Source organism: Amblyomma maculatum, chromosome 4, assembly GCF_055883805.1.
Source record: "Amblyomma maculatum isolate TAMU_Amacu chromosome 4, ASM5588380v1, whole genome shotgun sequence".
In the NCBI taxonomy this organism is placed as follows: Eukaryota; Metazoa; Arthropoda; class Arachnida; order Ixodida; family Ixodidae; genus Amblyomma; species Amblyomma maculatum.
The window spans coordinates 118,210,695-118,339,611 of NC_139347.1; the positions used below are offsets into that span (position 1 = coordinate 118,210,695).

Here is a 128,917-nt window from a genome sequence, read left to right on the forward strand (position 1 = left end):
TGACCCGCGTAAACTTCTCAATTTGATCCGCTGACATAACCTTCTGCCGCCCCCTTGTCACGCTTTGCTTCCCTTGGAGACTGATCAGCTAACCGTTAGAGACCATCGGTTGTCCTCCCGCTGCATCACATGTTCGGCCTATGCCCATTTCATTTTGACTCAGACTGGAATGACATCAACTAGAGTTACTTCTCTCACCCAATCTGCATGCTTCCTATCTCTTATCATTGCACCTACCATTTTCTGTTTTATAAATCTCTGCGTCGTCCGCAGTTTACATAGAACCCATTTTCATCAGCGTCGTTGGTGCTGCTCTTTAGGTGAGTACTGATGCGAAAACGTTGGAACCGAAATTCATACCGACGCAAGCATGAAGGCTATATGCGCTACCTGCCTTCAGAAACGGCACAAGCTAGTCGGCTTAGAAAGACTGACTTAAAAAGTGAAACCCAAGCGTGGGAAAGCGTGCTCCGGTGACAATTATAGAACGCTAAAACATAATGACAAACGTATACACACATTTTTGTTTCAATTATCTACCTATTTTTTAAGCACAAATATCGCGTATGATAAACGAAACCAGCAAGCAGAGAAAATATACTTTAGAACGTTTTTGAGTTATTTGCCGCGTTCAGCGCCATCTATAGATGAGAACAGCCATTGAGATTTCTTGCCACAGTCTGCACGCGTGAACTTTCCATGTCAAAACTGCGCTCGGTTGGAGCCTCCAGCGCATTCCCCCAGAGAGTCTATTGGCTAAGTAGCTGAAAATTTCGCTCACTTCACTACCAAATCGCATTGATCAAGGTTTGGCTAGAGAATACGAAAGCTCCTTGCATTCTCCCGTGAAAGCACGTCACGATGTAGCAACAACTAAGAATCGCTACTTACCTGGGTAGCCTCCATATCGTCGGGCTGCGTCCTGGCGGCACAGCGCAAGGCAGCTTGGGGCCACCAGAGGCGCACGCTTTTCGTATTGCCGTTAAATTATTTCAAGGCGCAAAGCGTACTTCACTCTCAAAGCATGCGCATTCTATAACGCATGTGCTTGAAACATTTTGGGGGCCATAAGACACGGGTCTCCTTTTCCAAGCCTTTTTAGTAAAAATGTATGTTAGCGTTCTCTCTGGAAGGCTGAATGCATCTAATGTATGATCGAGATGGAGAGTTTCGATATCATGCAGACTGCTTAAAAATTCCGCCTTCATTTGCACGGGCGGACAAAGATTGTAATCAGCTATCATCACGTGAAGTGCTTGCTTGCCATTCTGGGGGACCACTCCAGCCGCATCGCTCGTAAAACCTGGGCTTCTAGGAGTTAATATCATCGTCTACATGTCGGAAAGCAAGAGCTGCTATCTAGTTTACCTGCCCTTGTTCACAAGCCGTTGAAGAAGTTGGATGAGGAACCCTTATTTGGAGCGACTGGACACGCTCATTTTCTGTGCTGCAGCGTCACATTTAATGCACGGAAGGAGAGTCTTGTAAACTTTTCAAAGCGCTCAAGCACGGAATAGCCTTCTTCGCTTTCCCAACCACCCTTCGCCAACGAAAAGGGCGTAGCGAACACGTACCGCCAATCTTATTGTCGTGGGTGCAAGCCAGCGTAAACAAAATCTAGTCGCTTCTCATGGCGAACCAGTAGCTGGCCAATCCTGCTCTCCGCATTATTAGCTCGAAGATTGCTGGCTCCATCTATCCGCCCCCGTCACACACTGCTTCGAAATTTTTTGTGATTACCAAGGCAGAAAATGTCTGTCAACAAAAATTGCATAATTTTCGCTCATAAATAGAGCAGTGACGTAAACATTTTAGTTGATCGACATTGACCTGCTAGGCACCTTTCCTACTTTGACGTCGTCCTGTAGCGAACGGATAATAAGTAACAATCGACTACTTGACCCGGCACACTCAACCTAATTTCCTTCGCCGCAGTAACACTACTACCTCTGTTTCTCTTTGTTATCCCCTTAAGTCGTCACTTCACTCTAGCGTCTGCTGAAGAGTGCTGACGCGCACTTCATAAACCAAAAACCAACCGGACTAGCCACAAAGCTGCTAGTGAATAAAACCGGTCATATAATAAATCAACTGACTTTTCCGATGGGATCGGCAAGGCAAAGAGCTCTTGAACTTAGTGATAATCACTTGTTGCTTTGACTCGTTCAATTTATCATGTAATACTCAGTCGCTTCTCCGTGACCTATGCGGTGCTGTCTCGGCCACCGCTGCTAGCTTTACTAAACTAGAGCTTCATTTATTGCAGATGCTAGCTGGGAAGATCTTGAAGTCATTAGGAGCCTGACTGGGAAGAAAAAGTTCATAGGCGTACCTGAAACCTGCAGCAAGGGCTGCCTCAGGCCCATCGGCTATACCATCAGAGGGTACGGCGACGACTGGAAAGATGGAGGCTACGCGCTCTTGAACCAACCTTTTGATGATACCAAGAACGGAGTATTGGCAAGAAAGATAATTGTGAGTATTTTGCATATCCTACGCCTGCATTAGTAAAACAGCCTTGTCGAAATCCCTTCTTTGCCTTAACCCTGAGCACTTCCCGCACACCTAAAAAAAGATGAAGCTGCCGCAAAGTCCACACCAGGTAGGTGCTGTTCGCGCGTAGCCGCGCGTGTCTCACATCGAGGGCTAATCCATCGCGTACAATGAGGACATTTGCTAGTCAACTACGACTTGCGTTATAATAAATAGAGGTTCAGAAAGAAATGCCCTAAATTATCAGCGCGCTAAACGGCTGGTGTCGGACTGGCGTCAGATTATTGCGTGAAAAAGACGGGAAGAAGTAATACCGAAATATCGCGTGCGTCGCTTTACACTAAACGCAAATCAACCCAAACTAAACGTCACCCGTTAATAATTATATAGTATTAACGATGCACCACTATTGGTGCGCACACTCCCACCACTCTTAGAATGAGTGGGTGTAGCTGTTCCGGTCTCAAAGAAGATGCGTGCGATTTGTGTGGCAAGCTCAGCCGGAAGTCAACTATACCTGTACTGACAGTAGCGGTGCCTGTATGGTGCCCAGTTTTCTCCGGTTCAAGCCAGAGTGAGAAGTAAAAACAATAACAAACTTTATAAAGAGGGAGACACGATACAGAGGAATACCGACAAACACTGAAAATGCACAGGCACGAGATTCTGAGAAATGCGATGCAACGCATGCAACTAAAGAGGCTTTTGATAAGCACAGAGACTTTACAACGCTGAACAATACAAGAAAGATTCGAACAAACGCCAAATTGATTACTAGGCAGACCGATGTCTGGAGAGTCGCAATGTGGCCGTACTGTAGACAAGCGCCGCTCCGTCGCAGATCTCGCATGCTTGCCGAACAGCTGGTTGACCCCGGGAGCCAAGCAATAGCACCACAACAATCGCTGCAACTGTCTAACACTGGCCGGCTGGCACAAGCGACGTGATCTCTATAAATAGAGCCCGCCGTGTCTGTTACAACACTCCTAGTCCGGCGCGCACATACACTTAACTTTCGCTCTTTATCCGTCCTCTCTTTTTCCCGCCGAGCCGCGCATTGTTAGTGGTTAGGCACGGCTGAACCCTCTCGATAGTCACGCCCCTGTGGTTAGAGTGTCTGTCTTGGCTGCGGCAGGTGGTCAGTTTGAAACCCACCGCCGGACACCCACAGGTACAATGGGTACAAGCATTCCATGGCCTGGCGTTCGGCTTTTCTAAGGGTGTGCGCTTGGGAGAAGCTCCGTAAACCCCTTTGCTCTCCTGATAGTTGAAACTCAGTTTCGAGCAACCTACCAACCTGCAAAGGTGGTTCATATTCATCATAGTTATCGATTTGTGCCACTGGCCGTCATAGTGGCGGGAGTCGTGATCAATTTCGCCCGCAGTTCTAAAAAAAGCCCACATAATAGAGCATCCGCCTCGCATGCGGGCGGTAGGTACAAGGTTCGATCGCTTGTGTCGCCAGGAACCCACCGATTTTTAAATGGTACAAACTTTCCTCCGACCTGGTTCTCAGCTCTTTGGTTGCCATCGGACTATTGAAGTCAGCCTCGTGCGGCGAAAACCTATTATGTGGCCCTTTTATTGTACCAGCATTTTTGGTTAATGGCCTATTTCCTCAAGCATTTCCCCCAGATAAGCCGTGCATCAAACCGGGGGAAATCGTTTACCCATAGAAAACCTGTGGGTACACGGCTGCACCAGGTATCGATCCTGGTACCTCCCTAATGCAAAGCGGATGCTCTTCCTGGAAGGCCACCGATTCGGCACATCTAGACCGGCTGAGTCACCTTCGCCGCCGGGTGATGAGGTGGTTTGACGCCAATGCACGCAAGGCTAAGGTCTATCCTAGAGCGGAAGAGACATATTTCTCCTGATATTCTCGAACTCTTTATGCGACGCCACGCGGACTTCTATCACGCCGTGCTTACTGAATAGAATTGTGCGCCGACTTCGTGACACTACCCTCCCTTAAAAACTATTGTCTTGAAATATTCTCAGACACACCAACATCGCGCGCACATGCATGCGCCGACAAACTAATGGGGCAAATGCGCACATATATAGATGAGCCGTCCTGAACTCAAATAATTACAACCAAATAAAAAAGTTACATGCCACCTATAAACATGACACTTTAATTGCAGATACATTCTACGTATGTCACTATTCGGCGCCACAGTTTTTCACTTTCTACGAGAGTCTCAAAGACTCAACCAAAAAATATTTCAAGTACAGATCACCGCAATCTGACTCACAGCACGCGTCATGTGGTAGCGTACAATACATACAATTCCATGTCATCGCAATTCTCGATTTCTAGGTTCCATTCCGAAACCTAATTCACATTTCCGCTGGCGTTTCGCACCTGTTTACGCCGTCAGTGCGTGAAATACTTCTGACTGTCGGTGATCCTTTCATAGTAGTAGGCTCTGTAATTAAGGGTTCATTTTTGTTCCTAGTTTGGGGTACTGCACATCTATTTAGGCATGACTACAGTCACTTTCCAAATCCCACACCCAATGTGCGCCTAGAGATGCGCCTACAACCGGTAGCGCCAGCGGATACAAGGACACCTGCGTCAAGGTGCACAGACTCACAAAAAAGAACACTGCAGCAGTGCTCTTCTCGAGCTACCGAAATTCCTTCCTTTGCTTCCTTCGCACGCCGGACATTACCAACTGAGCACCCACGAGGAGGAGAAACGCTTGTGCTACTTGCACAAACTTCTGCCTAGTGTTACGATTCGCCACTTACATGTGCGACAACCGACGCGTTTCCAGCGTAGCATCAGTTAAAGCAGCGAGCATTTCTGATATTTTAGCGCCATGCAATTTGCCGCTGAACGCTTTCTCCCATGAACGTGTTGCGGTATGTCAAATTTGCACGTGCCGAATGTGTGTGCGTGCATGTGTATGTAAATGCTGGCCAAGACCGGTGCTCGATGGAGAGAGCGTCGTCCTCGCCCGTTACCAGGAGGTGGAGGAGATTTCTGTCTCGACACCGAGACTGAGTCATCACAGCTTGCTCGGACAAAAATTTTGCTCCCTTTCCCTCTTCTGATGAGTGTGTAAAAAGCAGCGGCTGATTCCGCTGCGACGGAGACTACTACACAGAGACTTCTGAGACGTCGCCGAGGCGACGCCCTACACCAGCTTTGTGAGCGTTTCAGTTTTCTCTCCGGGCCTGCTTCTCTGCCCGTCACTATGTGGCGCTGCATTAAACGTTGTTTGTTAATCGACGTCTCACATTTGCCTGGAGCGCTGAGGCCTTCCGCCGAGCCCCGGAGCCGCCATGCGAACGCTACCGATGGGGCCGCAAGTCACGACCAAGCCTTTGCCGTGGTCGGTGAGATGAGGTAGGTCTGACCGTGGTGCAACAGGTGGTAGACACAGCTGAGGTGTCCCAGGCATGACCTGTGAAACAAGGAGCTCAATGGCAAGCCAGGAGCAGTGCAACAAACCCTGTGTGATGACTGGTTGCCTGCGGCGGAAAGACTGCGCTGGATTCCTGGCTGTAAGGTTTGGTGAGTGCGGGACTTTCCTCTACTGATTTTTGCCAGGCTTTTGCTAGTGTAGAAACCAGAGCTGGTAATTTTGTTGTCGTTGCTGCTGGATTAATTTGCAGCAAGGCAATAGTGGGCAGTAGAGAAGGCAGCACTCAGAGCAGCCATGAATTTGAAGTCGCTGCGCAAGCCGAAATTGCTAGAGCTTGCGAAGGAGTTAGGTATGAATCTGTCAGACAAACTCAGAAAACCAGAAGTGCTAAAGACTATTCCTGCGTTGGAAGCTGAAGATGGCGAGCTTTCGGAATGCCGTCAGATCATTGAGGAACGGCAACGTTAAGCGACATAGGAACGTGAACGTGACCATAAGAAACGACGACCGAGAGAGAAAGGAGCATCAATAAGTTTTGGAAACGAAACGTCTCGAATTGGGGACTGAACGCGCTCGTAATGCAAGTCGGGCTCATGGTGCAGGAGAACGGGAATCGCTCAAAATGATTGACCTGATGCGACCGTTTAAGCTTGGAGAAAACATTGGTTTGTTCCTGGATAACTCCAAGCGAACGTGCAAGTAGCAAGGGTTTTCTCGGTAAACGTGGCCACAGCGCTTGCTCACTTTGCTACCCGGTGAGGCGGCAGACGTAATCGCTCGCTTGAAAAAACAAAGAGGAAGTAGAGCACTACGACAAAGTGAAATCAAGTCTGCTAAAAACGTACAGGCTGTCAGCAGAAGCATTCCGTCGGAAGTTTCGGGATTGTGAGAAAAGCAGAAGTGAGCCCTTTACTGATTTTGCCTACAAGCGTATGTCAAACATGTATGAGCGGCTAAAAAAAAAGCATATCGTGACCACGATAAGGTTGTGCAGTGTTTCGTCTGGAACAGTTTTGCAATCGGTAATTGAGAACGTTCGGTACTGGGTCTTGAGTAGGTCAGACGTTAGTAATAGAGCCAGCGAGCTAGGTGAAGAGTTTGTGACGCGTCGGGCTTGTGGAGCTAAGGACGGTCAAAAGGAGAATTCGGCTCGAAGTTTGAGAGGCGGACATTCACGGCCTTTAGAGCGCAAGAGCATAAACGTGGTACGCATGCGAGTGAAAGCCGTCCGGCCGAGCTTAAAGAGACAGTCCAAAGCCGAACGCAAAAAGAGGTTCGAGGCAAGGCAATCGCGCGTCTGTTATACGTGCCAGAAGCCGGGTCACTTTTCGGCTCAGTGTCCAGAAACAACAAAGCTCGTGTTTTTGTCGCTCTCCAGCAGTGACGAGAACATGAAGCTTCTCGAACCATACACTCGAGACCTCCTCGTGAACGGCAAAGAGTATCGTGTGCTTCGTGATTCTGCGGCTACCATGGATGTGATTAACCCCTCTTATATAGAACTAGAGATGTTCACGGGTGCGTGCACGGGGATCAAACAAACCGTGGAAGCTCACTGCTTGTGTTTACCCATAGCTAAAGTGCTTATTGAGGGGCCTTTCGGTGCACTTGAGACAGAAGCTGCGGTGTCATATATGCTTCCTCCTCAGTACCCGTACCTCTTTTCAAACAAATCTGATCACCTATTGCGCGAAAAGGTGATTGTTTTGGGAGAGGCTAGCGTACTATCCTTAATCAGATCTAGAGCTCGGGAGCTTGCTGCAAAGGTTGTAGTTCGGAGATGACGTTGTCAAGCAATGGAAAAGGATCGGAGGCCCAGCACACTCAGATGGAGACCACGTCCGCTGTAGACACAAGTGAGCCTTAAAAGTTAAAGGCATAGGATACAGGGGAGAAAATGCCCAATTAGAGGAACTATCTGCAGGTTTGTTCGTCGCCTCTACGTCAGAAGGACTTAACGAATTGCTAAATGTCAGCAGGTCTGCTTTGATAGCTAAGCAAAAAATTACCGACGATTACGTTACTTCCTAATTCGAAATTTGAGCGCAGCAAATAAGCTGTTTCACCTTTTCGATAGATTGAGGCAAAGAAATCGAGCAACACATGTATGCGCTATCACAGAATTTTTTTTTTTTATTTTTCACACGTATTCCTTTAACAAAGACTCCACTAACAGTTCTTGACAGTCATGAAGGAAGCTTTGTGGTCGGAGAAATAGACTGATATATGTTCGACTTGGTACACCAATGCTTGATTCTCAAATACGAGATCTATACAAGTGCCTCGCGAGGTTGTCACAGCCGTGGGACGCGTTACGAGCGAGAGGAACGGGATGTTCTCCCGCATAAGTGTGAAGAAATTCCGGTTTGTCTTTATGTCAACATTCGTCTCGCTCATAGCTCAGAAAGAACTGGCAGATAATTTCGCAGTGGCGAACGGCAGCGGCAATTTCGGCTCGGGCGGTGCACATATACAGATCCGCCGCCACCGATCTGGCTCTCTGATTGCCACCGCACAGGGGTTGCATTGGAGGAGGAGCGAAGAAAGGAATTAAGTTCGAGCCGGCGCTTTGACAACCGGAGACTCGCAGGAAGAGGGGGAGGGGGGCGGCGTGTACACCCAGCGGCAAACGATGGGGGCAGAAGCGCGCAGCAAGCGGACAACGCGATAAAGGGAGGAGGGAAGAGATAGCAGCGACTGACTGATGCTGCTGACGCCGATAGTGAGTCAACCCCAGCTGCGGAGTTGGTTTCAGGGACAACGCCGCCGATGCCGACGCAAACAATATGATACCCTCGCTTCCGCAGTGCCAAGAACCAGCTCTAGCCGTGGGAAGGTGGTCACGTATTCGTCGACGTGCCGGGGCCTACGTGAAATAACCGGCGCGTCGGCAACTGAAGAGCACCCTATCCGCCACACAGGAACGGGGGGGGGGGGGGGGGGGGGCCTCCCCTCCTCTTTCTGCATGGCGGCAACGGTGTTCTATGCAGTCACGTTATCTTGACTCTCTAGCGGCGTCAGCGGCATCCAGCGGTATCAGTCGGTCGCTGCTAGCGCTGGGGGGATGAAAGGGTGGCGGAGCTGGTTACGAGGCCGACGACGACACCGACGCGAAACCCAGGAACGGACGCCAAAGAGCTGCGCTCTAAAAAAGGATCACACCCTTGAAAACTTCTGCTGTAATCTAAAAGAAGGTGTCGCCAAGGGAAATGTCCGTTTTGAAGAAAGAAATGGAGTCCTGTGCCAAAAGTATCTAGACTGCAGGGGAACTGAGTTCGATCATCTGATCGTGTCTCTGTACTTTCGTCAGGATCTGTGGCGCTTCTCGCGTGCAGGTTCGTGGTCGGGGCACCTAGGACTAAGGACAGCCTATTTCAAGAGTACTTTTGGCCAGGATGTTCTCGGGACGCAGAGGAATTTGTAAGGACATGTGACACCTGTCAGCGTTTGGGCAAACCTGAGGAGAAATTGAGAGCGCCGTCGAGATTCGTGCCTCTCATTGAACCCTTTAGAAATCTCGTTATTGACACTGTGGGACCCCTGCCGGTAACATCCTGAGGGTATAGACATATTCTGACCGTGACCCCCCCCCCTCTCTCAACAAATTTCCCGGAGGCAGTCCCGCTTAAAGAACTCAGTTCAGTGGAGATAGGGAATGCACTGCTGTCCATATTTGAGCGAGTGGGTTTTCCTGCAGAAATCCAGTCAGATCAGGTCACAGTGTTTACTAGCGCTTTGACCACAGGATTCCTGAAAAGATGCGCGATAAGGCTCTTGCATATTTCGTGTACTACCCATAGTCGAATTCCGTTGAGAAGCTCCGGTCTGTCATGAAGCGGCTGTTGAGAACTATGTGTTTTGAGCGATAAACTGACTGGGAGCTATGCCTGCCGGCAGCGATGTTCGCCTGAGAACCGCGCCGCATAAAATTACAGGGTTTTCGCCAGCAAAAGCGTATGTATGGTCGGAAGCTGCGACCTCCTTATCGCATGCTTCGTGAATCATGGAAAGCCTAGGGCGATGACTTTGTTGTGATAGAGTGCGTGCTCAGGTTACTCGAACGTTTGAGCGGGCACAGGAGTTGTCAGAGGAAGCAATGCTCCAAGCCCAGCAGATGGCCAAAGTCTATTATGATAGGACAACCAGGGCCGGTCTCTTGAGATGGGCGATGAGGTAATAATTTTACGCCCATCGCTGAAAACCTAGCTGGACGTGCAGTGGGAGGGTCCAATACGAGTTGTTCAAAACCTGTCGGACGTAAACTACACGATGATTCACAAAAACGGAAGGTGCAGTACGTTTACCATTGTAATCTGCTTAAACCATATAGACAAAGGATGGTTGGTTGGTTTGTGGGGTTTAACGTCCCAAAGCGACTCAGACTATGAGAGACGCCGTAGTGGAGGACTCCGGAAATTTCGACCACCTGGGGTTCTTTAACGTGCACTGACATCGCACAGCACACGGACGCCTTGCTTTTCGCCTCCACCGAAAAGCGGCCGCCGAGGCCGGGATTCGATCCCGCGTCCTTGGACGCAGTAGTCGAGCGCCGTAACCACTGCGCCACCCCGGCGGGGTATAGACAAAGGAAACAGGGCTGTGTATGATGGTGAACGTGCCCGAAGTGCTTCCGGTCGAACTTCTGGGACTAGGTACAGTGACGAACGGGGAAGTCACCGAACAGCTAATTAGTGAATTAGTCGCTAAAGCACCGCTGTCACGTGAGCAGAAAACCGAATTGCGCGAGCTCTTGCAAGATATTCGAAGTCAATTCTCTAATACGCCTGGTAGGACTACCGTCCTTACTCATGACTTTGAACTTACCTCCTCAGAACCTGTACGTTTGAAGACGTACCATGTACCACACCGCCAGCGCGATATTATAGAGGCTGAGGTAAAGAAAATGCTGGAGCTAGATTTTATTGATGCCTGTGAGAATGACTACACCTTCTCTTTGATTTTGGTTGAGGTACCGGGCAAGGACCCTCGTCCTTTTGTCGACTACCGTACGCTGATATCCATCACTAAGGATCCTAATTTATCCGATCCCAAACATTGAGGAGCGCATCGAGAAAGTTAGTAGCGCTCAGTTTAGTTTCACACTAGACCCTGTCAGGGGTTAATGGCAGGCTCACCTATCAGAGCAGGCTAGTAAGTATGCGGCAATCATTTCACCAATGGGAACTTTCCGTCCTAAAATGTTGGATTTTGGTTTAAAGAACGCGTCATACTGATTTTCAAGCCTCATGAATAACGCGTTGCGGGGACTCGAGGAATTCGCTTTGCCTTATTAGGACGATTTTGCGGTTTTCTCCACATCCTAATCGGAGCACATGGCACACTTGCGGGCTGTACTAACCCGATTGGGTGGAGCAGGCTTGACGGTCAAAACTCCCAAGTGCCAGTTGGCATGTACCGAAGTTGTTTATCTCGGTCCCGTGTTTTGACAGGGTGGACGCCGCCCTTCTGAAATAAAGGTGGCCGCGATACGCAACTTCGTCCAGCCGTGTACAACGACCGATATCCGGTTGTTATTAGGTGTCGCTGGCTACTATCAGAGATACATCCCCAGGTATTCTGATATTGCGAGTCCCCTCACGGATGCTCTCAGAAAAACGGAGCCTCAAAGAGCCGTCTGGGACGAGACAAAGGAAACTGCTTTCAGGGCCTTAAAGAGTGCTCTAACCTGCCAGCCAGTGCTACAATCGCCAGACCACTCTAAAGAGTTCGTGGTTCAGTGCGATGTTAGTGAGCGAGGCATGGGTGTTGTACTATGCCAGAGAGAACCTGGAGGAGAGGAACATCCCGTTCTGTATGCTAGTGGCAAGCTGACCGGTCATGAGCAGGCGTACAGCGCCACCGAAAGCATGCGTGTATCGTGTGGACCGTTCAGAAACTATCGTGATACCTTGCCGGCTCGGGGTTTATCATTGAGACGGATCACTGCCCTCTCCAATGGCTGCAGACAACCCCTTCCAGAAATGTCCGTCTCTTGCGCTGGAGCCTCGCTTAGCAGCAGCATTCTATTGAGGTTCGTTAGAAATAGGGGAGTCTCAACGGTAGCGCCGATGGCTTAAGTCGGAGTCCCTAACGTGAGAATAAGCCTCAAAGTTGTCACTGGTTTGTGCTTTTCTTCCTAACGCAGGATTTTTAACATATTGTATTGTGTGATCTTTGTTTCAAAGTGGTGTCCCTTTTAAGTGCAATTATCACATTCGTGGACGTGTTCCAAGTGCTGCTGAGCTACCCCTTTATATAGATGGGTGTATAAGAGGGAAAAACTTAGTGAAGTTTGTGCCGTGCTTGCTGGCTGACCGGCTGAGTTTTCAGCGCAGTTGTGACGCTTATAGGCGCGACAAAAACTGTCCGGAATGCATTTTGCAGGGTGCTTTGATAACCAGAACGTGCGAAAGGAGCCTGGCTGACTGAGCTCAACAGAAGCAAAGTGAGACTACCCCGGGTAGCAGCATCATCGCAACAATCCCCCCGCGCAGCGGATGCAGTACCGTGCTCTTTGGGATCTCCCTCCCCGGCGAGACAGTCTGTTACGATTTGCCACCAACGTGTGCGACAGCCGATGCGGCCACAACGTAGCATCAGTCAAAGCAACGAGCATTTCGGCCGTTTCAGCGCCATGCAATCAGCCGCCCAACGCTTCCTCCCGCGGACGTGGTCCGGCATGTCGAATTTACACATGTAGAATGTATGTGCGTATGTGTGTGGGTAAACGCTGGCCAAGAGCGGCGCTCGATGGAAAGAGCGTCGTCCTCGCCCGTTAAGAGGAGGTGGAGGAGATTCCTGTCGCAACACCGAGACCGAGTCATCACAGCGTGCTCGGACATAAATTTTTCTCCCTTTCTCTCTGAACTGACGAGCATACAAAAACAGCGGTTGATTCCGCTGCGGGGGAGACTACTACAGAGAGACTGCAGAGACGTCGCCGAGACGACGCCATACACCAACTTTGTGAGCGCGTCAGTTTTCTCTTCAGGCCTGCTTATCTGCACGTTACTACGTGATGGTGTATTAAACGGTGTTTTGTTAGTCGACGCCTCATCTTTGTCGAGACAGCACAGGCCCTCCGTGGATCCACGGAGCCGCCAAGCAACGCTACCATTCGGGCCGCAAGCCACATATAATACTAGGTATTCCTGACTCAATTTGAAAAGCAATCTCTTTTCTTTGGCCTTTTTCATGCGACGCATCCGTTTATTATTACTTTCTCGAGGTTTTTTTCTTCGACTTCTGCGGTGCTTGCTTTCCCCGCCTTCCCTTTTTATTTTTATGCCAAATGTAGCGTACAGGCGTAGGAGTTTGATCTGGGTCCTGGGAAAAGTTTGTCCCCTTCATGTTTCCAAAGACCAGGTCATAGACAGGTTGTTCCATGGAGAGTGCTGTCAGTGTTGCACTGTAACATGGTGTCCACGCACCAAATCTCGCCTCTGGTGGCCGCTGAATTGAGTGGTCAATTATTCTCAAAAGCATTTTCTCACCGGTCAGATCGCCATCTTTAACCAAGCTTCGATTCATGACAACAGCCCTGCTGTCTGTATCTCGCAGCACTGAAGCTGGTTTGCCTCCTATCTTTGCCATCAAAACCGGCATGCACTATGGCGTTCGCCACATGGACCTTCTCGCCCTACTTCAGTTTCACAATCCTATCTGCATCCTCTTCATCTAGGCTGTGCACCACACAGATTTTCTTGGCGTTCTTGATTTCGACAAAGCCGTCAGTATCCTCTTGCTATAGGTGGCACTCCGACGCAAACAGAACCTCCAGGCATGCCGCCTTGTCGTATCTGCATCGGGGCGCGACATCGCCTTGTGGCGCTTTTGTCCGCACTTCCAACACACGGGTGAATTGTTAGTTGTGAGTTTGCGGCAATTAGGTGCATAGTGGCCTAATTGGTTTCTGAGGTAGCATTTCGGGAGGCACTTTACGCTAATTTGTGCCTACCGGAATTTGGACTTTCCAGGGTATTCAGAAATTGCGTCCTTCTTAAACTTGCGTGCAAATGCGCGCAATGCTGCGGTCTCTCCTCGCGAAGAGGAGACGATTCATTTAGTTTGGTTTCTAGGATTAAGCGTCCCAAACGAGCTCAGGCTATGAGACCCTGCAGTGTAACACTCCGGAAATTTCGGCAAATTGTGTTTCTTTAACGTGCAGTGACATCGCACAGCACACGGGCACCTTGCTTTTCGCCTCCATCGGAATGTGACCGCCCAGGCTGAGAAACGGTCCTGCATCTTCGGACTGAGTAGACGAGCGCCCTAAGCCCTGCGATTAGGGCCCTATGCCCTGTGAAGCTGTGCACGCATTTTTTCCCGCCGGGCTGACTCATTAGGTTTAGGAGGGTTGATGTACCGGCCTGTTGGTGAGCAATAAGAAAAAAAAACCGCAGAAGACACAGGACGGAGGGGGAATACAAACAGTGTGGTACTGCCGCTAAGTCGTCAGACCCGGCCATCATGAAATGATCCTCCGCTTTAAGTTTGTCCAAGCGGGTTTTAAGAAACTTGCTGACTTGTACCTGCCAGCTGCTTCTTTTTGTAACAATAGTCCTTAAAAGACCCACACCTTTGTGCGTCGTTGCCATAAAAAACATGCTCGATAAGTTCAGATCACTTCCCAACACCTTTTTTGACAGCGTCTGCAGGTTTGTTCACCTGAGAGAGCATTTGCCTCACGCTTCACTTTCGAAGGCTTTTGGAATACGTCTTTTCCCTCTATTTTATGCCTGCTGCGGTTTTTGTTGTTTTTTTATATCTCACCGACTGGCCGACACATCTGCCCTCCTAAGTTATGTCCCTCCTAACGTGGTCTTTTGTATGTGTTCTTTGAACCCGGACGACAATGTGCACTGTGTTCTGCAATCATAGCATCTTCGACGTGCCCAGCTAGGGCTTATGCTTTTTGCCTGTGAAATAATACCTGCCCCCATGATGTATCGTCTATGTTTCGGGCACTGGGACCATCTCTCAAGCGTCGCAATCGAGTGTCTAAAATTCTGAAATCAGAGTGCTGGAGACAAATGGGATTATTCAGCACTTGCACGCATTTTTGTGCTTACGAAATTTTGGTCTCGGATCGTCGGGTTGGAGGCGATGGTGCGCCGTTCTACGGATAACGCAGCAGTCGAGTGAATTCCCCAGGAATCGCATATGCCCTCAACTTCCCAGGAGATGTAAAAGAAAAAAGTGGGCGTTGCTCCAGTTACTTTCCTCGGCAATGCGTCAGTTTCAGCAGAAGAGGAGACAGTGTTACAGTTTGGCGCTAAGTACACCTTAGAACCATCCGTTGACAAGTAGGACCTTCTAGCGTCTGTACATCGAGTGGCCAACAAGGCACCGGCCGAAGAGGGAGCATCCTGTCTTTCTTAAAGTGTCGAAAGTTTGCGAAGGAATTTTACCAAGAAGTGCGGTAGCTCAAACGTTCTCCCAAAAGTGGCGGGTTTTTTCGCTATAGTGACATTGGTCTTCTTCTGGCTGACAAGGAATATAGGTTCTCCTTGCTCCCATAGGGCTTATATCATGAAATTCAATCAGTGCTGTGAGTAAGAATTCTAAGCCCGTGTCTCAAAACCCTTCGAAAGTAAAAAGAGCAGCATTTGCTCTCGTAGGGGAACTGAATCTGCAGAAGTTATCAAAACCGGTGTTGGGAAGTGATCTGAACGTACTAAGCACGCTTTTTACGGCAAAGACGCACAAAGTTTTGTCCTTTCGGAGCTATTGTTATAGAAAGAAGTTGGCAGGCACAAGTCAGCACGTTCTTTAAAACCCACTTGGACAAACTTAAACCGGAGGGTCCTTTCAAGATCGCTGGGTGTGACTACCTAGTTGCAGTACCGCCCTGTGTTGTCTCCTCTGTCCGTCCTGTGCCTGCTGCGAGTTTTGTTTTTCTTATGGCTCGCCAACTGGCCTACACATCTACCCTTCTAAGTTATTGGTCTTCTTATGTAGGCTCATTTATCTGTCATCAAGGCCCCGACCTAAGAAGGAGCATCCTGCCTTTCTGAAATTGCCGAAAGTTCACGAAGGAATTTTACCAAGGAGTCTGGTAGCACAAACGTTTAGCGTGAAGTGGAAGATTGTTTCGCAAATAGCGACTTTGCTCTTCATAAGACTGACCAGGAAGGTGGGTTCACCGTACCCCCACAGGGCATATTTCAACACAAAACCTTCAATGCTATGAGTAAGAATTTCAAGCCCATACCGCAGAAGCATTTGGAAGAGGAGAGCAAGGCACTAGCTCTCTTAGGCGAGCTTACCCTGCAGAAGTTGTCAAAAAAAAAATATATATATATATATATATATATATATGGTACGCAGTAAAAGAGACGATGACGAAGTGCTGGGCTAGTGGAGAAAGACGACGCTGCAGCTACGTCTGGTTCGCCTGTGAGTGTGTCCCTGACGGTGAACTTTTGAGGCTACGACGTACCATCGCCTCCTAACATCTCGACGTGCCTCGTAACATCTTTGTGGATGTGCTGGGTAAGACACCAATACCACTATACTGGATCTCCGTAGTGGCCGCCAACTTGGTGCTAGCACTATGCAGTCCGACACAGCTACCTCTACAGCGGCACAACCAGCGCCCACTGTCGTCGTCGCGCAGCCTCGTGATCCGGGAACCTTTTGCGGCACCGATGACATCGACGTCGAAGCCTGGCTCGCTATGTACGAGCGAGTCAGTAAGCACAACCGATGGACACAACGTTGATGCTTGCAAATGTCATTTTCTACCTGGCTGGTACGGCGCGCGTCTGGTTCGAGACGCACGAAGAAGATCTAACATCCTGGGACATGTGCAAAGAGGAGCTTCGGGATCTCTTTGGCAAGCCGATCGGACGCAAGCTCGGCGCTAAAAAGGACCTGGCATCGCGAGCACAGTCGTCGACCGAATCATATCTGTCGTACATACAAGACGTACTAGTTCTATGCCGCAAAGTGAACAGCGCCATGCCCGAGTGTGACAAGGTGGGCCACATCTTAAAGGGCATTGCTGAAGACGCTTTTAACCTTCTATTTTGCAAAGATTGTACGACGGTCGACTCCGTCGTCGAGGTATGCCGGCGGTTTGAGCAAGCTAAACATCGTCGTATTGCTCCCTGCTTCGACCGCTTGCCAAACACAGTTGCTACGTCTAAGTGAGAAGATCTGCCAACACTGCAGCAGCCGTCCCATGAGCCAAACTTGACCAGGATCGTTCGCAGAGAGCTGGAGGCAATGGCCCCCGTCGCATTCACACCTCAGCCGACGGATGCTACTATAGCACTGATCCAAGCTGTCGTTCGCCAAGAATTCGCGAACGTGGGCCTTAATGCGAGCGTAAGCCTCAGCTCTGGTCAGCCGTCCGCACAGCCATCTGTCCAGCCCACCGTTCCGGTGGTAGATGCTGCGGCTCCGACTGCGCCCTTCCCGACGCGATACCCCGAATCAACCCGACGCTACCGCAACCCAGAAGGATGGCAGACCTTGGACAACCGACCCATCTGCTTCAACTGCTCACGTGCCGGCCACATTTCTCGCCATTGCCGCAGCCGTTGGGTTCCGCCACCTCGACCTCGCTACTCATGATCGCAGCACCGCCTACGGACCACACCCAACCTCTCTCCGTGATATGCCCTCTCGTGACTTTAACCCGCCATCCCCGCGCATGTCCAGCCGAGCGCCGTCGCCCCAGACCCGGCGTTCCCGCTCGGCCCTACCTCACCGTTCCTCGTCCCCTCACTTCTCTGGCCCGCTCCCTGAAAACTAATCAATGCAGCTTCCGGAGGTGAAGCTGCATTGACGACCCGGCCCGAAAATCCTCTGCTGACCCTAGCTCATCGCCGCAATCTTCTAGATATCTGTGTCGATGGTGTGCCTGTTACCGCCCTCATTGACACTGGTGCCCAAATTTCCGTCCTCGGCTCTTCGTTTTGCCGCCGACTCAAAAAAGTTCTCACACCCGCCTCTTCATCAGCCGTTCGTGTCGTCGATGGAGGCGTCGCTGCCGTCGTGGGACATTGCACTGCGCGCGTGAGCATTTGTGGTTGAACTACCCCTGTGCTCTTCACTGTAATCGACCGCTGCCCTCACGATGCGATCCTCGGCATCGACTTTTTAACGGCGCACTCTGCCCTGATTGATTGTTCAAGTGGCGTCCTTCGCTTAGACCGGCGTTTCTGCTCCGACCGCACAGATATCAAGCCACGCCTCTGCTCCGTCGAGTTTGTTCGCCTACCGCCCGAAGCTGCCATGTATGTTCCTTTGGCCCCGTTTCCTGCTATTCCTGATGGTACATACGTCACTTGTCCAATCACGGATGTTGTTCTCCACCATAACGTCATACTCACCTATCTTCCCGTCCTTAACTTTAGCCGCTCTGTCCAAATTTTGCCCCTTGGCATTGCACTCGCTGATTTGCTTCCGTTGGCTGACTGCGAAGTTTCTGCCCTCAAGCCTGTGCCTCTGCCTGAACCCCCCATTATCAGCTTCTCGTTCGACCCTTTTTACTCCAATGATAGCACCGGATTTGACACCTCAGCAAGCCAGTGCTCTCTCCGACCTTTTGTTTTCGTACAGCAACATTTTTGATTTTGGCGACCGACCTTTGGCCCAGACATCTGTCGTTACCCATCGCATCAATACTGGTGATGCCAGCCCTATTCACAGAAGGCCTTATCGAGTCTCTCTTGCTGAGCGCCACGTGATACGAAGGAGGTCGACAAGATGTTGACAAATAATATTATTGAGCCTTCCTGCAGTCCCTGAGCGTCTCCTGTCGTTTTAGTCAAAAGAAAGATAAAACTTGGAGATTCTGTGTAGATTACCGCCACCTCAATCAGATCACTAAAAAAGACGTTTATCCGCTCCCGAGAATTGACGACGCCCTCGACTGCTTGCATGGTGCCAGCTATTTTTCCTCGATCGACATGCGTTCCGGCTACTGGCAAATAGCTGTCGATGAACGGGATCAAGAGAAAACCGCATTTATCACCCCTGACAGACTATACCAGTTCAAGGTCATGCCATTTGGCCTCTGTAACGCTCCTGCGACCTTCGAGCGCATGATGGACTCGCTTCTCCGTGGCTTCAAGTGGACAACGTGCTTATGCTACTTAGATGACGTTGTCGTTTTCTCTCTCTTACGTTCACAAGTCACCTTGAACGCCTTCCTACGATACTGGCAGTCTTTCGCCGCGGCGGCCTTCAACTCAACACAAAAAATGCAGCTTCGGCCGCCGCCAGATCAAAATCCTGGGACATTTGGTCGACGAAAATGGTGTACAGCCCGACCCTGATAAAGTTCGTCCAGTCCGCGAGTTCCCTACACCACGTAATACAAGTGATGTGCGAAGTTTTCTCGGGCTCTGCTCCTACTTCCGTCGCTTCATTCGGAACTTCGCTGACCTACCACGTTTCCTTACCTCCCTTTTGCAGAAAAACGTGAATTTCTCGTGGAGCCGTGAACAAGCTCAGGCCTTCACAACGCTCATTTCCGCGCTCACCGCTCCTCCTGTACTGGCGCACTTCGACCCGTCTGCGCCTACAGAACTGCGCACCGACGCTAGCGGACATGGTATGGGCGCCATCCTTGCCCAGTACCAGCACGGCCAGTCTCGTGTGATTGCCTATGCCAGCAGCCTTCTATCTCAGACCGAGCGCAATTATTCCATTACGGAGCGCGAATGCCTTGCACTTGTTTGGGCGTTGACCAAATTCCGCCCTTATTTGTTTGGGCGGCCCTTCAGCGTAGTGACGGGCCATCATGTCTTGTGTTGGTTGTCATCACTTAAGGACCCTACTGGCCGCTTAGGTCGCTGGGCCTTGCGATTAGAAGAATACACGTTTACTGTTGTGTACAAGTCAGGCCGCCTACATCAAGACGCCGACTGCCTGTCCCGCCACCCTGTTGACCCTCCTAAACTTCCTGACAATACTGCTGACGACTGCGTTTTGTCCATTTCGAAATTTCTCCACATCGGCCTCGAACAGAGTCGTGATGCTTCCCTGCGCCCCATTAATGATCACCTGCGCAACGACAACACCGATCCGCCCATTAGTATGTTTGTGCTGCTTAATAACACATTATACCGACGCAATATGCGCCCAGATGGTGTAGACCTTTTGCTTGTTGTCCCGACACATCCACGCTCTGCTGGTCTTGCACACCTTCATGATGCTCCTACAGCAGGGCACCTAGGAGTGTCCCGCACATACGACAATGTTCGACGGTGATTCTACTGGCCTGGCCTCTACCGCTCTGTTCGTCGCTACGTCGCCGCCTGTGAGCTGTGCCAGCGCAGGAAGACCCCGTCTCTTCACCCTAGTGGGCCCCTGCAACCACTCGCAGTTCCAACTGAGCCCTTTTCTCGAGTTGGTCTCGGCCTACTTGGGCCATTTCCCACATCCACTTCAGGGAACAAATGGATTGCCGTAGCGACCGATTACGCCACCCGGTATGCCATAACCAGAGCTATCCCCACCGGCTGTGCCTCCGACGTTGCAGACTTTCTTTTGCATGACATCTTGCTTCATGGTGCTCCTCGTCAACTGCTCACCAATCGCGGTCGCTGCTTCCTTTCTAAAGTTGTTAATGACCTTCTGCGCTCACGCGCTACGCGCCACAAAATCCAACGGCCTACCATCCACAAACGAACGGTCTTACTGAGCGCCTTAATCGTACCCTGACCGATATGATGTCAATGTATGTTTCTGACCATCACCGTGACTGGGACATCTCTTTACCTTTCATAACATTCGCTTATAACTCGTCACGGCATGATACCGCCGGATAGTCTCCCTTTTATGTACTCTTCGGCCGCGGCCCTCTACTTCCCTTCGACACCTTACTGCCTCTTGACGATTCCTCCTGCACTTACGCTTCTGATGCCATCGCCCGCGCTGATGCCGCACGTCATATTGTTCGAGACCGGCTTCGTGCGTCCCAGCGTTCTCAAAAGCACCGTTACGATCTCCAGCACCGTGACGCCTACTACCCTCTTGGCTCCCTGCTCGAGGTGTAGGCATGTGCGAGAAACTTCTGCACCGCTACGTGGCCCTTACCAGGTCTTGCGGCAACTTACCGACGGGACGTACGAGATTATCCCTGTGAACCGCCACTCTCCTGCTAACCATCATCCAGAAGTCGTGCATGTCGCCCGTCTGAAACCTTATATCTCGCGCTCACCTGTGTGGTCTACGCACCAGGACTGTGCTTCTTCCGCGGGGGGAGGGGGGTATTGTTACGGTACGCAGTGAAAGAGACGATGACGAAGTGCTGGGCTAGTGGAGAAAGACGACGCTGCAGCTAGGTCTGGTTCTCCTGTGAGTGTGTCCCTGACGGTGAACTTTTGCGGCTACGACGTACCATCGCCTCCTAACATTTCGACGTGCCTCGTAACAATATATATTGTGAGCCTCCTGTGGACCTTCTTTCGTTTGTACATGCCATCATCTTCTTCTTTCATTTGTACATACCATCATCATCGTCCTGCGGCGCCGGCTCCGGCGCGCGCCTGGGTTCGTGATCGGATTAAAACGCTAGACAAGGCTTCGCTGTCCTTGCCGTCACGACCTCGCCGCCTCGACCTAGCCTTCTTTTACAAGTGGTGGAGGTGAAATTTGATCCCCTTGCGGCCTTGGGCCCTGCCTCTCGCTGGAGCTACGTTCTGGTCGCCGTTTGGCAACTGCCACCATCGCTATGTCTACAGACAATACCCACGAACAGGCCGGACTTTCTACCTCGGCTGCACCACCCCCTCCGACTGTGCCCACACGACAGCGCGACTCGCCGCTGTTCGCTGGTCGTCGCGATGAAGACGTCGATGACTGGCTTGACACTTATGAACGATGCAGTGCCTACAACCGGTGGGACGATGCTCTGAAATTTCTCAACATCTCTTTCTACCTTATTGAGGTCGCCAGGAATTGGTTCATCAACCGCGAGCATCACGCAACTGGCCCACCTTCAAACAGCAGTTCCGACAGTACTTCGCCGACCCGGCAGTTCGGACTGAGATTGCGAAGACCAAGCTCGCTTCACGCCTTCAAGGTCCTGATGAGTCATATGCGTCTTACATAGAGGCCATACTTGGACTCTGCCGGCGTATTAGTCCCACCATGGCGGAACCTGAACGAGTACACCACGTCTTGAAAGGAATCAATTCTATGGCGTATAACATCCTAGTTGCTCAGAATCCTTCAACTATTTATTCCATTATTACGACCTGCCAACGCATCGACCAGCTGCAGTCCTCCCGATTGCAGCCCGCCAACGCTACTGGCCCGACCTATGCTGATCTCGATCTGCGGGCACTTATTCGAGCCATCATCCGCGAGGAGCTCCAGGCCCTCAAGCCTGTCTGTCGACACGGGTGCGATCACTCTTCCGCAACATCTAATGACGCCGGTCTCGGCAGCATCATCAAAGAAGAGCTGGCAACAATCACCCAACCTATGGCATCTGAACCTCCGGCACCCCGCCCAGTACCGACTTACGCGCACGTCGCAGCATCCCCCCCCCCCTCATTTGGTTTCCCCGCCCCGACCGGAACCAACCTAGAATCATGTCAATGCAATAGTGACTGCTCAACCTGCACCATCCTATTACGCACCTTGGCTCCCTTCCCGACCAATTTGCTATAAGCGTGGCATTAGAGGACATATAGCCCGCTTCTGTCGTCGCCGCCTCCAGAACGAGCACCGTGGTTACGACACCTTCGAAAGTGACATGCCTTTAACGTCATATTATCAACGCCGGTTTATTCCAAGCCCACCCTGAAGATCATCCCCACCTCCAGAATCCTCGTCTGAGCCTCGTGGAACCAATGCATCCCGACGTCGGTCCCTATCCCCATACCGCCGCTCAGTTTCCCCTCTCCGACCCGCAACAGCTCTCCGTGTCCGCCATCCGGAAAACTAAGCGTTGCAGTTTCCGGAGGTCAAACTGCACTCTGCAAACTTACCAAAAGTCCTCCAGAAAGCCCGTATAATGGGATTTCTGTTTTCGCTGAAGTATTACCGGTCGAAGCATTGATTGATAGAGGAGGTGCAATTTCTGACATTCACGCTGGTTTGTGCTACCGTTTGCGAAAAGTGACACCATATGATGGGCCTGAACTCCGTGGAGCCAATGACGTCCCTTTGCGCGCTTTAGCAAAGTGCACCGTACGAGTTGTTATTGACGGCGTCCACCATCATGTGCAGTTTGCTGTGCTCTCACCATGTGCGCATCTGATGATTTTTGGATGGGATTTTTTTTTTAACCGCTTCGGCGTTAATTTTTTGTGGCGACCATGTTATCCATGTGACAGACAGCTACTTTTCATCTGAAGTTTCTGAACAACATTATGCCCTCGTTGCTGCCGCTGATACTGTTTTGCCTCCTGAGTGCGAAAAACTGCTTACTGTTGTTTTTGACCACATAACTGACGGGGACGTACTCATAGCACCATCATATAGTCATTTTGCACGTGGCATCGCCTTCATGTCTTGTCTTGTGAGGTCCTGCAACGGCTCAGCGACAGTAGCGGCCACTAACACTTCACATGAATCCCTCGTGCTCCCAAAAGGAACTTCACTCCCCTGCATAGTGGATGTTCAACCTTTGTCCTTGATGGTGCTCACCACCCCTCTGCCTCAGCGCCGTGTTTCGCCAGACGTCTCTCTTTCTGTTCTCACAAAGACTATTAATCCTAACCTCACTCCGAACCAACGCCAAGAACTGCTGACATTGCTTCGACACCACCAAGCCATTTTTGATGCCACTTCCCCACCACTGGGACGGACTAGTGTTGCGCACCGTCGCATCATTACTGAATGCAACTCTATCGTTCGCCGACTGACTTATCGGGTTTCCCTCTCTGAACGAAAAGTAATTTGAGAAAATGTAAATGACATGCTCAATCGCAATATTATTCGTCCCTCGACAAGACCATGGTCCTCCCCAGTAGTGTTAGTTAAAAAAAAGGACAGCTCGGTACGCTTTTGTGTTGATTACCGCGCACTCAACAAAATTACCCGCAAAGATGTATACCCAATGCCAAGAATTGATGACGCCCTTGACTCTCTCTAAGGCGCCGAATATGTCTCGAATTTGGACCTCCGCTCAGGTTATTGGCAAATACCTATGCACGAGGACGATAAAGAAAAAACCGCTTTCGCAGCTCCCGAAGGCCTTTACGAATTTAATGTTATGCTTTTCGGACTTTGTAACGCACCAGCGACATTTGAAAGAATGATCAATACTGTGCTTCGTGGCCTAAAACAGAGAACCTCTTTATGCTACTTGGATGATATTGTCATCTTTTCGTCAGTTTTTAACGACCATCTCACGCGCCTGGTTGAGGTCATCACGTGTCTCGCTTCAGCGGGCCTTCAGCTCAACACCAAGAAGTGCCACTATGCACAGAAGGAAATTAAAATATTGGGACATCTAGTCAGCCATGACGGCATTCGTCCAGACCCTGAAAAAATCATCGCGGTCTTGAACTTTGCTCGTCCACAACGGATTACAGAATTGCGCAGTTTTTTCGGCCTGGCGTCTTATTTCCGGCGTGTTATAAGGCATTTAAAAGTATTGCTGCTCCACTTCATGAACTACTTAAAGCACGCAGCCCTTTCGTGTGGACTGAACAGTGCGAAGCCGCTTTTAATAACCTGAAGCACGCCCTCACATCAGACCCTGTTCTTGGCCACTTCAGTGACAGCGCTCCAACCATTCTGCACACTGATGCCAGTGGTCTCGGTATTGGCGCTGTACTTCTGCAGCGCGATGCAACTTCGCGTGAGAAAGTGATTGCCTTCGCCAGTCGGACTATGACTCCAGCTGAGAGAAACTACACCATTACCGAGCAGGAGTGCCTTGCCGTCGTCTGGGCTGTCCAAACGTTTCGCCCTTACCTATACGGTCGGCACTTCACAGTTGTGACCGATCATCATGCTCTTTGATGGTTGTCTTCGCTCAAAACTTTGACAGGCCGACTTGACCGTTGGATTCTACGCCTGCAAGGATACAATTTCGACGTCACATATAAATCGGGTCGCCAACACCAAGACGCCGACGCTCTTTCTCGCTGTCCACTTTCGGAATAGGCTTGCTGTTTTTCTTCCCAATGCATTTCCACCTATGACCACCGCCAACCATCTCTTTCCCCGACGTATATCACAACAGTTTCATTTGACGACTCTGAGAAGAAACACGCTCTCCGCTCACAGCAATTAGCCGATGCCTACTGCCGTCCCATCATCGACCGCCTTATTGGCGCTTCGGACCCACCCAATGCTCGGCTTCGCCGACAACTTCGCAATTTTAAGCTCGAAGATGGCATACTACTCCGCTTCGTGTATTGCCCTGATGGAGCTCGCTGGATCCCAGTCGTGCCGCGTGTGCTTCGCCAACGTATATTGGCGGCCCTCCACGACGACGCTACTGCAGGTCACCTTGGTGTTGACAAAACCTACGACCGCGTGAAAAAACGATTCTTTTGGCCTGGCCTATCTTGCAGCGTTGCCAAATACGTCGCATCCTGCCCTCTCAGTCAACGTCGCAAACGGCCGACGTCATCACCCGCTGGCCTTCTACAACCTGTTCCCTGTCCCCTACATCTCTCCGATGAGGGTAACCATTGGATTATAACAGCTGTCGACCACCTTACACGCTGCGCTGAAACAGCACCTGTAACAACCGGTTCCGCTCAAGAAGTAGCAAATTTCTTTTTGCGATCAATTGTATTGCGTCATGGCGCTCCTCGGGTGCTCCTAAGTGACCGCGAGACGGCCTTCTTATCGACAGTCGTTGCCGAAGTTCTTTACGCGTCATCCACCCTTCATACGACAACCTCAAGCTACCATCCCCAGACTAACAGGCTGACTGAGCGATTTCACCGCACCTTATCGCATATGATCTCCATGTACATCACACCGGATCATCGAAATTAGGACACTATTCTACCATTCGTCCCTTTCGCCTATAACACAGCAGTACAGCGGACTACCGGTTATTCTCCATTTTTCCTCGTTTATGGCCGTCCTCCCACTACAATTCTCGACGCTTCCTTCTTCTCAACGCCCGACTACTCCACATCAGTACCTACCCAGCTCTTATCTCGTGTGGCCAGATGCCGTCATCTTGCTCGCCTCACCACAGCATCGTGCCAGGAAGACCGCAAGAGTCGCTACAATTCTACGCATCGCGTGATCTCTTATCGTCCCGGTGACGAAGTACTGCTTTATACGCCACTGCGCACCCCTGGCCTTAGTGAGAAATTCCACCACCGCTACCTTGGTCCCTACGAGATCATCAGCCAAACTTCTCCAGTTAACTACAAAGTCACGCCTGTTGATCCCCCAGCCGATCGACGCCACCGTGGAACTGAAATTGTTCATGTTTCTCGCTTGAAACCGTTTGTGCGCCGCGGTACATCGGTTAGTTAGGAGCAGCCAGGCTGGCCGCTTCCGACCCCCCGGGCAGATTGTGTGAGCCTACTGTGGACCTTCTTTCATTTGTACATGCCATGATCTTTTTCATTCATTTGTACATACCATCAGCATCGTCCCGCGGCGCCGGCTACGGCGCGCGCCTGGGTTCGTGATCGGATTAAAACGATATACAAGGCTTCGCCGTCTTTGCCGTCACGACCTCGCCGTCTCGCCCTAGCCTTCTTTTACAATATATATATATATATATATATATATATATATATATATATATATATATATATATATATATATATATATATATATATAGTAACAGCCAAATAAATAAAACAATAAAACTGCTACCATTGAAATACCAGTCTATTGTGTATAAGGCATATTTACCAAGGTTTTAAAATGCACGCAAAACTAAGAGATCACAATATTTCGGGATTCGAATTCTTCGGAAAATGTCAGTAAACACATTTCCAAGCATTACTTTTAGCCGCGTTTACACAGAGGGGTTGAATTTGAAATACAGGCTCAAAGTTCGAATAATACAAAACCATCAAGAGGCTAGTTAGTTCTTCGGCGAACATCAGACAACTTGGCCTACTCAGACAGCTGAAAAACTGTAGCATACCGACGAAGTGCTTTCATTGAACAGCGTCGTAAGACAGGGGGTAACTACATTTACAGCTGCACAAAGAGAAAAACGAATGCGAAACATAAACACCCTTACATTTATACCCTTTGTCAGAGCTATCAAGTGCAGGGAGTCCGTTTTTACAATTTACGGCCTGCAGCGAAGTGAAATGAAGGGTTCTAAACCTATCTAATGTGAGATCAACTTTTGACCTTATCCATCCGTAGTGTGTGACATGTATCATTGTTTTGTAACACATCTCATAATTCTCAGGTGCAAAACCTCTAGGCTCTGCATGTGTGACGAATGCTGTACAATGAGGTATAAAAATATGCATCAATTCCATTCATTATGCTAATTTCTTGGAAACAGAGAGAGAGAGAGAGAGAGCGACATACTCTCACTCGTGGCATCGTGAAACATTCGCTCTAGGTGAAGAGCCTCTTCAATTTAGGAATCCTTTTCCTATCCTCCCCTCTACATTTCACTTTCCTATCTTCTATGCTACAGCTGTCCAGTCTACTTCTCTATTCTTGGAATGTTCCAGGCAGTGAGGGATATCATTGTGTAATTACCCTGACTTAGAGCACATTAGGTTATAGTCGCAGTGTGCAGCTGGCGTGAACAGTACTTGCAACCACATGTCACGTCCCTTTGCTGGGCTTCATAATGGGTGGCTGGCACCGTGACCTAGCTCCATATCTTCACATGGTAATGGCAAGGTCATATACACAATTACAAAGTAAATTTCACTGGTATAAGCTGTTCATTGGGCTAGATCACGCACTCTAAACAACGAAGCAAGTCGGTGCCGGTGATAACAGGAAACGCGCTCGTTGGTCATGGAAGTAGTAATTAATGCCGGTTACACGTGGCAGGGCTCGATATAAACTTACAGTCAGCAAATAAGCATCTAGATAAACACGCAAATAATGACTACAGTAACCTCTAGCATTGTGGAAACAGACGCGAACGGCTGGAGTCGTTCGAGGTACATCTCGGCTACAAAGAAAATAACGCCGCGTTTCAGCGCCACTGAGCATAAACGAGATTGTTCTGTGGGTTACAATAACAGTGATAAGGACGCTTCCTAGCGGCTTTGAAAACAACAACAAATAAATGGTCCGCGGCAATATATTTTAAGGCTTCCAAACTCCTCCTTCATAATCATCCCCCTACTGAAATGGGCGCGCCGAGACCACTGCAAACTTTTTTGGCAGCAAAATAAATTTCCCATGCTACCATGCATGCTGTTCGTAGCAAAAACCTAGAAAAGAATAGACGAATTGAATCTAATAAGCTCATCTCCAGAAACCTGCCTGAAGCCATTGGATGTGGCTACAAAATTAAAATGTCGACAATTGGAGGTATCCATTTTTAAACCTTCAAGAAGTAGCAGTTTGACCAATTGCCGTGAAGGAATAGTGTTAACTGCCAGTCCACACCTATCAGCGAACGCTGTTCGTGGAGTGATCTGTGATGATGATCTGAAATATTTTATTGTCGACGAATTAATTAAGGTGCGATAACAAAGAAATGGGAAATAAGCACTCTTCATGTCTACTTAGGACAGGTAGTAACCGCAAATCCGGACCATGAAACGGAAATAACAAGAAGAATAAGATTGGGATGGAGCGCATTTGGCAAGCACTCGCTGATTTACTAGCAGCTTACCGGTATCGCTCAAGAGGAAAGTATACAACAGTTGCATCTTACCTGTACTCACCTATGGGGCTGAAACATGGAGGCTAACCAAAAGGGTTCTACTTAAGTTGAGGACAACCCAGAGGGCTATGGAACGAAAAATGGTAGGGGTAATATTAAGAGATAGGAAGCGTGCAGATTGGGTCAGAGAAATAACTAAGTTACCGATATTCTAGCGGAAATTAAGAAGAAGAAATGGACATGGGCAGGACATATAGTGCGAAGAGAGGATAACCGATGGTCGCTTAGGGTTACAAACTGAATGGAAAGGAAAGCGTAGCAGGGGGCGGCAGAAAGTTAGGTGGGCAGATGGGGTTACGTTCGCAGGGGTCAAGTCGAGGCAGCTATCACAGAACCGAGTTAATTGGAGAAATATGGGAGAGGCCTTCGCCCTGCAGTGGGTATAGTCAGGCTGGCGATGATGATGACTCTGTATTCATTTCTTAATCGAACATATACTACCTGACTCTATAGACCGTTTTACCGAGAGCAAGCAGGAGAGGAGGATAATACTCTCTAACCAGATTCCTTGCGCCGGCCCATTGTTGCCAGTACCGAGTGGGCTGTGCATTCGCACTCTTCATGCATAGCAGAAAAGCCTTGAATTTCAGTATATTGTCGTTTGAGAGACTTAAATACATTTATTAGCGCCCCTTTTAGTGGTAATGTCATCGGTACAGCAATGCGTGATTGTGCACTGCACAAACAATCTAAGAAATCGCAAGATGATTGCCGGAGCGTATGCGGGAAGCATGCATCGACAGTCCGAGTTCGGCTGGGACATGTTTCTGCTTCACCGCTTTCCAGCCTATCCTGATTCAATTCGCCTATGAACGTTTTATGTAAGCCAGATAGGCTTAGTACCAATGACGGACTCAGGAATGTGGTGCCCATTTCACTTCCTCCGCCGTAGTAACCACGCGCACCGGGCATTCCGTGGCTCCCGCAAGCCCTCCGTGCCAACGATATACGGTGGATCACTTCCTCCTGCGCAAGGAGAGCGTGCTAAAATCTGTTCTTCACTTAAACAATAAGCCAACAGCAAAAAAAAAAATCTTTCTTGCGAATTTCTGACCCATACCATGTTATTGATAATTGCAATATCAATAAGTTACGCAACACATTGCCGCTGGTGCGACACGCGATTCATCGTCTGCACGCTGGCTCCGCTGCTAATGTGTCACCGAAATTTACATCCTTTTACTGATACAATGGGATCGGCAGTAAGGCAGTTCCATAAGAGATCATTTACTCTAGCGCTCAGCAATTACAAATTGCGCCGTCGGATATGCCTTCGATGCGAAACAGTTTAGGCCTAGCGACGACTACGGAGTAGCGCTCAACGGGAGTGCCGTAATCGCCGCGCCAGCGGGCGGCGCCGCTTTCGCAAGCGCTGCTCTATGTGCTGCAAATTTGCCGTCTTCGTTCATGGTGCAGCTGAGAATGCCCGTTTTTCGACGTTTTGCTCAACAATACGTCGTGCAAACTGTACAATGTTGCGCCATGGGACGAACACCAAGGCTGTATAAAAACGTCGACGGATTGTACTTTAGACTCTACTTCTTTTATGTGCTGGTCTTCAACCGTGGTTTAACTTGAAAGCATACATTGTTGAAGCAGGCCAGCTCGATCGTATACCCGAAATGGGTCGCGCTTCACGTTAAATCAATGCAGCGATAACTGGAAAGCATCTTTCGTAGTATCTGCATTCCGCGTCCGGTAGCTGCCCGTACGGTTCATTCGTTGTGTGTTTGTGTGTGCAGTTACCATTGCGATTATAAAATATAATTGAAAATACATGTATCTTGAAAGGTCTAACAGATACATCCTCACTGCAGAAGTGTAGCATAGTCCTTCGCAGTCACCCCGGCCGCTATTGCTGTTTCCAACAGCTGCCGCCATGCCAAACGGATGGTATACGGCTTGCTGGCGCGCTCAAACAAAGCACAAATAGCACCAAGGTGTCGGATAGCTTTCATGAGCACCGCCAAACAGCACTTTTACACTGCCGCACCACAGCATCAACAGTCACAGCATAGTCCAAGATGGTGTCAAAAGGAGCCGCAGCGGACTTTCTCAGTTTGGCTCATATGGGGCGTCCCCTTCAAACAAAGACGGCTGCGCCCAGGCATCGAAACAAAAAAGGCCTATAGAGGTAGGCAGCATTAAATTAAATGTAAGACCATACATATAAAATACACATCGCTGCCACTATTTCTAAAGTTATCACGACAGCTCATTCCGCTGACTAGGTCAACATACTTCCGCCGAATTTTCCTTCATTACTATACTGCTGACACCTGCGAAGAACCACACTGACAGATGTCATTCATAGAACACGATGGAGAATTACACGGATTGGGGAAGACGATGAGGCGAATATGTGCTCTCGCTCGAGCTCTCCTTACTGATTTACGATGTTGCTCAGTTCCAGATTGCCTGACGTTACTCGGAGCCAGATCAGCTTTGGTGTAACGTTAGGTTATAAATCTGGTAGATGTGCTAGGTGCGATTCTAGTGCTGCATAATCTACTCGTCACTGTGGAGTTTAGCCCGATACATCAGCGGCTCGGCCGCCGCCCCCGGAATTCGGACCCCTTCCGGCAGCTACCAGGACAACGCAGCCTCTGACGGCCACAGAACCAGCTGAATTGACACCTGAAAGTGGGATTCCCGCTCACGTCCTGCGTCATCAGCCGCGACCACCACCCTCTTTTTATGGCAATGTATTCGAGGACGTCGAGGACTGGATTGAGGCCTTCGAGCTTGTTCCTCATTACAACGGGTGGAGCGATGTACGTAAGCTCCACAAAGTCTACTTCGCTCTTGAAGCGTCTGCACGGATATGGTTTAAAAACCATAAGGCATATTTCCCATTTAGGGGAGCCTTCGGTCGTGACTTGAAGGCAACGTTTCTAGTGCCAACCACCCGGAGCGAGTAGAAGCTGCACTACACTTACGCAGCCAGCTCCAGAACGAGAGTGTGCGTGTGTTCTATGACCCGTCTCTACAAGCGCACAGGCTCATAAATGCTGGAACGTAAGACGCTCCGCCCCTGATGCGAGTCTTTAAGCAAGAGCTTTCCATGGGACTGGTGCGCAGCCCCGCGCACTGTGGAAGAGTATCTCAATGCGACTGCCACTATGGAGCCAACGCTACAACACCGAGTCCATCAGTGCATCCACGACGTCAACGTCATCGGGTCCGACACACTCTATGCATGCCGGCAGCGACTCGGACGCGTTACACTACCTGACCGGTTCACTCGTGCGAGAGTAACTGCAAGTCCACGCGATGCCTTGCAACACGTCAAATGTCCTGCCGTTGGCAGAAGTCGTCCGGGATGAGGTGCAAATGGCAGCTGATCCAGTGCCTGACGTTCCCACCAGTTTGATGCGAGACTCACATGTGTCCGTCCTACGCACGTCTCCAACGTCGCACTGCGGTATCACCGCCGCAGCTCAAGTAGTGGAGCCGCAGGGTGCTCCTCGGTAATCCCCTTCGCCAACCTACCAGCGACCCCATAACGGTCAATATGGCAGGCCCGAGACTGTCGGCCCCTCTGCTATTCTCGAGGTGAAGCAGGTCGCCTGTACGGGGCATGCCCGTACCTCAGCAATGTTTTGTCTGCGGTGTTTTGCACCGGACGACCTCTGCCCGCGGAATGGTGAACACCCTACTTCGATGGTAAGCAACCTTGCTTCGCGACAGTATCCCATCATGTCCGACTATCTAGAGCGTCGGTCTTCGTCTCCGACGAGCTGCCGTTCGCCAAGTCCCAGCTATCCCCGATGCCGCATTTGGAGTGCTCGCTGAGAAAACTAATACCAGTAGACTTCGTAGGCAGGGTCGCTGATGTCGGGAAATGTGAATATCCTCCATCATCGTCAAGCCAATTTGACGAGATTTCGCTGGTGTAAGCTAGCGACAGCATCCGGCATGGTACCTCCGATTTTATGTAACGATTGATGGGTTGGATTTTCGCGCGTTACTCGATACCGTTCCGATTAATCAGCAATGAGCCATTACCTTGCCCGAGAATATAAGAAAGATTTGACTCACAACTCCGACCCGAAAATTCGCATGGGCGGGAGTAAGTTGATTACCTTTGCTGGCAAGTGCGCAGTGTGGGTCACCATCCGTTGTTTTGGGTATGTCGGAGAATTCGTGGTATTTCCCGAATGTTCGAACTTGATTCTTGGCCTAGACTTTCTGCAGATCAGCGGCGCTGTAATTGACCTGAAAGAAGCACGTGTACGTTCTCGACGTAACGGGCCGTGGCGCGCATTGAAAACGATGATCCGGGACTCAACGTTTAATGTATAGTCGATGATGACTATATGGTGCTAGGAGGGTATAGTATGCTGTTCCTTGTGAGGCATGACTTATTTCAAAATTACGAGGGCATCGCGGATGAGCACCTCCCGCTACTGCTCGAAGAGAAGATAGCCGTCGCTCGAGGACTCGTTCAACTCAATAACGGTTGTGCTACAGTACTCCTGACAAATTTTGCTAAGGAGATGCGGCACCTTGCCAAGGACACGGTTGTGGCCTTTCTTCACGAGGTTACTTCCTTGCCTCATTTATGCACTGCCGTGGCCAGCCTTCAAGAACAGGCCGGACGTTACCATGCCCTTCAAGCCGTTAAGGTTAGCCCAGATTTGACGGCCATCAGAAAAATCTTTTCTCGACTCTTCTGAACGATTTCGCAGACTGCTTCACCACGACCTCCAAGGTCTGTCGTACGCCTGTCGCCAAGCATCGCATCAACACTGATGCGACCACATTGCCACTATGCCAACGCCTGTACCGCGTTTCTCCCAATGAACGTTAAAACATTAAAACGCAAGTGGATGCAATGCTTGCGGACGACGCGATCCGGCCTTCGACGAGAACATGGGCGTCACCAGTGGTCGTAGTGAAAAAGTTGGCACCTTGAGATTCTGTGTCGATTGCTGAAAACTAACTAACGTGACCAAAAAGGACGTCTACCCGCTCTCCGCTATTGATGAAGCCCTCGACCGACTACTCGACGACAGGCACTTCTCATTAGACCTTAAAAGCGGGTACTGGCAATCAGAGGGGAATCATGCTTTATTTCGAAGCTTTATAGAATATCAAAAAGAAAAGTGCCTCGGCCCGCACCACGTATCTATAGCAGGCGAAATAATTTAATATAAATAAATGTTATTGTAAAGCAAATAAAATTTTGATATAAAAAGTAAACAAAAATTTATATAAACATAAATAAAATGTCTTCCATCGGCGAAACCAGAGCCTGGAAGACTTTATTTGTTTATCCTTTTTTTCCTAGTTAGGTTTAAGTGCTTAACAACTTTCTTGAGGTCTAACATTGTTCAGTTAATCATCTGTTGTCTTGGCTTGAAGTTTAATTTTTTTGACGTCTAACAGATTTCAGGTTAACATTGAGCTTGTTTTGATGTCTTGCAATTTCTTGCTTTACTTTGCCTGCATTGTTCTTGGCTGACAGGTGCTGAACGTTGAATTTGTAAGACTCTCAGGTAGTCGGTGACATCTAAAATGACTAGTTGTTTGATAGACTCCCTCCCTCCCGAAATAAAACAAAAGGTTGATAAGATAAGTATGTTTGCTTGATTGAACGTAATTTTATAATAGTTAGCGTTGAGTATTAGTGTGAAGGTTATTTGCGTGGATAGATTGAATTGATTGTGAGCTAAAGGATTTTGAATTAATTTAAGAAAACTGTAAAACTTTAAATGTGGAGAATATTATCAGGGCATTTAAAAAGCAGTAATTAGTAATAACAGTGAATAATTGATTTCATCTCCAACTTTATATTCAGTTTATGGTTTGGTTTTATTTTGGTTTTTGGGGCTTTGGGGTTTTAACGTCCCAAAGCAACTCAGGCTATGAGAGACGCCGTAGTGGAGGACTCCGGAAATTTCGACCACCTGGGGTTCTATAACGTGCGGTTTGTTTTCCCCAACTAGATACTTGGGAATTATTAAAACTGTTTAGATTTAATGGCGATTATTTAAATTTATGCCATTTACCTTTTATTTTTTTACAATACAAGGTTGATTGTTAGTTTATTAGATTTTATTTTATATTTTGAGAAAAAGAATGACTTCACAAATAATTGATGCTAACGTTAAATTTGAGTCTACTAACTGCAGAACCTCTTCGTGGTTGAGAACTATTTGTCCACTCGTTGTATTATATTGTCACGTCTCGGTAGAACACCAAGGAGAACCTAGCGATAGATGGTTTGAATGGTTGACCAGAACAAGTCTTGCGTTCAAGCTTCATTCACTTCCAGGCTCGCGCTTGTCGTCTCCGATGTCATCTTTTGCGTCGTCTTCTATATGCGTCATTTTCCCCCTTCCTCAGGAAGCATTGTCTCGATGAGGTCAGTCCGAGTTGTACGGCTTCATACGCACAACGTGGACGACGTCTGCTTGTTGCTGGCGTCGCTTTGATGTTGACACCTTGTCTGGCACCACCTCATAAGTGACGTCGGTTAAACGTCGCTGAACAACATAGGGCCCGAAATATTGCCGCAATAGTTTTTCGGAGAGTCCACGGCGGCGATTAGGAGTCCAGACCCACGCTTTGTCGCCAGGTTCGTACATAACATGTCGGTGTCTCTGATTGTTGCATCGTGCATCATGCTCTTGCTGATTTTTGATCCGCACACGCGCTAGTTGTCGAGCTTCCTCTGCTCGTTGAGCGAATTCCTCGGCGTCCTGATCGAGATCATCGGTGTCAGCATTCCCAGCATAGTTGTTACTGGTTGCCCGTGAAGGAGGCTGAATGGTGTCATACGAGTGGTGTCTTGGCGTGCCGTATTGTAGGCGAACGTGACGTAGGGAAGAATTTCGTCCCAATTCTTGTGGTTCCCGTCGACGTACATGCAAAGCATGTCTGCGATGGTCTTATTGAGACGTTCCGTCAACCCATTGGTTTGGGGGTGATAGGCTGTAGTTTTACGAGGACTGGTGCCACTGAGGCGGAGAACGGTCTCCAAAAGTTCAGCTGTAAATGCAGTTCCTCGGTCTGTTATAATGAGTGCCGGAGCGCCATGCCTGAGGACAATGTTCTCAACGAAGAACCGAGCTGCTTCAGCGGCGGTACCCCTTGGCAGAGCCTTGGTCTCCGCGTAGCGGGTTAGATAATCGGTAGCGACAATTATCCATTTATTCCCGGCTGTGGACGTCGGAAATAGTCCCAGGAGGTCCATGCCGATTTGTTTGAAAGGTGTCGTTGGCACTTGAAGAGGGTGGAGTAGGTCAGCTGGTTTTACAGGGGGTGATTCACGGCGCTGGCAGTCTATGCACGTACGTACATAGTGTTTCACTGTCGCCGGCAGTTTTGGCCAGTAGTATCCATGCTGTACTCTAGCGAAAGTGCGGGTGTAGCCTAGGTGACCGGCGGTTGGCTCGTCGTGACACGCTTGCAAAACTTCACTGCCGAGAGCTGATGGGACGACGAGTAAATGACTGCTTCCCCCTGGGCGGAAGTTCTTCTTGTAAAGTACGTTGTTGCGAATAAAAAACGAAGGTATTACACGGGCGAAAATCTTAGGCACAACCGTAGTTCGCTTTTCCAAGAAATCAATAAGAGGGAGCAATTGCTGGTCCTCTCGCTTCTGTTGTTGGGAAAGCGTTGCGTCATCTATGACACCTAAAAACGCAGTGCCTTCATCGGTCATAGTGGAAGGTTCGACCGGCGCTCGGGAAAGGCAATCAGCATCCGTGTGCTTCCTTCCAGATTTGTAAATAATGGCCATGTTAAATTCTTGTAATCGAAGGCTCCAACGCGCGAGTCTCCCTGAAGGGTCCTTTTGGTTCGTCAGCCAACAGAGAGAGTGATGGTCGCTAACGACTTCAAAGGGGCGAGAGTACAAATAAGGTTCATAACCGCCCATACCACTGCAAGGCATTCTTTTTCGGTTGTCGAGTAGTTCGCTTCCGCTTTAGATAGGGTCCTGCTGGCGTAAGCAATTACTTTTACCACACCATCCTGGCTCTGCACCAGCACAGCACCTAAGCCCACGTTGCTGGCATCCGTATGAAGCAGTGTAGGGGCGTCGTCATCAAAGTGTGCCAGAACAGGGGGTGTCTGTAAACGCCTCCGAAGCTCATTAAAAGCTTGCTGCTGTTCTTCACCCCAGCTAAAGACAGCGTTGTCACGCGTCAACGAAGTTAATGGCCAGGCAATTCGTGAGAAGCCAGCAATAAACCGACGGTAATAGGCGCAAAGACCCAGGAAGCGCCGCAATGTCTTTTTGTCCGTAGGTGTTGGGAACTTGGCGACTGCGGAGAGCTTTTCAGGATCAGGCCGCACACCTTCTTGGCTAACGACGTGGCCTAAGAACTGCAGCTCCTCGTAACCGAAGTGGCACTTCTCGGGTTTTAGGGTGAGGCCTGCAGATCGTATGGCCTGAAACACAGCTAGCAAACGGCGTAGATGCTCTTCAAATGTGGCCGAAAACACAATCACGTCGTCAAGATACACCAGGCATGTTTGCCACTTAAGTCCCGAGAGCACAGTGTCCATCAGCCTCTGAAATGTTGCTGGTGCCGAGCACAAACCGAACGGAAGCACCTTGAACTCATACAATCCGTCGGGAGTGACGAATGCTGTCTTCTCCCGATCCCTCTCATCTACTTCTATCTGCCAATATCCACTTTTCAAGTCCATTGATGAGAAGTAACGTGCATTTCGTAGGCGATCAAGGGAATCGTCGATGCGAGGAGGAGGGTACACGTCTTTTTTAGTCACTTGGTTGAGCTTGCGGTAGTCTATGCAAAATCGTAAGCAGCCGTCCTTCTTTTTAACAAGCACCACGGGGGAAGCCCAGGGGCTCTGTGACGGCTGGATAACGTCGTCTCTAAGCATTTCAGCCACCTGGCGTTGAACAGCTTCACGTTCTTTCGAAGCCACACGGTAAGGATTTTGTCGAATCGGGCGAATCGGGCGAATCGAGTCATCCGTAATGATTCGATGTTTTGTCAAGGGCGTTTGGCCGACCCGTGATTCGGAAGCAAAGCAGTCTCGAAATTGATCTATGAGATCCAAAAGGCGGTCCCGTTCTGAAGAAGACAAATTTGGACTCACATCGACGATGGTTAGGGGCGTCTTGCACATTGGCCCTTCCTGTTGCAGTGAGAAGCAGTGCTGCGCATTTAGGATGCTGTCGAAAAAGGCCACAGTTGTGCCTTTCGGAATTTGCTGACGCTCGTCGCTGAAGTTTGTCAGCAGCACTTCGGTCTGTCCATCGGTCAAGTTGACTAGCCCCCGAGCTATAGAGACACCTCGGCTTAGCACCAGGGTGACTGCCCTTTCGGCGATTCCATCGCCGGTATGCGCCACGTCGCACTTCACTTGAACAAGAGAGCATGATCGCGGAGGTAATGTCACCGTCTCCTTGGCGACGCGTAAGGGCATCAGTGGTACTTCCGCATAACCAAGGTCTCCATGATTCTTGGTGAAGGCAACGACGCTATCTCGAATGCTGATTACAGCCCCATGAAGGCGCAGAAAGTCCATGCCCAAGATGAGGTCTTTGCAACGGTCATGGAGAATAACGAAACTGCCAACAAACACTGCGTTTCCTATTCCTATCCGGGCAGTGCACTTCCCTGTCGGTGCCAGTAGCTGACCCCCAGCACTTCTAATCACTGGCCCAGTCCATTCGGTTCTTACTTTACGCAGCGTATCAGCCAGTTTCTGGCTAATAATTGAAAAATCCGCTCCGGTATCCACTAGAGCATGTACCTCCAGCCCGTCAATAGAAACGGCGAGGTCAGCACTAACAATTTCATCCAGGTTGCTCGTCTTTTTCGGCATTTGCGGCGGAAGTGCGACAAGGTCAGCACTGTCAGCTTCGTCGTCGGGGCTTCTCATCTGGTGCGGCATTTTCGGCGGTAATGTAGGCGGCATTTTCGGCGGTAGTGCGGCGATGTCAATGTTAATGTTAACAGCGGCGTCAGAAGCACAGGTTGTCGGCGGTTGCGGCGGTGGCGAGGGGTTTGGCATATTTTGACTGGTTGCAACCTCCCCTCGCGAGGTTGCGGCTGTTAGTTTCCCCGGTGAGGCTCGGGGACCGCTGTCCGCTAACGTCAGCAATGCTACGACGCATCGGCGAAGGATAACGCTGTGGTGATGGGGAGGAGCGGCGGCGGAAGCCCCGGGATTTGTTTTCCCTGCTGACCGGAGGGTCGTCTTCGATTTGGGCAGAGTCGGCATTGAAGTGTTGGCGAGCAGAAGCAGGCGGAAAGGCTTGCCCCTCTTCTCGGTAGCGGCAGTACCGATACACGTGGCCAGGTTGTCCGCAGTAGAAACAGAGTGGTCGGCTATCATAACTGCGCCACCTGTCAGTTCGGCGTGGCTGAAAGCGCCTGGAAGGCGCCCACTGAGGTCCATGGAAGAGTCGCGTCTCCTGACGGCTCGATGAGCTCGGTGGGGCGTGGTCTGGAGGCGGGCGACGAAGAACTGCGGCATAGCTCTCATGTTGCGGCTCGTGGTAAGGTGCAGTAACGTCAGCCGTGAAGCTGACCGGTTGTGGAGCGTGGTATGGCTCCAAAATAGCTGCCGCGTCGTCGACGGGGTGAGACTGGTTACATGGTGCAGACGGTGATAAGGCATACCGAATTTCATTTCTGACGGTTTCCACGAGGCCCTGTGATGACTGAGCCTTCGTAGCCTTAATTCGCTGGAGCTCCTCAAGGACAATTTATCTAATGAGGTCTCGAAGAGCGGTCCTATCGGTTACATTCAGCGCCGCCGCAGTCGTCGAAGCACAGTTAACGGGCCGGTTGTACTGGCGGCACCGGTCTTGTAGGGCTCGCTCTATAGCAGTAGCGTCCTTAACGAACTCTCTCACCGTTTTAGGTGGGTTGCGTACCAAGCCGGCAAACACCTGTTCTTTGACACCATGCATGAGATGAAGTAGCTTCCTTGGCTCACTCATATCAGGGTCGGCACGGCGAAAAAGGCGAGCCATGTCTTCCGCAAACATAGCCACGCTCTCATTTGGCTTCTGGATGCGCACTTCAAGCAGGCGCAGCGCATTGTCCCGTCGGTCAGTTCTCGCGAATGTGTCGACCAGCTGGCAGCGGAAGTCATTCCATGTGGATAAGCTGGCCACGTGGTTTTCGAACCACGTTCTAGCATTATCTTGAAGGGCAAAATAAACATTACAAAGTTTCTGGTCTGCGCTCCACTGGTTTATCTTGGCCACTCGCTCAAACTGGTCGAGCCAGTCCTCCACATCTTCAAACGCTTCCCCGCGAAAGCATTCTGGCACCTTGGTGTTCTGTAGAGTCACCGGCGTAGGGTTGGTATGTGCCATGGCATGGGAGGTCTGAGGAACTTGGGCGTTTGAGGAGTCGTTCGGCAGATGACTGTACTCCGGCGCTAGGCCTAGAAGGCGGCGGCTAGCACGATGGACAGGCGTGTCGATGTTTGGGATCCTCTGTGGACTGCCGGAAGGAGTCCTATGCATACCCCAGCGCGCTCCACCAGTGTCACGTCTCGGTAGAACACCAAGGAGAACCTAGCGATAGATGGTTTGAATGGTCGACCAGAACAAGTCTTGCGTTCAAGCTTCATTCATTTCCAGGCTCGCGCTTGTCGTCTCCGATGTTATCTTTTGCGTCGTCTTCTATATGCGTCAATATCCAGGCGCCTTATGGTGACTTGCCTTTTGGTTGTGACTTTCTGCTCACCCGAAGGGAGCTAAGTTGTTCCCCGAACTTTAGAATAGAAGTAGTTCCCTCGAATGAAAATGTCAAGATTTGTAAAATTGCTCTACCGGATGGAAGCTTGACTAGACCCAAAGGGAGATTAGCTGAGGCTGGGCTCAAGCGTATAATCCTTGAGTGCTCTACCCGAAGGGAACTTAGTTTAGGGTGGGCTCAACTCTAAGGTAGATGAAGATTGGTGACTTTGGACTCTCACATGTCGTTAGCCCAACCCGAAGGAAGCTCCTTATGGGTGATGAGAACTGCCGCTTTGGTTAAAGGCTCCTTGCATGTTTCGGCATTTTAACATTGGCAGTCTTTGATTCCTTTTTTCTCTTTCTTCCGGTTGGAGACGAAATCGTAGGTTAGCATTTGTTTTTTTATTTTTGAAAGAATTTTGCTTTCATATTTTTTATTTATGGATTGTATTGGCAATTATAATATTTAGTATTATTTAGAGGCATGACACATTACTAAAAGTGTTGCATATTCTATTTAACATTGCCAGAAATGAAAGCAGCTATTAAGGCTCAAATTTATATAGATGATTGAAATTGATTGATATGCTGCCTCATTTATTTTTGAACCATTTGCTGTATGATATCAGAGCTTGCTTTATCCTTGATAAATCGGACAGATTGCGATCGGAAAGATTGCTCCCATACTTCTTTTCAGGTGCGGTTCTAAGGCCTTTTACAATGTTGCATGAAGTTAAGTAGTAATAAAAATATTTTAAATTTTTTTTCATATGTGCATTCATTTGTCGAACTTATTGCAAATCGATTTAGTTTATATGGAAATTGACCGCGGGCCAAAATTGCTTGAGGAAGGTGAAATTGGATGGGAAGTGTGATGGAATTTGCTTTGTGCTCTTAATCCACTGGTAGCAATATGTTTCTGTATTCTGTTGCCAATCTTGATTCCATTCGTTGAGATGTTTGTCCCTTATTGTTTTTTATAGACGTTTTATGTACAGGTACTTTTAGAACGTTCCCTTCTAAAAGGGCTTCTTGGGCTAATTCGTCTGCTAGTTCGTTTCCAAAATTACCCTTATGGGCTCTGACATATGTAAGTCTGATATTTTAGTAAGAGAGGGAATTTAATAGTTTCCTTACGTCATTTGAAAAGTAGTTTAGATTAAAAGGCTTTTAGGTCTCTGTAATATAGATAAACATTCTCTTGAAATTTGATACGAATACGAAGAATCCATGGTTTAGATTTTCTCGAGTGCTTTTTGTATGACTGATATCTCAGCCATAAAGTTATTAGTATGATCTGGCAATTTTGTACTGTAGGGCTTTGAGAACCTCATGTTTTTTTGTTTATAAGCAGGTAACTTTGGTATATTTGTCTATCTTGCTCACTACCATCTGTGTAAATTGTGAACTCTGTTCCTATTTCTTCTGTGAAGATTGGATATACCCTTTTACTGGCCGGGTGTTCTTCCCATTTAATAATGATGGCAATTATTTCATCAGCTCTAAACTTTTGATCCTTCCATGTAAAGTTTTCCTGATTTTTCTTCATATTATTTCATTGGTTTTCTTTTTTATTGTATTTGCAATTGGTGGGATATCTGTAATTATATTTAATACTGAATTAGAGGTTATACGGTAGGCTTTAGCTATTTGAAGGAAATGTATTCTTTGTATACGTTTTACAGTTTTTATACTTTGTATACTGAAAACCATACCCGAGGGCCATATAAAAGTATTCTTTGCAATCTTCTGATATATTTGCTGGAGTTGCATGGCTTTCATGTCCCACGTATTACTACAGAATTTCGCAAGTTGTAGTGTGATAGTTTGAATTTTTTCTTTTATATTGTTCAAGTGAGGTAGAAAGGAGTACTTGAAATAAAATTTAGTACCTAATAATTTCAAATTAGATACTTTCCTTAGAGTTTCATTATTATTCATTATTGCTGGGGGCCTGTGTTGGTATTCGTTGCCAATAATTATATACTCACTTTTCTGAATATTGTACGTTCGTTTGCACTTGCCCAGGATACTGCTATGTTGGTACTTGCATTTGCTATATCCTCCAAGTATTTTCTACTTTTACCTTGAACAACTAATGTTTTGTCGTCTGCAAAAGCCTGAATGCTTGTCTGGAGGAAAGTTTAGTTTTAAAAGGTGTGAAATAAATACATTCCATACCAGAGGGCTTAAGGGTGATCTTGAGGGACACCTTTCTGTAAATCAAAATACAAAGTCTCATCTGGAAGTTCATAAATTATTTTCCTATCTATGCTTGAAAGTAGATTTGAAGGAAGGTTGTATCTTATACTTGTACATTATGTACAAGCATAAGCATAAGCTTGTACATGAAAGCATAAGCTTGTACATTATGCTATTTACTAATGTTTTCGAATGCATTAATAACGTCCAATGATACAATGACAGTTATTAGTTTACTGATTTTCACCCGTTCTATTGACTTCAATTTCCTATTAATGTATCTACTGCTGAAAGACCATGGGTTTAAGATCCCGAAGGGCAGGGGACTGCATCCGCTGTCCGGAGGGATCGGGATGTTGCTGCTAGCCGGGGTCGTCCGACTCTGCTTCTCTTGAGCCAGTCAGCCTGAAGAAGTCCTTGGCAAGTCCGGTTTCCAAGGCACTCTGCAACTTGTCTTCAGGAGAAATTTCTGACAACCCACAACGTCACAACCACGCTAAATACTCAACCGGTCAGCCAGCAAGCACGGCACAATCTTCACTAAGCTATGCCAGACTATTTCCCTCTTATGCCCCCATCTATATTAAAGGGCAGCTGCAGCACTCCGAACGCGTCCACAAATTTGAAAATTGCGCTTTCAAAAACACCATTCTCAAACAAAAATAATACAATGCAATCTGTTCAAAATCCTATGTCAGGAAGAAAAACACCAACAAGTGAAAACTGAGGCTTCCTCTCACATTATGGGCTTTGACTTAAGCCATCGGCATTACCGTTAAGATCACTATTTACACTAAAGCTTCGGCTGTCCGTTTCACGGAACAACCGTACCTTCCTGTTTCTGTGCAAATAAACACATGAGCGTGAGTCGCTCACTTTTCTAAACAACCTATCCCTCTCCTTACGCTTGGGGTATCAGTCACGCATTTTCTGGGTACGGGCGCATTTGTGCCTTTGGGATAGTCGCTTTCTCTTTCGCGATAGCTTCAACTTGCTCCATTCTTTCTCGCGCCTACCTTTCCGTTTTTTTTTTCTGCGGCAGCACGGGAACACATGCTTTTTGCTTTCTTTTCGCAACCGTATGAGTTTGCTCTCCTTACGATGGCAGCATTCTTTCTCGCGCCTGCCCTTCCGCGTTTTTCGTCGGCAGCACTTGAATACTAGCCTTCTTTCTTTCTGGGCCATCTCTGACAAGCTAGCGGTCAATGTTCTAGCGGTAACCGGAGCTAGTAGGGCACCGGTGTCGTCAAAGTGGTCAAAGTTCGGCGCCGCGTTTGATTCGCGGCCAGCAGCGCATGACTCACTTTCATTGAAGTCCGAACAAGAACAACGGCTGGCGTCAGTCGCGTCAGTCCCACTTCTAGGCATTTGCTCTGGCGGCTCGCCACTCAATGCGTCGCCTCGCTCAGAGCTAACCGGGGCGTTTCTTCGACAGCTGGGGCGCTTCGGATTGTGTGAGGGCCATGTGTGCCACGTCCGCGTTCGCACTGGGGTTGCTTTCGCGAATACAACCTAGCGTGGTATCGGGGCACGAACGATTCTGACTCTGCTCTAGACGTTTGCTGTCGCCTTCGCATGTCTCGCTCTCTACAGCGGACGCGCACTCCTCGTCGGTCTGCCCTGGCAGATCACAACTCGCGGGCTGCGCAGTTTCCCTGATCGGCACTTCGTTTTTCTGCCTGCCCTGCTCTTCGACACAGCTCATTTCATAAACCGCAATTTTCTCACTTCCAGGCTAGCTTCCTTCTCCGCCATGCTCTACACAAGCTTGTGCTTTTAACTCGAGGGGCGGTTCAGTTACTACCAATTCCCCACACTCATATGACAGCTACTTGGGTCGGCGTGCAGTTCACCTCGCTTAAAGGCGTCACTTCGGACTTCTCGCCGATCAAGCCTGAGCTAACCGTCTCAGCTAGTGGCTCGACCAAGGTAACACAATACTCCTCTGTTCGAGGCTCGGTCGGCTCGCTACTGCGGTCACGTTGCTCGGCCGCTTCCCCAAGCTGTAGTTTACTCTTTGGTATATTTGACTTTTCAGGCTCACTTGTGTCTACGGCGTACGTGGTCTTAATCTCAGCGTGCTGTGCCTTCGACCCTTTCTCATTGCTTGACCACCTCTCCGGTACTACCGCCTTTGCAGCAAGCTCCCGAGCTCTAGATCTGGTCAAGGCCTGTACGCTACCCTCTCCAAACACAAGCCCACTTTCGCGCTAGAGGTGATCGGACTTGTTTGAAAGTAGGTACGGGTACTGAGGAGGAAGCACAGATGACACCGCCGCTTCTGTCTCAAGGGCCCCGAAAGGTCCCTCAATAAGCACTTTGGCTATTGGCAAACGCACTCTGCGAGCTTCCACGGCCTGTTTGATCCACGCGCACTCACCCGTGAACCTCTCTGGTTCTACGTAAGAGGGGTGAACCACATCCATGGTAGCCGCAGAATCGCGAAGCACTCGACACTGTTTCCCGTTCACGAGGAGGTCTCGAGTGTACGGTTCGAGAAGCATCATGTTCTCGTCACTTCGGCATAATGACAAAAACACAATCTTTGGTTTCGTCTCCAGACACTGTGCCGAAAAATGACCAGGCTTCTGGCACGTATAACAGACGCGCGATTGCCTTGCCTCGAACCTCTTTTTGCGTTCGGCTTCGGTTACCACTGTCGCTTTATCGTCGGCCGCACTGCTTTCACTCGCATCCGCACCACGTTTATTCTCCTTAGCTTTAAAGGGCTTGAGAACTTCGGCCTCTCAAACTTAGAGCCGAATTCCCCCTGTTGACCGTCCTTAGCTCCACCAGCCCGACGCATCACGAACTCTTCAGCTAGCTCGGCGGCTCTGTCCACCGTACTAACATCTGTCCTATCCATGACCCCGTACCGCACGTTCTCGGGTAACCGACTGTAAAGTTGTTTCAGCCCGAAACACTGCAGAACCTTATCGTGGTTACCATACGCTTTTTCTTCTTTGAGCCACTCATACATGTTTGACATGAGCTTGTAGGCAAACTCTGTATACGACTCGTTTTTGCTTTTCTCATGCTCCCGAAAATTCTGACGGAATGCTTCTGCTGACAGCCTGTACTTTTTTTAGCAGACTCAATTTCACTTTGTCGTAATCCTCTGCTTCCTCTTTTGTCAAGCGAGCGATTACGTCTGCCGCCTCACCGGGTAACAAAGTGACCAAGCGCTCTGACCATGTTTCTCAAGAAAACACGTGCTTCTCGCACGTTCGCTCGTAGTTAACCAGGAACAAACCAATGTCCTCTTTCCAAGCCTAAATGGAGGCACCAAGGCACTCATTTTGAACGATTCCCGTTCTTCTGCACCGTGAGCCTGACTTGCAATACCAGCGCGTCCCACCTCTAATTATACACGTTTCATTTCCGAAGCTAATTGATGGTCTCGCTCCTCTTTCTCTAGCCGTTTCTTACGTTCACGTTCCTCTTTCTCTTCACGCTTCCTTTCCTCAAAGATCTCAAGGCATTCCGAAAGCTCGTCATCTTCAGCTTTCAATGCAAGAATAGCCTTTAACACTTATGGTTTTCTGAGTTTGTCTGACAAATCCAGACCCAACTCCTTCGCAAGCTCCAGCAATTTCGGTTTGCGCAACGACTTCAAATCCATGGCTGTTCCAAGTGCTGCCTTCTGTACTGCCCACTATTGCCTTGCTGCAATTAACCCAGCAACAACGACAACACAATTACCAGCTATGTTCTCTACTTAACAAACGCCTGGCAAAACTCAGTAGAAGAAAGTCCCGCACTCACCAAACCTTGCAGCCAAGAATCCAAAGCAGTCGTTCCGCTGCAGGCAACCAGTCATCACACAGGGCTCGTTGCACTGCGCCCGGCTTTCCGCTGAGCTGCTTGTTTCACGGGTCATGCCTTGGACATCTCCGCTCTTCCCACTAGATGTTGCACCTCGGTCAAACATGGCTCGTTTCACCGACTACGGTCATGGCTTGGTCGTCCTCTTCTCTCCGCTGTTCACCAGTTGTTGGGCGAAAGTATCGCCTGGCTCGTCCCTCCAACCACGGTTACGGCTTGGTCGTCGCCGTCCCACCGCTGCCTGCCAGTTATTACGTTTCGGTCGCGTGCGCCTGCGTACCGCACCGCTGCCAGCAGTTATTACGTGCGGCACGCGTGCTCAGCCCACCGCTGACGCCAGTTGTTACATGCGGCGCGCGGCCCCTCGGTAGCGTTGGCCCGGCGGCTCCGTGGACGGCGGACGGCATGAACTGTCCCAGCAAAGACGAGGCGTCTTCTAACGAAACAACCTTTACTAAAACATCATGAAGGAACGGGCAGAGAAGCTGACCCGGAGAGAATACAGACAAGTTCACACAGCTGGTGTCTAGCGTCGTCTCCATGGCGCGTAAAAGTAGTCTCTGTCTCAGCGGAGTCGGCCGCTGCTTTTTATAGGTTTTCCAGTTCAGAGGGAAAGGGAAAACCCTCACAGGAAATGGAGAGCCCGACAAGTCTGGGCAAGATGGGATGACTCAATCGCACGTGGTCCGACCGCATCTCCTCCACCTCCTGCAGACGGGCGAGGGCGCCGCACTCTCCCCCGAGCTCCAGGACTGGCTAGCGTTTGCACACACACGCACGCACACACATTTGGCGCCTGGCAGGATCACGTCGAGACTTGCCTGCGGGAGGAAGCGTTGCGGGGCCGATGGACGGCGCCGAATTGGCTGATCCGCTCGTGGTTCTGCCTGTTGCTATGCGGTGGCCGCGTCAGCTGCCCCACTTGTCGGTGGAGAAACGTAACACTTTGCAAGACAAAGTGAACCACCTTTGCAGGCTGCGAGGTTCGAAACTGGGTTTGGGCCCACCGCGGAGGGGTTTGCGGAGCTTCTCCCAAGCGCACACCCCTAGAAAAGCCGAGCGCCAGGCTGGGGGATGCTTGTACCTTTTTTTACCGGCTGTGTACAAGCCAAAGTGGGCATGGGAGAGCGGCTACCATGCGGTCGCTAAGTTCCCCATTCTGCTTTCTTGTGCAGCTTGCTGTTTATGGCTTCTGGCTCTCACCGACTGACACGTGTTATGCGTCTACATCTGCATGGGACTTCAAGCTGGATCTACGCCTACCAACAGCGGACAAGAGGCCTTATCTCTGCGCGGGAAACGTCACCTTCACGCCCGTGTCTCGTGGAACATCTACACATCCGTCAGCGGCAGCACTGCGCCGCGCCTATTTAAACAACTGGCATCTACAAGGCGCTTCCAGTGGGCATGGGAGAGCGGCTACCATGCGGTCGCTAAGTTCCCCATTCTGCTTTCTTGTGCAGCTTGCTGTTTATGGCTTCTGGCTCTCACCGACTGACACGTGTTATGCGTCTACATCTGCATGGGACTTCAAGCTGGATCTACGCCTACCAACAGCGGACAAGAGGCCTTATCTCTGCGCGGGAAACGTCACCTTCACGCCCGTGTCTCGTGGAACATCTACACATCCGTCAGCGGCAGCACTGCGCCGCGCCTATTTAAACAACTGGCATCTACAAGGCGCTTCCAGTGGGCATGGGAGAGCGGCTACCATGCGGTCGCTAAGTTCCCCATTCTGCTTTCTTGTGCAGGTTAGTCAATCTGAATCGCTATTTTGCAAGCGTACAAACAATGTATGTTTGCTGCTCTTCCCTTGCCCACAAGTGCTTGCTGACACGTTGAATTATTGTGTTTCTACTGCAATGTTACTCTTACTTTCCGGAGATATAGAACAAAATCCTGGTCCTAACAAGGAAGTGGACAGTCAGCATAGCGAAGTTATGGCCGCGATAGCTGCTTCATCATCCAAGTTTGATACACGACATGAAGAAATGATGAATGCCATAGCTGAACTTAAGGTTAACCAAGAAGCGCTATCTGATACGGTTTCAGACCTTTCTAATAGGATGACTGCTGTGCAAACCGCAGTAGAGTGTCTCGAAAACACGCCTTCTATTAGTGATCTTACTACAGCAGTCCAAGAGGCAGTTTCAAATGAGAGCACTGCGCTCGCGTCCAGACTGGACGAGCTGGAGGACCAGTCAAGACGCGACAACTTAATATTTTATGGCATCTCTGACAATTCATCTGAAACGTGGGTGCAATCGGAAGCTCAGATACATCATTTCCTTTCCAAGTGTCTCGATTTGAATTCCTCGGAAGTCACAATTCATAGGGCTCATAGATTAGGCAGCTTTGCAAATGGCAAAACACGACCTATTGTTGCTAAGTTGGCGTCCTATAAAATGAGAGAATATATACTTTCGCAAAAAGCAAAGTTTAAAGAAGATGGCGTTTCTATCGGCGAAGATTTTTGCAAAGCCACCCGTAAATCGCGGAAAGCCCTTAACGATTTTGGCAAGGCTAGCGGTCAGTTCTATTCTTTGCGACACAACAAATTGATCATAGGTAAAAGGTGCTACGTCTATTGCGCAGCTACAGACGAAGTATGCGATATCGGACCAAGTAGGAGCGCGATTACCCCAAGAAGAGACGTACAACCACCGGGTTCACCCTCCGCACATTCAAGCTCAGCATAACTATCTCAAGATCGAAAGCAAACAAACTTCATATCAATTCTTTTCACTAATGTTCGAAGTGTCATTAACAAACGTACATCACTATCGTCCCATATCGATGCATGCTCGGCTGATATAGTTGTGCTCACTGAAACTTGGCTCTCGGCAAAAATCAAGAATAATGAAATACTAGATTGCAAAAAAACGTACAACTTTTACAGATACGACCGTGATTTCCGATCAGGCGGAGGTGTACTGACTGCCGTGAACTCTGCTATCAATTCCTTTACTATCTCTATTGATTCCCCATTAGAAATAGTTTGCACTCACGTTACATTTCCAACTGGTGACCTTATCCTTTGCGCGTGTTATAGGTCCCCATCCTCACCTACTACTTTCTGCACTGACCTTCATGATGCACTTAATAAATTGGTTGTTCGATACCCAAAATCACATTTATTCTTACTGGGTGACTTCAATTTCCCAAATATAGCGTGGCAAAATGGTATTCCCTCCCTTAAGCAACCATCCTCCGAGTGCTGTAATTTTTTAGACACCTGCGCCGATTTTAATCTAACCCAGCTAATTAATAAACCCACACGCACCACCAGCACTTCGTCTAATATTTTAGACCTCTTTTTTACAACAGCTCCCGATTTGGTCTCTCCGCCAACATACCTAGAAGGAGTGAGTGACCACTCACTGCTTCACTTGACAATTAAGAAGAATGTCCGTCCTAAGAAAGTTATTAAGACTATATGCGATTATAATGCCGCCGACACCGCGTCCATCACAGCTGAACTAGAATCTTTCACATCCGACTATACTCTAAACTTTTCCGAACGTACCGTTGAAGCAAACTGGTTACTGTACAAAAATAAACTGCTAGAACTAATAGATCGTTACGTACCTAAAATTAGGATTGTCTCATATCCTACCTCACCATGGTTTACTAAAACCCTACGCCGCTTATGCAACAAAAAGAAGCGTATCTTTCGTCGCGCCAAAGCATCCAACCTTCCTGAACGCTGGGCAGCATATCATCGCATTCATGCAGAATATCTAATGGCTGTTAAAGATGCAAAAAAGAATTTTTTTGATAACATCCTCCCATCACTTCTGCAATCTAATTCGCGTAAATTCTGGAATGTTGTTGGGGGCAAAGAAGACAAGGTAATTCAACTAGCCCGTTCTGATAATGTCGCGATTCCTCCGAACCAGTGTTGTTCCGTTTTAAATGATGTATTTGCTTCCATTTTCCACAAAAGTGTTCCTAGTATTGTACCGTCTGTAACTAATTCTTCTTTTTTACCAATGAACTCTATCAGTATAGACTGGGTTGGCATACAAAAGCTGGTTGGTAATTTGAAAATATCTTCTTCGTCAGGTGAAGATGCAATCAACTCTAAAATGCTGAAAATCACTGACCCATATTCTTCCATTTTCCTTTCGATGCTCTTTTCCCAGTCTCTAGGTTCCTCGGTACTTCCAAGCGATTGGAGGGTTGGCAAGGTTGTTCCAGTACCTAAACCAGGTAGCGCTCATTCCCCCGATAACTATCGTCCTATATCACTCACAAGTATACCATGTAAAATTTTGGAGCATATTATATATTCTCATCTGATTGATTTCCTTGAGTCGAATTCCTTCTTTTCAGCGCAACAACACGGTTTCAGGAAGACATTTTCATGTGAAACACAACTCATATGTTTTACTAATGACCTATTTGCCCACACTGACTTGAACATTGGCGTAGACTGTGTTTTTTTGGATTTTGCGAAAGCTTTTGATACTGTTTCCCATGATCTCCTAATTCTTAAACTTAGCATGCTTAACATTGACCCTAACGTACTCAACTGGATTAAAAGTTTCTTATCAAACCGTACCCAATATGTCTCTGCTAACGGCTGCTCCTCCTCTCGCACTTCCGTAACATCTGGTGTACCACAAGGATCGGTACTGGGTCCTCTTCTCTTTCTAATATACATTAACGACCTTCCTGAATGCATTTCTCATTCTTCTATTAGGCTTTTCGCAGACGACTGCGTCATCTATCGCAAAATATCTAACCAGACTGATTCTATTTATCTTCAGCATGATCTCACAAGCATATCTAACTGGTGTGATAAATGGCTCATGCGACTAAACATTAATAAATGTAAAACAATGCATGTATCACGTTGCACTAGCATCACTGACAACAAGCGTACTTATGTTCTTCACGACATTCGCCTTGAATCTGTTAACTCTTACAAATACCTAGGTGTTCATATCTCGCGTAACTTGTCATGGCATAGACACGTCGAACATGTCACCAATAACGCCAACAGGACTCTTGGATACTTGCGTCGAAATTTCTCTACCGCACCTCTGCCGATAAAACTAACCCTTTATAAAACATTAGTACGACCAAAGTTAGAATACGCATCTGCAGTTTGGGATCCTAATATAGTCACACTGATAAACACACTTGAATCCATTCAAAATCGTGCGGCACGTTTCATCTTATCTAACTTTTCTCGTCACGCTAGCATTACTTCCATGAAAAACACACTTGCCTTACCCGACCTTTCTTCACGCCGAAAGTGTTTTCGACTGTGTATTTTCCAGAGAATGTATCATCATAACCCTCTGTTAAAGAATCATCTTTTTGCGAGTCCATCGTACATTTCATCCCGTTCCGATCATGTATTTAAAGTTGGTGTTCCATTTTCGAGAACAAAAATGTGTCATTATTCTTTTATTCCTAAAACTAGCGTTGACTGGAACGACCTTCCTCCCTCCATCGCTGCCATTACTGATGTTGCAAATTTCAAGAAAACTGTATTTTCCGCCATCATATAATTTCATTATTGTATAGCTATGCACTGTATATTTTGTTTTTTATCTGTACCACTCCTTTCTGTAATGCCTTCGGGCCTGGAAAGTATTTGAAATAAATAAATAAATAAATAAATAAACTGATTAGATGAAAATGAGCCAGTGTGGGAAAGACAATAATATTGATACTTTGATAAAGTAACTTTTCAAGGACTTCCAATTATAGAATTGATGGCTGTTGGACAACAAGATTCTTTTTTGTTGTTATTGTCTGTGTTCTCTGGAATAAGAAAACCATTAGCCTTTCTCCAGTATTTAGGACAGTAGCCTAACCTTAATAAAGAGTTTAAAATATTACGAAAGAAACCATGTGCTGCAAGATAAATGCTTTGAAATAATTCTGTAGCTATTTGATCAGGGCCAGGATAATTTTTTTAAGCTGATTACTACAATATTTATTTCTTTCTCAGTAAAAGGGTATTCTCTGGAAGATTGTCCCCATGTGGTTGTGCTTCATTACTTCCCAGATCAGGACAATGTGCATCCGAGTTTAGGGGAAGATTCAATTTTATATAAACCCTTTAAAATAACTGTGGCTACGTCTTTGACACTGGTGAGTCTTCCACCATCACTTGAAGTTGATGATTTTAATACCATGCTTGTTTTAGGTTTACTACTAGCTATTTTATATGGTAGGGTGAATAGGTTTTTACTCTGAATTGTTCCGCAATATTCTTTCCAGGATATATCTCTACTTCCTGTTATGTCATCTTGAAATTTGTCTAGCATTTTATAATATTCCTGTTTATGAGTGGTTCCTGAGCTTTTGATATCTTCTGCAATACGCTGTAACTATTCTGCTTTCTAATTCTAACTCGGTCGTCCACCAGGGCTTAGCAATTTTTTCTTCATTTATAGTCGAGGAACTTTGGAAAATTTATTGACAAGTTAATCAAGATTTTATAAAATATGTTTACTGCATTATCCAACATATCAGCTGTATATATAATTACTTGAATTTGTATTTTAAACCATTCATCCTTTTTTATTTTTTTACTAATATGTATTTATCCATCTTTGTGAGTTTTTTACTGGGTTTATAGTAAGAGATGCGATATATGTGTTTACATATCTATGACCATGAATTTGAGTTGCAAAAGATAAGCAGTGACAACAGTGAGATCACTCCAACTTCTGCCATTAAAAGTTTGATACGTACGAATTGATTAGAGGTGATTGAGAAAAAACTATGTTATTTCTTGTTATGAAGATGGCTATTTCATTTCCTCTATCATCGACTAGATCTCCCCATGAAACATGATTGCTGTTGAAGTCTCCAGCTATAAAAAATTCCTCATTTGGGAATTTCTCAAGGTTAAGCTCAATCTCTCTATAGGTGGTATCAATGGTAGCTTTTGGAGGAATGTAAATGTGGACAATAATAAAACTTTTGTCCCCATATTATACTTTAGATACAATGATATTGTTACCGGGAAACGTGTGACCAAAGTGATGTTCTCACAAAGACGACGACCGAGGAACGCGTGGACGACGAAGCGTTCAGAAAGACGACAACGCTGACAGAGTGGATGCTGCACGGTTATTGAAGTCTTGCGTCGAGTTCAGCTCATCGCAGTGCCTGTTACATTACGTACATCCCCGTAACATCTTGGTGGAGGTCGCCGGTCTTATCCGATGCGACTACATCTACCTCTGCAACTTCAACTGTCGTTGTAGCCCACCTCCGTGATCCTACCCATTCCGCGGTACAGATGAGGTCGATGTCGAGGACTGGCTTTCGCGTTATGAGCATGTTAGCCAGCACAACCGGTGGGACGCCATGCTGATGCTGGCCAATGTCATCTTCTATCTCACTGGCACGGCACGCGTGTGGTTCGAAACGCATGAAGCAGATTTCCCTCCTGGGATGTTTACAAACAAAACCTGCGTGACCTGTTCGGAAAACCGGTTGAGCGTCAACTCGCCGCCAAGAGGGACCTCGCCACATGGGCGCAGATATCTACCGAGCCTTCTAACACCTATACAAAGACGTTCTGGCCCTCTGTCGAAAATTCGATAAAGACATGACAGAAGGTGGGGCACATCCTCAAAGGCATAGCCAACGATGCTTTCAATCTTCTACTCTGTCGAGACTGTTCTATGGTTGACTCCTTTCTGCATGTTTGTCGATCTTTGAGGAGGCCAAACACAGACGCATTGTAGCTCGCTTAGACCTGCTCCACAACACCGCCCCTAGCTCCACGTGCGAGGATCTGCCGACAATAAGGCAGCCTTCCAAGACTAAAAACGGGACACGCATCATGCGTCGTGAACTGGAAGCGCTCGCTCCTGCTGCATCCAACCCGCCCTCTTCGGACAGCAACCTAGCGAAGATATCTGTCATTCAAGCCGTCGTCCGTCAAGAGGTTGCCACCTTAGGCGTCCCCTGTAGCCGCACCGTGTAATGCCAGTGTTCGAGACCCGTCCCTCCCGTGGTCGCCTCCGTTACGCCCCGCAGCACCTACACTCTACCCTACCGATACCGCAATCCTGATGAGTGGCGCACAATTGACGATAGGCCGATCTGTTTCACGTGCTCGCGTAATGGCCACATCTCACGCCACTGCCGCAGCCGCTGGTCTTCTCTACCTCGACGTTTCACTTACGTTGACAGCTACTCCGATTACGGTCCCCGCCGTTTCTCGCCTCGTTATGAGCCGCCCCGCACTGATACCACTCTGCCTCTCCTTCCCCGCCAGCCCGCCGTTCCCGTTCACCTCTCCCTCACCGCAGTTCCTCACCGTCCTCTGCCGGTCGCTTCATGGGAAACTAGCCAATGTAGCTCCCGGGTATGCCACAGCATTGGTACCCCGACCTGGAAATCCTCTACTGCCCATTTCTTGCCCTGTAACCGCCTCTCCCTGTTCGTGGATGGTGTTCCCGTCTCTGCCCTCAATGTCACTAGTGCCCAAGTCTCGATCATCAACTCATCATTTTGCCTCCGCCTCTAGAAAGTACAGACCCCGCCGTTTCGCCCACCGTTCGTGGTAGTACTGCTGCCGTCACTGGCCTGTGCACTAACCGAGTCACCCATGCCGGTCATCAGATCCCTGTTTTGTTCACCGTCCTCAACAAATGCTCTCGCAATGTTATCCTCGGCCTTGCCTTTTTAACGGCCCACTCTGCCTTTATCGGCTGCTCCAGCGGCCTTCTTCGTTTGGACCTACCTATCTGCTCAGAACAACCTCAATCTACACCCCGCCTTCGCTCCACCGAGTTCGCTCGCCTGCCCCCTGACTCTGCTGTTTACCTACCTCTGTCACCTTTCCTGCCTTTGACTGATGGTGACTGTTTCTTGCCCTATCACCAAGGTCTTTCTTGACCGCAACGTCGTTCTTCATCTCATTGTACATGTTACCCAGAACAGCACCTACCATCCTATCCTGAACTTCCGCCTGTCACCCCAAGTTCTTCCCGAAGGAATATCGCTTGCTACCTTGTCCCCTCTCACAGACTGTACCATTTGTGCACTCATTCCTTGCCCACTTTCAAGCGTCCTTGAAGCATCCGTATTCCGCACCACAATTACCGACCCTATTTCCGAGATGATTGCCTCTGACCTCTGCCCCGAACATGCTCAGGACCTGCACAACCTTTTGTTATCCTTCGCCGATATTTTTTACTTTGTTGCCGGTTCTCTGGGCCACACATCAGTTGTGACTCACCGCAATGACACCGGCGATGCAAAACCTGTACATCAGAGGCCATAACGTGTGTCCCTTTCTGAGCGCCAAGTCATCTAGTAGGAGGTCGACAAGATGTTGGCCAACGATATCATCGAACCTTCGAACAGCCCCTGGGCACCTCCTGTCATGCTCGTTAAAAAGAAAGACAACAGTTTACGCTTTTGCGTCGGCGTCGACTATTGACATCTGAACAAGATTACATGGAAAGATGCTTACCCGCTTCCGTAAATAGACGACGCCCTGGATTGCTTACATGAAGCCCGCTACTTTTCCTCCATCGACCTTCGTAGCGGCTACTGGCAAATCTCTGTTGACGAACAAGACCGCGAGAATACAGCTTTCGTCATACCCGATGGACTTATGATGGATGGATGAAAGGTTATGCCTTTTGGACTTTGCAACGCCCCTGCCACGTTTGAACGGATGATGGACTCCTTACTCCGCGGCTTCAAATGGGCGACTTGCCTATGTTACTAGGATGACGTGATTGTCTTCTCGCCCTCGTTCGAAAGCCATCTTCGTCGCCTTTCTTCTATCTTGGCACTTCGCCGTACCGGACTTCAACTGAGCTCAAAGAAGTGCAGTTTTGGTCGCCGCGAACTTAAAGTGCTTGGCCATTTGGTGAATTCCACCAGCGTGCAACCCAATCCTGACAAAGTTCGCGCTGTCAGTGCTTTTCCATCTCCCCGTTCACCCCATGATGTCCGCAGCTTTATAGGACGCTGCTCTTATTTTCGCCGGTTCGTCCCAAACTTTGCCGCCGTTGCTCGTCCTCCCATCAATCTGCTGAAGAAAGGCGTTTCTTTTTCATGGGGATCAGAGCAGGTTAACGCGTTCTCCACCCTCATCGCTGTTCTCACCAATCCTCCTGTGTTGGCCCATTTCAACCCGTCTGCTCCGAGGGAACTTCGCAACGACGCCGGTAGCCACGGAATTGGTGCCATTCTTGAACAGAGACAACGCGGCCAACACTGCGTGATTGCCTTCGCCAGTTATTTCCTGTAATCAGCGGAACAGAACTATTCTGTTACAGAACGGGAGTGCCTGGTTCCCGTTTGGGCCATTGGAAAATTCCGACCCTACTTGTCTGGCCGACCCTTCACTGTTATTACCGACCGATTTTCACGCCTTATGCTGGCTCTCTTCCCTCAAGGATTCTGCTGGCCGCCTCGGCCGCTGGGCACTGCGCTTGCAGGAGTATACCTTTCCCGCTGTATACAAATCCGGTCGGCTCCACCAAGATGCAGACTGTCTGTCCCGTTATCCCGTCGATCCTCCTTCCCCTACTGACCATGAGTCGGACCCCTGTGTCTTCTCTATATCCAACTTTTCCCACAAAGCCGACGAACAGCGCATTGACCCATCCATCAGTTCTATTATCGACCGCCTCCACAGAGACAGCCATTACTCTTCCCTCGCCCTGTTATTCCTTCATCAGAACACGCTGTACCGCCGCAACATGCGGCCTGATGGCACTGAGAACTGGCTGGTCGATCCCCAACACCTACGCTCTGCCGTTCTCGAACAAATGCATGACGCCCCTACAGCTGGTCATCTGGGCCTCCAGCACATACGACCGCGTGCGCCGGCGTTTCTTCTGGCCTGGACTCTACCGCTCCGTCCAACGTTATGTAGCCGCTTGCGACCTCTGTCAACGCCGGAAGAAACCCCCTGTGCTACCACTTGGACACCTGCAGCCAATTGCTATCCCGACTGAGCCGTTTTCTCGTGTTGGCCTTGACCTCCAAGGGCCCTTCCCCTAGTCTTTGTTCGGAAACAAATGGATTGCTGTGGCCACCGATTATGCCACGCGGTACGTGATCCCTCGCGCCATTCCATCTAGCTGCGTCACAGACGTTGCAGACTTCCTTTTGTACGACGTCGTACTTCACCATGGTGCCCCCCCCCCCCTTCAACTACTTACCGACCATGTCGCTGTTTCCTTTTCCGAGTTGTTGAGGAAATATTTCGTTCTTGCTCCGTTCGACACTAGTTCACCACAGCGTATCACCCTCAGACGAACGGCCCTACAGAACGTTTTAATCGCACACTCACCGACATGCTCGCCATGTATGTATCCGCCAGTCATCGTGACTGGGACATTAGTCTGCCATTTGTCACCTTTGCATGAACTGCAAGTAATAATTGATGACCTAGACATGAAAAGCAGAAAGTTAGGCTTGACAATCAATATGCAGAAGACTAAGATAATGTTCAACAGCCTCGGGAAGGAACAGCCGTTTGTTAGGTAGCGAAGCACTGGAAGTAGTAGGCAAATATGTCTACTTAGGACAGGTAGTAACCGCAGATCCGGACCATGAAAAGGAAATAACAAGAAGAATAAGATTGGGATGGAGCGCATTTGGCAAGCACTCGCAGATTATGACTAGCAGCTTACCGGTATCGCTCAAAAGGAAAGCATGCAACAGTTGCATCTTCCATCTACTCACCTATGGGGCTGAAACGTGGAGGCTAACTAAGAGGGTTCTACTTAAGTTGAGGACAACGCAGAGGGCTATGGAACAAAAAATGGTCGGAGTTACATTCAGAGATAGGAAGCGTGCAGATTAGGTCAGAGGAATACCTCAAGTTACTAACATTCTAGTGGAAATCAAGAAGAAGAAATGGGCCTGGACGGGACACGTATTACGAAGAGAGGATAACCGATGGTCGCTTAGGGTAACAACCTGATTCCAAGGGAAGGATAGCGTAGCGGGGGCGGCAGAAAGTTAGGTGGGCGGATGAGCTTAAGAAGTTCGCAGGGGTTAAGTGGATGCAGCTAGCACAGAACCGGCTTATTTGGAGACATATGGGAGAGGCCTTCGCCCTGCAGTGGGTATAGCCAGACTGATGATGAGGTTTGCATATAACTCTTCGCGTCATGACACTGCTGGGTACTTTTCGTTCTATCTTCTCCTTGGAAGAGGCCCCTTACTACCCTTCGACACTGCTTCCGCCGCTGGCCCGTCACAACCTATGCCCGCGATACCATCGTCCGAGCCGACGCTGATCGCCAGATTGCTCGTCACAGTCTCACCATCTCTCAAGAAGCTCAGAAATGCCGCTACTTCGCTCACCACCGCGATGTTCATTATCCTCCCGGGTCTCTGGTGTTGCTCTGGCTTCCGTGCCATCGTTTGGGGTAGTGTGAAAACTGCCCCGCTACACAGGTCCTTACCGTGTACTACGCCCAGTGACCGACCCCAGTAGCACGCGCTCAATGGACCACCATACGCCCAATATAGGAAAAACCGACCCCAATATTGGGGCCAATATAGGGTTTTATTGGGGCGCTACCCATGCTAAGATTTAATCCAATCTACTAGACTGGCTTTCCTACAATGGCCACCAATGGCAGACTAGGTTATTTATTGGCATGAAGCCTCACTCAATGGCTACCCAATATCTTCCACCCAAGCATACCCACTGGCTCCTATATAACGTACATCCAGCCACTCTCACTGGCTATCCAATACCTACAACCAAGCTTACTCCCTGGCTTTAATAACTGCTATGCAGCTAGGCTCATCGGCTGGCCAACATCGTCCACCCAAACTTGTCGACTGCTTTTGCTTCATTGTCATCCAGGCAATCCTATTATTGTTTATTATTGTTTTTGTGACTATTTTTTTATTTCATGGGCGTTACGGCGCAGAGGCAGCTAAGGCCATCATGCGCCAAACTCAGGGTTGAGTCTGTTTTTGTGCAGGTATTTTACATGCAGCTAATATATATACAGCATTATGAAAGTATACATGCATTCACACAAAACAGCTAGAATTGTTCGTTTCATAGATATTTATTAGGTGCACATGTGATACATAGCGAAAAACAACTATAGGCAGAATTCTTCAGACTTTCAGGACTTCACCTCTGTTTAGGTCCATTGACACGGTGTCGGCAGATCCCAGGAACAGCGAACATCTGTACTCTGGCGCCGCCGTCGCCAGCCGGATGCGATGTACCCGACATTTTATCAACTGTGGACATTAATCACAATCTGTCGGTGGTTGAGCGGCGGCTACTCTTAGAGCTCCTTCAGGATTTTGCTGGATGCTTTGCAACGTCTTCGAAAGTTGGGCGCACCCCAGTAGCCAAACACCGCATTATGGTTGACGCGGAGACCAAGCCGATTTCACAACATCCATACCACGTGTCGCCAACGGAACGAGCGGCTATTCGGAACCAGGTGCAAGAAATGCTTACCGACGACGTAGTACAGCCGTCTACCAGCCCCTGGGCTTCGCCTGTAGTGTTGGTGAAGAAAAAAGACACCTTGCATTTTTGTGTCGATTATCGTAAGTTGCATCAGGTACCGAAACGGGCCGTATATCCGCTCCCACGTATCGACGACGCATTGGACCGGTTACCCCAAGCAGCACGCCGTCAATGGACCGCCAATGGTCCAATATTGGGATGTATTGGTCCCAATATTGGTCAATATTGGCGTCTGATTGGGGAGCACAAAGAGCCAAGATATATGCCAACCAATTTGATCGGTTCTCCTATCAAAACCAGTATTGGCATAGTACCTTGTTTACTGGCATTCAACGGCACTCAATAGCTACTCAATATCTTTCACCCAAGCTCACTCACTGATTGTTATATCACGGCTACCCGCCAAGCTCACTGGCCATCCAATATCTTGTATCTATGCTTATTCACTGGATATTCACAACTGGCATCAAGCCAGATTTATTGGCTACCCCATATTTCCAATTGAATCTTGCCCACTGGTTTTGCATTATTGGCATCCAGTCAGAGCAATTGGCAATCCGGCACCACGGCTAGTTGCTTTTTCGTGCTATAACTAATAGGCAACTGCAAAGCCATCCCCTACTTATGCAGTGCAGATATTTTTCATGCAGCTTTTTATTTAAATAAAGCATGCTGAGAATATCCATGCACAGAAAATAATACAGTTGAAAAGTTCACTGCATGGTGATTTATTAGGTGTGCACGTGTTACAGGGCATGGAAACATTTAGGCAGAACTGTTAGACTTCAGTGCTCCTCCTGTTTTTGCGTCCCTTGGCAAGGTGTTCTCAGGTCCCAGGTTGGAGGAAGGCGCTGCGTTCATCGCAGCTTCTTTTGTGGTCGGTTGTAGGGGCAGCAGCTCCTGCAGCCTTTAAAGATATGGACTTGAGCAGCGTGCATAACAATGTATTTCCTTTCGCAGATGGCACCTGGAAATAAAAGCAACATTCATAAATCCCATTAAGACAGAAAACGTTTGGAAAGTGGAAGTACAGCTAGACCGTGGAGTAAAAATGCAAAATAAAGCACTACCTGTTGGCCCTCAGGCAACTTTCTTGTCTGGTTTACTCAGGTTGAAATAAGCTGCATGCTTGGTGAGGCCGGCCATATTAACGTGGTTACATTGGTTGCAACATCTGGCAGTGCACGGCTTCCCATGTGGATGTGTTGTTGACGCTGGAAACATAAAACAAAATGATATTTGCCGTTATCTATTCGTTAAACGGTAGTCAGTGCTTGCCCCCTTATACTTGTAGTGCCTTTGTGATCGAACACCTGTAGAAGAAAGACATCGTCATAACTGGAAGCTTCAAATCAATAGCTTTCCGTTGAATAGTTTTCGTTAGGGTAGATTGCCGCAAGAACTAAAAAGAAACTACAAAGGAGAAAACAGACACAAAAATGGCAGTCACACTCCGACCGCGGCTGCTGAATTTAGTGTGCACCGCATCATTACTGCAAACAGAAAATTTTAAAAGTTTTCAAAGCTGCAGCCAAAACAACATACCACACAGATGCTTTGGGGTTTGCATGATACACTCGAACTGAAAAAATAAAGAAATCCGTAGCTTAGCATCACGTTTGTTGTGAGAACAAGTTTGTACGTGTGGTAAAGCATAAGAGCTATGGTAGCAACTGTAAATAACCTATTTTAAGCGGCTATTTTATGACACTTCGACTACTCGGGATTAGCGCAAGAGAAAGATAAAACACGTGAATAAGCTACGCGTCGTTTAGTATATTCCAGTAGCGCATTCATAACGGCAAATTACAATATTAAATATTCGCTCGCAACTCAAAATTATGTCCCAGAAAGCTCAACTTAACTCTGAGTTTTGAATATAGTATGTAAAAGAAACTTATCACTTCAGACACTCAACACACGCGCGGTAAATTTGTAACCTGAAAATCACACAAAACACGCGTGATGTTTTACAGGACCACGTTTTTCTTTTAGCTGTACAAATTGGCCACCTCTGCGCCGTAAATTTTGTCATTATGACCAGAGTTTATGCATACAAAATAGTGCGCTGAAAATACAGTTCAGAACTGACTGGCGTGGTGCGGTCAAAATAAATGACTTTCCGTACTCGCAAGCATATCGAATATTGACATGAGGATCAAGGCTGACAACATACAGCACCAAATCATGCAAAAAAACGTATCTTACCATACGGCTAGCGCAGATTCGCAGACCTCAGTTGCAACAATCCAAAATGAATGTTGCCACGCAAAGTACATCCCACGGATCTGATGCTTTATACACCTGGTAACAAAAAGTAGCGATCTTACAAGGAGACAAAGCAAGAAATAATCTCAGAGAGCTCAGTTATGAACAAACAACTTAAAATGCTGGTGTTACTCACAAATATCCTCCTTCAGGCATGGCCATTAAAACGAATCGGAACTTTCACAAGGCTTGGTTTTTCGGTTCTGCTGTCCAAAGCTGCTGGAGCTGGAGCAGCACGAGCGGGTGGGGATTGTGTGGCCGACCAGACGCCTCTGAATCAGCCGCTTGTGTCGAGTTTCGAGGCACGGTTAGAAGGGGGCAGTAGGATCGTTGTGTTTTCTCTCTCTCTCTCTCTCTCTCTTTTTTTTTTTTTGCTTGAGATCTGTCGAAAGAGTAGGCATAAAGCTCGAAAGGGGGTGAGAGAAATGAAAGAGGTCCCGCAGGACCGCGTGAGCCCAGAGGTTGCCGGCCAGGAAAGTTGGCGGGAAGGAAGAGAAGAGTGAGGGGGAGTAGAGTGGGGGTTATTGTGAGCAACGCCTGCCTAGCCGGGAAGAAAGAGAGGGCAGTGAAGGTCGCTGCCCTTCCGCGATGACTGCTCCACGGGGAGAAAAAGCTACAAGACGGGAAGTTGAAAGCGGTTTGGAGAATTGCTTTAGTCAAGGCCCACGGGCGGAGAGGCGACGAAAGGACGAGAGAATAGAAACCATATGTTCTTTGCGCCAAGCTTGTGAGGAGGAATGCGCAGAGTTTTGCCCTTGGCTTCGCTAAAACAATGAGGAGTGCGTTCGAAGCTCTTTGGTCGCCTCGACTGTTGGCTCAGTAACATTTTCAGTGGAATGATAATTTCGCTATATTTTTTTTGTTAATGCAAAATACGTTTTACCTCAGTGTTTCGAATAATAATCACATACGTAAAACAATCTTCAGTTTTCTCGGAATCGTCCTCGGTTCGAACAAATGGACATACTTTTTTATTAAATATGGCACACTGGTCGCTGTTCATGACGGAGCGCTCTTGAAACGTCATCACGCGCAACTGAGCGATGCAACAGCCCGTATACTTGCTGTATTCCTATTAAGGAAAAGAAAAGCGAAAACGACCATAACTACGGGTACTTCAAGGTTAAAAATTCCCATGTATTTTCTTTTTTATTTTTGTTTTCAAATCAGGTGGACATTTAGAGCAAACAAAAATCCGCGTAGAACTAAGCGTGGGCATATAAAGCAGCAAGAAATACAAAATACTGGACGAGCTAAGATCTGAAGAACTAAATTGGCAGTATAGAAAAAAATGGAAAGAAAGCAAGGGTCAACATTGAAACTATATCTAAGAACTTGGGACAAGGTAGTCCTCAGAAAGAAGCGCGGTATAATCATCTTTCAGCCCGCGGAAGCAGCGCTTGTGAAAGCGGCAGAATATTTCAGAGAGGAAACCTAATTCTCAATCATGTGTTAAATTCTTCGAGAGTGGTGTTCTCTAAAAATGGCCCAAAACTGCTAATGTAACGCACTGGCATTACTTTTAATATATATGAATTGCTATTAGCTGCCTGGTTGACACGATGGGATAGAATTATTTAGTTCTCTGAAGGGAAACGCCTTCTGTGCGGTGATTATATGGTTGGATAATAAGGCAATGAATGTTTGAAGAATAGTTTCTGAACAATGCTTAGGAGAGCGCTGTCAAACGCTGTGGTCAAATGCATCATTATGAGCCATATATTACAGCTTTCGAACAAAAACAACTTCCGTAAAGAACATCGTTATTATGCAATTTCAATTTTGTTACCATATATGCTGGCGACACGTGTGCGCGCATTCATTACACTGTAGGTAATTGTTCTAAATTTTTATTTTTGTTTTCGTTTGCCTTGCCCCATGCAGTGGTGTCGATTCTTTTTATTATCTTTTACATGTGCACAACTTTTTGGCAGTGTGCGATTTACGTCGCATTAGAATACGAACCATTCCAGGACAGTTCAGATTTCTTTTTTAGTCAAGTGAATTAGCTAGGCATAGCGTAGAATATATGTTGCTTGTATTTTTTCTTTGAGCTGAAATATTTTATGCGCTGCTGCACCGATGGCCAAAGTCGTCCAGTCTTTGTCTGTTGCTGAAGCCCACAGCAGAGCGCAAAAGAGTACAGTACAAATTTGTGTTTAGTAGATATTAGAACTCGAAGGCCCTGAAAGCAGCCCAACATATCTGTCTATAAGAACAGCTAGCACTGAGGCGTGGTATAGTCGGTGCTTATGCTGAATGCCGGAAACAGCTAGGGTAATGGCGAATCATGCAGTGCGTGTTTGATTGGCTAGCGAGATCGATCTCTCCCACCTCTGCTATAGCTTGAATATGTTGGGTTTTTTTCCATCACGTAAAAAAAAGGCGGAAATAATGATGCTACGCATGCGTGTTCCCAATCACGGACAAACGTTTACAGGATGTGGATTCACCCAATATATTCGATCGTTTCTCCGTTTACTATCCAAACGTAACCCCTGGTGTTTGTTCAAGCGACACACACGTTCTGTTGCGTTCTTTGCATTTGAGTACCTTGCGTTTCTTGACTGCGCAGGATTTTTTTCGCGGACACGCATCTATTAAACTTTTGCTTGTCAGATCAGATGTGTGCTCTAGCGTGCGCGTATGCTTGTGCACTCGTATGCGTATAAATAGGCCCATGGAACGAAATCTCGTGCGCGAGAGTTGTGCGCGAGATGTGTTCGGGATCTGTGCATGGATATATCTGTGCATCGGATCTGTGCATTGATGTGTCAATCACTTTCAATCATCCTGATTTGACGAGATCAGAAAAACAAATCGTCTCCACCGGGAATCGAATTCCTAGCCTAGTTAACGCTTTAACCAACTGCGCTAAACCCTGGATCGCGAAAATAGCACCATATATAATTCTCCTCGTCTACCGCGAGGATAGCGACGAGAATGACGCTGCAATTAGTGATAATGACATTGATGACAGTATCAACGGTAATGACGCTGAGTTTAGTTGATAACGATAATGATACGTGCTGCACCATTACAGTAGCATTAATCTCACCTTCGCTAATTTCTGCAGTGTAGATTCCACGTGCTGTCAGAATTTTTTCAACACTTGGTTAAAGTTTGGAACACTATCTGTGTTAGATACGTCGACGCACGATCGACATCCGGGCCTCTAGTCTGCAGGCATTGTCTCGAAGATATATGCAGAATTTTACATAACAATTAATTGTGCCTAAAGTCGTAAATAAACGAGTTTTCTACCAAAATTGTCAAGTATATTCGCAGGTCATCCACAGCAATTAGCGAATCACGAAAAATGTATTCAGAAAAATATATTCTACATTTTCCGTGATGGGCACTTCTGTGCATTTTGTCTGGTCAGCTCGGTCAAACAATTTTAGGACAATCTACACATTAATCCCAATAAACGTTATATATATGGTGGCCCAAATTACGTATGACGTATGAATATCTTCTACAGTTGAACGTAAACTGACGTCCGGGCCAGCGAAAAATTTAGTTGGGACGAAATTAGTCCAAAAACACTGTCATATTGGGATACAAGCATCAGAAATGTCTGTGTCGGTCAGAGCTGCTTCTGCTGTTTTTTTTAGCGCCGCCGCAGCCTGAAATGTGCAAAGGTGGCCAGCCATCAAAGCTCGTTAGACAATATCGACCACTAGAAATCATGATATATACAATGTTGAGATGCCATCAAAGCTGATGGGACAATATTGACCAATTTATGTCAAGATATATGCAATGTTGGCAAGCCATTAATATTGGCAGAACATTACTGCCCAACCTATGCCATCAGGGTGCAATGCTGGCTAGCCATCACAGTTCATCGAACAATATTGAACAATATAATGTATATGTATACATTGTTGGCAAGCCGTCATGAAAGGCGGGTCACTATTGACCAATATATGCCATGATTTATTTATTGCTGACCAGACAACGATAGTGGCCGGATAATATTAACCTATTTATGCCATGATATGTGCAATGCTGGCCAGCCATCAAGGCTCATTAGACAATGTCGACCACTAGAAACCAAGATATTACAATGTCAAGAAGCCGCCAAAGTTGGTTGGACATTATTGACCACTGTATGCCTAGATATATTCAATATTGAGAAGCCGTTGTTATTGAGCGGACAATATTTACCAGGTTATACCATGGTGTGGAAGATATTGCCAAACCATTGCAGCTGGTTGGCCAGTAATGACCAGGCTGCCTCATTGTGTATACAATAATGCAAACTGTTCAATATGAATGGGCATTATTGACCGCTGTTAGCCGGTTGAATGCCAATAACGGATATGGGTGAAGTTCACTGGGCCAATAATGATTATGGTATAGCGTGGCTGCACATTATTGGTAGCTCAATGGCACCATTGGGCCACTTGTGGGCCAGTAATCCTCAATCAATCCCCATTATTGGGCCGAGGAAATGTGCTGCCTGGGACGCGATGCCAAATATTTCTCGTCGCTTGACCTCAAGAATGGCTACTGGCAGATAGAAGTGAAAGAAAGGGACAGAGAGAAAACAGCTTTCGTCACCCCCAACGGCCTTTATGAATTTAAAGTGCTTCTTTCGGTCTCTGTTCTGCCCCAGCAACCTTCCAGAGAATGATAGACACCGTTCTCTCTGGACTGAAGTGGCAAGTGTGCCTAGTGTATCTCGAAGATGTCATTTTCACGGCTAGTTTTTAGGAGCACCTTGACCGACTGCGAATGGTACTACAGGCACTGCGTTCAGCCCAACTGATGATAAAACCACAGAAATGCCATTTCGGATTCCAGGAGCTCCGCTTTCTTGGCCATGTTATTATTTCTGAGGGCATGAAACCAGATCCCGACTGCTGCTGTGAAAACGTTCCCGCGCCCAACCGACAAAAAGTCCGTTAGAAGGTTTTGGGGCTTTGCGCCTATTACAGGCGTTTCGTAGAGAATTTTTCAGTGATCGCCGAGCCTCTTACGCGTCTTACCCGAGACAATGTTCCTTTTGCGTGGCAAGATGATTTAGAGGATGGTTTCAACAAGTTGCGCTGGCGACTGCAGGCCGCCCCGATACTTGCCCATTTTGACGAAAACGCTGCTACGGATATTCATACCGATGCCAGTAATTCTGAACTCGGTGCCGTTCTGATTCAGTGGCAAAATGGCACTGAGAAAGACATCGCTTACGCAAGTCGCTCTCTTTCAAAAGCAGAGGCGAACTACTCAACCACGGAAAAGGAATGTCTCGCGGTAGTTTGGGCCATAACTTTGTTCCGACCCTATATTTACGGCCGACCTTTTAGGGCTGTGAGCGACCACCATTCGTTATGCTGGCTAGCTAACCTCAAAGACCCCTCTGGACGACTTGCAAGGTGGAGCCTCCGTCTCCAAGAATACGACATTACGGTTGTATACAAGAGCGGCCGTAAGCACAGCGACGCCGATTCCTTGTCTCGTGCACCAGTTGATGCTGCCCCTCCCGACCAAGAAGACGATGACTTCCCGTTTCTTGCTGTGGTCACGACCACCGACATTGGCAAGTGTCAATGGGCTGACCCCGGTTTACGCCCGCTGATTGAGCATCTCGAAGGCCTTGATGTAGCTATAGATGTAAACCACGTACGGGGTTTATCCTCCTACAGCATTCGCAATCGCGTCCTATATAAGAGAAACTTTCAGCACAAGGAAACCTTTCTTCTCGTTGTGCCATGCGACCTCCGGCCAGAAATCTTACACGCATGCCACGATGAGGCTTCGGCTGGTCATTTAGGAGTCACGCGAACATTAGCATGCATTCGGCAAAAGTACTATTAGCCTAAGTTGCTGCCTTCCGTCCAGCACTACGTGAGAACATGCCGAGATTGCCAGCGGAGAAAGACCCCTCCGCTGAAGCTTGCAAGGCTTCTTTAGCCGATCCCTCCACCGACGGTGCCTTTCCAGCAAGGGGGCATGGATCTTCTGGGCCCGTTCCCAACGTCTACATAAGGGAACAGATGGATAGTAGTGGGGACGGACTACTTAACGCGATATGCCGAGACACAGCCACTTTCCCGTGCAACTGCTGCTGAAGTAGCCCAGTTTTTTCTCAAGGCCATTGTACTGCGCCACGGTGCCCCATCGGGTATTATTAGAGAGATTTAGCATACCGTGATCCGCGATCCGCCACCGTGGCTCTCTACCGCGCGTGGGCGGGGCCGGTCAAGCTGATTGGTCCCGACGGGGCAGGTCTTTGTGCCGACATCCAGTATGTGGCGCCATCTGTCAGCAGCAAGGGGGGTCTGGGCATGCGCAGTGGAACGTGCAGTGGCGGATCCCAGTAGCGAATCGCGGATCACGGTAAGCTAAAACTCTCTATTACTGACCGCGATACAGCCTTTACGGCCGAACTAATGCAGGCTCTCTTCAGGCTTACTCGCACAAGTCATCGTAGGACTACTGCTCAATAGAACGCTTGCAGACATGATTTCCATGTACGTCGACGTTGAGCATCGCACGTGGGATGAAGTCCTTCCGTAAGCAACTTTTACATAAAATACGGCTGAACAGGAGACGACGCGCCTTGCGCCATTCCAGCTAGTCTACGGTCGTCCCGTCACCACAATGTTGGACGCTATGCTACCCATAAGTCATGGCGACGATGTCACCAACGCCTATGCAGACGTCGACATATTTCTATAGCGGGCCGAAGAAGCGCGCCAGCTCGCACGATACCGTATTCAACATCAACAACATCGCGATGCCAATCGGTACAACCTCCGACACTGAGACGTTCACTATCAACCCGGCGATCTTGTATGGGTGTGGACACCAGTGCGCCGTCGAGGACTCTTCTAGAAACTACTTCGCCGTTACTTTGGGCCATACGAGGTCATTCGGCGTCTTAGTAACGTGACTTACGAAGTTGTTGCTCGGAGCCAACGATCTTCAACACGGCGGCGCTCAAGTGCTGAAATTGTTCATGTAGTGCGGATGAAACCGTATTATGAGAGGGAGTGATCTTTTGCGCGTGTGCAGCTTTGTGTTCCCTGTTTCTCCTGTGTGCATAATTTGAGGACACTCCCAGCGTCGAGTCGCCGCTTTCGAGGTAATGCCGCGTGCCTCTCTGAAAAGAGGAAAAAGAGGAACAGAGGACAAAGAGGACGAAACTGAAAGTAGATCGTGGAACTGTTCCGATCAGTGATCGCTGCATTGTACTCGTTACGATATCGATGATGTATGTATGCAAATCTTGCAACAATGTAGAATGCATTAGATTGTTTTAGTCCTTGTTGCATTTGCTGCTCGCCTAAACTTTTTTGCACCTTGCAAAGTCATCAACTGGGTTTTCTCACATATCAGTTTACATTTGCTGTATGGCCACCATTGTGCAGGGTCTCATACCACATTTGCAAAGATTAATTCCCTTATCTTTTCATCATGTGTTGAGCATTATTACATAGGTATTGGTTCTATAATGCTGATGTTGATCCACTATGAAAGCTCTGAGGCATGGATGTAGCACCTGATTTGTTGACACTAAGGTCACATGTAACTTAATCTGAATTCATTCCTTTTCTGCTTGGATTGGATTTGCTGTTTGCATTCACAGATTCACTGCTTTGCTTTGCACCTATGCAGAGTGTTACCTTAGCTTTGCAGGATAAGGTTATAACAGAATGGTTACAATCTAAGCGGGCAGCTTAATTCATTTTGAGCAATGACTAGATAATGAGCTGCCAAGCCTTACAGTGGTGACATACTGCTAACTATTTTAACATAAGAAAAAGTAATTTGGGAAGCAGAGTGTGTGAGCTGAAGGTCTCAGTGTGCCTCACAATTCATGAATTCACAAAAACAATGTACACAATGCAATGAACGGTATGATGGCAGTTTCACAGAGTAACAGCCATGTAATTCAGTCTGTTTTACTTTCCTACGCGAATACAAAGAGCCTTAAAAGCCCTCACACACTATAATAGAAACTTCGGTACCAGAGTGGCAGTTTTGTTTGCAAGCATTGCTGTGCTTAATAATGAAAATTACATGGGTCACAAAATACATTTTAACGAGGTGTAGCTGTATATGTAAACCTGTTTCTTTTTTAGTTACGGTAATGACACAAACAGCCAGGCTGTGTGTCTTTAAACTGTGGGACGCAAGAAGGACATTTCTCTTTGGAAAGTGTGCAAGATAATTACAACACTGTGTTTCATGGAACAAAAATTTGTTCAGTGGAGAATATTTCGGCTTAACTTGTCCTTAAAACTTTTACACAACGCATTAATATTGGTCTTGTGGAGCTGGCAAAAACACTGCTAAAGGACAAGGACAATAGGAAAGAATAAATGCAATTGTACTATGAAGCAATTCTTGTTCTCCTTGTTTCTTCATGCAGTTTGCTCTTTTCTTTTCCCACGAGCTATCCCTACAATGCACTGGTATCAAGCCCTTTAGAATTTACTCAAAGTCACGACAGGAGAAAGTACAGGAAGCAGTGTGTTATATGTGTACTTGTAATGCACGTTATAGTTAGCCATCTCGTATACATTGGCCTCAAAGTCCCCGCTGGGGTGGCGCAGTGGTCACAGCGCTCGACTCCTGTTCCCAAGGGTATGGGGTCGAATCCCGGCCTTGGCGGCCGCTTTTAGATGGAGGCGAAAAGCACGGCACCCGTGTGCTGTGCGATATCAGTGCACGTTAAAGAACTCCAGGTGGTCTAAATTTCCGGAGTCCTCCTCTGCGGGGTCTCTCATAGCCCGAGTTGCTTTGGGAGGTTAAACCCTACAAACCAAACCAAACCAAACCATTGACCTCAAAGTGCTGCTTATTCTCATCATGATCCCAGAAGCATGCACCCCCTTCCAATACAAAGCATCTGATAAGAGACTACAGGACAGCTTCCACCATATCAGTTAAGACCACAGCTGAATCATGACCGTTTCACTTGAAGCTGACCCCAAGAGACGCCAGCAAACCATGCATACCAAGTATACCGGCTAAATTTAATATAACCTTAAATTAGGTAGACTGGTCTAGGCTAGTGAAACCAACCGACAACTATTCAGAGTTGATTGCCCTAGTCTCCAGTGGCTTTCCATATGCCATGGTTTTTCTGCAGGTAGTAAAAACTAATTAGTGACTTATTTATTGGCCCCAGGAGCAAAGCATCAGTTCTAAATTTACAGATAGTGCTGAAAAACAGCTGCCCGCAATGCTTGCTTCATGGCATGATTTCCATAGCTTGCTTCCAAATCGAGCTATCATATGGCTAGCTGCTCACACATATCTCTCACCCACATCATGCAAAGCCACACCATGGAGAGCGCTTCTGACAAAAGCCAATTTTGTTGTCTGAGCCACGTGGCGGGACATTGAAGAGGAATTGCTGTCATGCAGACACTTTATTTATTGGGTTTGTTGCCGTTCAAGACAGAGAAAAAAAAATGCAAAATAGAAGGCACCTTGGTGCAAACATTTCTGTCAGCTGTTTTGGAAGACATTTTGCTACTTGCTTATTGATACTAATTGATCTTGAAGCCAATAATTTAAATGTTAACTATATAGCCTTTTTCATTTTAAGGCTAAATAATTAAACACCAGCCTAGGCCATGCAACTCTCAACAGCCCGCAGCTGGATTATTTCACTGGGCTAGGGCACATCGATTTTCTGAAAGCTAGGACACCTGGTATATAACACACTGCATGGTCTTTTTTTTCTCTTTTGGTTGTATCAGCACATATCAGCAGAAAGCGCAAACCGCGGAATAGTGGCATATTAGTAGCCCGAAAGCCGTGCAGCTAACGTCGTCGAAGGGCTCGGCGCTCGCACGGGAAGGGCTCGCACAAGCGCCGCACATACATGGACCGCGATCAACACAGGTGATCGACACGCCGCGGAAACAACGTCGTGTGCTCGTTTCTGTTGCGGACACTGCGACCAGCGGAAGGGGTGCCAGACTAGCTGTCACCAAGTTAATTTCAGCATTAGGGAAACACAGCGTGTGACGAACTCTGCAAACATGGACAGTCCTCTTCCTTGCTAGGAGGCAGTCGCTCAAGTCGTAAACACTTTCGCAACACTTGCCCGGGCACTTTTCGATGCGCTAAGGAGCCGATTCGTGCGCTTGAAAATCACCGTGAACTACTGTTGCTGGCCGTCGGCCGTGAAGATCCTCGCGGATAGCGATAATCACAGACACATCGTGACACCGGTGCGACATAGTACACTTCGCCGGTTGGAAGATCATTGTCTTCAGCTCAGCGCAGATAACAGTGGCGCATAAGATACGACTTGAGTGGAATTATCACAGTCGATAGGAACACTAGTATTAGCAATGCGCGCTAAGTATATTGGTTTTTGCGGCAGAGCCAACACTACCATCTACAGAATAACGGCCTGGGGGGCGAGTTGGTGCATGATGGAATTGAACGGCGGCGCAACACGGTGTCCCCTTCTTGTCTGTGTCCGTTTCCGTGTTGCGCCGCCGTTCAATTCCATTCTACTACCATCTACGCTTCGCTTCGCACCGCTGGCGGCCATATTGCCCTGGCAAAATCGAGGAGGAGGAGGAGCCAGAGGCGTCGCCTACTGCGCAACCAATAGCTGCAATCCGGTCGCCTTGCTGATCAGCACGTCCGGGCAAAAAGTTGAGATTGAGTCAACTTTTCTGCGGGCGAAGGATGCGGGTGTGCGCTATTGTATGCCCCTCCGAACCGGTCGTCTCGGTGCGCCCGCATGCGTGCGGAGCGGGTCTAAAAAGCAACCGTACAGCGGCCTTAAGTTGATTGGCTGCTTCATTTTCGTGGCGGATCACATAAGGATACCGTCCTCGGGTCTTTGTTGATGTTTGTCATCCAAAAGCGGTCCTCGGACCAGGTTCGGCAGTCAAGATTGAGGTTCCGTGCTTAGCATGTATCTACAGGCCCTAGGCCTTTAACGGAAACACTCAGTAGGAAAGTAAGGGCTTTTACAGTGACTTCTCTCTGTGTGAGTCTTTATTTTCTTTTAAGTTACAGTTGTCTGTGTGACTTTATTTGCTGTAACTTACAGTTTGCCAATGTATACTATTTTTCTTGTGTAAATATAATTCTCCTCTTGACCGTCATCTGGTCACCGTCCACTGCTTCTTCACTGCCGAATGACCACGTTTGGAGAGGCTTCAGCCGCTCCGGAGATTGGCAACGAACAAGCATAAAATTACTCAGCCTATACACCAGGTCACAAAGTTAAATTCTGGTGATAGCCTACCCATGTTGTCATCATACTTTGTAGTGCAGGAGGATGTCAGTATATTTCTTGGGTACTACCTGGGCTCTCCGAAAACGCTTTGGCAGTGGTGCCGGTTAGCGTATCCTCGAGCTGAGGCGTTCCAGGCTAATTTCCGTCTAGGTGGGCGTGTCCTGGAATCCATGCGGTGTAGGCGTGTGGAAACATCAGGAAAACATGTAAATAAAAGACTAATTTTAGAAACCATACTACAATGCTTTTATTTTAACATGCCTCCACAAAAAAAAATGATGTAATACAAAAAATAACCCAATGTATTTTGGCGTGTGTTCTCTATAGAATTTATAAGCTTAGAACTACATTTGCCACAAATTCCAAACAGTTAGTCTCTATTAGAGCGTGCCACTTTCGTAACACATGGATAAAACAATGAGAGCACAGATATAAGCTCAGAGATCGAATATTCGCAATGTTTATTCCCTCTGAGACTGCGATGTTAAAGATTTGACCTGTCTACGGGAAATGGGGCTTAAAGAGAGGAAGGCATTTATTATTCGCCCTAAATGTGAACGCGATAGCGCCATTAAGCCGGATTTTCATTCGGCAAATTTTCAAACATTTTTAATAGAGTCTTTACATTAATCTCACTGTAACACCAGCATATATCCATAACAGCTGCTAGCAAGCCATGTCCACTACGTGCTCCTATGACACGCGTGACAACATTAGTAGCCCATGTATTGCTTGCCAGCCTCACATGCAAATGAGTTCTCAACCTAACGATGACAATTTCTTTTTATTTTATTCCATTTTCAACAATAATATTTTTAGAGGAACCTTGTGCCAATTTTGGCTTTCTTTGCACCGTCCACCAGTTGTTAGCTTTGTTTCAATTTGTTTGAAAAGTCGCGCGAGGTAATGTAGTTAGGTCGTCTTAAGTGAACGCCCTTCGATGCTTTTTAAATATCAGCAAAAGGTATGTTCAAACGCTCTGAAGTCTACCCCGCATCTAATATCACTTCCACAGAGACACATTTTTCATTCCTGTGTTGTTTCCAAAACATGATTCATCATAGGTCCATTCGCAATGATTTGCTTGTTACCCTTTCACACATTTCACCGCGCAACATATCGCCTGTAATAAAGTAGGCATTGCCATGCAAAATTAAAACCTTAATGTTTTCGCTTTTTCATCGCACATCATGCGACTGAAAGTATCTTTCTTCTTTTATTGAGAAAATTGATGATGTTATGTTTCACTCTGGCTTTGCTGCTTGTAGTATGCATCATTTTGTTTTTCATATATTTTGACTCTCTTTTTTTCTTTTTTTTAAAGTTATTTTGATTTGTCTTCTGGCATTTATTTGTTCGGGATTATATCTATTACCTCTTTGCATCTATATTTGGCGTGTTTAAGTGAATAAATAAATAAATATGCAAACATGACTCGTTCAGTTCTGCAATAAATTTTCACGTATGTTACGGTTTTCTTTTTTTCCAGGAAATCGAAGGAGTCATGTATCGTTATAGACAAGATTTGTTGGGAATCATCGGCTTTTCACTAGATCATGGCGGATACGATATTACGAAGCAAAAGGCTATGGAAATCGCTACGTTAGTGACAGAGTAAGGCTGAGCCAGTTTCTTATATTCTTCCTACAGTCCAGGCTTTTATCAACAAGTGATTTTCTAAATGTCTTTCAAACATGGCTGAAAGATAGGTGATGAAGAATAGAGCTTTGCTGTAAATTGGCTGATCAGGCACACAGCTCAGTAGGTGCCGTATACTAGTAATGCTTCGGTAATAAAGTACGCGTTACGGCAGAAAGTGTCCAAGGTTTGTGTGTACGAACTGCATTTTCGGGGCACCTTTGGGGCCTGGAACTAAGATACACCTTCTTTTTAATATGTTTCTGCCTCCTTCACACAATCCAACGCTACGAAGGGCATCTCCAGTCAACCTCCTGTAGGGTGCACCACCACCCAGCAAGACACGTGTAAAAGTGTTCACGTTCCATAAAACCAAAATGAAAACGAATTCGAGGACAACAGTCCGTCGTCTAGCAACTATAAATCTACGCATGTGAGATGCGACAGCAGGCCGACTCTATATATGATAACGCGCACATTGTTGTATAAATCAAATTGGTGAGGTGAGGTGATTGGTTCACAGGAAGGGAAAGGCGCAGTAACTGTCACACTTGCTCTGTGGACACCCAAACCGCGCCGTAAGGGAAGGGATGAAGGTGGGAATGAAAGTGGAAAGAGAGAAAGAGGAGCCGTAGTGGAGGTCTACGGAGTAATTTCGACCGCCTGGGGATCTTTAACGTGCGCTGACATCGCACAGCACACGGACGCCACTTCGTTTCGCCTCCATCGAAACGCAGCCGCCGAGGTCGGGTTCGAACCCGGGAACTCCGGCACAGTAGTCGGGCGTCTTACCACTGCACCATCCCGGCGGGGCAAATAAATCAAATTGGAAGTCTGCAATTTTATTTCGTCGCTGTTGGAAAGGCGTAGTCAATGGGAACGCCACTGTTGGAAAGGCGTAGTCAATGGTAACGCCGCTCCCGGGTGATGCATCAGACAGTGTAGCCAGGCCAAAAGAACGCCGGTTTATTTTCGGCTCAAGGGGTATTATATAGCCAGAGGGGTGAGGGAAAGAAGGAAAGAAAGAATGAAAAGATTGGTGCCGTTGCCGGTTCAAAGATGGCGATAGCATCACTTCCTCGTAATAACCATAGCGATCCACGGGTTTCTTGACCCGGGTTGACCTGCGCAGCTGTGTCTCTTGGGGAGCAGGGTCTGCGGGCTCTGACGTGGATGCGTTGGTCTGAATAGCCAGCGGATGGTCCACTGGTTCTGCTGCTGGACTGTCTGTACCCGTGAGTGTGCATCCCTCGACGTTGCGCTTGCGGATTTCATCAGCATGACGACGGACCACCACATTATCCTCCGTCTTGACGGTGACTAGTCGAGCTCCTGTTGTTGATTTCACCTTTCCGGGTGTCCACTTGTCACAAACACCGTAGTTACGGACTAGTGCAGGGTCCCCCGGAGCGAAACTCCCGCTGGCGTCGTCCGAAGTTGGCGTAGCTGCTCTGCTCTGGACAGGTTTGTTCCTGAGAGGAAAACAAACACATGTCAAGTCTGGTGCGTAGTCGATAACCTAAAAGTACTTCTGAAGGTAATAGGCTCGACTGCCTTGGGGCATTCCAGTATCGACACAAAACTCGTGCGAGTGCGGTTGAGAGATCCACGCCAGGCGTCTTCATTAACCCATCCTTAACCGTTCGGACCGCGCGTTCTGCCAGCCCATTGCTTTGTGGGTGGTAGGGCTGTGTTCGAATGTGGGCAATGCCATTCCTGTTCATGAACTCGGCGAAATCCGACCCGGTAAAGGGCATGCCGTTATCAGTTACTACAGTGCGCGGTAGTCCGAACTGGTTGAAGAGCGTACGAAGCGCGTTTACCGTGCTGCTTGACGTTGCACGCGAGAGTGGAATGGCCTCGACCCATTTTCTGCGGGAATCAACCACGATCAGCAACATTTTGTCCCTGATAGGTCCAGCGAAATCGAGGTTCAATCGGGACCATTTTTCTTATGTAGCTGGCCAGTTTACTGATTCACTTGCTGGAGGCATTGGTAAAGCCTGGACACAGTTTCGGCATTCATCGGCTATTCGGCTAATGTCCCGGTCGATCTCCGGCCACCAAATTTTGGACCGTGCTACCTTCTTCATGGTGCAGACGCCCTGATGGGCTTCGTGCAATATCATCAGCAGTCTACCGCGCGCCTGTTTGGGGACTACTACACGATGTACCCACAGTAGGAGGCCATCCTGAACAGATAATTCATGTCGCTTTTTGTAGTAATGCAACATCTCAGTGTTACCGGAGCAACATGCTTTGGGCCAACCCTCATGGACGTACCTGCGGACAAGTGCTAGTACCACGTCCGTTTCTGTGAGTGACCGCAGTTCCTCTACAGTGATGGCCGACTGATCCCACTGGTCGATGGCGAGGACGAACTCTGCGTCTCCTTCCGGTGCGGTCTCCGTTTCCTGCAAAGTGTGAGGTAAACGGCTTAGGGTGTCCGCGTTAACCATCATTTTACCGGATTTGCAAAGCAGCTTGTATTTGTACGCTCCCAGCAGAAGAGCCCACCTTTGTATTCTCGCGGCGGCCATGATGGGGGTCTGTCGATCCATTCGTAGAAGGCCGAGCAGTGGCCGATGATCCGTCACCAGGGTGAACTCCCGGCCAAGGAGGTAGTCCCGGAAACGTGAAACACCAAAACCGAGAGCCAACGCTTCATGTTCGATCTGAGAATACTTCTTTTCGGCCGAAGTTAAGGTCCGGGACCGAAATCCGATGGGCCTCATTTCCCCATTGATGCGATGGAAAAGTGCCGCTCCCACACCGTGAGGCGAGGCATCGCATTTCAAAAGTAGTTCGAGCTTCGGATTGAAATATGTCAACACAAGGGCTGCGCAAAGAGCCTTTTTCGACACTTCGAATGCTGCTTGTTCTTTATCGCTCCACATCCACCTGGCTCCTTTCGTCAGTAGCTTATACAAAGGCGCAAGTAAGGTGGACAGGTTAGGGAGAAACTTATGGTAGAAAGTGATAAACCCAAGAAAGGCACGCAACTCTAACATTACGCGGAGAAGGGGCTAGTCTGATAGCATCGATGTTCTTTTCAACCGGGTGCAACCCGTTTTTATCAATGCGGTGACCGAGATATGTTACTGCTTGCGACATTTGTCAGCGCGCAGCTTAATGCCATTTTCCCTGAAGCGTTGCAGTACTGCTTTCAGGTTTGAGTTATCTTGGCTCTTGTCAGCTATCAGCACGTCGTCAAGATAGACCTGCACGCCGGTTAACCCTTGGAGCACGGATTCAATTTGCCGCTGAAAGAAGGCTGGCGCAGAAGAGATTCCAAATGGTAGCCGATTGTAGCAGTATAGCCCTTTTTGAGTGTTGATGACGGCCAGTTTCCGCGACTCCTCGTCCAACGCGACCTGGATATAGGCATCTCGCAGGTCTAGCACACTGAACCGTTCTCCTCCTGCTAAATTTTGAAACATGTCGTCAATAACTGGTAGCGGGCATTGCTCAATCTCACACACAGGATTTAGTGTGGCTTTAAAATCTCCGCAAAGGCGCACTGAGCCGTCCTTCTTCAAGACGGGAACAATGGGTGTGGCCCATTCCGAATATGGTACAGGCGATATTATCCCTGCTTCCGTAAGCCTACCCAACTCCTGTGACACTTTTTCTTTGTACGCAAAAGGAACCTTCCTTGCCTTGAAAAACTTCGGGGTTGCTCCGCTCTTGAGATGAATCCGTGCTGGCGGGCCTTTCAAGAGTCCGGTGCTCTCGCTGAAAAGATCAGCATAGCAGCATTTCCCAGGCAGGTTGATGGGCAGCTGGCGGAATCGTGCTGGCCATGTTGGTCTGCGCCTTAAAGTGCAGGAGAGTCATTCCGGTGTCCTCCAGTTTCTGCAATAAATCCCGGCCACAAAGACTGGGGCCTTTGCAGTTTAACACCACCAGATTGCATTCCACTGTAGTTGCTTGATAACGCACGTCCATGTTCATGCCGCCAAGCACTGGTAGCTTCCCGAGATAGCACGATAATTTTATCGGCGATTTCGCGAGCGGAGGCCACTCATTGCGATGTTTGTCATAAATAGCTTTTGAAATGACGCAGACTGGGGATCCTGTATCAATGTCCATTTTTAGGTCAACGCTGTTCCATGTGAATGTTTTCTGAATGGGCGGTAGCAGCGTCTGCGCCGCCGTACGGAGGGACCATATCTGCGATGTACTGCTATCACTGTCTTCCGATTCCTGCCGCTTCTGTGCTTCCATGGTACCAGTTCTGTTAACGCTGTCAGCCGCTGAGCACATCTTCGCTAAATGCCCGTATCGTCTGCATTTAAAACATTGCCACCTGTTAAAGCGACATACTGCAGTCTTGTGGCCGTAGTTACCGCAGCACTGGCATTGCGTTCGTATCTCTGGTTGGCGCCGATGAGTTATCTTGAACACGTTTGGATCCCGAGCTTCCCCGGTTATGCCTCGCGAATCAAGTTCGGCGCTTTCTGCTGCTAGTGCTAGAGCCTCTGCTTCCTTTAGCGACAGGTCTTTTATTGCCAGAAGCTGCTTTTGTAAACTCTTTGATCTGACGCCACACGCGATGGGGTCTCTGATCATTCTGTCTAGCATAGACGAAAAATTGCAGTTCTGTGCTATTTGTCGTATAGCGACAATAAATTCCTACACGGATTCTTCTTCTTTCTGATAGCGGTTGAAGAACTTGAAACTTTCTGCTATTTCGTTTGGTGTAGGATCATAGTAGCTGTTCAAGGTCTCGACTACCTTGTCGTAGCTCAACGAAATTGTTTTTGCTGGCGCTACTTTACTGCAAAAAACTTGAACGGTCTTTATCCCAAGAGCGGCTACGAGTAAAGCCCTCTTCTTTGCATCAGCTGAGATTTCATTGGCCTCAAAGTACGCTTCTACTTTCACCAGGTAAGCTTGCCACTTATCTTTTTCCTCATCGAAGTCCGGTAGCTTGTGACCCATGTCTGGCGCTGTCCTGGGCCCGATATCCTTGCTTCAGCCTCGTCGCCACTGTTGGAAAGGCGTAGTCAATGGGAACGCCGCTGTTGGAAAGGCGTAGTCAATGGTAACGCCGCTTCCGGGTGATGCATCAGACAGCTAGCCAGGCCAAAAGAACGCCGGTTTATTTTCGGCTCAAGGGGTATTATATAGCCAGAGGGGTGAGAGAAAGAAGGAAAGAAAGAATGAAAAGATTGGTGCCGTTGCCGGTTCATAGCAGCCGCCTTCCCAACGTGAGGTCCAAGACACATTTATCCCCCAAAGAGGCCAGAGTTCATGCCAAGTAGGTGCTTCAAACAACAGTAGAGTTGATTAGTATCCGACTAAAATGGGGACAAAACTCTACCCCTCATTGCTGGAATCATAGTTGTTTTATCTTTGTGATTTAATAACGCCGTCACTATATCGTCTAAGACATCACACAAGGCTTACTCTCTAGACTTCAATGAGCGTTCACTGGAGATATATCAGACAGTTGTAGCTTTCACTGATCAAACGGAAGTGCCTCGTCACAACCATCAGGTCTCAATGAATGCTCTTCATCCTGCTTGGCATGGGCCGATAATCTCTCAATCACTGGCAATGGCGGGGAAGGGGTGCTAAAACACATCTTCGCCCTTGCCATCAATTCGGAAAGGTTCAATATCCTTTGTTTCTTATTTCTTCGGTTTGTGTTCCCTGGTGCATTGTCTTAGATTTGGTGCTTGTATTATAAGCCGGTAGGAGAATTATTGCAGCAGACCGCTACCAATTATCCCAAATATATATTGTTAGAAAGCGTTGATGAGAGGAAAGATGAAGATGAAGAACTTTCTCTCATCGCACCATGCTAAGCTGGAGTAGCACCTGTGAAATAAACCTTAAGAGGGTGGTGGAGGTGCTGGGACGATCACCATGGACCCTTCGCTACCTCTGGTGGAGACGACTTTCCGGAATCCCACCTTTGAATGACCCTCTTGCTGTGTCACGGTATAATTGAGTTCAAACTTGCTGATGGTGGTGGTAGTGGTGATGGCAAGAACATTTATTGACTATACAAGGGATATGAGGTATGTTTGGATCAGTCCATAAGAGACCAGTCCTTACAAGCACTAGGTGGAGGTCCCTAGTTTCGGACACCAGTGGCGGTTGCCGCCGCCCGGGCGCGCCCAACTAAGGCTTGTTCGGCCTGTAAATCGTGGCAGCCGAGCGCTATCACCTTCCAGTCCTCCCTGGTTGGGTTGGGGATGGCAGGCCCATACCATGTGATAGATGTCAGAAGACACCGCTCCAGAGTGTGGGCAGCTGCCAGTAAAGGAGGGGTCCAAATGTTTTAGGGCTTCCGGGTACAGCAATGTATTGGTGAAAAGGCAGAGAAGGAGCCGTTCACTCACATTTTTGAGGCCTTTACACAGGCTGAGGTAAAGGCAATGACAATTTTTATAGAACGTCGGGATAGCTTTGAAGGTGTAGACCGGATTAAAATCGGGTTCCTGATCGGGTGGGGAGGAGAAAACAACCTGGTGAGAGAGCGCGCGGTTGGCTGCGTCTGCTGCCTCGTTTCCTGCCAAATCCTATGAGCCGGGGCCCATATAAGGTAACAGTTAGCGGGGCGGTATCCCGTATCCAATTTGAGTAGATTTGATAGGCTAGAAAGGGACTCCAGTCTTGTTTGACGCTCCGACAGGCTCTTCGCGAGACGGTAATTATGTATTTTAATCGGAGTGTGAGACCATGAGAGCAATCGCCACCTCTTCTTCGCGTGTTGTGCTGTGGGCTCTTAATGTGAGACTATTAACTGTTTTGCTGTTGTGAACTAGAGCGGCCGTGTACCATCCCCCGCGGTGAGGTCCGGAGGCGTCCACGTAGTCTACACCTGTTTTGCTGCCATAATGTCGGGCTAGGGCTTCCGCTCGTGCCAGGCACCGACCATTATGATCTTTGTGTGACATATTGGCTGGAAGAAATCGCACACAGATGGCGCGTCTCCATAGTTCTGGGATGCGAAACCTGTCTTCCATGAGAGTGGTGTGTTCGATACGGAGTCGAGCAAGAAGGCGGAGACCTGACTCCATTTGCGATAAACGCGTGTACTGGTTTGTAAGGCGCGCGGAGTTCCTAGAAAATATTCACCACCCCAAGGGCCATAAGACGGCTGTTTGAAGTAGTGGCGGGGAGGTCCAGGGCACGCTTAATAATTTTTCGAAGGGTGACCTCAAGGGCGTCCTCCTCTTGTTACCGTAGGTGGAGATAAGGTGTCGAATAGAGAATCCTACTGGTCACGAAGATGTTTACCACCTGCAAGGCATTCTTACTTCGTAACCCCCCGCGTTTGTTTAAAACCCTGCGAACCATGCGTCCCACCTGGTCCTCCACCATACGGAGTTTGGCCAATGTAGTGTCTGACCGTCTTTGTGGATATAGAGCCCGAGTACCCGTATCTCGTCAGCTTCGTGTTTGGGCCCACTGTCTAAAGAAAGAGTGCTTTGAGTTGTGCAGTTTGGCGAGGGAAGGAGGTGCACAAATTTTGATTTTGTGGGGAACACTCAAGACCGCAGCAGCAGCCGTAGCAATCAACTATCATCGCAGCTGTTTGCTGGCTGGTTTCACTGTCCCCTATGCTGCCATGCGTGGCCCACAGGGTGATCTCATCGGCATGCATGGCGTGCTGCACACCAATGACATCATCGAGCTGGGCAAGCAGGTGGATCATAGCCAAATGGAAGAGCAGCGGGGAAAGTACCGCGCCTTGGGGGGTTCCCCGCGTGCCGAGTAGGTACGGACCATGCTCATTATCTTAGATGCGAATATACAATTGACGATCCGTGAGAAATTATGTATTGGAATGTGTTGAGGCCACAGTTGGTCTGGCTAAGGTTAGTGAGTATGATGTGGTGTGTTACATTATCAAATGCCCCTTTTAGATCTAAGGCGAGTACTACCCGGTCATTATGGGGGCATTCGAGTGGGTCAAGGGCTTCCAGATTGAGTTACAAGAGGACATCTTGAGCGGATCTGTGCGGGCGGAATCCGAACATGGTGCCCGCAAATACAAGTTTTTCTTCAAGATATAAAGATAGCCGGTCCCACACCGTCGTCTACATTAGTTTGCCCACACAGGAGGTGAGAGAGAATTGGGGCGGAGGTTATCTGTGTCAGTTAGTTTCCCTGATTTAGTAATAAAGGTTAACCAGAGGCGTTTTCAAGTCGCTTGGCAGGGGAGTGTCCCCGCGCCAAGTCGCATTGATGTATTCGAGGAGATACTGGTATCCCGAGCCGGGCAGGTTCGTCAAAAGCTTGACGGAAACGGGGCAGTGGCCCGTTTTATTTTGGCAAGAGCCGCCCGCAGATCATGGAGGCTGGAAAAGTTGATCCCGCTGTGTGTTCTCTCTGCCTGCATTAGAGTATGCTGATCCACGGGGGTCTTGGGCTGTACACATATACTAGTCCCAGAGTTTCTGTGCCAGTTGAATTGCGTTCCCAGAGAAAGCATGCATGGCTCTCTGCAAATGTTTCTGTGTTTCGGTTCGCGTTTGGGTTGGGTCGATGAGGACCGGAAAGAGGGGCCATGTGTTGCGGCTGGACATTTGTCGCGAGGTCGTGCTGCATCTATCCACCCAGTTGGAGTCGACGAGATGGACCGCGTATTCAGCTGCTTTCTGGGGAAGCTCGGCAATTCGGGCTTTAAACTTTCGGTTGTGTTTCTGGCATCACCAACAGCGGACGAGGCTGCGATGGGATTCCCAGGGGTGTAGGAGGTGGTTATCCATGTCCGTGACCGTCGCTCACAGCTGGATCTGGGTTTCATGCGGGCAAAGGTGTGTCAGCAGCTGTTGGGACCATGCTGAGAAGCCCTGCTCGGAAATGGGTGTGTTATCAAGTGAGTCAAAATTTTACCTGAATTTTGTCCAATCTGGGATACGGGCTTGTGTTGTTGGAGTTTGAGAGGGCGTGTTGTACTGTAATGTTAAGGATGCAGTGATTACTACCGAGCGTTCCCTCTGTGTTAAGCTAGCCTGAGTGTCTTATGGTGCGAGTGAAGGTTAAGTCCGGACACGTATCCCGTGTCAGGGAGTTTCCTAGTCGTGTTGGGTGGACGGGGCCAGTGTGGAGGGTGAGGTCCGATGTAGACGTAAATTCCGCCAGCTTACGTCCACGCGACTTTTCCTTGCGATACCCCCACAGCTGACTCGGAGCGTTAAAGTCGCCCACGATCAGGAGGGGATCGCGACCCGCTACTCTTAGCGCACGGCTGAAGAAGTTCACAAATGTCACTCGCTTGAGTTTGGGAGAGCAGTACACGTTGCGTGCATGCAATAGGGGGTCCCTGCGGCGGAGTGGTAGGATAGTCACCATTACATAGGAATAATCTGGTTGCAGATAGAGATCCACTAAGTTGGCTGTGCATGCTTTTTGTACGAGAAGACAAGACGCGGTATCCTGTTGGAACGTCGTGTAATTTGAAAGTGCGGCACCCAGGCTTGGCTCCTGGAGAGCAACCACGGCTGGTACAGACTCGAAGGTTTCAAGGTAGATGCGGAAATTGGTACGCTTAGTACGGGCCTTAAATATTTGACTAAGGTGTCTCGCCATAATTAAACATTTTTTGGGACGAGGAGGACGGAGTAGCTGCCCCAGAGCCAGCTACCTGCGGCAACAAGGGGTTGGTGGCAGGAGCGAGCAGCTCTCCTCATTGCCCTAGTCAGTGTTCTGACGGTTGAATTTTGCAGGACGGGATACATTCCTAATGCGCCCCGACCGACGGAGGAGGCGGGGTTTGTCCGAGGTGTGTTTTGAGACCACCGCGAGTGTGGCACTTATGCCCTTGGTGAAAATCTCGTCCATATCTGTCTCGATCATAGATCGCATTTTGGAGGATAAGCGCTCCTCCATCGCGGAGATAGTTATCACTAGGGCTGGCAACAGCTTCTCGTTGCTCACCACCACGTCCGAGTTCTGCGGGCTCAAAGCGGCGGACGCCAATTTTGATTCTAAATTTTGAATTTTGTTGATCAAAATTTATTTCTGTGCCAGGAGCACGTGAATCTGTTTTTTTGCAGTCCGCATCGAGCGCGAAGACGGTGAGTGGGAAAGAGAGGGTGGTTGGGGAGAAGACTAGACGGTCCAAGCCCAGTTGCTCACCTGTTGTTTGCCATGTTGGGGCGCTGATGCCCGGGCGCCGGCAGCGCCATCCGTTTTGAGGGCTGGGAAGTGGTCGATGTTCGTTCCGCTGGAGGCGCCTTCTTCTTCCTGGATGGCGTCTTGAGGTCAGTGGCGGGAGCACCAGGCGGCGTTCCGCCATTGCTACCTCAAGCTGGATGCCTTTGCTGCATACCAGGTCGCCGGTTTGCAAGGGGTGCACGGCGTTTAGCATTGAGGCCGGGCACTTTGAGCTGGCGGAATTTCCCTGCGCATTCGCGGGAGTATTTAGAGTGGGCTTGCCCACAGACTGCACAGCACGGAGTGCATTGGTGAGGTGCCTTGACCCCATTGGCGGTCGGCCCCGTTAGCCACGCAGGCCATATTTTTCGATGTTCGGGCAGGGGCATGTGTCCGTCCGGCGGCCTACAGTGCCGCACCGCACGCAGGTCGGGACAGTTCTCTTGTAGGCATGCACAAGGGTCACTTCTGAATTGTAATGAATAAACCGCGGCACCATTTTCCCCACGAAAGTCAGCGTCTCGACGTGTGAGTTTCTAAGCTTGCGGATATCGAAAACGCTCCAGCACGCCACTGAATCTTGTTTTGTAGTAACTCATTGGTCTCGTGGCTGGTTACGGGGATGACGCCGCGACACACATCGCCAGTGACTTTCGGCTGGCCGTACGTGGGAAGCCGACCCTTGGGTGAGTCAATTTCGAAATGTCACAAAAGCTTGTCCGCGATGCTACCGCGTGGGGAGCAGGCTGAGCGATGCTGCGGCCTGCGTGCCCAGGTCGGCCGCGAACGCTGCTTGGTACACATCCTTGAGAGCGGCGCTCACCCGGGGCTTCAGAATGATAACGATGTTTTCGGGGGAAAGCCGCGGAAGCGGTTTTGGTTTCCAAACGCGTCCGGGCTTACTTGGGGGTCGCCGTGAAGTGCTGCAACGCGCGCAGCCGCGTTTGGCTGTGTTGAGGGGTCAGCCGACTTGGCGTCCGCCTTCTTCAAGTTAGCGTTCCGCTTGCGGGAGTGGCGTTCGACGAACTTGAATAGCTTCGCGTTCTCGATAAATGCAGAATCTGGGCTATCAGGCGTAGAAGTTGCCGAAATCTCGGAACAGCGCGGGATTATTCCCGGCCACCTTGATGGCTTTGCGCATAAGGGCCCTAAATATAATTTTCTTTTTCTTGGGTGGGCTATAAATATTAAGAAGGAACAGACTGGGATTTAGAGAAATCAGGGCAACGGCGCAATTAGAACGGATTGAGAACATTGAGGAATGGACGGAGGCACTCAAAAGCCACGTTGATGAGGCGACAAAGACGCTGGTAGGAGACGACGCTCCTGGTATAGTAAATAGCCGACTGCTCCGCATGTGGGACGCTAAACAAAGCATGGAACGCAGACTGAAGAAACAAAAGTGTTGTTGTGGCTGTAGGAAGAAGGAAAAGAAAATGCACGGACCTGCTACTGGCTCTGTAGCTGAGCCACCTCCGCTGCCTCGTGCAGACAGAAAAGAATATAGAGAAGAAAGAAAAGGAATAGGGAAAGAAAGACGCGCACCGCAACAACAGCCGTCGTCCACCACCAGCGGTGGCGTGTACAATGACGGCCTACAACAGATAAAAATTCAGTGCTAGGCTAGCCTCCGCCGCAAGCGGCGGTGACCCACCTGTACCAGCCCCATCAGGGGAGAGGACATCTCCGGTTAAACAAAAGTGTAACAAGAATCTTAGAAGACGAATCGCGAGGCCTAACAAGGAAATTGAAAGCTGCGCGATCAAATTGTGCGAACAAAACTGGCTCAGGAGATGCTACGAAATGGAGGGAGGCATGAATCTCTCCAAAACGTGGGGTATGCTCCGGCATCTGCTGGACCCAACAAATTCAAAAACTCAATCGGGAATAAGATTGGCAAAAGTCAGACACGCCTTTGAATGAGACGATGCGGCGTTTATGAATAAGTTAGTAAAAAAGTATGTTGCACACAACCAGCGTTCCCCACTCCCGAGCTGCGGTGGCACGCCCAACGAGGCGCCTGACGCCCCCATCACGGAGGCAGAGGTAAGGGCGGAAATTGGAAGACTAAAGACTAAATCAGCCCCGGGCCCCGATGGGATTACCAATAAAATGCTAAGGAATCTGGACGATGACTCTATTAGTCTTCTAGCGCAATTCATTGGAAACGTTTGGGAAACGAGCCAGTTGCCAGATCAGTGGAAAACGGCAAACATAATACTAATACCCAAACCGGGAAAACCACCGCAATTGGAAAATTTGAGACCGATTTCCCTAACCTCATGCGTAGGGAAGTTGCTGGAGCACGTAATACAGACGAGATTAAGGTGCTTCATGGAGCAAAACAACCTGTGGCCGCACGAAATGGTCGCTTTACGACCACACTTGTGCACGCAGGACGAATGCTCCGACTAAAGCATGATATCATAGACTCGCGATCGAGAGACGCCAAAGTGATCCTGGGCCTAGACCTCACCAAGGCCTTCGACAATGTCAGGCACGAGGCTATCCTCGAAGGGCTCGAAGTGCTCAGAGTAGGAGAGAGAGCGTACAACTACAAAAAAGAATTCTTATCGGGCAGAAAAGCCTGCATGATATTTCAAAATTTAGAATCTCCTGCGATAGAGTTAGGAAGCAAAGGCACACCACAGGGTTCAGTGCTATCGCCTTTTCTATTCAACGTGGCAATGAGAGGCCTCCCGGGTAAACTTAACCAAATCAAGGGGCTAAATTTTAGCATGTATGCGGACGATATTAACCTCTGTGAGCGATGCGAGTACGGAGGAACGCCTGCAGGCAGCGACCGACATCATTGTCGATTACGCGGCTAAAAGGGGACTTTCGTGCTCCCCGCTTAAATCTGAGTTGTTCGTTTATAACCCAAAGTACCTCCGCTGCAAGAATAGCGGGGAGTTTCATATCCAGGTGGAGGGCAAACCGATGCCAAAAGTAGATCAGATCAGAATTTTGGGGATGGTCATTCAATCCCACGGCCATAACGGCGAGGTCCTGAAAAAATTAGAAAGTTACGCGATGCAAACCCTCGGACTCTTGAGGAGGGTCGCCACTAAAGGAAGAGGCCTCAAGGAGATAAATTTACTAAAACTAATCCAGGCATACGTAATAAGCAGAATCGGCTACGCCACGCCCTACCTGGACATCAAGGCCGGCGAAAAAGAGAAGTTAGTCTGCCTGATTCCAAGATGCGTTAAGAAGGCGCTAGAACTGCCCATGGGAACCTCGAGCGAATGACTGCTCGAACTCGGGGTGAATAACACGTGGGCAGAATTGGCGGAGGCAGTGCGAGTCTCCCAATTAGAGAGACTAAGCACGACCGAGACGGACAGGGTAATCCTTGCAAAAGTAGGCCTCAACCCAGACAGAGGAGTCACAATTAATAGTGAAATCAGGAATGCCTTGGTAGTCCCCACTTTCCCTAGGAATATGCATCCAGAATTTAATGTCGAAAGAAGGGCCAAACGAGCCGAAGCTCTAGAGCGACAGTTCAAGAGCACGGGAGCAAAGGAAGTAGTCTATGTAGATGCGGCAAGTGGCAGAACAGGTGCGGCGGTAGCTTCGGTAGTCGATGGCCGAGGGGCACCGGTATCCGCGGCAGCCATCAGTGGCCGCAACACAGAGACTGCGGAGGAAGTTGCGATAGCGCTAGCTTGCATAGGAACAGAAGACAAGTTCATAATTAGCGACAGCAAAACTGCCATTCAAAATTTTAGGAAGGGGAGGATATCGCCGGAGGCGGCCAAAATCCTCACGCAAAGAACGATAAATAGGAAAATTCAGTTAATTTGGACGCCCGCTCACGCTGCCGTCCCTGGAAACGAGTCAGCTCACGAGCTAGCTTGAGCTCTTTACTTCCGGGTAGCCGTCGAGCCCTCCGAACACTAGGCATACGACGAGCGTCTGCAAAATTACGGGGAAATCATCGACCATTATAAATTGGGACGTAGACTAGTACCCCCGCCAGATGTTAGACTAAATAATAGAGAGGCTGTCGCGTGGAGGCGGCTACAAGCTAATACGTTCATGAACCAGGTCTGGGCGTTTCACGCGCTACCAGACCTTAAGGACAATGATCTGTGCAAAGACTGGGGGGCGAGAGGGACCCTCGACCACATACTTTGGGAGTGCCCACAGTCTCAAAGGATAGGACAAAATATTACAAGTAGAGAAGCCTGGGATACCCTGCTGCGAAGCGCGGACCCTGCGATCCAGCACCGCACCGTCCATCTGCCGGAAGAGGCCGCAACAAGCCAAGGGCTACCTGCCAGCCTCTAATCCGCGGGCGCACGACTCCCCGTTTCCGATGTAATTAAAAGTTGTACAACCAACCAACCAATCTCGGACCAGGATATGCTGACCGGGTCGTAGCCACTTTACAGCTGTTGAGAAGCCATCTTGCCATCGTTGGGCGACTCACTCACAGCCAGGCTGCTGCGCAGCTGTTGGGCCTAGCTTCGCCGCCACGATACGCAAGTGAAGATCGGCCCTACGAAAGCCTTAAATAGTCCCACCTGTGTGCGGGTAGTGTCCACAGGTTGCTGCCAACTTCACACAGACAGTCGCTGCCGGATTGATGGGTTTGCGGTCGAAATTCAGTCGCTCCAGCCAGGGACTCCAGAACTTTTTTTTTGAGTGAGGGGTGGGGCAAGTTTTGTCAGGTCATAATTGTTATTTTTCAGATAATTTTGATTTTATTTTATATTTTAATTTTGTTTTATTGTTGTTTTATTATTTTATCTTATTTTTTTTAATTAAATATAGCCCCAAATTTACACATTGCAAATTTAGTTTAACGCGATTTGAAAGCATATGTTTTACCCCTAAAGAGGAATGAGGCCCCGAATTGTTCGCAAATACAGCCTTCTAAAACACTATCGCACTCCATACTTTCAAAATACTCGTTACTATACTCACTCAAAATTACCACATGATTCAAGTTCAAGCAATCGAAAAGCTGGTTTAAGAGAATACATAGCTTTAGGGAGCCAACATGCCAACTGTAGGGAGCCAGCAACTTGCCTTCAGATTCTTTGCGAGAAGAAATTGGGTTGTTGGCTCAGGGGTGCCCGATTCTTGCAATCTGTCAATTTTGAAGCCAGCGAACAAAACTTGGGCAAAGAAGTGAAAAACCGCCATAATTTGGTATGAAATATATTTAAAAAAAAACCTTAGTTCAAAGAAGTATACGCGCGAACAATATACACTTGAGCCCCGCCATGGTGGCGCAGTGGTTACGGCGCTCGACTATTGTTCCCAAGGACACGGGATCGAATGCCGGCCTCGGCAGCTGCTTTTCGATGGAGGCGAAAAGAAAGCACCCGTGTGGTGTGCGATGTCAGTGCACGTTAAAGATCTCCAGGTGTTCGAAATTTCCGGAGTCCTCCACTACGGCGTCTCTCATAGCCTGAGTCGCTTTGGGACGTTAAACCCCGCAAACCAAACAACCGTATATCGTAAATCGCATGCAAGGATATACGCCACCCGCTACAGCCCTCTCTGTCCCTGGTAAGGCGCCGTTCTCACTCTTTCCCACATATCCTGAGGGTGTGCAGCAGACCCACAGGAATCGTCTCATGCGGAGCACATGTATGGAAAGCGGTATGGTCCCGTGAGACATTGGATATCCCCCACCCCTTGTTAAATTTTACCGCACGTTAGCTCACCTCCTAAGATTTAAACCTTAATTTTTCACAACAGCCCACCCACAATCTTTCCTAAAGTGCATAATAGCCTTCGTCACTGAGCCACTACAGAGAAAAATTAGTCACCCGCGAAGAGGTCTCCGCGCACCAGTTAGGTATTGTGGAACACATAGCCTCATCAAATTTTGATTCGTGCAGGATTCGTGCATCCTCTCCCTTCGCGCGCTCGCAGCGACCATGCCTTTGTACGAGCACGGCCGGTCTCCAGGGAGAGCGCGCGCTCTTTCTTACGGCCTTCTGAGTCGCCGCGGGAACAATGGGAACGTTTCTCCTTGAGTTACGCTCTCTGCCGCCGCCAGGGGCGCGACCTACTCACTGTTCGCTTCGCGTCTGCTTCAGCGGCGGCGGGTGGCTTTTGCCTGGTTTCCTGCCGTCGCTCGCGAGTTTCGTGGTGTGTGCAGCCCCGAAATGAAAGAACGCAGAAGGTAGATGCTGCAGCGGCATGTCGTCAACGTACTACACACGTGAACGGATATAAAAAACATTGTCGTTCAGCAAAAGTTCGACAAGCATGACATACATTGCGCCATGGTAGCTACTTTTGTTCGTTTTAATCCGAATTTTTCCCAAGCCTGTACAAGAATAGGAACAAAAAAAAACTGAATGAGCAGTGATCTCATTGAAGCTTCTTCAAGGCTAACATGAAAGCACCTCGTCTGCAACAGCAAAACTGTCTTTGTGCGCTAGATGCGAAACCATCCATGTAGCAGCGAAAATGAAAATAATTTCATAAAAATGTAATATAAATTGCAAGATGCTTGCATGATATAAAGTATTAGTATAACAGTCAAAGTAAACGTTGTAGGGTCGAGTTTTAAATGTTATTACAATTCATATTGTGAAAGAAAGCTAGGTTGAGACAGCAAGGTCGTGACGGCAAGGCCAGCGATGCCTTGTCTAGCGTTTTAATCCGATGACAAAACCCAGGCGCGTGCCGGATCCGGCGCCGCGGGACGGTGATGATGGTATGTACAAATGAAAGAGGAAGATCATGGCATGTACAAATTAAAGAACATCCATGGAAGGCTCACACAATCTGCCCGGGGGGTCGGAAGCGGCCAGCCTGGCCGCTCCTACCTAACCGATGCATCGCGGCGCACAAACGGTTTCAGGCGAGACACATGAACAATTTCAGTTCCACGGTGGCGTCGATCAGCTGGGGGATCAACAGGCGTCACTTTGTAGTTCACTGGGGAAGTTTGGCTTATGATCTCTTAGGGACCTACGTAGCGGTGGTGAAATTTGTCACTAAGGCCAGGGGTGCGCAATGGTGTGTAAAGCAGTACTTCGTCACCAGGACGAAAAGAGACCACTCGATGTGTACAATCATAGCGAGTCTTGCGGACTTCCTGGCACGCTGCCGTGTTGAGGCGGGCAAGATGACGGCATCTGGCCACACGAGATAAAAAATGGCTAGGTACTGATGTGGAGTAGTCGGGCGTAGAGAGGAAGGAAGCGTCGAAAATTGTAGTGGGAGGACGGCCATAAACAAGGAAAAATGGAGAGTAACCGGTTGTTCCCTGTACTGCTGTATTATACGCGAATGTGACGAATGGTAGAATAGTGTCCCAATTTCGATGATCTGGTGTGATGTACATTGATATCATGTCCGACAAGGTGCGATGAAATCGCTCAGGCAGACTGTTAGTCTGGGGATGGTAGCTTGAGGTTGTCTTATGAAGGGTGAATGAGGCGTGAAGAACTTCGGCAACGACTTTCGATAAGAAGGCTGTACCGCGGTCACTTAGGAGCACCCGAGGAGCGCCATGCCGCAATACAATTGATCGCAAAAAGAAATTTGCTACTTCTTCAGCGGAACCAGTCGGTACAGGTGCTGTCTCAGCGTAGCGTGTGAGGTGGTCGACAGCTGTTATAATCCAATGGTTACCCCCATAGGAGAGAGGTAGGGGACCATATAAGTCGATGCCAACTACGTCGAATGGCGTGGTGGGACAAGGAAGAGGTTGTAGAAGGCCAGCGGGCGAAGAAGTCAGCCGTTTGCGACGTTGGCACACAGGGCAGGATGCGACGTATTTGGCAACGGTGGAAGATAAGCCAGGCCAAAAGAATCGTTTTCTCACGCGGTCGTAGGTTTTGTCAAAATCAAGGTGACCTGCAGCAGCGTCATCGTGGAGAGCCGCCAGTATACGTGGGCGAAGCACACGCGGCGCGACTGGGATCCAGCGAGTTCCATCAGGGCAATACACGAAGATGGAGTAGGATGCCATCTTCGAGCTTGAAATTGCGAAGCTGTCGGCGAAGCCTAGCATTGGGCTGGTCCGAAGCGCCGATAATGCGGTCGATGATAGGACGGCAGTAGGCATCGGCTAATTGCTGTGAGCGGAGAGCGTGCTTCTTCTCAGAGTCTTCAAAACAAACGGTTGTGATATACGTCGGGCAAAGAGATGGTCGGCTCTGGTCAGAGGTGGAAATGAATTGTGAAGAAAAGCAGCAAGTGGATTCCGAAAGGGGACAGCGAGAGAGAGCGTCGGTGTCTTGGTGTTGACGACCAGATTTATAAGTGACGTCGAAATGGTATTCTTGCAGGCGAATCCAGCGGCCAAGTCGGCCTGTCAAATTTTTGAGTGAAGACAACGAGCAAAAAGCATGGTGGTCGGTCAAAACTGTGAAGTGCCGACCGTATAGGTAAGGGCGAAATTTTTGGACAGCCCAGAAGACAGCAAGACACTCCTGCTCGGTAATGGTGTAATTTTTCTCAGCTGGAGTGAGAATCCGACTGGCAAAGGCAATCACTTTCTCACGCGATGTTGCATCACGCTGCAGAAGTACAGCGCCAAGACCGTGACCACTGGCATCGGTGTGCAGGATAGTTGGAGCGCTGTCACTGAAGTGGCCAAGAACAGGATCTGATGTGAGGGCGTGCTCGAGGTCATTAAAAGCAGTTTCGCACTGCTCAGTCCACGCGAAAGGGCTGGGTGCTTTAAGTAGCTCATGAAGTGGTGCAGCAATAGTTGCAAAATGCCTTATAAAACGCCGGAAGTAGGACGCGAGGCCGAGGAAGCTGCGCAAATCTGTAATCCGTTGTGGACGAGCAAAGTTCAAGACCGCGATTATTTTTTCAGGATCTGGGCGAATGCCGTCATGGCTGACCAGATGTCCCAATATTCTAATTTCCTTCTGTGCAAAGTGGCACTTCTTGGTGTTGAGCTGAAGGCCTGCCGAAGCGAGACAGGTGAGGACTTCATTCAGGCGCGTGAGATGGTCATTAAAGGTTGCCGAAAAGATAACAATGTCTTCCAAGTAACACAAACAGGTTCTCCATTTGAGGCCACGAAGTACAGTGTCGATCATTCTTTCAAATGTCGCTGGTCGTTACAAAGTCCGAAAGGCATAACATTAAATTCGTAAAGGCCATCGGGTTTTGCGAAAGCGTTTTTTTTTTCTTTTTCGTCCTCGTGAATAGGTATTTGCCAATAACCTGAGCGAAGGTCCAAGGTCGAGAAATATTCGGAGCCTTGGAGGGAGTCAAGGGCGTCATCTATTCGCGGCATCGGATATACATATTTGCGGGTAATTTTGTTGAGTGCGCGGTAATCAACACAAAAGCGTACCGAGCCGTCCTTTTTTTTCACTAGCACTACTGGGGAGGACCGTGGGCTTGTTGAAGGACGAATTATATTCGAATGAAGCATGTCATTTACATTTTCTTCAATTTCTTTTCGTTCAGAAAGGGAAACCCGATAAGGCCGTCGTCGAACGATAGAGTTACCTTCAGTAATGATGCGATGGTGCGCAACACTAGTCCGTCCCAGTGGTGTGGAAGTGGCATCAAAAATGGCTTGGTGGTGTCGAAGCAATGTCAGCAGTTCTTGGCGTTGGTTCGGCGGGAGTTTAGGATCAATTGTCTTTGCGAGAACAGAAAGAGAGACGTCTGACGAAACACGTTGCTGAGGCGGAGGGGCGGTGAGCACCATCAGGGAAAAAGGTTGTACATCCACCATACAATTCAGAGAAGTTCCTTTTGGGAGCACGAGGGATTCACGTGAAGTGTTAGTAGCCACTACTGTCGCTGAGCCGTTGTGGAGCCGGACAAGACTTGACGGGAAGGCGATGCCGCGTGCAAGATGACTATATGATGGTGCTATGAGTACGTCCCCGTCAGTGATGTAGTCAGAAACAACAGTAAGCAGTTTTTCGCACTGAGGAGGCAAACCAGTATCAGCGGCGGCAACGAGGGGATGATGTCGTTCAGAAAAGTCAGATGAAAAATCGCTGTCTTTCATATGGATAACACGGTCACCACAAGAAATTAACGCTGAAGCGGTTGACAAAAAATCCCTTCCGAAAATCATGAGATGCGCACAAGGTGAGAGCACAGCAAACTGCACATGATGGCGGATGCCGTCGATAACAACTCGTACGGTGCACTTCGCTGAAGGGCGCAAAGGGACGTTATTGGCTCCACGGAGTTGAGGCCCATCATATGGGGTTGTCACTTTTCGCAAACGGTTGCACAAATCAGCGTGAATGAAAGAAATTGCAGCCCCTGTATCAATCAAAGCTTCAACCAGTAAACCTTCAGCGATAACAGCAATAACGTTATACGGGCGATCAGGAGGACTTTTAGTAAGTTCGCAGAGTGCAGTTTGACCTCCGGAAACTGCAACACTTAGTTTTCCGGATGGCGGACAGGGAGACCGGTTGCGGGGCGGAGAGGGGAAACTGAGCGGCGGTGTGGGGATATGGACCGGCGTCGGGATACATGGTTCCCACAAGGCTCAGAGGAAGATACTGGAGGTGGGGAGGATCGTCGAGGTGGGCTTGGAATAGACCGGCGTTGATAATATGTGGTTGAAGGCATGTCGCATTCGAAGGTGTCGTAACCACGGCGCTCGTTCTGAAGGCGGCGACGACAGAAGCGGGATATATGTCCTCTAATACCACAGTAATAGCAGACTGGTCGGGGGGGACGCCAAGGTGCGTAATTGGGTTGTGTAGGTTGAGCCATCGCCATTTCATTGACGTGATTGTATGTTGGTGGCGGTCGGGGCGGGAGATCCAAAGAAGGGGGGATGCAGCGACGTGCGCGTAGGTCGGCGCTGGGCGGATGTCATAGGGCGGCTGATGGTAGCTAACTCTTCTTTAATCATGTTGCGGAGAACGGCGTCTTTAGGAGGTGCGGAAGAATGATCGCCCCCATGTCGACAGAAAGGATTGAGGGCTTGAAGCTCCTCGCTGATGATTGCACGAATCATTGCCCGCACAGCGAGGTCAGCAGAGGTCGGACCAGTTGCGAAGCCGGGCTGTAGTCGAGAGGACCGCAGCTGGTCGAGGCGTTGACAGGTCGTAATAATTGAATCAACACTTGAAGGATTCTGGGCAACTAAGGTGTGATATGCCATAGCATTGATCCCTTTTAAGACGTGGTGCACACGTTCAGGTTTCGTCATGGTGGGACTATTGCGCCTACAAAGTGCAAGAACAGCCTCTATGTAAGACGCATATGATTCATCGGGACCTTGAAGGCGGGAAGCGAGCTTGTTTCTCGCGATCTCAGTCCGAACTGCCGGGTCGGCGAAGTATTGTCGGAATTGCTGTTTGAAAGTGGTCCAGTTAGTAGTGTGGGGTTCGCGAGTAATGAACCAGTTTCTGGCGACCTCAATTAGATAAAACGAAACGTTGAGGAATTTTAAGGCATCGTCCCACCAGTTATAGGCACTGCAGCGTTCATATGTGTCGAGCCTGTCATCCACGTCTTCGTCACGACGACCAGCGAACAGCGGTGGGTCGCGTTGACGTGTGGGCAGAGTCGGAGGCGTCGGTGCAGCTGAGGTAGAGGGTCCGGCCGGGTCGGGATTGCTCTCGGTGGACATGATTATGGTGGTAGTTGCCAAACGGCGACCGGAACGTAGCTCCAGTGAGAGGCAGCAAGGGGATCGAATTCGACCTCCACCACTTGTGAAAGAAGGCTAGGTTGAGACGGCAAGGTCGTGACGGCAAGGCCAGCGATGCCTTGTCTAGCGTTTTAATCCAATGACAAAACCCAGGCGCGTGCCGGAGCCGGCGCCGCGGGACAATGATGATGGTATGTACAAATGAAAGAGGAAGATCATGGCATGTACAAATTAAAGAACATCCACGGAAGGCTCACAATATATTAGCCAATGTGTGGTATTATAAACATTATTTTAATTTCTCAAATAAACATTGTTTCAGTGAAATTTTTACGTAATATTAAGCTTAATATGAAAACAATAAAAAAATGGTTTGATATCCATGACACCACTTGTGCTCGAAGTAATAAAAAGAGGCCAATAATGATGAAGGTGGTACTCGATGCAGTGACTTATAAATGAGTTCACCTGCTATATCGAAAGTGTGCAAGAAATTTCTAAAGCGTTAAAGAAGGACACTCTCACTGAAGACTCTTTTCAAGACCTATATAGTGACCTATTGAGGCTCTCTTCGGGAAAGTAAGGTTAATGTGCGGAAGGGAACGACATATGATAGATGCGAGGGCTGTAACAGCTTGCGGCACATGACTACATTGTCAAGATGGGCGTTTCATCTGAGAGCAAAATCAAGGCACTGAAGGAAGTGATGGCATCTCCTACCATCCCATTTCCCACTGTCACATATTCCGATTTACCTTACGTCACTGGATATACCGTTTAGTTAACCAACTTCGGGTGTGACGCTTGCGCTATTCTTCTTGAAACTAGCGAAAGAAGCAGCCCCATGTAGTACCCTCTTCTACAAGGACAATATTCTAGTGGACTGCATTATCCGAAACTAGAGCTTGTTGCCCTATTGTACAAGCTTTTTTTTTCGAAAAAGATGCCGTGCACCTACTACACACAAATGTTTTCTAAGATCCTTATTAAGTCAGCATTTGAGAATTCAACACCGAGTTGCCCGAAAGGAATTGACAACAACTATGTTATTAGGTCCGCTTCTTTGATATTTGAAAAATTTGTCAGAATTCATCTTCTCAATTAATTATACCAGGAAAGTGACAGAGAAGACCGAGAGGCCAGCTTCTTATGTGCACAAGCCGTACAGAAAGATTCTGAGACTGAATCTTCTAGACGCAGGTCACATTTTGATGAATCGATAAATTATGTAGTGCACTGTGTAACTTTGAAGGACAATTTATTTATTGTTTGCCGCACTTTTCGATTCTGCTTAACTGTTTATGCCCATTTCCTTGATTAAAAGTAGTCGCGAAGACTACATATAGATCTTCGGTCTTTCAACCGACTGAGTTGTTTTGAACGAAGCTAGAACAGCCCACTCCACTAGACAAGTGATATTTTTACTATATGAGTAAATTTTTGTTCTTTACTCTGAATCTGAGACGCGCCATGAATTTTCGCCGGTGCCTCTTTTGATCTAAATGAAAATGGTAGCGGTTGACAGAATTTCCACCCAGCAGTTCACCACGCACTCACGTCAGGTCGCGCTACACCTGCTTAAAACATCCAAAGGCACATTGCATAGCCTGGTAAATTTATTTTTGTACAAAACTTAGGGGCAAAAAATGTTGAAGTGTACCCGAGTATTCATTCGACCGTGCACGGCCGCACTGACGAAGGCGCGCGCGCCGGTGGGTGGATTGTTGACTATTTTATTCCTCGTACACGATAAATATTCGATGCTGATTACGGCATTCGTATAAACTCTGCACACGGACCCCTAGAGCCCAACGAGGGTGGGCAATAGCGTCAGTAAGGATACATCCCCAGACCTGACATTCTCGAAAAACGTAAAAGGTCTAAAATGGCATAATTCGGATCAAAATTTTATCAGCGACCACTACATAATCGTCTCCACACTGAGGAAAGGCGTTAAAACACGCCGGGCTCGCGCGCCGGCCGTCGTTGAGTGGGATGAATTTAGAGATATCAGGAGGGCTCAGGAACTATAGCCCATCAGAAGCATCGAGGAATGGGCGACGGCGCTCAAATCGGACGTTAGAAAGGCAACAAAATTGCTCGAAGGTGATAACGCCCCGGAGATTGCGGACAGCAGTCTTCTGCATATGTGGGAAGCTACGCAGAGCATGCAGCGTCGTCTCAAAAAGCAGAAATGGAACCGCAACCTCAGACGAAGGATTGCGCGACATAATAAGGAAATCGAAGACTATACTTTCAAATTATGCGAACAAAATTGGGACAACAAGTGTGACGAAATAGAGCGGAGGATGAACCTCTCCAAGACGTGGAGCTTCCTCCGGCACTTGATGGACCCAGACAACTCGAAGACGCAATCTGGTATAAGATTGGCAAAAGCGAGGCACGCTTTCGAAGGGAACTATGATGATTTCATGAGTAAATTAATTGAGACGTATGTGGGGGAAACTTCACGAACCCCACTTCCTGACTATGGTGGAGCGCCTAACGAGGCGCTGGACGCCCCCATCACAGAAGCGGAAGTGAGGGCGGAGATTGTAAGACTTAAAACAAAGTCTGCTCCAGGCCCTGACGGAGTAACAAACAAAATGCTCAGGAACCTAGATGATGACTCCATTAGGTATCTAACGGAGTATATGCAGGAATGTTGGGGAAAAGGCGAGCTCCCACAACAGTGGAAGACGGCAAGCATTATTTTAATACCGAAACCAGGGAAGCCTCCTCAACTGGCAAATTTACGACCAATTTCCTTAACTTCATGCGTGGGGAAATTGATGGAGCACGTCGTCCAGACCAGACTGATGAGTTTCTTGGAGCAGGGTGATCTGTGGCCACATGAGATGGTCGGGTTCCGTCCTCACTTGTGTACACAGGACGTCATGCTCCAAATCAAACATGACATAATAGACTCAAAGTCTAAAGATGCGAAAGCAATTTTGGGGCTCGACCTCACGAAGGCTTTCGACAACGTAAAACATGAGGTGGTCCTGGAAGGGCTGAACCAGATTAATGTAGGTACCAGGACATATCGGTACATCAGGGACTTTCTGACGGGTAGAACGGCCTGAATGAAGTTCCAGACGCTGGAATCCCCCGCAATAATGCTAGGGAGTAAGGGTACGCCCCAGGGATCAGTGCTGTCCCCCCTACTCTTCAACGTGGCTATGAGGGAACTCCCTGAGCAATTGGCAAAGCTCGAAGGATTAAACTTTAGTATATATGCGGGTGATATCACCCTTTGGGTCAACCGGGGAAGTGATTCGTGCGTCGAAAACCTGCTCCAAGCCGCCACCGACATTATAGTCGATTACGCGGCAGAGAGAGGCCTAGCGTGCTCGCTGCAGAAATCAGAATTGTTTATATACAATCCGAAGCACTTAAGGCGCAAGGCACCGTCGGAGATCAAAATTAAAGTGGCGGGTAATGAGGTACCAATAGTCGAGCAAATCAGAATCTTGGGCTTGATTCTCCAGTCACACGGACATAATAGCGAGACCATCAAGAGGCTGGAGAATCACGCGATGCAGACCCTGAGCCTAATTAGGCGGGTGGCCAACAGAGGCCGAGGGTTAAAGGAAAAAATTTTGATGAAACTGATACAGGCCTACATCTTCAGCCGAGTGAGCTACGCAACGCCGTATCTAGATTTTGAAAGCGGTGGAAAAAGAAAAAATTGAGTCTCTAATGAGAAAATGCGTAAAAAGAGCGCTGGGACTGCCCATATGCACATCAACACAGAGAGTGATGGCTCTAGGGGTACACAACACATGGGCAGAACTGGCGGAAGCGGTGCGAACCTCTCAAATTGAGAGACTTAGCACCACGAAGACAGGAAGAGTCATTTTGACGAAAGTTGGAATAAATCTGGATAGGGGTCCCACGGTCAAGGTGGAGGTAGCTAGAGAAGTCAGACAAAATTTGGTGATTCCCCCGCTGCCAAAAAACATGCACCCGGAATATAACAAAGACAGGAGGAAAAAACGAGCCGAAGCATTAGAAATTAGATTCGGCGAAATTTCGGAACATGAAGTGGCCTATGTAGACGCGGCGAGAGGTGGTGGCAGTTTCACGGTAGCAACGGTCGTCAGCGGCCGGGGCAATCCCGTGACAGCTGCCACTTTGCGCGGGCGGTGCATAGAAATAGCCGAGGAAACTGCGATCGCGTTAGCTTGCGTCGTAACGGAAGCGAAGTTTGTCATCAGTGACAGCAAAACTGTCATACAAAATTTTAGCAAGGGCAGGATCTCGCCCTTAGCAGCCAGAATCCTAGACCAGAAAAAGTTGAATAGGAAAATTCAAATAATTTGGACTCCTGCGCACGTCCCCGGCAACGAGGCGGAACACAAGCTGGCTCGAGATCTCTACCGCCGAGCCGCTACAGGGCCACTTGATGACCGAGGAAGCGGAGAGCGCTTGCTAAAATATGGGGAGATCACGCAGCACTACAGATTGGATCGTAGACTGGTACCCCCACCAGACCCGACATTAAACAGCAGACAAGCAGTGGCGTGGAGGCGACTGCAAACTTATACATATCCGCACCCGGTTATGGCGAACCACATGTTCCCTGAGGCTAGGAGTGACAAGTGCAATCTTTGTGGGGCGAGAGGGACCCTCGACCACATAATATTGGAATGCCCGTATTCTCCCAGGAGGACGAACAATATAGGCTGTACAGACACCTGGGAGACCCTACTGCGCAGCTCGGACCCTGAGCTCCAGCTCCTACTCGTCTAACTAGCTGAAGAGGCTGCTGGGACCCAAGACCTCCCGGCCTGCCTCTGAGGCGGCGGCACCCGCCCCTTGACCTGCGTGTCGGGGGGTGGGTAGATCACCTTATCTGTTGGACATTAAAGTTTAATCCATCCATCCATCCAAACTATAAGGAGCGAAATGTCAGGACCAGCCGGTTGCAACTGACGCGGGCGACGATAAAAGCGAGAGCGCGTTTCCCTTGCGCGTGAACGGCTGTGGCGGAGGAGCAGCAGTGGGGCGGTGGCGACCCCACCGAGGCGCGGCGGGCGGTGGAAACAGACCCCATTGGAGAGGCCGTAAGAGAAGAGAAGCGCGCTCTCCCTCGAGACCGGCCGTGGTACGAGCACCCCCATGCTGAAGGCGCGACCATGCCTTTGTATGAGCACAACATCCACGCCGATGCCGCTAGAGTCAGTATGGAGTTGATGGAGCTGCCTGGCTGAAATGGCGCCGAACCTTGAGCTGGCGAAAGGCAGAATCACATTCGAGAGTCCATTTGAAAGGAATATCTTCCTACAAGAGGCATGTGATCAGGTTGGCTATGTCAGTAGTAGTAGTAAAAACATTTATTTTAACAGAGGAGTTCGGGGCGCGCAGGCCCCTGGGCCCTCGCACGGCCCCACTACACTCAAACGTTCATGTTCCTACGGTTCATGATGTCGGCAGCTCGGTCTGTGGCGGTCTTTTGCCGGACCGAGTCCTTAGAGCGTAGCAGGGTCTCCCATTCCTCCCAGGTGGTGAAGTGCTCCAGACCCCGCGGGGGAGGATCCGCCGGGCATTGGAATAGAATGTGGGCGAGGGTGGCAGTGGGGTGGTTGCAAAGGGTGCAGGAGAGGTCGGTAAGAGTGGGGTGGTAACGGAACCTAATGTAAGGGGATGGGAGGGTTCGCGTCTGGAGGCGGTGCCATAGCGTTTGGTGGTGATTGCTGAGGGAGGAGTGAGGTGGGGGGTAGATCTGTCTCTCGACCCGGTAGACCTGAGTCATCTCTTTAAACGTGTGCATGCGCTCCCGGGAGAACTCCGACGTGGGAACCGCCCCTGCTCGGCGTATTAGACCTCGGGCTAAGCTGTTGCAAAGTCTTAAGTTCTTTGACGCAGTTGACAGCTTCAATCTTCTATGGATTGGCCCTAACACCATCTTTTTCAACCAGATGCCCAAGCCAAACGTTTTGTCGTTCTCCGAATATTAATAATATTGTTACTTAGCTGTGTTCGCTGTTCGTGATGAGGATGAAGAAGTGCAACAGACTCCGAGAAGACGACGACGCTGAGTGTTGTGAAATCGATGGCCTTATAATAACATTAATGATAACAACAATAATAAAATATTAATTGGTTCACAGTAACAACTTTTATTGCCGCGAAATGAAAGGAATTATTTCGGGCTGGGACGAGTCTAGGGTGGCCTCCAGTCGGGAGCGACCTCTTGAGCTCGCGTGACGAGGGCCAGTTGCATAGTTTTTCTTGGGCTGGCCAACAGCTTGCCCCATTCCTCCGCTGAGGGAGCTGGCAAGAGTGTCTTTGGAGGGGGATTGCTGGCGCATTCCCACAGTATATGGTCTTGAGTGGCCTGCGTCCCGTCACCGCAGTGCCGGCATGCAGGGTTGAATTCTCCGTTTGTAATTAACGATAGTCGGTAGGGGCTAAGAATGGCCTTTGTTTGTAGGCGTCTGAGTGTCGTGGCTTGCGCCCGGTCGAGGTCGGGGTGAGGGGCGGGGTACGTGCATCTTAGCTCGCGATAAAAGTTTGTTACCTCCGCGTATGTGCGCGGTGCCTCGACAGGCGCGTCCGTTCCCGATAGATCTCCCGTCTCCCGGTTGGTTAAGCCTCGGGCTAGACGGTCGACCCCTTCGTTTCCGGAGTTACCCGCGTGAGCCGGAACCCATACGAGATTGATGTTGTGATTGAGAGATCGGTTGCGCAGAATTCGCGCCGCGAGTGCGCTTACAGAATTTTTGGCGAAATTTTGAACGGCGCTTTTTGAGTCGCTTAGAATAGTTTTGGTGTGGGGATCCGCGATGGCCAGTGCGATAGCTACTTCCTCTGCCTCGCATATGGAGCTAGCATGAAATGTTATGGCGTTAATGAAGGTTGACTTTGGAGTGGCCATACATGCCACGTATGCTCCGTTTTTGATGTGTTGAGCTGCACCCACGTACACTGCTTGTGGATCGTCCTCGTACTGTTTCTCAAGGGTCTGTGCCCTTGTCTTCCTGCGGGCATCGTGTCTACCTGGTAGCATGTTTTTGGTTATTGGTTTAACAACTAGTCTACTAGTTATGTCAGCCGATAAATGGGATGTTGCGCACACCTCCTCAGTGGGGTGTATGTGGAGCTTGTCGAGAATTACGCGTCCCGCAAGGCTGCGTGACAAGCGGGTCACTTGTGCTGTCTTATGGGCTTCAATTAGTTCAGATAGTGTGTTAAAAATTCCTAACTGCAGTAGTCGATCTGAGTTAGCGTATACTGGTAAGCCAAGGGCCGCTTTGTATGCTGTTCTAATTATGCTATTAAGTGCATGTTAGTCCCTACGACGCAGATGATAGTACGGGCAAGCGTACATGATTCTGCTTATCATAAAGGCTTGAATGATTCTGCACAGGTCGGCTTCTCTCATACCCCTGCGATGTGTGGCAATGCATCTCACCAGCCCACCTATCTGGTGCGCCGTGACGCGTAGCAGGCGTATAGCTTCTGTGTTCTGCGTATTATTCTGAATCAACATTCCGAGAACTCTGATCGTGGCTATCGGGGGTATCGGATGGTTGTCAATGTGTAACTGGATAGGTTCTCGAGAATCTGGTTTTACCTGTGAAGCTTGTTTGTTCCTTATAACTAATAGTTCTGATTTAGCCGGTGAACAGGTAAGGCCGTTTTCCTGCACATAAGACTGTACCGTGTCGATAGCTCGTTGTAATGAATCTGTAATATCTCCATCAGAGCCAGAATTGGTCCATATGGTGATGTCGTCGGCGTATATGGAATGATGTATGTGTGGGATATCATCTAACAGACGCGGGAGGCCGCTCATAACGATGTTGAAGAGAAAAGGTGAAAGTACGGCGCCTTGCGGTGTTCCTCTCGTCCCTAGTGTAATTTTGTCGCTAACTTTGTCAACGAAATGGAGCGTAGCCGTACGTGCATTCAGAAAGGCAGCGATGTAGTCGTATGTCCGTTTGCCTACGTGTAACTGTGAGAGGTGATTGAGGATGGAAGCGTGTGACACATTGTCGAAGGCCTTACTCACATCGAGTCCCAGGATGGTTCGCATGGCTCTTATGCGATTTGTATCTAGAATGTCTTGTTGAATTTGTCACATAATGTCCTGAGTCGAAAGACCTGCTCGAAACCCAATCATGGACGGGGGAAACGTGCCTTCCGCATCGGTGTGCATAAGGAGCCTGTTTAAGACAACGTGTTCCCATTACCTTCCCGAGACATGACGTTAGCGAGATTGGGCGGAGGTTCCCCATCTCGAGTCTTTTGCTCGGTTTAGGTATGAAAATAATTTTAGCGTGCTTCCATTCCTCAGGGACGCTGCCCTCTGTCCAGTACCTGTTGAAGAGGTCCGTAAGAGCCTCTACTGACTGGTCTTCTAAATTGCGCAACATCTTACTGGTGATGCAATCTTCCCCCGGTGCCGAGGTGGTGTTAATTTGGTTAAGAGCAGCCCTAATCTCTGCTACGGTAAAGACGCCATCCATGCGAGGATTATCCAATCCTGAGTACCCATCTGGCGTGGGTATATCCTGGGAGGTGTCAATGTATTTATCTTTTAAAGTGGTCATGAGCTCTTCGTCGGTGCCTTGGAAAGATTGCGAGATCCTATGCAGGTTCTTGTGGGATTCGGCCTGAGTTCTCTTAGGATCGAGTAAATGTCTAAGTAAAAACCACGTGTTCTTGTTGCCCAGTTGCCCATTAAGGTGGTCGCAAGTCTGATGCCACTGTTCTCGGCTAAGTTCCCACGAGTAAGCCTCGATTTCCTTTTCAAGCCGGGTTAGCCGAATTTTTAAACGTCGGTTGTGCTTATTTTTACGCCATCGAGCATGGATACTTCCTTGTGCTTCAATCATGTGCACTAGCTTAGCGTCCGGGCTGGGACTGCTGTCCTCCAGGGTAACAGTTTTTGAAGTGTTTGCGGCGTCTTGCAAAATACGCTCCGTCCATTCTCTTAAATCTACTATACTTTCCGCTGGCCTTTGCGAGCGGACATATCTAAAGGCGTCCCAGTTCGTGTGCTTCACTTTCTGGCGACGCATTTTGCAATGCGTAGCTCGGAAAGTGGTACATAGTACATAGTGGTCGCTTCCTATGTTTGTATTTAGGTTTTCCCATCTCGCATCGGGGATATTTCTGGCAAAGGTAAGGTCAGGGCACGTATCCCTGGTTACACTGTTACCAATGCGCGTAGGTTTATCAGGGTCGACGAGTAAGGTATGCCCTAGCGCCTGGGCTGTCTCCCATAATTTAGTTCCCTTTCTACTGTTAACTGAGTAGCCCCATTCTGCACGGGGTGCGTTAAAGTCTCCAACAGTCAGCAACATTCCATTATGAGCGGCTACATGCGCCTTACGGAAGAGTGGCTATTTTCGTGCTGTTGTCTTTAGGTGGACTATATACGTTTAGAATGTAAAGGGGAGATTGTGTTCGTTTGCTCGGCAGGATTTGTATAAATGTATGAGAGACCTCCGGTGTTTCCAAATCTAGTTGGTTTGCAGTTAGATTACGGTGTACAAGTGTAGCTGTGATGGGCCGGCACTCAGCGGACACTTTCTCATTGTATGCTGTATACCCTGCAAGCTTTACTTCTGTATTCGTCTCTTGAAGTGCTATGACTACCGGCCTGTTTGTTTGGGCCAAAACTGCATATTCCAGAGCCTTGCGCTTGGCTCGGAATCCCCTGCAGTTCCATTGCCACACTATAACAGGTGTACTAGCCATCGCGTATCGGTTAAGGTTCCGCTCGCGCGGGTTGCAATACGCTGGGTCGGAGAATGCTGCTGGGGGACGGACGCGCCGAAGCACCGCCAGCTGAGCGTGAGAATGCTGTGGGGGCGGGAGGCAAAGAGCCTGCATTTGGCGTTGGAGATATCAGATTGCTAGGGGATGCTAGTGCGTTAACCCTGGTTGTAAGCGTGTCGAGTTTAGCTAGGACAGTTTCGATAGTTGGAAACTTTTCCATTGTGTCAGTTACTTTGTTAAGCTGTGGTATTAATTTCTGGATAGTTTCCTCCACCTTGGCTAGTCTTTGGTCTATTTTTGCAAATCTCTCTTCATAATTACTCTCTAAGTCATCTGTATCTGGCCGAGGTACCAAAGGTGCCTTTCGTTTGTTACGGCGGTTTTGATCTACTTCCATGTCCTCATTGCGGCTGACTTCAACGCGAGCGCAAGCCACAGACGACTGTTCATTCTTTGATTGCGCATTTGCAGTTTCTAGCTGTTTGATTTTTGCGTTAGACTGAGCTAACTGTTGTTGCAGTTGTCGGACTAACTCTGCCAGCTCCCTTACCTGTGGGTCGGGTGCTCGGCGTTGCTTGTCGTCTGTAAGTATCGTCTTCCATGCCAAATGTTTGGCAGGTCTTACTTCTCCGGAGTTGGAGTTGATCCGCGAGCTGCGTCTCTGGGACGATGACCTGCTCCTATCTCTGCTCCCACTGCGTCCACGTAGAGGGGGAAAAGAGTCATCTCTTGGTTCCTGCAGCTGAAGTGGTTGACTTGTGGCGAGGTCAGTTGGGGGACTGCTGCTTTGCAGTGGCGGGAAGGATTCATCCCTTGGAGGTGGTTGTTGGTGGCCGCGTTCTCGGGGACGGGACTGGCGGCCGCTTGGCGAACTGTCTGGGTCAGTGGCAGTGTCCGTGGGGGATTGTGAAGATTTGCGCCTGCGGCTAGACACGAAGCGGTATTTGCAGCTTCTGCTGCCTGTTGGATGTGAGCCTTTGCATACGATGCACATGGCTTGGCAGGTAGGTGGTTGGCCGGCTGGTGGGGAGTCGTGAGCGACGCCGCAGCGGCGGCAAGTAGGTATTCGTGGTTGGGGGCACACGTCCGCTCGGTGACCCAGCTTGCAACAGTTGAAGCACACCTCCGGGCGAGGCTTCAAAGGGAAGACTTCGAAAGTAAACCCCAAGTACCGCACGTATCGGGGCAGCTCGGTGTTGGCGAACGTAACGACGAAGTGCTGCGTCTTGCCCATACGACGCCCAGCAACGATGGGGAGATCGGGATTACGCGCGCGGAACTCAGCCAGGATCTCGGCATCGTTTTCGTAACTGTAGGCTCGGTACAAAATCCCCCGTACGGAATTGTCCGGGGCTGGGGCGTAGGCGGCAACCGGGACTACTGTCTTGTCGATGGTGATGGTGCCGATCTTGGCGTAAGACACTGCACGGGCATTGTCAGGCGTGCTCCTGTGATGGTGTTGTTAGTGGGGTGTATGCGGACTTGGTCGGCAGTAACCGCTAGGCGGTGGTCGACGTTGGCGGCTGCGTAGATAGCAAGTGCAAGTCGTGCGGGGCCTACGGTGTGAAGGTTCAGCGTGCCCTGTGGACGGAGGACGATCTTGAGGTGTTCCGAGGGCAGGCGGGGCAGAGGACGCTTTTTGGTCAAAGGTGGAGGGCGTCCGCGTGGCCGCGGATTCGGTAGAGTCGATGTCGTGCCTGGCGTCTGGGCCTCGGCAGGTTGTTTCTTGGGCGGAGATGGTCTTCGGTGCCGGCGTTGCATCTCGAACGCCGTCCATGAGCCATCGGATAACTCCGCGGCGGTAATGTCGGTGCCTTCCACAGTGTAAGGCATAGTCAAGGCGGTGGTGGGCTTGGCGGGACGCGACGTCGCCACCGCCGCTGCGCGCGAACGCGCCGATGTCGTGAGGCAGCGATAGGCTTAGCTGTCGCAGCTGTTGCGGCCAAAAATATTTGGTCGAAAAATCATCAAACTGCTTGCCTTGGTCTGGAAATCACCACACCGGGTCCGGAGCAATAGACGAACGTCCAGGGCGAAGTTGGTGAACGCAAGTGGCAAGAAATACGAAATTTTGCTGTGAAATCACGGAGCTCATGTGAGATGCGTCCGCTCGCTCCACGATCCAGAAAACAAGTCTCACAGGAAGGAAAAAGCGCAGTATCTGTCACACTTGTTCTGTGTACACCTGAACCGCGCCGTAGGGGAAAGGAGGAAGGTGGGAATGAAAGTGCAAAGAGAGAAAGGAGAATTTCGGCCACCTGGGGATCTTTAACGTCCGCTGACAGAGGGGAGGTGCTGAAAGGTGGCTGTTCCTGGCCCTACGGGGCTGGGACTAGTAGGTCAACGCCGCTTGCGGCAGGGGCTAACCTACCATTGAATTTTTATTTGTTATAGGCCGCCATTGCACCCGCCACCGCTTCGGTGGTGGACGACGGCTTTTTGCGACGCACGTCTTTCTCTTCCTCTTCTTTCTTTTTCCTCTATTTTTTTCTTCTGTCCGCCCCAGGCAGCGGAGGTGGCTCAGCTACAGAGCCAGTAGCAGGCCTCTGCATTTTAACGCGATAGCGTTAAGGAGCCCGTGTCGCAGAAAAGCCGGTGTCGTCGGCGTCGGCGGCGTTGGCCGTGAGCGATAAATCCCGGCATGCACTTCATAAATAAAAAGAAACTTCCAAGATGGGCTGGGTGGGAATCGAACCAGGGTCTCCGGAGTGTGAGATGGAGACGCTACCACTCAGCCACGAGTTCGATGTTAGAAAGCGGTGCAAAAGCGTTTCTAGTGAATGCGGTGTTGCTTTAGAAACTTGCTGTAGAACGTTATACTGCGGTGTATATCGGTAGTTATGAGCATGTTACTTACAGAAGTCGCAGTTGCACGAGTAGCGAAGTACGTTTCCGCTACATTTCTTCTGCGCTCTGCGCACATGCATTGCCATCTTGCGGCAAACACAGAAGAACCCCTCCTCGCAATGTGCGGCGCTGCCCTGACACGTGGCGCGCCACTCGCCCCTGACGCTTAAGCTTCGCCCCTTCTAGCCACCATAGCTTCGCCTTCAAGAGTGGAACGCGATAGCGTTATTGCACCTCGTTCGCACCGCCCACTCATTCGCTCGGTATGACCGGTCAGAACGAGGTGCAATAACGCTATCACGTTCCACTCTTGAAGGCGAAGCTTAAGCGTCCTCCAAATTTTCCTTTCCTTCTTCCTACAGTCGCAACAGCAGTGACATCGCACAGCCCCGACCTCGGCGGCTCCGTTTCGGTGGAGGCGAAACGAAGAGGCGTCCGTGTGCAGTGCGATGTCAGCGCATGTTAAAGATCCCCAGGTGGTCGAAATTACTCCGTAGCCCTCCACTATGGCTCCTCTTTCTCTCTTTCCACTTTCACCCCCACCTTCCTCCCTTCCTTTACGGCGCGGTTAAGGTGTCCACAGAAAACAAGTGAGGCAGTTACCGCGCCTTTCCCTTACTATAAAGCAATCAGTCGCACAACACACGGACGCCTTTTCTTTTCGCCTCCATCGAAACGCAGCCGCCGCGGTCGGGATCGAACCACCCGGTTACTCCGGAACAGTAGTCGGGCGTCTTACCACTGCCCCACCGCGGCGGCACTTTTTACAGTTCAGCATGTAACCGACTTTCTCTATGCAGTAAAGCATAACAGCTAAACGGCTGCTATGAAAGGCAAGGGCCCTCCCTATAGTCAATTTGTCATATAAGTAACATATGCAAGTTTGCGACTTCAATCCACGCAAAACAATGTCCATAAAACTTTCAACTTTAGAAGGAACATTGTACAGACCGAAGGACATCACTTTATATTGATATACCCCATCTGGAGTAACCAATGCAGTTTTTGTATTTCGTGCCACATACACGAACAAATTATGGCCGGGCCACTCTTGACTACCGCATACCATCACTTTATAATAAACTTAAAGCCCACATTGACTTTACTGCCCCGCTTAACACATTTAGACACGAATTAACAAATTTTATGATGAGGCAATGAATAAATACTGCGATGTTCATATTCATTTCTGATATCTGATGTGTGTATAATTCTTTTGATTTTGATCTCATGTACATATTCATTTTTGACTGTGTTGTGAAATCCTCTGCGACATGCTGCCTGTAGGCCTCCAGGGCCCAGTCAAGCTGTCTGCGACAGCTTTTTCCCTGGGGGCCCCCAACTTGTAGGTTGGAAATAAAGTGGATTTGGATTTGGATTTGGATGCATAGGGATCTGCCAGTATCCGGAACGTAAACCAAGACAAGAAAAGTAGGAAGCTGAGTGGAGAAAGTGAATGGCATCATTACCGTGCAGGAGCGGGTAAACATCTTTCTTTGTTACAGAGTTGCGGCGACGATAGTCGACACATATTAGCCATTTGCCATTTTCTCTTTCATGAGAATCACAGGGGCGGCCCAAGGGCTCAATAATTCCTGAATAATTCTTTGTTACAGCGTATTGCAGCCATGGTCGTCAATTATGTTAGGTTCTGAAGGTGGGACGCGGAATGCTGTCTATCTAGTCTGGTGTTCCGACCGGTGTCGATCATGTAAAGGGTGCGGGAAGGTAAATCGGTGGCAGCTGATCTCGAGCGAAATCAAAAACGTCCCTACATTTCAAAAGAGCTTCTATCAATATCCAGCGGTCGTTGATGCGTAGGGATTTATTTACCATAGACAGGAATTGGAAATAGGTCAGACCCGGACGTCTTGTTGGATGGTCGACGTTTTCACTGAAGGCGGCAATAAGAACAGAAAGGCGTCTTTAAAGTATACTAGTTTTAGACCACGTGGCAATGCGGCATATTTGAGTGAATGACAGTCCGAATCGGGGCATAGACCTCGTACACTCGAACAACGCTGAGGGGCATCAGCGCACTCTTTTTTGAGCCGGCACCGGACGAGGGTTCCAACAGAGTATTCGAAGACGTTGGAAAACGCTCTCGAGGACACAAATGAGACTAATACGGCGGATATCGCCGGAACGACTATATTTCAAGGCATAACATTCTTGGGCCTTGAAATAAGGCCGATAAGGGCCGATCGAAGGGTAGGGCTTACTGATGACCCGAAACTGTTAAAGTCGGGTGCTGCGCCACACTGTTGTAAAAGTCAACCCCCGGAATGATGCCATGCGTAGAGCGAGGAAGCACCGTAAATTCAGTTCTAAACGCGTGACCAGCAATCGCTACATTTACACAACAAATACCAAGTGAACCCAACGAAACATAATGTTACGGCCGATGTGAAACTCTATGCTACTTAAGGACACAGTAGAAACGGTATCCACTAAGGTCATAGCACAAACACCGTTCCCTAACTCGTCCAGGCGGCTCTTTAGCATGGCGACCGGTAGAATAATTGGTAACATCGATGACCTGGCGACCGCACCTCCAACTTTCGCACACTAGTTTCTCGGTGGCGGCGAGAGATGGTGGGGAGATGGCGAAAGTCGGGAGCGGCGAACAGGAGAATTCTTGTTCTGGTCAGAAGCTGGAGAGACGTTTCGTGGTTGTGCGTAGCGGTAGGACATCGAACGGGGTCGAAACGTCGGGTCACGGACTTCTTGATTCAGATTAGATCGACCATTGGTGCTGGTAGCGTGTAACCTGGTTCCCACGGAGGCAGAATCGGGATATATTGCCGAGCATACCACAGCGGTAACCTACTAGTGGTTACCGAACACGGTCGTCATAATACTCCTCGGAGACAAGATAGAAGCGATCAGCAAAGTACTCTGCTGGTGTCATTGCTGAGTAGGGTGCGCGCTTTAGTAGGAACGAGTGAGTAGAACAGGGCCGTATGAGTGAATCCGGTGTTCACAGACAGGATGGATGTGAGCGGTAGTAGCGGTAGTGGATAGGAGCTGCCTGAAGGGAGCAGCTCTCACAAGGGATTGCACTGCGGCGCACATCTTGATGGCGGGAGAGTTCATCACGGACAACTTGGTGAATCATGTCGGGCAAATTCTGAGGCTCATGGGAATCTCCGCTTGCGACAATGGTCAGATTATTCGAAAGATCGACCTTCGGGGTTATGCGACGCAGCTTTAGAGCCTCGAACATGCGACAGTGCTTGATAACGGCCGTTATCTTTAGTGACCTTTAGTGATCTTTAGTGATCGAAAATTTGTACGCGTCCTCCGTGATGATCTTTAAGAGGTGGCCAACTCGGTCGTCTTCAGAAATGTGGGGATTCACCGTTTTCAGTTTCAGGGCCTCTTCAATGTAGTACGTTGTGCACGTTTCCTCAGGCACTTTCGCTCACTAGAGTAAAGTCTGCTCAGCGCATTTTCGTCTTGACTCGGTATCCCCGAAAGACTTGCGAGTCTCCTCTTCAAAGCGGTTCCAGCTAATTAAAGATTTTTTCGCCTTTTACGGCCTATATGCGTATGCTCAAAATATTAGGCTGTCAATGTAGTTTTAATATTGAGGCTGAGTGCTCTTTGGGAAGCGTACAAAGTATTAAAAGAAAAGTGATGAGGGGAGGGGCATATTGCACGAATGATGCTAGGCAGTGGTGCTTAAAAGTGGTACCGACCATCATATGGTAAATTTCGTATTTGATTGCAAACTTTAGCGTTGGCTTGAAGCATATCGCACCGAATCCCCTCCTCTCCCACACAGATTGAAGTAGAGATAACGAACTCGATGATATGGTCCACGCGATAAGGAGTTTCGATATTTTCCCTTAGGTCATATAAAAATCATCCTGCTAAATTTATTTTATAGTTTTATAAAGCAGCTCATAAAATTGCTATGATATATTTGAATCTTCAGACCAGTCTTTGTCACAACGGGGCGTTACGGAAGTATGACAAAGGCTTCATACGCCCCATTGTACAGCCCATTTTATGGTTGCCAAGGGCCATCTATGGACCTCCAGTGTGCTCCCCTAATTATTCGCTAGTTTCATTATTAAATGATCTCCAATTTAACGATCAGCATTCTTCCTGCAATATGATCATTTTCTTGCGGAGCTGAATATTTGCTTTAGTGGGTTTCTAAGAACCGTATAAAAGCTGAAAGTCTATCTTGCCATTTATATACGTGCTTTGGACGCCAACTTTGTCTTGTTTTCTTTCTCTTTTAGTTTCGTCCTTGTAATATTTCAACCGGGACTCTCCGATGAGCAGAAAAACTGCGCGGGGAGAAGAGACTTTAACCCCTGGTTTAACTTTGTGAGTACTATCATTTTTTGATAATCCTGTCCCGGTTTCAGTTTTCACCTTGGTAAATATCCCAAATAATTTGTTAGTCTCTCAAGAACAGAAATTTTAGGGGACCAACTAGCAAACATAATTATTGTTCTGAAATAATAGGACGCTTACTAAACCATGCAAGTTGGCTTGCATTGGCTCATCAATGTGTAAAAGCAAACATTCTGGCTAACAAGAGGAAAACAGCTACATGTACGATGAGGTATCTTCAGTATCAGAACTGAAGGGTGTTGTGAAGTTGCTCGTTCACGGACCACCTCTTCCTCTCTCCATCCCCTGCTGTTGCTCTTTTCACTTGCTACAAACAGCCAATGGCACAGCACTGACCGTTTGAACTTGCAAAGCTGTGTTATGCTCTATAGTTCGCATGCTTCTAAACCCCGCAAAGAGCAAAATAATTCATTCAGAACAGCCTTTAATTGAGTAGGAACGTCACTGCCGCCGAATGAAATGAGCTACCTTAATGGCGTAGGTGCGGCCTCGCCCTCACGCTGAAAAAAAAAAACGCGTCACTGGGTATTTTCAGCCAAAGTGCGCCTTAGCGGTTGGCATCGAACATAAATTTTGATTTATTGGTTTCTCTCTGCGAACTAAATCCGTTCTACGTCGTGGCGGCACAAATGGAGGGCGGATAGAAATGATAGAGCCAATCGTATAGCCTGTCCACCCTAAGGAGCATGACAATATACTTGGTGACAAAGGCACCCATGCGTTGGCTGAAGCCTGCCTTCTCTCTCGGCGCCGCACGATTACGCCCCGCTATGGAGCCCACTTTCGTGCGTTATTTGAATTTGTGCTTGCGAATATTCGCTCATTTATTCGTTGGCGCCACTTGAATCTTACTGCGGAACCGATTGAGTGTCCGGGCTCCTCTCGTCTCCTCCCTCCCCTAAAGAAAAAAATTTCCTATGACGCTTTCGGTACCGATGCAACCTCACCCCGCTCAGTTGCTAATGGGCATATTAAGGGGGTGGATGGAGAGGGGATGGAGTCCACGATGAAAAAGGAAGGTAACATTTTCCATTATGCTTGTTGTTTTGTCTTTTCCTATATCTTGAATGCTGTTATAAACCGCTCAACTATGTCATCATCTTAGTTATTAAATTTTTATTCCTGTAGTTACGTCAATTTCCTGCTTTTCAGTCATCAGTGTTGTATTCGCTTTTTGCTAAATTACATCGCAGACTCATTCACCGACTTCTTTCGTGTCTAATCCTTAAGGCCTCAGGGCGACTGCCTGAGCTTGCATAAAGATCCGGGTTGATACCATCGTATTCGAGTATAAGGTGTTCAGTTGCTTCTATAGATTTACCACACATTGTATATGTGTCGTCCTCATTAAATTTATTTTTGTATCGGCCGGCTATAAGGCAATAAGATATAGCTTCATATAGGGCACTGCCTATGAAATTATAAAAGAAAGATTCCTTCCTGATGTGACATTTCCGCTTTTATTGTTTTTTTTTTTACATCTCCTTTTCTCAAATTATCGAAATGTAATCGTCTGTCTCTCCCTCGAAAGTACGCCTTGGTACCATAATTTCTTTCCGAATACCCGTCAGCACCTCATACCTGTTGTGTCTCCACAGTGTCCTACGTTTCGTTATGCCGGCACCTCTTCGCAGAATTGCTTAAACATACTGTTCGTGCTTTTTGCCAAATCTGAATATTTCCTGGCCTTCAATTTTAAGCGCTTTATTGGTGAATCACGAAAATTATCATACCCGACTTAATTGTGCTAAGGTAGTAGCCTAGATTATCGCCTTCTTCTCCGCAAGAAGCAGCTAGAGTTTGCAAGTCTTCCTGGCTACCTGGTAGCCGTACAGTGTCGTCCGCATACATTAAACCATGGAGGCACTACTCTAGGACTTCACCGCCTAATATTTATGAAAGATTAAAACCCAGATTACCCTTTTCTGCCCTGGTTCCATATTTACCGTTCAAAGCATGATCAGACGCGGTGATTGAGGACAAACTTGCCTTAGTCATTTGGATGTATCGGCTGTTTGCCTATTTCTTATAATTTACAATGTAATTTCTACTTTATTATCCACGATTATTTTCTGTAGGAAATCTATTGCCTCCTGACCTATACCTTCATCGTTTAGTATTTTAAACAGAAGTTTACTTTGTCGTGTGCCCCGTCTGTCTAGAAAGGCTAAATACAAAGGTTTGTTACCTGTATTAGCTATTTTCGTGCATTGGGTAAGAAAGAACAGACTCGTCTTCAATTTCTCAATCCATTCCGACGTTACCCGAGTATCTTACGGCTCTTTATTCATGCCTGCATTTTTAAATTTACCGCATTTATTGGCAGCCGGTGTTTAACAGATGCTATTGTAATCGGCCTGTAGGATGTATTTTCCAACCTATTTGCTTTCTCTCTATAAATCAATTTCATTTTTTTCCATCGCCAGCTGTTCGTAATTTGCTTATTAGATATGACAGTTTACAAGGCCTTTAAAAACGGCTGTTTGCTTCTTGGGCCAGGGGCAATAAATAGCTCGATTGGAATTTTGTCAATCCCTGCTGACGGCATATAAACATGTTTGCTTCCGCGTTTTAAGCCCAGATTGGCAAGTACTAAGCCGATTCTATCTCCTTGTCCTGTGCTACTTTTTCTCGTGGGGAGATTACTCTAATATCGTTATTCCTAAATGACTTAGCTATAACTTACGTAATCTATTTTACTCTTACCTAGAATTCATTCCTCTATTTTCTAATTCATCCTACACAGCCAGCTTATATGGTTCAATGATGCTATTGGTCCGCCATTGGTTACTTCGCAAATTTCAGCCATGCAGCGATCGGTGGACAGCTTTATTTTGTTTAGACGATAGCTTGCACAAGCAGCCTTTTTTCGATACGATTGTTTCCCATTTTCGGTTTATTTCCTCCTGAGATAGCAGCGCCTTCTTTCGGCGTTCCCTCGAAGCTGGCCGTCGTTCTTCGATGGCTTCCCAAATTACTATATTCCACCAGCTTCGTGGCTTCCTCATTCCATACCGGTGGTTCATTGCTTTTGCTTATTTTATTTTTCTACTTATGTGTAGTATTTACCTGGTTATAGGCCCACTTTGTCCCGGGGCTTTTCTCCACTTTTTCCTCTACTCACGCTGCTACCAGCGCTATTTGCTCACCGTTTATATCTGCGTTTTTGTTCTTGCATTTCACTCTTGGAAAGGGCCCCAAGCTGCAGAATTATACCTTCATGATCACTTTCCCGACTTTACTGTTCTTCGTTTAGTTCCATCTTCGAGAGCTTGCTACAGATTTTCTGCCACATCAGGCAGTCGTCAATGGTCGTCTGCCTGTTCCGAAGTTCCTACTTGATTTGTCTCTCACAACTAGTTACATCTGTTTACAATAACTATAGGTTGTGTCGCACACGGAAATCTGGCATTAAATGCCTTTGCAATCAAAGAATACATCCATATTATCGATGTGGCCGTTGAACTGCCTCAATATTATAATGCCATACTCACCTTGCCTTGCTAATTAACTCAGAGGATGAACTGCAAATAATGATTGATGACATAGACAGGAAAAGTAGAAAAGTACGCTTGAAAATCAATATGCAGAAGACTAAGGTAATCTTCAACAGCTTCGGGAAGAAATAGCAGTTTACATTAGGTAGCGAAGTACTTGAAGTAGTAGGCGAATATGTCTACTTAGGACAGGTATAGTAACCGCAGATCCATACCATGAAAAAGAAATAACAAGAAGAATAAGATTGGGATGGGATGGAGCGCATTTGGCAAGCACTCGCAGAATATTACTAGCAGCTTACCGGTATCGCTCAAGAGGAAAGTATACAACATTTGCATCTTAACTGTACTCACCTATGGGGCTGAAACGGGGAGGCTAACCAAGAAGATTCTACTTAAGTTGAGGACAACGCAGAGGGCTATGAAACGAAAAATGGTAGGGGTAACATTAAGAGATAGGAAGCCTGCAGATTGGGCAAGACAAATAGCTCAAGTTACTGACATTCTAGTGGAAATCAAGAAGAAGTGGGCGTGGGTGGGACACGCAGTGCGAAGAGATGATAACCGATGGTCGCTTAGGGTAAAAAACTAGATTCCAAGGGAAGGAAAGCGTAGCAGGGGGTGGTAGAATGTTAGGTGGGCGGATGAGGTTAAGAAGTTCGCAGGGGTCAAGTGGATGCAGCTAACACAGAACCGGATTAATTGGAGAAATATGGGAGAGGCCTTCGCCCTGCAGTTGGTATAGTAAGGCTGATGATGATGATGATGATGATGATGATGATGATGATGATGATGATGATGATGATTGCCATACTCACCTCCAAACTAGTTTATATCTGAACAGAGACATTTAGTTAGGTACTGTCTTCCTGCCTGCATTTGCCGCTGTACCTAAATAACCTGCCTCTAGCCATGTATATTTGCCGGAAATTGTTCTTGACACCGGGATTTGTTATTTGCAGGGTGATTGTATTCGTTGCCAATTTGTTTCTTATGGTATCGATATACTTACACTTCCATCTTCCCCTCCGTTGTTGCTCTGCTGCAGCCTGCACAGACGGTGCCATTCGTATACGGTATTGTCTAGATCCCTGGTGTCTCGCATAGAGCGTACACGCCTACTTCATTTAATTGCTGTTCCATTTCTAACCTTTCTACCAGATTACATGTTTATGTAACTGATCCTGGTGTTAAAGTTCATTTTTGTAATTTTCTTTGTGCACCTCCTATTTGCCATTTAATTTGTCACAGCTCCATTGTTAAGTTTTTTCTGCTTCCTTGTCATCTGTTCATGTGTCCGGAGCCCTCGCAGACCCCGTAAATAGCTAATGCCCGGCCTGCCAGGCGCCAGCCGATTTCTTGTTACAATCTTTCATTTACAGGGATGCCAGCTTGTCGAAGCGCTTTTCCAAAACCTGCTTTATACGCACTTCCTTCTATTTCTGCGATTTCGAATCCTTTATCCAGGCTTAACTCTCTTACTTATTTATTAACCCTCACCACGCTTTGTTAACTTCCTATTCTATGCTAACCCTTCCAGCACTGTGCACACTATAATCTGCATCTCCTTTGTGATCGGCCTGATATCGTCATCTCCGTGAGACAACTCCTGTGCGACTTGTGCGGCGTCTTCGTTCTCCTTCCTGAAAGAGTTCAGACAAATACTCGCTTATCATAATTTACACGCTCGATTATAGCTCGCCTCCATCTGCTCGTGCTAGAATCGGTGCCTCACACTTTCGCTGTATCCCAACTTGTACCTGACTCCGGTTTTTCTGTGTCCTCTTCTTTTGGAACGTCTTTGTTCGTTACCCTTGGCTCTCTTCCCAGCTTCTTGGCTGCTAATTTTGTATAGCCCTCCCTTTCCGGTACCGCCTGACCTACTTGTCTTCGCTGCCCTTGCCAGAGCCTGTCCCAGCCAAGGGGCCCGTAGTGAAAATTCCACCTGACATTTTCCTTTCTGTTTGATTAAGGAATCAGGGCAGTTTCCTATTTTATGCTTTTACTTCCTGGAGCTTTTCCTCCTAATCTGCTACACACGCCACTAAGCAGGCGTCCTCTTGCCTAAACCTGTCAAGGTGCGCTATAAGTACGCAACGCAGCACCGGCCTAAAAGTCCGCGTCTTCCGCCTCCTCTATTATCTCCAGGCGCCTTTCCTTCGGACTAAACAGCCCTTCCCACTCCTTGAACTTAACCTTCTTCGGGTTTTGCATATCTTAGGCCTATTTCCACTTGAAATATGCCTGCCACGAACTCATCAAATCCTCTGCATCTCTAAATTCCTCTCGTCTTTGTAGGTCTCGCATGCACCGCGTGCTGGCGCGCCCGAATACGAAGAAGTTGCTCGCTTCCTTCGTGGTTCGCTGCGCCTGACATTCTGCTGCAAATTCATCCTGAGTGGCGGGAGCCTTTTGAGTAGCATGAATAAACAAACCACTACAACCTTTTCTGATGCGTAGGAGTGGCCCCTGCACTACTGGCACCCTGACAACTATTAAAGCTCTTTGAGGAGACACTATTTCCCTTCAACTCCACTTGTGAGCAGCGACGAGAGGCCATTTAACGAGTATTCTCATCCCGCACTATTTTAACATTGAGGTGCTTATTGCTATTCTCTTCTCTGGCAAGGTCAATACCTATTGCTCGTTTATTGGACGCAAAATGTATACAGGGGCACTGCATGCGTCAGTTTGCCTGAATTTTGATGTAGGCCCTCTATTAAAGGAGAAATGTTGTTGTCAAATGCCCTGACGGAGGACGCAGAGGCAAGCTTGCAATGCCTGTCTGCTTCTCTATTGGTCGTGGAGAATGTTCGCCATCAAAAGGCTGGGGACGACAAAAAAGAATCAACCGCATCGCTTACTCGCGCATCGCGTGGAAATATGTAACCTAAAGGTTGACTTGCACTGAAATGCGACTTGTGATCCTGAAATTATCGTAACATTCGGGTTAGTAATTTCAAATAATATTCGCTTGCCTGCATGGTTGTCTAAATGGTGGCGGGCCTAGTTGTTTATTGCGCGAGCGTTTGCCAGATTCTGAGTGCTCTGAAGTGCGACTTGATGCTGCAAGGAGCCGGAGCTTTAGAGCCATGTTGTAAGTTCATCGTCATCATGATCCAGCAGATTATATATATATATATATATATATATATATATATATATATATATATATATATATATATATATATATATACACACACATTAGTGTCAGGGCCTCTCCCCTATTCCTTCAATTACCCCGCTTTCTGCTTGAGCTTCATCTACTTTACCCTGCGAATTTTTTAATCCCATCCGACCATCTACCTTTATGCCAATCCCTGCTGCGCATTCCTTCTCTTGGAGTCCAACTTGTTACTCTATGAGACCATCGGTTATCCTCTCATGGCGCTACATGCCCTTCGACTTCTCGATTTCCACCAGAATGCCATTAATTCGTGCTTGTTTTTTATCTGGACCACTGTGCACGCTTCCTATCTCTCAACGGTGAAAGCAGCCATTGTAAAACGTCTCGCTGCCCCGCAAGTGTTTTAGGCTGCATACTCTGTGTCGCAAGCTTCGTTTGCTGTGTACGGATCGGTGGCGTGTTTTCATTCGGTTCGTTTTGGTTTTGGGTTAGATGGGACATACCTGGAAGACATGGGCCAATCTCCAGCCACTCAAAGCGAGAGCGCTGGAGCGGTACCCAACGGAGTAAACAAAGTGAAATATTGCCACAGCTGCTCTACAAGCGGTACAGCGCACTTGTGAGTGCAAATAGTGTGCCCAGAGCATTTGTTATAGCACCTTCATTGTTTTTACAACGGCCACCTCACCTGTCCCAAATTTTCACTTTCTTTGTGCAACAGGGCGATGTTAGAGCGCCTTATATACGTCTTGACTATGTACACACTTGCGCATAAGTAGGCAGACTAGGTGTTTTGACAAAACTGAAGGCTAGTTTTTCGGACGGTTAAGCGGATATTTCTTAGTTATTCACTGAGTAGCCTCACTAATATCCTTGCCATCTTGCCCAAGTAAATTTGTCAGGTGTCAGGCGTCAGCTTTTTAATACAGAAAAATAATAATTGCAGCGTTTGGCATGGTCTCTCCATTTTTGCACAGGGCTGTATTTACTTGCATTTTAAATTCAAGCATACAAAATAATAATGCCCTTTCCCTGTCACTTGGCCATGTGTTCTACGGGGAGAATTTGTCGCGTGTTTTCAATCAAATGCTTCGAAAAGAAATAATCACGAATCTGCTCCACTCTTCTAGGAGCGAACGGTTAAAATACATTATCTAAAGCAGATAATTACAACCGAGGCATAAAATAAGTTAACAAGTTTGACCCACCGTGGTGGTGCAGTGTGATTAAGATGAAAGTTTACTGTGCCGCAGTTCCCCGGTGCGTTCCCGACCACCGCCGGCTGCGTTGCAATGAAGGCGAAACAGAGAGGCTTCCTTGTGCCGTGCGATATCAGTGCATGTTAAAAATCCAAGGTGGTCGAAATTACTCCATAGCCCTCCAGTCCGGCTGTTATTTCTCTCTTTCCACTTTCCCTCTCCCTTCCTTCTGTCTCTCAAGGCCCGGTTCAGGTGTCCAGAGAACAGGTATGACATACTGAGCCTTTTGATTCCTCTGAACTAATTATTATAATTATTCTCTGTGGACTCCTGACCCGCGCCGCAAGGAAAGAAAGGAAGGAAGAGGGAAAATGGAAATAGTAAAAGGGCAGCCGTACTGGAAGGCTACAGAGTAATTTGACCACCTGGGGATCGTTAACGCGCACTGACATGCAAGCTACACGGACGCGTCTCCGTTTCGGAAAACCTGTGCCCTATCTCCTTACATCTTGTGGTAGCAAATTCATGGAGACTATGGTGCGAAACCGATTGTACACTTGACTAAAAAAAGATCAGACTTTTGCGGACACGATGTTTGGTTTCCGACCAAAGAAATTCGCACACGATATCCTTCTACAAATTTATAATTACATATTGGAGCCTAAAGAACTCCCTCACAATGGCAAGATGGTCCTGGCCTTAGATTTGAAATAAGCCTTTGATAACATCAAACATGAAGTTATACTAAGTCACCTCCAAGATGTCAACTGTAGTCGCAACACACACCGATATACCTAGCAATTTCTCAAGTGCCAACAGTTCTATATTCGAATTCAGACAAGGAACATGGACCCTGTGCCATCGACTCCCAGGGTACACACAAAAGGCCTCAGTGTTGTCTACTCTCCTCTTCAAGCTAGCAGTGAAAGGCCTTCCCGCAAAGCTGAGCTCCATGCATGGCATCCGATATGCAAATATGCAGATATCTATATCTGGGCAACGGAAGGTAATCTTTGACACATATGGAAACATGCCTACAAGAGACAGCGGAGGTGGTGGACGCCTAGGCTGCGTACTGTGGTCTACACTATGCCCCCACCAAATCAGAATTTTTCCACATCCGTCCGACCCCTCGGTACGACCCTTCAATTCACCTTACACTCCCTTTGGGACCCATTAGAAAGGCCAAGGAGATCCGCATCCTTACGTCTTTATTGTCCAGCAACGCAGACCGGACACAAAACTAGCGGCTTGTATGGCGACCAGGTGAGTCGTATTATCCGGCGGGTCTCAAATAAGCGTGGGGGTTACGGAGTAAAGATGCCTTGCGGCTGGCACGTGCCTTCCTTACGAGTAGAATTCTCTATTTAACCCTTCAAGTGCGCAAACATGACTAGGACCACCTGGAGGTCACACATTGCAGAGCTATCAAATGAGCTTTTCACCTTCCCATTGTCACATCCGAGCAGCGTTTGTTGGTCTTTGGGATGGTAAACACCTATCGGGAACTCTAAGAGGCCAATCTTTTCAGCCAATACCGGCTCATATCACAAACGACATCCGGTCGCCTCATTCCTGACCGACTACACATCCAATGCATCAGCACCTTTTAGAAACGGGTACGAGCGCCGGACCCATGGAGACGCGCCATCATTGTCAGACCCATTCATCGCAACATGTCACGCTCTGATCATAATGGCCGTCGCTAGGAGCATTCGGAAGCACTGAAGCGATATTGTAGAACGCAACATGTATACTACGTGCACATTTCCGGTTCCTACCATTGGAGATGGTTCACTGAGCCAGTGGTCCACAACACGAACACAGTGGCAGAAATCACGTTGCGCGCCCACAACACACGCTGAGGAAGTCGCGATTGCGCTCACCCTCTCCCTCCCACAAGTGAAACATATCCTTACCGACTAGAAAGGGGCCTTACAGAATTATCCGCTGGGTTTGGTACATGCTCTTGATAAGCGCCTCCTATAAAAGTCTTGTTGGCGCCGTTGAAATTGTAATCTCCTCTGGGATCGTGGCCATCAGGCACTCCAGGGCAATAAGTTTGCCGATCAGGCAACCCACGAGCTCTTTCTCCGGGCACTCAAACTTGCTCAAGAAGTACACTTCTCTCCCGCCTAATATGTTATCACATTCAAAGAAATATCTACATGTTATAAGGACTACCACCACTGCTTTCCGGAACCCTGTAAGGGTCTCCAGAGAGCGGAAGAAAGGTCCCTTCTCAAATTTTTACAAACACAATGCTGTGTCCGGCACACTTGAACACTTCAATAAAGACTTTGATCAGGGCGGTAGCCTGTGTGCAGCGAACTCCTCGGACTTTTTCCACATTGTCTGGGCCTGTACGTCAAATCCCCACCGTTCCCAATCCTTCATTGCCCAGCCTTCTAGGGAAGCTTGGGAAGCGGCGCTACTCAGCTGCCATTACCTACGGTCCCAGTGGGCCTTGGTCGACAAGACGCGAGTGGCGTTAGACACCATTGGTGCTATGGAATAGGAGCTTAATTTAGATTTGTGAGGACCTGGGCCAATAGGGCCTCGGTCCAAACACCTCTTTGTACAAAATCATAAATATATGTCTGTCACCTCCAACACTCCGTTTATTCTCGATCTAAACGTACCCGCCGACGGTCAGCTTCGTACCTGGGTGCTTCTCCACAGTAGTCAGGCAACTTAACCTCTGCACCACCGCCGCGGTGCATTGAGACAAATAAAAGAGAATTTTTCGTCAGCCTCTATTTCGTGCTCATTATCCGACTTATGGGCAGACATCTTTTTCAAAGGGTATTCCGCTTATCGCCTTAATTCTACTCACAGGCTGCACATGACACGGCAAGAGTTGCTTCTGCTAAAATTAAGGTTGCGATATTTCAATTCTCCTTTATCATTCCAAGTAGCTCACGGGAAACTAAAGAGTGTACTTCAGCAATACACACGGAATTCCCAAACATGAATATCGCAGCTGATGTCGCTTGCAAATGTTATGTGCATATCTTTACGACAACTTATTCTAACTTGATATCCCGAATCCCGCTTTTATGATAATAATCGCCATCTCAGGCGACTGTGGCCCACTAACGGCTGTTAGCATGCTCAGCAAAATAGAAGTGCTATTGGTATTTTCGTTAGCACTTACCTTCCTCCCTCTGGAGTTAAAAACGCAAACGGGATACTTTAACTAGCGGCTCAGCTTCGCAACGCTTAGCGACTCTTAGCGTATATGCACAAGATGTCGCTCCTGGGAGCTCATGTCCGCTCTCATGCTGTGTTATTCTCTTTCATTATGTTGAACAGCGCAAAGACAGCACGAAGATGAACCACTGCCTTGCTTTGTTTTGCCCGCATATAGCGCCCGGGACGCGCAGAAGCAAACAACCCGGTACGCGTACCTCCAACCGGGCATAAAGAGGTAGCCGGAAGCATCGGCAAGCATCCCGCCTTCGATAACGACGGTTGCCGCTAGGCAGCTTTCAGTGGCGCTCCCTGTAGGCGATGTGCGTATGGTGTCTTGTCCTTTACCTTAAAGGTTTCGGATGCCTCAAACTGCCTTTAAGTTTATATCCTAACAGCGTTAACGGCTTCCACAGTTGTGGCGCCTTCCTTTTTAGAGTCCTCTTTCACGTTGCAGGGTTGTCCTGTCTCGTGGTGAACACATGAGAGCGCAGCCGCTCGCTTCGGAGCATCAGTGCGTCGCACTTGACTGCGCGCCGAAATAACATGAGCGCACATGCGTAGGCCATTGCTCTTTGCTCTTGGCTACTCAGCTTCTTTTAACGGCCATGTCGGCCGCAACTGTGCTCTGAATAGAGTGACCACCTCCTTGCGTGTTTACCCCAAGAGTGAAAGACACTGTACATGCGCCTTTCCTTAAACACGTATCCATTAACTTGGGCATCTATTATATGTCAATGCTCGTATATACACTCGCACGCTAGCACATTTTGTGAACGAATTAAGACATAGAATAAAGTACCGCCTTAACCAACCTGTATAAAAGGGCCTTCTTGTATCTACCAGATGCCTCACCCAACAAGTACCAAGGATCAAAGAAAGGATTTATAGGCCGGTGAAAACAATTGCATACAGCTGTTAGTCGTCTTCAGCACCGCACACATTGTTTCAGAAATAAGCAAATTTGTTTAATTTTTTAATTGCTTATTATTGACTTTAGACAAGAAATATGATTTGCAAAGTACCTTCAGAAACCCCCATTACATTTATTTGCGATAAAGAGAATAAGAGGTACATCTTTTTTTTCGAGCTTCCAAGAAGGCGAGCACATTAAAAATAAAAAACAATCACGTAACAAGCGCAATCGTGCACGGTGATTCTGCTGCTCTCCGCCCTAGACTGAGTGAGCCAGTGTCACCTGCGGTTATAACTGGGCGGCCCAGTTCCAGCGTTAGGTTTAGCAATTACAGCAGTCCGCTCAGTCAGCTGCCCGCTGTTAGACATAGCCAACGCGTTTAATATATTTTTGTCTAGTGCCCGACCAATGCAAGCTTCAGTTTCTTGTAATACATTGCGCTGCACATATTCATTTTATTGTACCCCACGTCATCCGAAGAAATCATAACCACAATCTCTTCCTTAAGGAATACTTGAGCAACCTTAGATCATATCCATCAGTTAAATTGGGTTACGCCGGGTGATGACTGTCGAAGAGATCAATATGACGTTGTTGATCGTCTGGGCGTCAGTCGAACGAAGAGCGCCAAGCTCCTTCGTCCGCTCGTCCGGCGACATGTTGCAAGTTGGAGACTTCTTGAATATATATAAGCTGTTTATTTAAGACAGCCAAAGGCAGACGTACAGGGCGGTTAAAACGATGGCAATCCAGAGGCGGCCGAGACCCGGCGTGCTCTCCCTATTTCGCTCCAAAACATCCCCTTAAATCAGTTTTCACAGGTTTCTGGGGCACCTCCTACGCATCAATCACAGTCCTACTTTTGTTAGCCAATCCGGGAACTTAGTCAAACTCAAATAGGCCAATGGCGCGTCGGGGCTAACAAAGTTGTTTTTATTTTCCCGCACCACGCGTTTCCTGGTAACTGTAGAATTTCTAAACACATGGCGACAGCCCCGCGGACCGACACGGAAAAGCACTTAACGAACAAAAGCATCGCGCAGCAAGAGCCACAAGTGCGGTCCGAGGAGCAGGAGCGGTAGTAGCGGTCCCCGTCCCGTCTCCATTTCTGGGGCATCCGCGCGCCGCATCAAAGCCGCCGAATCTTCGAGGGCCATAAAACACAATTCTCAGAAACACCGCGGGGTGTCCCGCCGGACGCAGAAGGGCTCGCTTGTCTTCGTCCGAGTCGCACACCTCGACACAAAAGACTCAGCGCTCCGGCGACGGCCATTAACAGAGGGGAACCAAGTCAGCGAGCAAGGGGAGGAGGGGGAACCGGGACGGCTGGAGGCTCCCAGCCTAACACCATCCAACTAAGATTAAACTTGTGGCGCGACAGCTGTCTTTTGTGCTCGCTAACCTGAATAATAAAATGTTTAAAACAGGCGTTTTTCCTCTAACGTTAAAGAAGGGCAGAGTAGCACCGGTAGGAGACCACAATAATATGTCTATCGACCAATAACTGTTTTGCCCTTTTTTAGCAAGCTCATAGAGAAACTTTCGGTTAATCGTTTAATAAAGTATTTCACTAAGTTTAATGTCTTAACTCCCCGCCAGTTTGAACTTTGTCCCAAATATTCAACACAGCCAGCGCTATTAGAACTGACGCTAACAAATGTTCGATAGAACAAGGACTTCGGGCGGGAGCTGTTTTTATAGACTTTACTAAAGCATTTGATACAATTAACCACACCATACTTTTTTCCCAAACTGGAATCTCTGGGAATTTGCGGCCCAGCATTAACACTCATACGCGGTTATCTTACTGACCGAATTCAAATAGCAAAGTTTGCCGACCTTTTATCTCAGCCAGTGTCCATTAACCAAGGCGCGCCACAGGGTTCAATTTTAGGACAACTGATTTTGTTAATATACATTAAAGACCTGCTTAGTTATTTCACCAAATTTAACTGCATTCTATACGCCTATGACACTACAATATATACTAGCGACAGAAACATAAATGACCTGATCACAACATTCAATGCTGAACTTGCAATTCTAGTTCATTGGTGTCAAGATAATCAGCTTGAAATTAATCCCCAAAAAACACATATCATGGTCTTTCATTCACATAATAAACAACCGATCAATATTGCTCCGCTTTATTGGATAACCACATATTTCCACATTCTAAATGTACTACATCTCTTGGCATCCTACTAGACGAACATTTAAAATTTGCCATGCACACTGAATCATAATGCAAAAAAGTTGCCTTTGGCATTACGGTGCTTCTTCGAACACGTCATTACTTTCAGCCCTATATTCTTCGGATGATTTATTTCGCATTTGTTCACAGTCACTTTACCTACCGCATATCATCCTGGGGAACTACATATCTCACTCATATGTCAAGCATCCGTCATTTGCAAAACTCTGCACTCCGGATACTTACCTTTTCCCCGTTCACTGCCACAGCTGCCCCTATATATTGAAATCTTAATATCCTCCCTTCACTGAGTATGCTCCACCTAAGATTAGCGAAACTTATACAGCGCTCACATGGGTGACATTGTCATTACTGCCCTTCCGTCATCTTCCCTCGTGGACAGTAATCTGACTAGCTAGCTCTATGGAAATCACTACCCTCATATGTTAAAACAGTTCGGTTGTATAGGCTTTCACTAATAACATCAAAACATTTTTATTAACGAAGCTATAACCACACAGTTACTTTTTTTGTGTATCGTTGTTTTTGTTGTTCAAGGATTTTAACATATTTTAATGTTAAATTTCGGCCATATTTGGGAATTTATTTTAAGAATATTGTTATACGAGGTCCCCCTGAGAGCTTCGCTTTGGGACCTCCTTCTGTACCAAATAAACCATACTAGTTTGTGTAATACATTTCTGAAAATAGAAAAAAACCTGAAACCTGAAAGCGCAGTTCTTGTCTGCGGAAGTGCGACTAGTGGTTTTCCGGCATTGGCGAGGTAGAACGACGAAGCATCGGCGACGGCGAGTGACGGCGCGGAGAGGTTGAGAGGTTAGCATGCGAGAAGTGGTCAAAGTGGGACGAGGGCTGAGGTGGCGCACGGGGAGGGGACGGCGGCTGCGCGTAGGTTACCGAGCTCTGATCGAAATCGTTCGGGGTGGCCGCGCGACGGTGGCAAAGGCGTGCAACATGGCCAGAGAGACCACATGCAAAGCAAATTGGTCGGTTGTCCGCTGTGCGCCAAGGGCGTAGAATAGGTGGCGCACGGCGCTGAATGAAAAATACCCGCTGAGGCGAACCGTACGATGGAAAAGGCGTAGGAGGGGGTGGTCTTGCGACAACCTCAGCATAAGACAGTGGACTAGGTCCGGGCGTCGGGACAGCGTCGGCATGAATGAGTGGAG

General features: G+C 48.3%; 1 protein-coding gene across 1 annotated transcript; it reads right to left on the bottom strand.

Annotated features, from left to right (window-relative positions):
* Positions 1–5,815: 5,815 nt before the first annotated feature.
* Positions 5,816–85,070, bottom strand: LOC146192223 (uncharacterized). The gene is made up of 5 exons (XM_084600432.1): positions 85,057–85,070; positions 77,473–77,617; positions 77,239–77,369; positions 75,894–76,427; positions 5,816–5,909 (listed from the first exon to the last, which is right to left on the bottom strand). Exons 1-5 carry the CDS (start codon positions 85,068–85,070, stop codon positions 5,816–5,818), a joined length of 918 nt encoding a protein of 305 aa, XP_084456558.1.
* Between the last annotated feature and the right edge of the window lie 43,847 nt (positions 85,071–128,917).

Bases quoted from the DNA above. Each gene is read 5' to 3' on its own strand.
- LOC146192223 (XM_084600432.1), bottom strand. The intron at 77,370-77,472 runs GTGGGCTCTTCT...CACACTTTGCAG, and splicing joins GCCGCCGCGAGAATACAAAG to GAAACGGAGACCGCACCGGA. The intron at 5,910-75,893 runs GTCTGATGCATC...CTTGTTTCACAG, and splicing joins TCTTTTGGCCTGGCTACACT to GTCATGCCTGGGACACCTCA.